This window comes from Geotrypetes seraphini, chromosome 13 (assembly GCF_902459505.1).
Source record: "Geotrypetes seraphini chromosome 13, aGeoSer1.1, whole genome shotgun sequence".
Taxonomy (NCBI): Eukaryota; Metazoa; Chordata; class Amphibia; order Gymnophiona; family Dermophiidae; genus Geotrypetes; species Geotrypetes seraphini.
This window is the reverse complement of record NC_047096.1, coordinates 75,326,707-75,470,885: the sequence shown is the minus strand read 5'-3', so window position 1 is coordinate 75,470,885 and position 144,179 is coordinate 75,326,707. Positions and strand designations below refer to the sequence as shown.

The 144,179-nt window shown below is 43.3% G+C and overlaps 1 protein-coding gene and 1 long non-coding RNA gene across 11 annotated transcripts; one reads left to right on the top strand and one right to left on the bottom strand.

Annotated features, from left to right (window-relative positions):
• The first annotated feature begins 3,174 nt into the window (after window positions 1-3,174).
• On the top strand, window positions 3,175-6,818 carry LOC117347164. Its single transcript, XR_004536729.1, has 3 exons — window positions 3,175-3,217; window positions 5,615-5,711; window positions 6,679-6,818. It is a non-coding gene; the product is annotated as an uncharacterized LOC117347164 (long non-coding RNA).
• Window positions 6,819-60,943: 54,125 nt separating this feature from the next.
• SPOP (speckle type BTB/POZ protein) lies at window positions 60,944-131,334 on the bottom strand. Of its 10 annotated transcripts, XM_033918388.1 has the most exons (13): window positions 130,649-131,112; window positions 121,288-121,403; window positions 117,587-117,727; window positions 108,560-108,665; window positions 108,229-108,350; window positions 106,745-106,997; window positions 85,634-85,785; window positions 77,397-77,524; window positions 73,840-74,017; window positions 73,433-73,488; window positions 67,204-67,326; window positions 66,081-66,223; window positions 60,944-62,366 (listed from the first exon to the last, which is right to left on the bottom strand). In XM_033918388.1, the coding sequence occupies exons 6-13, from the start codon at window positions 106,822-106,824 to the stop codon at window positions 62,222-62,224; spliced, it is 1,005 nt and encodes a 334-aa protein (XP_033774279.1). In that variant the 5' UTR covers window positions 106,825-106,997; window positions 108,229-108,350; window positions 108,560-108,665; window positions 117,587-117,727; window positions 121,288-121,403; window positions 130,649-131,112; the 3' UTR covers window positions 60,944-62,221. The 10 variants fall into 10 exon arrangements, with proteins under 10 accessions (XP_033774279.1, XP_033774278.1, XP_033774273.1 ...); XM_033918387.1 differs by lacking the exon at window positions 106,745-106,997 and having other exon boundaries at window positions 130,649-131,109; XM_033918382.1 differs by lacking the exons at window positions 106,745-106,997; window positions 108,560-108,665 and having other exon boundaries at window positions 130,649-131,110.
• Window positions 131,335-144,179: the final 12,845 nt, after the last annotated feature.

Genomic DNA, 144,179 nt, shown 5'->3' with positions numbered 1-144,179 from the left:
GCTGGTAAAGTAGTCAGGCAAGCAAAAATGCAAATGGAAGAAGAAATAGCTAATAAGGTAAAATTCAGAAATAAGGAAAAACCCAGGGATTCCAAGATGGCCGTGGTACAGAAGTGCTGAGAGGAACGCATCTGAACCACTCCAATCAGAACTTTTTTCCTCTTTCTACGGACGGCCTGTGTGCCTTACCTTAACCGATGCCGAAGAGGAGAAGCAGGAGTGCTGCTAATGCCTCGTGGTGCCTTGATGTGCTACCTTTGGCAGCATAGATGAGTTGTTGCGGTGGATGCAGGGAGCTGCAGCTGCGACACTGGAAGTTAGCCCGCTGAGAGCGCCTAGACGTGGCGAGACCAGAGTCGCTTCTCCTGGGCCGGATACCACGCTCAGCCCTGACGTGAGAGCCCCACCCCCCGCAACCCCGAGTTCTCCAGGGGAAGAGGAAACACCAGAGATGGGGGGAGGAACTTTTCCCCGAGGCGAGAAGCTTACCACCGGAGAGCTTGGAGACAGAGCCCCTGGTTCAGGGTGCCTCTGCAGGAGAAACTGGGGTAGCTTCAGCAACAGGAGGTGAAGACATCCAGTTGGAGCAAAGCCAAGAACTTGATTCCTCTGAGGGTGAGCATTTCTATACTCAGCAAAGACTTTTAACTTTGGATAAGCCAGCACAAGTGACTCTGGAATCTTTATGGGACTTAATTACAAATTTCACAAAAACTATTAGTCCCGATTTCCAATATGTTGAAACTAAATTGATTCAACATACTAAGGAGCTTAAGGCTTTAAAAGAGGATCTGACTGCTTCAAAATCCTTAGTTCAAAAGCTTGATCAGGAGTTATTACCTATTAAACAAGTGCAACAGTCCCTAGTTAAGGATAATGTGAATCTTAGGAAAAAGCTAGAATCACTTGAGAATAAGGCACGGAACAATAATTTGAGATTAATTAATTTTCCAAGATTAGCAATGGTAACTCCTAGGGAAATGCTTAGGAGATACCTGGTTGAAATTCTGCAAGTTCCAGAGGAAACTTTGCCACCTTTTTCCCAAGTGTATTATTTGCCTAATAATCAATTACAGAAAAAAATGACTGATCAAGCACCATTAAATGTATCAGAAATCTTGGAAACGTCAGATCGAGACATTGCTATAACATCTTCGATGATAACAACAGTAGCTCTCTCAATTGATAAAATGTGCTTGTTGAGGCTTTTCTTTAAAAACAAACTGAAAGAGTTTCTTGGATATAAAATTCAAATGTTTCCTGATCTTTCAAGAGAAACTAAAGCGTCGTAGAGAATTTCTTCTTTTGAGACCAGGGGTCAGTTAAATACGTTTTCTTTGAACCTCAACAATTAAGTGCTTTTTTGGCAATGTCCCGACTAGATGAAGGAAAATCAAGTGCTCAATAGTTAATGAAGCTGCTCCTACCTCAATACTATCTGTAGCTTATCTTGATATATTGTTGTATTTTCCCCTTTATTTCTTCGCCTATGTGTAATCTTGGAATCACAGGTTGAGGACTTGAGTGAGTTAGTTTAAAAAATGATTTTCTTATTTCTTTTTGTAATTGTATTAAGGTGTAATGTGTTTTACACTTTATGAAGTTATATTCTTACTATCTCACTTTCTGTACAAGTGTTTTACTTGGTATGTAACAATGAAAAGTTTTAAATAAATAAATTAAAAAAAAAAAATTCAGACAAGACATTCTTTAGATATGTAAATGATATGAGGAATTGCAAAAGTGGCATTGTGAGGCTCAGAGTTGAAGAGGAGAAATAGAAAGAAGTTTATCAAGATAAAGTGGAATTGTTAATCAGATAGAGTAGCCCGAGAGCCCGTCTCGAAGGGCGAATGATAACACGGGGCTGGGAGCCCCGTGTCGCCTTCGAGTCGGGGGGGGGGGTTAGGGGGAGGAGAGAGAGCAAGGTTAGGGGGTTGCTAGGAGCGCGCGAGGAAAACGATGCGCGATTGGAGGAGGTAGTGGGGGTGGCTGCGGAGGAGGTCTTAAAAGCCGGGACCCTGGAGGACTGAGGGTTTTTCTGGTCCTCCAGGGCGGCTTTTTTCTTCTGAGACGTTGTTGCGGTCTTTTTGGTGGTTTGTAGGGATGGAGTCGGATGGCGTGTCGTGTGGGGGTGAGGAGGCGGCGGCTGGCGAGATTTCGCTGCTTGCGGGTGACTCTTTTTCGGAGGAGCCGGAGGAGCAGGTGGGTCGTGAGCCAGCGGTGTTACGTCCGGCGCGTCGCTCTAAAGTGGCTGCATTGTCGGCGCTTGCGGGGGCAGGAGTAAGGGGGGCCCTGGGGAGCAGGTCCGCGGTTTCTGGGTCGTCGGTTAAGGCAGGGCGCAAGTCGGGTGCGTCGAGCAGCTCTCTTCAAGCTGTTTCGGCCGGCCGTAGCTCAGTTACCTCGTGCGTGGGCGGGGCGTCTGCAACGGTCGCTGTACCTGTTGCTAACAGTCCTGTTTCTGTCTTGCCGCGGATGGTGAGTGGGGGTGGGTCTGAGACTGCTGAGGTTCTGCCTGCTGATCTCCCTAGTGCTGGGGTGGGGTCAGGTCATCTGCGGGTTGAGGCCGCTTCTGGGATGCCTCCGGTTTTGAGTGGGTTGCAGACTGGGGGGTCTCCAGGAGTGGTTGGTTTTGGTAGGGGGGTGGAATGCATGGGTTTCGGGTCTGTTCCGGTAGGGGGGCCCTCTGGCGCATGGTCTGGGGTCTTTCCGGGGAGCTGGGGTCCGGGATGGGGTTCCCCGGGTTGGGGGCAGGGCTCTTCGGTTGGTGGAGTGGGTCCTTCTGCTTCTCACTGGGGTGGGAGTCCTGGTCCGCTAGCCCTGGGCTTTCTGCCCACGGGCACTTATGGATCTGGTTGGGGTGTTCCTTTGGGTATGACGGGAGGAGTTTTGCCTGGTCCTGCCTCTCTTTTTACTTGGTCTCCACAGATGCCTTCCTTTTTCCCTGGAGGTCGAGAAGTGGGAGCGTCGGATGTCGGCGGAGTTGGAGTGGCAGAGCGGCCTGGAGGTTCCGGTTCGGAGCGCAGTCCGGCACTCGGGGGAGTCGTGGCTGCTGGCGGTGGCGCTACAGGTCCTACTCTACTCTCATCCACTGTTCCTGGGGTTGCTGTTCACGGCGTCTCGGCTTCGACTTCTGGTCCTGTTTCAGCGGCAGGGACTGCTGCCAGCGACGTCTCAGCAGTTCGAAGTGGAGATCTTGGCTCGTCTTCTACTCAAGGTAATGTGGCGCCTGTGCAGGTTGCTCTTGGTGGGAAGTCGCGCGGTAGGAAGGGAAAGCGTAAGCGTCAGCGCCGGGAATCGTCGTCCTCGTCGTCGGGGTCTTCTTCGTCCGATTCGTCGGCTTCGTCGTCATCCTCCGCCGGTCGGGCGGGCAGGTCTGAGGCTTCAGCGGGCGGTGAGGGTGGCGTTTCTGCGGGAGGTGTGCGGGGCGCGCCTGCGTTAGTGGCTCTTACCGAGTTGTGGGAGAAGGTGCCTAGGGTGTTGCGTCGGAAAATTCGCAGACGGTCTTGTCTGGATATATTTCGCCTTATGGAAGGCAGGGCTCAGAGGCGGGGTCATAAAAAATCTAAACGGGATCGTAAAGAGGTCAAATCTTTTCCAGTTGCGCGGTCTATTATTAATTGGATGAGGGCCTTCTTGAGACTGGCAAGCGTTTGGGGGCGCGCCAACCCGCAGGAGTATGGGTTATTGTTGTCTTATGCAGACACCGTACTCGATGCTTATCAGCGGTTTGGAGGGTGGGCTTGGTTGAATTATGATGAGGCGTTTCGGGACAAAATGGAGGAAAACAAGTTTATGTCCTGGGGCACACAGGACGTGAACCTGTGGCTTACTCATATGTCTTCCAAACCTCTGGCGGGTCCACTGGGTAGGGCGGGCGTGGGTTCTGTTGGCGGTGGGCGGCCCTTTCGCGGGAGCGGCGGGGGAGGGGCAACGCCGAGTTCCGATGTGTGTTGGAAATTTAACAAGTCCACCTGCCCCTTTTCTGACTGCAAGTTTCGGCATGCCTGTTCCGTCTGTAGTCAGTCCCATTCGGCCCTTAAGTGTCCTAAGCGGAGTGTCCTCCCAGCCGGACCTGTTGGGAAGTAATGGTAGGCAGGCGTTGCCGACGCCCATACGGGTTGCGGCTCTGCTCCCTTGGCTTGGGAGGTATCGTCCTAGGGAGACGGCGGTCTTTTTAGAATCAGGTTTTACGTTTGGTTTTGTTATTCCTTTTCAAGGGTCCTTGGTCGGAGGGAAAGTTCAAAATGCATCTTCTGTTTCACAGTTACGCGAGGTCGTTCGGGATAAATTGTTAGCGGAATTGCGCTTGGGTCGCGTGGCTGGGCCATTTCGAGAGCCTCCTTTTTCGCGGATGATTATATCTCCGTTGGCGGTCATTCCTAAAAAGGTGTCGGGCCAGTTTCGTCTCATCCACAATTTGTCCCGACCCTTAGGGAGTTCGGTTAATGAAGGCATTCCGCGTGATCTTTGTTCGGTTCGTTATGCTTCCTTGGATAGTGCATTACGGCACATAGTCGCGGCCGGGCGGGGAGCTCTTTTGGCGAAGGTGGATATTGAATCTGCTTTCCGGTTGTTGCCTATTCATCCACAGTCTTTTCCTTTGTTAGGTTTTCGTTTTGAGGGTTCTTATTTTTACGATCGCTGTTTGCCGATGGGTTGCTCGATCTCTTGTGCGTACTTTGAAAAGTTCAGCACTTTTCTGCATTGGGTGTTGGTACAGCAGGTGGGTTTATCTTCGGTTGTCCATTACTTGGATGATTTTTTGTTTGTTGGAGCAGGTTTGAGTAATGATTGCGAGCGTTTAAAAAGGACTTTCGAGGAGATGGCAACGACTTTCGGTGTTCCTTTAGCTTTAGATAAGTCTGAAGGACCGGTTTCTTCCCTAGTGTTTTTAGGGATTGAATTGGATGCAGAGGCTATGGTTACTCGGCTTCCTGCGGAGAAGGTACAGCACTTGCTCGCGCGTATCGAGCATGTGCTATCGGCCCCTAAATCAACATTGCAGGTGGTTCAATCCTTGTTGGGTTCCCTTAACTTTGCATGTCGAGTGTTGCCTATGGGCCGGCCTTTTTCTCGTCGTTTGGCGGCAGCTACTTCAGGCGTACGGGATCGTAGGCATTTTCTGCGGCTTTCGGGAGGGGTGCGTTCGGATCTCCGTATGTGGGCCCTTTTTCTGCGCGATTTTAATGGGACGCTTCCGATGCAGTTGCCTGAGGTCACCAGTAAGGATTTGGAGCTGTATTCTGATGCGGCAGGTGGGGTAGGTTTTGGGTTATTCTGCGGTGGCGCTTGGTGTGCTGAGCGATGGCCAGAGGAGTGGGCAGCTGCTGGTATTACAAAAAACATTACCTTATTGGAATTGTTCCCTCTCGTGGTGGCGTGTGAATTGTGGGCAGATGTTTTCCGCAATCGGCGTGTGGTGTTCTGGTGCGACAACTTAGGAGTTGTGGAGGTAGTGAATAGACAGGCTGCGCGTTGTTTGGCGGTAAATTCTTTGATGCGGGAGTTAGTGCTGCGCTGCTTGCGTTTAAATTTGTATATGCGGGCGCGTCATGTTCCGGGTTTCCAAAATGGTATTGCTGACGCCCTGTCTCGTTTTAATTTTTTGCAGTTTCGTCGGTTGGCGCCAGAAGCTCGAGCAGAGGGTTTGCCGATGCCAGCTCATTTATGGAACCTGGTCAGGAAGGAATCTGGGAGATGCTCCGCTTGTCAGTAGCTGCTTCCACATGGTCGCATTACAATATGGGGTTTCGAATGGTGGCGGCTTTTTTGGCTGCTCGGGGATGGTGCCCGGGGGACGTGGCCGAATCCTTGTTGGCTGATTTTGTGTTGTCATCCTTTCGGGATCAGGTGTCTCGTGGAGTTGTCCGGGGACGTTTAGCGGGATTTTCCTTCTTTTGTAGGGCTTTAGGGTGGGCTTGCCCGGTGTCTGGATTCATGGTTCAGCATCTGCTGCGAGCTATGAATCGCGTTCACCCTACTCTCCCTGATTCCCGTTTACCTATCACCCACGAGCTTCTTCTGAGGTTGCTTGACGCTTTGACGGTTGTTACCTGTTCGCCCTATGAGGACAGATTGTTTAGGGCTGCTTTTGCCACATCCTTTTTTGGTGCCCTGCGGGTTAGTGAGTTGTTGGTGTGTCCCTTGTCTCGATTAGGTCTTCGCGGGCTTTTGGTATCACATGTCAGCTTTCAGGGAACGACCGTGCGGCTTCGCATTGTCAGTTCTAAGACGGATCAGTGTGCGGTTGGACATTGGGTGGTTTTACATACAGTATCAGGCTGTCGTTCTTGTCCCGTTACTTGCTTGCGGTCTTATATTGCGGTGCGGCCGGAAGGTGGCGCCGTTTTGTTTGTCCATGCCAATGGCTCCCCTCTTACGCGCTATCAATTTCAGGCGGTTTTGCGTTTGGCTTTGAGGAGCTGTGGTGAGAACCCGACTTCCTACGGGACTCATTCCTTTCGAATTGGAGCGGCTACGAGTGCAAGCATTGCAGGCATGTCAGGGGAGGGTATCCAGCGTTTAGGGCGTTGGGTTTCAGATGCTTTTAGGGGTTATATTCGTCGGGGGGGTTCGAGGTCGCTGTCGGCCGGTAGGAGGGGAGCTCGGTGACTGGTGGGGGTGCTAGCATGATCATTGTACTGTTGTGAATAGTTATTGTTGTTTTTATTGCAGATTCCAGCGGCAGTCGTTACTCCTTGTGGATCGTTGGTCACTCTTATGTTCACTGGGCGGCTGAGCGTGCGTTGATTCGCCCTGGTGGTCGCCATCTCGGGCTGGGTTCTCAGGGCCTCCGTGTTTCCTGGTGGGGACAACGTGGGATGCGCTGGAGTCAGTTGCTGCTGTTGATGGAACGTCTGCGATCTCGACCTCGTCATCCTGACATTTTGCTTATTCATTTAGGGGGAAATGATGTTGATTCCTGTTCAGGGAAGGATTTGATTAACATTATTAAGGATGATTTAAGGGTGGTTTTAGATTGGTTCCCTAGTGTGTTGTTAGTGTGGTCGGATATTGTACCGCGCCCTCGTTGTTTGGCGTCACGTCGCTGGACTCGTGGGTTGGCGAAGCTTAATAGACAGGTTGGGAAATGGGTTATGGGTCAGGGTGGATTACAGTTGTTGCATGACTGGGTGGATGTTTCGTGTGCTGGGTTATTTCATAGTGACGGGGTTCATTTGTCTGCAGTAGGTTGGGATCTCCTGCTAGATGACTTTGCATCGGGCTGTGAACGAGTGCTGGCCACGCGGTGAAAGTCGCAGCTCCCTGGGCGGGGGGGGGGGCCTGTATGAATACAGTCCTGTGGCGGATCTCCCGAGCTACTGGGTGCTGGGGCTCATCCGGCGATGAGCGGAGGGCCGGCGGGGAGCCGTGTCTTGGGGGATATTGACCTGGTTAAAGGGGCATGAGGTCATGCCACCCCCTTAGACTCTTGCTGTTTATGGCAGGGTTGGGGGCCATTTATTGATGGTCACACCGGGTAGCTCGGGAGGAGCTGGCAGATTTTGTTATATGATGTTACTGGGTTAAAGATGTTAATTTATACAAATAAATTTGTTGATATTTTATTAATAAATTGAGCTGCGGCTATATTCCAAGATGGTGTGTGGTTTCAGTTATTTGGTCTAGGTTAAGGGGACGGGGTGGTTGGGGTGAAGACAGTAGGGGCTATCCAGATCCCGCTGTTAATGAGTGTTTCTAGTCTGTGTTTACAAATGAACGGCCACAGAAGAGAAATGCTAATAAGAAAAGATGTGTGGTAGAACTTGACCAAATTTCAGAAGATTATGCTCAAGGAGCTAGCTAAACTAAAGGTAGACAAAGCTTTGGGCCAGATGGAATACATCTGAAGGTACTGAAGGAACTTAGGGAAGATGTGGTGGCTCTGCTCACTGATTTTTTTTCAATGTTTTCTAAAGTTGGGAGTAGTCCTGGGGGACTGGAGAAGGGTTAATGTGATTCCTCTCCACAAAAGTGGAAGTAAGGAGGAGGTTGGGGACAACAAACCAGTTAGGGCTAGATTCACTAAGCCCACCGTTCAAGTCACAACCACTTTGCGACCACTTAGCGACCCAATTTCCCTCCGACCCGATTCACCCTCCAATCCGATCCGCACATGCAAATGAGGGGAAATGGCACATAAAGGAGGCAGGCAGCAATTCACTAACAAAATACTTGAACACCAACTGGGCTGGCCGATCAACAAACAAGCAACTGCTGGGGGACCAGTCGCTCACATCGTTTCCGACTGCATCTCCTGCTCTCTGTCCCGACTTTCCTGCTCTCTGCCCCAATCGCCGCCATGATTCTGCCCCAACTCTCCTGCTCTCTCTGCCCTGACTTTCCAGCTCGCTGCCCTTGATCACCGCCCTGCTTCTGCCCCGACTCTCCTGGCCTTCCCTCGCAGTGCGAGCCCATGGTTTTAACCCGCAGGTTTAAAGTGGGTTAAAACCAGAGGCTCGCTATAAAAAGTAAAAAGTAAAGTAAAAAAAAAAAAAAAAGGTTGACGGATCTAAGATGGTGGCGGACAAGTGATGGCGTCTCCGATCGAGCGAAGCAGAGTTTTGCAAACTAACTCCTACCTGCCCGCTATGCCGCACACCAAACGAAAAGGAAGCGTTCATACTATGCCCTCGATGGTTAGAACGTCTTCCCCTGCCCAGCGCTCTATTTTGGAGTTCGCCACAACTTCGATGTCCCAGGTGTGTCTGCTGCCTTCTCGGCTGGAGGAGAAGCCGAGGAGCTAGACTTTGAAACATCCCTTTCACCTCCGGGAGATGTCACTCCATCGTGCCCTGCTTTCAATGCAACAGAGTTGGGGAAGTCTCATGAGGATTCTCACTTGAAGGAAACCTCGTTTCAAGGGGCACTTGCAGCGAGGAACATGAGAGAGCAGGTAGAGCTGGGAGTTGGAGTTGGAGTTTGCTTCCAGCTAACAAAACCACCGGTGATAACTCTGGAGAATATGTGGGAAATTCTCCAGCACCTAAACAGCAACATCACCAAATCTTCTCAAGATACTTCTCAGCTTGTAAGTACTGTTGCATCTTTTGAGCAAAAAGTGGAAAGTATAAAAGAAGACTTTGCCTCTGATTTAAAGCAAGTTAAAGCAAAGGTTGATACAGGTTGAAGCAGGGCAGCGACTGGGGCAGAGAGCAGGAAAATCAGGGCAGACAGCAGGAAAGACTTAACATCTGAAATGGTGAAAGACAAAGTTTCTTTGAATAGAAAGATAGAACAACTGGAAAATTTCAATCGCAGACTGAATATCCATTTGTTAAATTTTCCTAAATCACCACTAATGTCTTCTCTGGATTTATTTTAAAAATACCAGAGTGAAGTTCTGAAATTTTCCTTGGAAGCATTTCCCCCATTAAATAAAATTTATTATGTGCCATTTAAAAAAGTAAATCCAGATATGGGACAAGTTAATTCAAACGGTCAGGAAAATGTAAATATTACAGACTTGCTTGAAACAAGTATATCAGAAACAACTGAAAGAGCTACTTTATTGGTTTCCTTAGCATTCGAGCAAGATGTTAATGCTATATATTTAAATTGTATTATCGGAATTCACAAGTATTGTTCTATGGTAAAAAGGTTTGGATGTTTCCCGATTTAACTCGCCAAACACAAGAAAGAAGGAAATGATTTCTTGCAATGAGTATTGGTGCCTCATTCCTTTTGGCGTATCCGTGCAAGTGTATGATCAAGTACTTGGGAATGAAATATGGCTTCTATGCACCAGAACAACTGAGAATATTCTTGGATATGAAGACGCTGGTGACGTGAATGTTTGAGAGAGATTAAGAAGCGCTCTTATGGATATTGGGACCTTCTGTTAAGCATTTTCCTTATTCCTTTGGGGTCTTAAATATGATTCTCTTCTCTTTACCAAGATCTGCCCTCCTTGTTATTGGGGTCTAAGGAAGATAGCAATTTTGGGGCTCTTTTTATGAAGCCGCGTTAGCGGTTTAACGCGCGTAATAGCGTGCGCTAAACTGCCGGACGCGCTAGCCACTACCGCCTTCTCTTGAGCGGCTTCGTAAAAGGAGCCCTTCCAAGATCTCTTATGCCTTACCTCTGTATCCTGCTTACCTGTATTTTGACGACTTTACATTGTACCTACATTCGCTGATTGTCCAGCTCTTCTTCATTGTAAACCGCCTCGAACTACTACGGCTTTGGCGGTATATAAGAATAAAATTATTATTATTATTATTTATGTTATTGAAAATTTCTTTAATTATTTGTTTCTTTCTGTATTTCTTGTACAAGAGTTTATCTTATCTTGTTGAAATTGTTAAATCTCAATAAAAAATAAATCTACAGATGGTCTGAGCATCCATCAGGATCGCTATTCAGCGGTCCGTGCAATCGGTTGGGGTGTGATTCCAAGCGTCCTCATTTGCTTGAATACACTTTGTGAATCAGCCCCCTGCCCACGGATCGGATCGTTCACAGATCAGATCTGATCCGTGGGCTTAATGAATCTAGCCCTTAGTCTTATGTCTATGGTGAATAAATTAATGGAAATGCTTCTAAAACAGAGAATAGAGAGGTTTCTGGAATCAAAAAGATAACCCGAGGCAGTATGGTTTATTTGAAGAAGGTCTTACCAGACTAATCCGATTAACTTCTTTCACTGAGTTTTCAAAGAGTTGAATTTAGAGGGAGCACTAGATGTGGTGTACTTAGATTTCAGTAAAGTCTTTGACACAGTTCCGCATAGGCAATTGATAAATATATTGGGTTAGAAACTGGTTAAGTGGAAGAAGGCAGAAAATGGTGGTAAATGGAGTTCACACAAAGGAAATTGATATTACTAGTGGTGTACCAAAGAGATCAGTCCTTTGCCTGACTCTTTTTAACATCTTTGTGAATTGCGGAAGGGCTATAGAGTAAGATTTAAGAACATAAGAAGTTGCCTCCGCTGGGTCAGACCAGAGGTCCATCATGCCCAGCAGTCCACACCCGCGGCGGCCCATCAGGTCCATGACCTGTCAGTGGTCCCTGAACTCATCCTATAACCTATCACTACTTCTATCTTTGTGGATGATACACAATTCTGTAATAGGATAGACACCCATGCTGGTATGGATAGCATAAGTTGGGGTTTAGCTAAGCTAGAGGAATGGTCCAGAAATTGTCAACTAAAATTTAATACTAAAAGATGCAGGATCATTCACTTGGGCTACAGAAACCCGAGGGAGCAGTATCATTTATTTATTTATTTTTTAAAATGTATAAACCGCTTAAATCTAAGCAGTGTACATATCAAACGTACAGAATTATTAAAACAAACAACAAAATAAGAAGTAGTTACAGAAATACAGGAGTATTTATATTTGGTGGTGACGTTTTGATAAAATACTAACACAAATTAAAATCATCCCTTCTCAACCTTTCTCTGTCATTAAAATTATGAGCCACCCAAACTGGAGAATCAAATTCCACTAGATTTTACAGAAAACAAATAGTTTTGTTTTTAAGAATTTCTTAAAAGTCATATGATCCTTACATAATCTCAAGACTCCAGGAAGTTTCACAATTTTGTTCCATCAATGGAAAACATAACCATCTTCGATCTAACATAATGAACTCCATCTTCCTTCATGCTAATAAGTTGCATCCCTCCTTCAGATCTCAGTTTAGGACAGGGGTGTCAAACTCAGGCCTGAGATTTGGCCCTCTATTCCTTCCCTCCCTCCATCCCAGCTTCCCGGTCTCACATTAAAGCAGCTGCAGAGGATTGCTGGTCAGCTGTAGCGATCCTAGCAGGCTGACATAGCCTCAGCAGCATGTTCCTTGTGCCGTGGTCCCATACATCAGAGGAGGGGCGGGACCATAGCAGAGGGAACATGCTGCGGAGGTCGACGGCAGCCTGCTAGGATTGCTGCAGGCCGCTTTAATGTGAGACCGGGAAGCTGGGATGGAGAGAGGGAAGGAACAGAGGGCCAAATCTCAGGCCAAAAGGAAAGATGCCAGACCTCCAGGGGAGGGAAGGGAAATGGAAGGAGAGGACAGAGATGGAAGATGAATGGTTAGCATGGAGAAAGAAGAAAGAAGGAGACCCTGGCAAGTGAGTTATCAGAAGACAACCAGAGCCTGGGACCAACATGATTTCAGTAGTTGAAACCTAAGTACAGTGCAGAGCTTTGGATCCTTGCCTAGAAATAGCTAAGAAGAAGAAAAAAAAAAATTAAATTGAATTAGGTTGAGCAGACAGGATGGACCATTCGGGTCTTTATCTGCCGTCATCTACTATGTTACTATAAATAATGACCAGACAACAGAAGGTAGAAGAAATAATTGTATTTTCTGTTTTGTGATTACAATATGTCAGATTTGAAATGTGTATCCTGCCAGAGCTGGTGTTAGACAGCAAGTGTGAACTAGGACCTACAAGAGAGAGGAAAAGTCTTTTTTATTTATTTTGTTTACATCACACAGCCAGCATGGGGTTGGAGAGGTTGTAACCCTATACTTTTACTAAGGCCGAGATATTAAGGTATGCATTTAGTGTGTGCTAAATCAGTTAGCGTACCTTACTAAAGGAACCCCTAAGTACTTTAATAAAAAATTTGGCGCGCAACTTAGCCTATGTTTTAGATTTTGGCCCCTTTTTGACACCCCTGGTTTAGGAGGAGAAATACTGTACTCGAAAGAAGAGCGAGATTTGGGAATGATCATTTCTGACAATCTTAAAGTAGCCAAACAGGTAGAGAGGGTAACAGCCACAGCCAGAAGGATGCTTGAATCCATAGGGAGAGGAATGGTCAGCAGGAAAAAGGAGGTGATAGTGTCTTTCTTTAAATCTCTGGTGGGACCTCATTTAGAGTACTGTGTGCAGTTCTGGAGACCACACCTTCAGAAAGTTATAACCAGGATGGAGTCGGTCCAGAGGGTAGCTTCTAAAATGGTCAGTGGTCTTCATTATAAAGCATATACAGACAGACTCACTCATAGACCGCAATATGTTTACTTTGGAAGAAAGATGAGAGAGAGGAGATATGATCAAGACATTTAATTATCTCCATGGCATAAATGCACAGGTGACACGCCTCTTTCATCTGAAAGGAAGCTATGGAATGAGAGGGCATAAAATTAACTTGGAGGGGAGAGGGGATAAGCTCAAAAGGAATCTAAGGAAATGCTTCTTTAGGGAAAGGGTGATGGATGCGTGGAGCGAACTCCCAGTGGAAGTAGTGGAGATGAAGACTGTATCTGAATTCAAAAAAGCATGGGGCAAACAGGTGAAATCTCTTAGGGGGAGGACAGACAGACATGATAGGCCTTATGGCCTTTATCTGCCGCCATTTTGTATGTTTCTATGTTTCTACAATATGCCCGGTACTAGAATTTGGAATTAGACCATGCCTTTCTCAATTGTAGCTCAATGTGAATTACATTCAGGTAGATAATTTTCCAGTCCCTGGAGGGATTACTTCTAGGTTTGTACATAAGACAATGGAGAGTTATACAACATGTCCATGCAGCAATAGGATTTCAACCCTGACTTCCCTTGTTCTCAGCCTACTACAGAAAATACATATTCCAAACATGGTTGTAAACTCAGTAAAACTACAGGCCAGCAGATCTAAAGCCTGGTAGTGATTTGGCAACCTACTGAAGATAATGATAGTGTAGAACCCTCTAGTGGTGATGTGATGTAATTACATTACAATTTAATTTTTACAATTAAATGTATGAGATGTTATAATCACGGTAAGATGTTTCAATAGGTTTCTCCTTCGATTCACACCAATACAGAGATTAACCATTCAAATATTTGTTTTTATATGTTGCAACTTAAAAAAAATAACAATTGGGGATGAAAAATAAAAACTAAGGGCTCCTTTTATCAAGCTGCACTAGAGGTTTTTAGCACGAGCCGGTGTGGTAATTCCTATGAGCTTCAGAGCACTTACCTCACCAGCATCCCCCCAAAAAACAGCTTGATAAGTGGGGAGGGGGGGTTACATAGGAATGTCCAACAATTGTTATCAGATGTGGTTTAAACAAGGTAAATTAAGTTTAAATATAAATGAATAGCAAACCTCAAACAGACATGTCATGCTTTTCAGCTTAATACCAACTTTGTTTCAGAACCCCAGGTAAGTATTTGACTTGGTGACTTTTAAAACCAGATAGTGTTTCTCAGTCCCAAAGTTCAATGAAATATAAAAAGCGTATGTGTGTGCACACAAAAATAAAGTTGTTTTTTTTTAACCTGTTTTCACTGATATCAACGTTTTCTTGCATTGGGTACTGCTGAGTTGTTGTCCTGCTACTGGTTTGGAACTAGCAGCTTCTCTGTAGATCTGGATATTTGCTACTATCCTATCTGTAAACAAATGAAAGGAAGCAAACCCCTAACCTTCCTGGTTGAATACAGGCTAAAGTCAGTGTCTTCTTAAGCTAAGGCCATATTTTTCTAATTAAGGGCTCCTTTTTATAAAGCCACGGTACAGGTTTCTACTGTGGGTCAGTGAGGTAAATGTTCCAGTGCTCATAAGAATTCTATGAGTATCAGAGCATTTACCTCACCAGCCTGTGGTAGAAACCTCTGCTGCAGCTTTGTGAAAGCCAGCGTAAATGTGCAAAAGAACAGATTCTTTTATCCCTAAGCTGACCTTCTCAGGAAAACCAAAATGCAGTATTCCCCTGCGAATTCACGGTTTGTGAATCGCAGACTCACTAATTTGCGGTATTCTCTGACTGCCTCTTCCTGTACTAAATTCAAGCTACACCAATCAGGCACTGACTTTAGTAACAGGAAGAGGCGGTCGGAGCATACCGCGAGTGATTTTGTGCCCGCCAGCACCCCAGCTGCCCTCTCCTGCCTCGACCGATTTTGCACCCACTGGTGCCCCAGCTGCCCTCTCCTGCCTGTCCTGCCTTTTAACCCTATTCAAGGTTTTTCAAAATTCGTGGAGGTTCCTGAAACGGAACCTCTGTAAATTTGGGGAGGGGGAGTACTGTATTGCTTCTGATATGAAATCAGCTCATAGAGTTTCAACACACACATTCACATAATATCTGACAAACTATATATCCAGAATTTTTGATTCAGAAATAATGAAACTCCTCAATAATTATCTCACAGTCTCACAGCTGAATACTAAATTAAATACAAAACATTTGCTTTAAACACCAGTAATTTTAGGTAATCTGAGTTGAATCAGTGGTTTTACACAGTGAAGGGATTAAAATTCTCTATTTTCCAGTACTTAATGCTTCTTTTTAGCGACAGGAGTCACAAAAACTCAGTTTAAATTTTGAAATAAACTTTTAAAAGTTATCAATTTTCCTTTGAAATATATCTCTGAACTTAATTTGGAAATCTCAGTAAATCACAAGAGCCACCAAGTATCAGATAAGTTCTTGGCCAACAACTCACACAAATTCAGCTGTATCCTCCTTCACAGCCTTCTCATTACTCACCTCAGCCTATGCATAAGAAGGTTTAGTTTGCAGCATTTCTCATGAAATCAAACATTTACAGGAAATATTTATTTTAAAAAATATTCACTCCTTCTACGCACATACAAATTCTAGAGCTGATATATAAATTTTATACTCAGCAGCCATGCACTTTCCTCAACAACTCCTTGTGTTGCATTAAGCCCTCTGTCCTGTGGTTCTTAATGAGACAGCTTCTTAATGAGACAGCTGCTATTAAGTGCAGCTTCCGCCCAAGCTTCCTGCCTCAGTTTCTCTGTCTCTTATTTTTTCTGATCTCTCTGCAGCTCCCAGGCCCTGTGCATGAGGCAGCCTCTGAGCAGTTCTCAGCATTTTTCTCCTGCCTCTCCCCTATGATTGCTTTAAATTTACTTTTTACTTCTCGTTACGATAGGAAAATCATTTATGGTTGCCAATAATCACAGGATTTCTATTACCGTGCTGCTACATGAGCATCACTATTCATATGGCCATCAGCAAGAGATGGGCTAGGGATGACTGGGTGGCATATGTTAAAGTACCTGCATATGGTGGTTCTTATAGAAGCTCTGTTTGCGGTTTAGACATCCCTAAGCTGATACAATGCCAAAGCTGCAGAATGTCTATATGGTAAGGGGTGTGTTTTGGGCATGTCTAGGAAGTAGCTGATACTTCACCGTTCACGTCCCATTTCAGAAAAGGAGGAAAAACTGTTGTCCACAAACACGGATATTGGCATTTAAACCTTCTCTTTGGAATATTCAGGTCACGGAAAGGTGCTCGGATTGAGCAGCGTTTCACTGGAGGGAATCAGGCCATCCCCATAATGTAATGTAATGTAATTTATTTCTTATATACCGCTAAACTCCGTTAGGATTCTAAGCAGTTTACAGAAAAATAGACAATAGGGTGCATTAAAATTATAAGTAAAATAGGTACTTAGAAATTCCCTTACTGTCCCGAAGGCTCACAATCTAACTAAAGTACCTGGAAAAATGACAATTAGTAGAGTAATGAAGAAATAAAATAGAGAATAGATGAGAAAAATACGAAAATAAACATTCTAATAAGACTACAATGATCTAAAGGACTTTGAAAGGTTGAAAAAAGAGGGGAGATAAGAATAGATGCAGAGGGAGAACTGTTGAAGCAATAGAATTCTGGGGAAATTTAAATGAAATTTGAATGATAAAATAAAACAAAATAAGTGGTAAAACAATAAGTGAGATTAAAAAATATATCATAAACTAAAAAGAAGTGAAAATAAAATCAAAACAGTCAAAACTGAAGTCCAGCTTGAACGGGCCCCCGAGCCAACCCTTGGTCCGATGGCCGGACTGCAGCCCTCCTCCGTCGGCTCTCCCCTGCTGGAATGGGGGAGGAGCGAAGACAGTGTCGGGTGCCCCCTCCCCCCCCCCACCTGGTTGCCATCTTCCCTTAAGACAAAACTAGTGAAAATAGCAGAGCAGTGCCTCGGTTCCGGTACCATGTTCATGGTCCTAAAATGGTTGACACGAAGGTTCATGTCTTGGGTGCCCAGCTTCCTTCATAGAATACAGCAGAAATTCACATCTGCAAAACCAATGTGGAGGTGCCATGTAAAAAGGCAGGCGTAAGCGCAAGTTTGTGGATGTTGCACATTACTGCGTAACTTACGGTATTCTATAAGTTATGCGCCTAAGTGTTGGACCCACGCATGCCCCGCCTGTGCACTACTCGCGTGTATGTTCCCTTACAGTTGTACGCCACATTTGCAAAATACCACTGAGCACCCAGCCAGGGCATACATGCATGAATACAATATTCACATGCGTAAGTGCCTGTATTCTGAAGGAGTGGAGGCGTGGCCCAGTGGTTAGAGCAGCTGCCTCAGCACCCTGAGGTCTGCAGTTCAATTCCCACTGCAGCTCCTTGTGACCCTGGGCATGTCACTTAACACTTAACACAATAAGGACCTAAAATATGTAAACTCCTTTGATTGTGACCACACAGAAAAAGCAGTATATCAAGTCCTTTACCCTTTAGAATCAAGCTATTGTGACATCATTGATGAGGTTGACTGTTATTGGTGGAATGAGGCATTATGACATCACAGCCTCAGTTCTGGTTAGCAGAGACTGAAACTCTTCACATTAAGGGGGGGAAATTAGCAACATAGGTCACTGGGAGTGGAGGAATGGCTCAGTGGTTGGAGCAACTGCTTCAGTACTCTGAGGTTGGGAGTTCAATTCCCACTGCAGCTCCTTGTGACCCTGGGCACGTCACTTAACACTTCATTGCCCCTGGTACAAACTAAGGACCTACAATATGCAAACCCCATTTGATTGTGTATCCACCCACAGAAAAAGAAGTGTATCAAGTCCCATCCCCTTTAATTCACAAATGGTGCTTACAGTTAGGCTCTAAGGTTATAGAATAAAGGGATAGTGTGTTATAGGAATCCTGTGAACAATTCATTAGCCCTTATGCAACACTGATTATTTTATTTATTCATATATTAGGATTTATAGGAGAGGAGGGAGTAGTGGATGCTGTGTATCGGCAGACTGGTTGGGCTATTTGGCCTTTATCTGTCATCTTCTTCCGGATTTTCCCCATGTCCTCCTTTTGAGGACATGTCCAGGGGTCCGGACTAGAGAATGACACGGTGACAAAATTCATCACCGTTCCCGTCCCCGCGGATAACTGTGGGAAATAATCCCATGTCATTTTCTAGTATCTATGTCAACCTCAGTCCTTCTACACCAGCATTCTTCAAAGCAAAGCTTGCGGGTAAGTGGTTGTGGCCATTCATACTCTGATTCTTATGGGAGCCAAGGATAATGAAGCCATTATGACATCACTGATGTGATTGGCTCTTAGGCACTGGTGGAATGAGGCATTATGACATCACAATATCTGCTCTGGATACCAGAGACTGTCATTCTTGAGTGTCTATCTCAACCTCAGTCCTTCTACACCAGCATTCTTCAAAGCAAAGCTTGTGGGTCAGTGGTTGTGGCCATTCATACTCTGATTCTTCCCTCTCTCCTTAAAGAATGACATGAAGATGGTTTCCCGCGATTAACCGCGGGGACGGGAACAGTGATGAATTTTGTCACCGTGCCATTCTCTAGTCCGGACGGCTTTTCAAAACCCGGCACTTTGTCCGGGTTTTGAAAAGCTTGGAACAAATCACTGTCGGGCAGGAGCGCCTCCACTCATGCGTGGATGTCACGCAATGACATCACACACACATGTGCACCTGAAATCATTGTGTCGCACCCGCGCATGCCCGACGAGAGCAGGGGGTCCGGATTTTCCAAACGGAAAATCTGGTAACCCTACTTTGTACCATCTTTTTGAAAATATTCACCAAACCGAGAATAAATTGAACATAGATAAAATATACTTAAATTGTCATCACGATATGTAATAAAACGTGGTGGAAGCAAAGGTGGAACAGAGAGAGAGAGTACCAGGAGTTAGAAAATAAGGGACTAGTTTAAAGAAAGTTGCACGTGAGGTCAGAAAGGTGCTTGAATATAATCTCAGCCAGGGGAGCAATGGATAAGAAATGCCTGCTTCAGATGTACAGCCAGTGTTAGTCCTTGTGTGGACGTGACCAGCAAGTCAATTGCTTCTTCAATTAAAAGCTTGGAGGAAGAACCCAGCTTTCACCTACTTCCTGCAGTAGAAATAGTCGTGTGTTGAGTGAAGCCTTTCAGGGAGCGAAAGGAGGTCCTGTAAATTGAAAAGCAACGTCAGATACTCCTGGTGGAATTCTGCACTACTATGCATTGCAGAGCATGGGCGCTTTTCTGAACTCGCACAGAAGTTGGCGCAGGGACAGTGGTGGAGTAAGGGAGGGGGGCGGTCCACCCCGGGCGCAGGCATCCGCCCTCCACTCCGACCCCCTCGCTTCCTTCCCGCCCCCCCATGCCATACCCGTGTGCCCCTTTCCTTCCCTCGTACCTCTCATTATTCCCTGCGCGAGCAGCATTACGAGCTTGCTGCCTGTGTCGGTGTTGCCTTTCTCGGATGTCACTTGCAGGCCTAGGAAGTGACATCAGAGGGATAGTCGCCACGACGTGGGCACCAAGTTCGTAAGGCTGCTTGCGCACGGAAGATGAGAGGTACAAGGGAAGGGAAGGCATGCATGCGCACCGCAGGAGGGGGGGCGGGAAGTAGCAGAGGGATGGAGAAGAGGGCAGGGGAGGGGCGCCACTCCCCCTCGTTACACCACTGCACAGAGGCAAAGTAGCAGTGGCGGCACTCTGGCCAGCATACACTTCTGCTTGTCCTCTCCCACTTCCCACCATGCCCCTGGCACCTAGGATGGACATGTACATCTCCATCCCCCTCAACATAGGTGTCTTAACGGGGGAGGCCACAGGGGCCGTGGCCTCCTCAAAAATTACCAGATAGAAATACCTCTTCCGAATCCGAGACTGCAGTGCTGTACCTAGTAGGCATGGGAGCAACAGGAAAGGCCAACGCACCTGCCGGTTGCCTCTCTCTGCTGCATCCCTTCCCCGACATCTACTCCTTCCCAATACCTCCACCCCTTCACCGCCTCTGCAGCAGCGTATCTACCTCAAATTTTGTGTAAAAACACAGCGCTGCCCTGACGTCGACCCTGGCTTCTTCTCTCCCCTGCGGAGAGGGAAAGAGATTCAAGGGAGGGAGCAGAAAGGGGAAGGAGAAATGGACGACTAGGGACAGCACAGGAGGGGAAAAGAGAGATGGACAGGGAAAGGCGGAGAGAATATGGACTAGGGACCCAGAGTGAGGAGAGATGTCAGACTTGGGAGAAGGGAGTGGAAGGGCAGAAAGATGTTGGACTTGTAGGAGAGAGAGAGAAAGAAAGAGATGAAAGAAATGCTGGGTTACAAGGGTGGATTAAGTGACAAGGAGGGGAGATGCTAGAAATGGTGGATCCATGTGGGAGAGTTGTCAAGGAGATAAATGAGCAGAATAATGAGCATACGATGGTAGAAATGTGGTAATGAGATGCAGATAAAGGAAATAGGAGGATGAGAAAAGTGAAAGCTAGGGGAATGAGAGAAGGAGATAGAAAGTTGATTAGATAAAAAATGAATAGAAATAAAGCAACATTCCCTCACACCTTTTGGTAGCAAGCCGCGCAGCCAGCACACCAGGACCTCTCACCATACTCTACTGCTGCTGCTGCCTGTGGCTTTGTGAAGAAAGAAGTATGGCTGGAAAGAAGGAGAAGGAGGCCTACTTGAATGTCTTAGAGCTGGCCAGGTACACACCCTTGGGAAGGGGCATGAACTTGGGACACAGAAGGGAGGGAGGGAGAGAGGCACGTTGGGTCACAAGAGGGAGGGGTGCTTTGAGACACAGAAGGAAGGGAGCGTGAACTTGGGACAAAGGAAGGAAGGATGGAGGAGGCATGAACTTGGAACACAGAACAGAGAGAGGGAATTTTGATCAGCACTAGGCCGGGACTGCATACCTGCATGGAGGTGCTGCTGAGGTGGGGGAAGAGGGGTTGAAAATGTTGGGTCTCTCTGTGCTGCAGGGGGGAGAAAGCATGAGGGTGCTGTGTCTCTGTGTTCCACTTGGGGGGAGAGGGAAAGAGTGCCGGGAAAATCTGGATATGTCCTCTTTATAGAGGACTGTCTTGATGCCCTGAAGGTTGTTTTTTTTAATGTGGGAGTAAGTTCAGATTTAGCTGGCTCTCACGACTCCCCTACCTACTTAGACACTGGTATATTAGGCCAGGGTTTTCGTGACCTAAAAACCGGCACCTAAGGTAGGTGCCTACCAGTGCCTAACTCAATCTATGCCCCTACCTTTGCCTACATTTGGGTCAGTGCCGCTAGGCATCTCGTTGTAGATGCCGGCTAATTTGTTTTTATTCAGTTTTTAATGGTGCTTCCAATTATCAACACCAATTAACCAATTTAAAAAAATTAACACCTCCCCCCCCTTTTTTTTTTTTTTTTTTTTTTACAAAAAAACGCGCAACCAGCCAGCACGTTGAATGCTCTGCACTGCTCTGACAGTCATAGAGTTCCTATGAGCGTCGGAGCAGCGCAAAACATTCAGCACAACAGCCGGCGCTAAAAAAACCTCTTGTGCAGTTTTGTAAAGGGGGGGGGGAAGTTAGGCACCTACATCGGTAGGCGCCGTTTATAGAATCAGGGCTTTTGTTTTTCATATTTCCCTTTTGTTTCAATTGCTTTTTTCCCCCTTTCTCTCTCTCTCCTCTGTAGGTTACTTTCATATGTTTGGTGAAAGCAGCTCCGAGATACTATTTTTTTTTTTTAGTATACCAGACTCAAGTCATCAGTTTCAGGGTAATCTAGTACTAAACGTGTGAAATGCTGTAACGGAGTCGAGCTATTTATTTTAAAAAGGTATCGGATTACTAGTTATAAGCGATGAAGTTACAGAACATGGAGTCCATCTGTGTATACCGTATAAGCGAAAACCCAAAAAATGACCCCATTTTCAAATAAAGTCCATTAAGGAACATCGTCATTCCACAGAGTTTCTTTTGGTTTCTTGTGTATATTGTATATTCATTATCTGAGGTTCATTTCTCTACTTTTTTGAGTGTAAGAGTTTGCCTTGGCCTTAGTCATATATAATATATATCATATATCAGCAGCAGTGGAGATCAACTGCTTTTACACCTAAGCAGCAACGAGACCAGCCACAACCACCGAGAGCACACAGACCCGATCCTACCAAGAGTGTGAACTCTTCCCCCCATGCAATCCGCTAAGAAGATCGACTGTCGGCTCCGGGCGGCTTTCCCGCAGAGGAGAGAATCCTGCATTCACCGTGGGCCTCATCTGGGGCAGCCTCCTTGGAGCGGCTGGGGCACGGCAAGTGTGTCTGGGAGGGAATGCATGGATGGGAGAACATCGCAGGGGAGGAGACATAGGCATCCTGGGACTGTCTGCCAAGTCTCTTCCCTGAAGAAGCCCTTTCTGGAAACGTCAATCGCTCCTCCTAAACTTACTTGCTCCACTTCATCACTGACGCTGAAACCGTGGATTGAAGACAAAGTTTTATTTTATTTTTCTTTCCAGCTTATGATTTATCTTTAATCTTATCTATTGTTTTGCCTTTTGTCTTTGTTTTGTTCTATTTCTATCATTTAAATTTCTCCAGAATTCTACTGTTCAACGGCTCCCCCTTCTGCTTCTATTCCTTTCTCTCCTCTCTTCTACCTTCCAAAGTATTTAGATCAATGCTGTCTTGTTAAAATGTTTATTTTATTTTTATTTTTCCTCTAACTCTACTTTTCACTTCTCTATTACCCTCCAGGTACTTTAGTTAGATTGTGAGCCTTCGGGACAGTAAGGGAATTTTTCAAGTACCTTCTTATTTCTAATCTTAATGTATATTTTCTGTAAACCGCTTAGAACCTAACGGATGTAGCGGTATATAAGAAATAAATTACATTACATTACATAATGACTCTGTTTTTATATGCAATGAATGTATTCAATGTTTCTTAGTACGTCATATTATTGACTTTTGCTTTCCAGTTGTGCATAATATAATCTAAAGTGTGTGCATGAATTTATTTATATCTATTCATCAATTGCTTTATCTCTAATAAGTATGTCTCAATATGTGTTTTATTTATTTACATTATATATTTCACACATTTTAGGCTCCTGAAGCGGGTTCTACAGCCAAGACACAGCTCATGTCGAGTTAGGCTTTTTATATTGCATCATCGCCTTCTACACTGAAGTTACAATAAAGCTGTTTGAAGGCCCGCCACTGGTTTTGTCTATTTTCTGTCATCCCTGCTGTTTGCTTCTGTGACTGCTTTGCGATGGAGCGTTTCTTCTGTTTGTTTTATCCTCAACGTTCTGTGAGACCATTTGTGTGCTGCTGGAGGTCCTTATAAGGCCAACTTTATAAAGGCAACATAGGTGCCCTGTTATAAGTTTACCTCCCTTAAGCAGTAAATAGGACCTCATTTCTCAAGATTAAACTGCACAAATTACAACCACCAGCTGAGAGAATCCCTTAAAAACAGAAAAGTTCCTTGGACAGAGTTTAGCCCTTGGTGGCAGCACATTCACTGGCCTTATGGTCATTGGTTTTCAGTGCAGTCGATGGTCTGTTGGCACAGTCTAGTACTGTTTTACTGTGGCAGGGGTAAATAATGACAGAAGGACAGATTTATCCCCATCCCTGCGGGGTCTACAATATCTCCATCCCATCCCTGCAAGCTCTGACCTGATCTGCACAAGCTTCCGACAGTTTAAAGCTTGTGCAGATGAGGACAGAGCTTGAAGGAATGGAACATGGAGATAGGCCCTGCAAGGACAGGGACAAATTTGTCCTTGGTCATTCTCTAGCAGAGAGCCCAGTTCAAACAAGTGTGGCTATCCATAGGGGTATACAATTTTTATGTTGATTATTTTTGTTTCATTTCAATGCATGCTATACCAAATATAGGACAGATAGACATAGAACAGTAGTAATAGAAAATATGATAATTTTACCCAGTTAAGGGATACTATCACAGCCCCATCTTGAGAATAGGGTAGTAGGCGTAATAATTTTGTATAAAGAGTCCATTGGCCTTTTTACAAAAAAGATCATTCTCATTCCCAGTATTGCTATTGTGGTTGTAACTTCATCTATTGTGTTGATTGTATTGTGTTTTTGTCTCCCTGGGTATTTGTCTCATGATTATTTACTAGTCATTTAAATTATTGACTGATTTGAATTTGGATGTTTCCAGATCATATCTTTTGGGTGATTTTAATCTTCATGTTGAACAGACTGGATTACATTGAATTTATTGTATTTCTTAGGATGGCAACAGATTGTAGACCAACCAACTCATAAGGATGGACATATTTTGGATTTAATATTTCTGGACAAAAAATTACTAATTTTACGCTTTATATGAAAGATATTTTATCTGTACCTTGATTACATTTAATGAAATAATTTTTAATGAGTAAGCCTAGTTGTAAAATGATGAAGGTTTATGAGTTGACAGTATTAAAGTTGACTGTTAGATGATCAAAATTGTTGGGAATTGAAGAAAAAAATGTTGATGATGTAATAACGCAAAACAAGAAGTGGAAATGTCCTAAACAGACTGGTGGATTCAAATGTATTTCAAAACTGTCTTTTTATTCATCTAAAAATAACTCAATGACTCGACTACAACAATCTATAAATTATCATTTCCATCCTCTAAAGGACTTAAATGTGCCGGGAAGCTCAGTAAATCTATGGCATTTAAACTGGTGGAAATTTGGAATAGTCTCCCAGATTCTTTAAAACTGTTAGGTCAGCTTCATCAATTTCGGAAAAATTTAAAAACTTGGCTGTTTCCGCAATAGTTATCCAAGATTATCAGCCGACAAATAGTAACTAAGTATATTATACTTTTAACCTTTTTAATATATATCTAATCTTAACTAATAGTACTCTCTCTATATGGCCTATTAGTATGTTATCTATTTTTTTAATGAACTGTAAACCGAATCGAGTTCCTTCGGGAAATGATCCGATATATAAACTGAAGATTAGATTAGACTCAACATGTACATGTTTCGGCCCAGATGGTCTGCCTCAGGAGTCTTAAAAAATCACATGATAAGGATGAATTAATTGGGCCACAAACACACATACACTCAAATTGTGAATGCAGGACTATGGATGACTGACAATGTGAATGAGAAGCCAAACTTTGAGCCTCTAATGGAAATACTTGAGCCAAGTAAATTTCATCCACATTTGAGTCCATCAGTCTGTTTAGGGCATTTCCACTTCTTGTTTTGCGATCCTGTGTTTGTGGATTTGACGCTCCTGTTTTATACACTACGATGATGTAATAACTCAATAGAAGCAGCATTTGCCAACTCCTTAAATGAGATTGCTCCTTGGAAACGATGTATCATGAAGCGCAGTCATTCCACACCTTGGTTTAATTATGAATTGAAAATAAACAAGAAGGTGAGAGAATGTGAATGCGATTGGAGGAAATACCATTCTCGAGAGACGATAGAGAATTATAATTTAGAGATGCAGCTGTACAATTCAACAACCTTGAGAGCTACAAGAGAAAATTTTAATAAGGCTATTGAATCCTCTCCCTCTCAATCTAGGGAGCTGTTTGTTACGATGAAGGAGTTGATGTCATTGGATTCACCATCTGATGGACCAAGGGAGTTGATTTCCTGTCAACAGTTTGCAGATGCTTTTGTAATGAAAATTTTAAATATCATGAGATCCTTTGACTCATTTCAGATGACACTAATCTCTGATTCAGTTTTAAATAAGATAAATTTAGAACACATTTAGTGATGTAGATATTGAACTGATTAAATCAGTGATATTTATGATAAAATATGGTTGCTTATTCAATCCTTGCCATCTGTCAATCATTAAAGCCATGAAAATGCAAACATTAGATCCGATAATGCATAATACCTCCCCCTTTTTACAAATGCGTAGCGCGGTTTTTAACCGGTGCAAGTAACTTTTTCTATTATCTAAAATTCCCATCTAAAGGATCCAGGTTTACATTCTTAAGTAATTGTCTAATGGAAGTTATTTTAACGGACTGCGCAGTCTACCTTCAGGTAAAGACATATTAACAATGGCTCTCCTTTACAAAGCCGCACTAGTGTTTTTAGCACCGGTCACGGTGGCCGAGAGCAACTATTGGCTATTTTGAAAGATTCAGAGGTGGGGTTTTTTTTTTCCAGCCTGAGAACAGTGAAAAAGGAGAGGCAGAAAACAGTTGTAGTGAGAAGGGGAAGGGAGCAGTTTGGAGTAGAAACAGCTTATCTCTCTCTGGTTAATACTATATTTTGTGGGAGCTGGCAGAGAATTGCTCTAAGCAGCTGGTTGCCTTTGTATATACAGTGCTCCTCCGTGAATTCGCAATCTGCAGTTCATGGTCCCGGTCTTTCGCGGTATTTTCTGACCATGAATGACCGGGCAGGAGAGGGCAGCCTGAGCGCCGGTGGGTGAAGGAAATCACTCGCTGTATACTCCGACCACCTCTTCCTGTACTAAAGCTGAGCCTTACCAATCAGGAGCTATGTGTCAAAGCAGCTCCTGATTGGTGAGGCCCGACTTTAGTGCAGGAAGAGGCGGTCGGAGCATACAGTGAGTGATTTCCTTCACCCGCCAGTGCTCTGGCTGCCCTCTCCTGCCTCTCCAGCTGTGCTTTCCTGGCTCCCCTGCCTAAAAACCATATTCGCATTTTTTCTAAATTCGCGGGGGTTCCTGGAAAGGAACCCATGCAAATTTCAGGGGAGTACTGTATAGCTCTGGGGTCAATGATTCAGAACTCTGAATGTATTAGTAAAGGGGGAATTGCTATTTAAGAACATAAGAAGTGCCTCTGCTGGGTCAGACAAGAGGTCCATCGTGCCCAGCAGTCCGCTCGCGTGGCTGCCCAACAGGTCCAGAACCTGTGTAGTAGTCCTCTATCTATACCTCTCTATCCCCTTTTCCTCCAGAAAATTGTCCAATCCCTTCTTGAACCCTATCACGCCCTCTGGAAGCGCATTCCAGGTGTCCACAACCCGTTGGGTGAAGAAGAACTTCCTAGCATTTGGTTTTGAATCTGTCCCCTTTCAACTTTTCCGAATAACCTCTCGTTCTTGTAGTTTTCAAAAGTTTGAAGAATCTGTCCCTCTCCGCTCTCTCTATGCCCTTCATGATCTTGTAAGTCTCTATCATATCCCCTCTAAGTCTCCTCTTCTCCAGGGAAAAGAGTCCCAGTTTCTCCAATCTCTCAGCGTATGAAAGGTTTTCCATACCTTTTATCAGACGTGTCGCTCTCCTCTGAACCCTCTCGAGTAACGCCATATCCTTCTTAAGGTACGGCGACCAATATTGGACGCAGTACTCCAGATGCGGACGCACCATCGCCCGATACAACGGCAGGATAACTTTTTTTGTTCTGGTTGTAATACCCTTCTTGATTATACCTAGCATTCTATTTGCTCTCTTATTTGTCCTATTTACCCGATAGTGTTCTTCTGGCCTGCCTCCTGTGTTCATAACTAGTCATAGGGTACCATAGGAGGCCAATTGACTATTTTAGGTGACCATCAAAATTTTAGATGATTATCAGTTTGGATTTCATTCTTAACATGATACCGAAACTTTACAGATCTCACTGGCTGAGTATTGCTAGATATCTCTACAGCATTTGATTCAATAGGCCTTTCTTTGGTTGTTGCATTGCGATTATTATTATGGTTCTCATCTTTTTTGGGAGCAGCATAAATTCTGTGTGATTAGAGAAAGAAAAATTGAATCCCGTTGATTTAATTACTGGAATACCCCAGGTTCTGCACAGTCAGCCACACGGTTTAATACCTTTGTGCAGCCTTTATGTATTTTGTTAAGTGGCCTGGGGCTCCAGCAGAAAATTTATGGGGATGATATACAGTTCTTTTTTTAAAAACTGAGAAGACTATAGCTGACAGCATTGAGTTAGTATGTCTGAATTTGAGAAACATTGATCAATAAATAACTAACCATTTTTCAGTAACTGCACCGCAAATATGGAATCACCAGCTTTCATTAGAGAAGAAACAGGATTAGATAGATTCAAATGTTCCCTTCAAAGTTTTCTTTTTAATGACGCTTTTGAGAGTTAAGTTCAGATATAAACTTCAGATCCTTAGATTAATATAATCACAGTTACAAACTAGCCTTTCATAGGCAGCCTCCCCAACCCTCCCTGATGTCTTTTACCCATTTTATGTTACTTTCCTATCACAACTGTAGTTCTACTCTCTTTCCTTAATTTTCCAGTAAGTGGCTTTTATGTTTTGGTATGTAATTTATGTGTTTTAGCCTAACTTTTTAATGTAAATTGCTTAGAAATGTTTATCAAGCGTTGTATCAAATTTTAAATAAAACTTGAAAACTTGGCATAATGGAAGTTAGGCGGATTTTGAGTGACCCAATTCTTGGTGTTCCTAAATCCTTCATTCCTGGTGTTTTATCCTCCCCTTCCCCTCTCTTCCCTTTAATTAATTTGTTTTTAATGATGTAATTATTAACTTTACCCTCCCCCTTTACCCTCAAGCTCATGTTCGTATTTGTAATTTGTCTATTTAATGTTCACATTTCCCACCCCCCCACTACAAAAATTTATTTTAACCTTTCATTTTTAGCATTGTAAACCGGCCAGGTGCACATTGATGGTCGGTATATTAAAATTAATTAAACTTGAAACTATAGATGGGGTAAGTGTATTGTTTAGCAAATCAATCCATCCAATAAGGGTCATTCTAGACCCAGCTTTAACCATGAAGTCTCACTTACACAAAATGATTAGTGTAATATTAAAAAAAAATTGAGGAGAGAGTCCATCACCTCCAAGGGAAGTTGGATCTAAAAGAAAAGAAAAACTCATATACATTTTACAGAGTGCGGTTGGATTTAACCATCTGCCTGGATAGAGGACTGTATGGAAGGATCTGGAGCTCTAGCCGCAGTCTTACCCTCTAAAAAGAAATTTAATTGGTCAGGGTCATAAAATATATATCTAACATTCTGGTAGGTAAGACAGCATTTGCAGGGAAAGCGTAACTGAAAGGTTGCTCCCATATTCAAAATTGACTGTCGATAGGCCAGGAATTTCTTCCGTCTGGCTTGCGTCAATTTTGATACATCAGGAAATATTGAAACTTTGGAGCCGTGAAATTCCACATTCTCAGTCCTATAGAATAAACGGAGAACTGCCTCTTTATCCTGAAGAAAAACAAAGGTGGACTCTGATTAGTCATATATGTGGAATTATTATATAATTTAATATAATTATTTTCTTTTTCAATTGTTAATTTCTTTAGATTGTTGTTAAACAATTTGTGAAAATTATAAATAAATAAAATAAAAAAAAATTGAAACAGATTTAGACATTTGAAAGACTACTTAACGCAAGAGAATTTTCTATTAGTGATTCAGAGTGTGGTTATTCTTCACTGTGACTTGTAGGATTACCACAAAACATTATTGATTCGAGTTTATTCTTATACCAACCAAGGAGAGCATTACAATCTACGTCGGCCAGTTTATTAGTTGTTCCTTCATCCAGGTCACAAGTTATTTGGATGAATATAGAGAAGCTATTTTCTGTGTTACAGGTCTGAAAATGTAGAATTCATTACCTGATGCTGTGAGAGCCATATGTAATTTAGAACAATTTTAAAAGGCTTTAAAGCAGGGGTAGGGAACTCCGGTCCTCGAGAGCCGTATTCCAGTCGGGTTTTCAGGATTTCCCCAATGAATATGCATTGAAAGCAGTGCATGCAAATAGCTCTCATGCATATTCGTTGCGGATATCCTAAAAACCCGACTGGAATACGGCTCTCGAGGACCGGAGTTCCCTACCCCTGCTTTAAAGACTGTTATTTCAAAGAGCATTTGTTGTCTGAATAACCTAAGATGTCCTGGTGTTTTTATGAGTTGTATGTTGGCCGGCATTGAATATGAATTTTTTTGTTAAGATTATGAATGTTTTATTGTAATCTGTTTAGGATTATAGATAATGTGAAAATAACAATTTTTTAAATACATACATACAGATTTTACAGTACCCACATGTAGCGTTATATATTTAGCTCCATAAAGGGAATTCATAAGGGTAATGACTCCAAATGGTTAATTTGGGTTTTTTTTTCCTTTTTCCCCCTATCCTCCTATTTTTGCCTTATTTGATTTTACCTCTTGATATTGTAAACCTTTCCTGCCCTTGATTGTCATTTTGTGTCTAAATTGTACAGTATACATTTCCTTCTTGTGTTTATTTTATTGTTGGTTTTTAATGACTTTCCTTTGATTTTTATCTATTGTTAACTGCTTTGATTTGACTTTTTTTTTGTTAATAATGGCAGTATATCAAATAACATCACTGTAACTGTACCATGACAGCAGTAAACTTCACTCCGCAGCCAGTGTATGTTCTCAGTCTTTCAGATTTACTGCTAATACTTGCCATAGTCCCATCATGCCAGAAAGCTTCCTTCTGGAATTCATAAAATGTGCAAACAAAAGAGTGGAATTGTCCTAATAAGACTTGTGAACACAAGCTATTGCATAAATGCCCTTTTATTCATCCAACGGTTCAAATGATTTTATTCATCCAATAACGCAATGACTCGACATGTACGTGTTTCGGCCAGACTGGCCTGCTTCAAGAGTCAGTGAAGATCTTGCTGTCTCTGAAAGTCCTCTCCCATCATCTCACAGAACTGTTTTATGATTTTATTTTGAATGTTATTGTATGGAAGTCACATCAGAATATGTCCAGGGTGGGTGGGAAAATTTTTTTTATCAATTTTGAGTGCAAATTTTTGGATAAGTAGAAGGTGAGATGATATATATATATATATATATATTTGCCATAGAATATAATTCTGATTAAATTTAAGTGCTGTTAAAGTATAAATGACTGTAAATGTTGCACTTATTTTTGGCTTTAAAATGAATACAGATTTATATTTATATATATATATATATATATATATAGGCAACTTATCCATATATATATATATATATAGGCAACTTATCCAGGTGTGCTCTAAGCCTCCTATTTAATCTCTTTCCAGAAGCCCTGACCAATCTTACTCCTGGGATCACAGCAGGGGTTATGTCCACTTTAGTGACATCTCAGAAAGCAGCAGTATATAAGGGGCATGGGCTGTCACTTGAAATATCAGCAGCATGTTTACCTCTATTAGCACTTATAACAACAGAGTGGTTTACAAATTTAAAAGCAAAAGAAAGGAACTCCAGTAGCAGCAGGAAAGATAAAATAAATATAACCTCCTAAAAAACATAAAAAGCTGCAGTCTGGAATCCCTCCCTAAGTTCCAATCCAAAAGGGTCTAATTACAGTAGGTAATAATAATCTTCTATGGATATGCTAAACTGAAAAGATAGGTTTTCAAAATGCTTCTACATTTAGTACAAGAAAGTTTAGTACATAATTCGATAGGAATTCCATAAATACGGTGCAGAAGCAAAAAAGGCTGAATTTCGTGTTGAAGTCAGTCTTGCCAGGTGAACTAAGGGTAGAGACAACTGCTGAGTGTTGGAAGAACGTAAATTTCTAATTGGTCTGTATGGTACCAAAAGCTTTGATAAGTAATCAGACGTACCAAATGTAAAGCTTTGAAAGTCAGGGATGCAGGGCGATATCTCTTCAGAGTGTAGTGTTGCTTCCGAGAGCAGTGGCACGCAGGGGGCTGGGGAACAGAGCAGCAGCACTAGAAAAAAAAAAAAAACAGATGGTACAGAAACCCCAAATTGCACAAGCAAAAATATATATATGGTTCCTAGTTCAAATAGCAAGTGTGTACGGTATTGAAAAAGAGGAAAAGGGATCTCAGAAAGCCGCTCAGGAGCTTGCGTCTACAAAATCATTCCGAGACTTCCAATCATAGGTCACCAGAAAAACCTCTCAAGTTTTATGTGTTCCTGAATGTGAAAACTCATAAGCTAAGGGCTCCTTTTACTAAGGTGCGCTAGCGTTTTTAGCGCACGCAGGATTTTAGCGCGCGCTAAACCCGCGCTACGCTTCTAGAACTAACGCCAGCTCAACGCTGGCATTACGGTCAAGCACGCGGGGCACTTTAGCGCGCTCCATTCCACGCGTTAAGGCCCTAACGCACCTTTGTAAAAGGAGCCCTAAATAACTGAGATTATCAAAGTGCTGTATGTCAGGTCATTGTGACCCTCTTGATCTCTTTTTTTTTTATTGATTAAGGTCAAGATCGATATATTGGGTTTATTACATTAGTGATTTTTATTCCGCCGTTACCTTGCGGTTCAAGGTGGATTACAGAAGAGGATTTCTGGACATGTTCCGAGGTGTTATAGAGTAGAGCAAGGATTGAAATGTTTCATACGGTGTTAGTTAGTCTTCATGGATTTCTTGAATAGCAGGGTTTTTATTTCTTTTCTGAAAGTTTTGTAGTCTGGGGTCGCGATTAGTCGATTGGAGAGTTGATGGTCTAGTTTTGCTGCCTGTGTGGCTTGAAGGCCATCGTACAGTTTTTTTCCGTTTGATGTCTCTGATTGGAGGGTGCGTGAACAGGGCAGGATTAACCAATAGGCCAAGTAGGCACGTGCCTAGGGCTCGAAATGGTCAGGGGGGCCCGATGAAGGAAGGCATCAACATTGTTTTTTCCAAACAGCGATGGGCCCCTCCAGCATCGATCGGCAACGCAGCTCCCCTGATCGGCAATGCGTCCCCCCCCCCCCAATCGACAGAAAGTAAGACAAGCAAGCAACTTGGGTAAGAAAGGCAACGGGAACTGTAATTGTGGAAGCGGTGCTGCTTGCCCAAAGCTTCCCTCTGACGCAGCTTCCTGTTTCCGCCTGGGCGCATAGTGGGGTGTGGGGCCCAGTGTACTTGCGTGCCTTGGGGCCCTCGACGAATTAATCCTGCCCTGTGCGTGAATGGTGTCTGGGTTCTCCTGTGTCTGGTTGGGGTAGTTACATTTAGGGCTCTTTTTACTAAGCTGCGCTTAGCGTGCGCCCCCCCCCCCCCGCGCTAGGCGCTAACGCCTCCATTGAGCTGGCGCTAGTTTTTCCGCATAGCGCGAGGGCTAGCAAGCTCTAATCCGCAGCATGCGCCAAAACCACTAGCGCAGCTTAGTAAAAGGCGCCCTTAGCCACGCTCTTCACTCAATTATTTAGTATGAGTTTTCACATTCAGGAGAGGTTTTTCTGGTGACCTATGATTGGAAGCCTTGTTTCAATTGCATTCCTTTACTTCTCTGAAGTACATGATCTCTTCCTTCCCAGTGTAGTTTCCCCAAATATATCTTATTTACTATCAAACAACTTGTATTTCTCTTCCCTTTTGTTTTAATAAGTTTGCAATATTAGTTTTTAATATGTCTTACAAGATTTAGTTTGCGTCGTCTGTTTTGTTGCTGATTTGCACATCGCTTAGAACTTTGAATAAGCGATCAATCTAATTTATATGAAACTTGAATGATTTTGTAGACGCAATCTCCTGAGGCAGTTTCTGAGATCCTTTTGCTCTCTTTTTCAATACAGTACACACTTCTTGCTATTTGGACAGCAGCAGCAGTGCGAGGTTCATAGACAACGGCGCGAAAGACAAAACATAGTAACATAGTAACATAGTAGATGACGGCAGATAAAGACCCGAATGGTCCATCCAGTCTGCCCAATCTGATTCAATTTAAATAATTTTTTTTTTTTTTTTCTTCTTAGCTATTTCTGGGCGAGAATCCAAAGCTTTACCCGGTACTGTGCTTGGGTTCCAACTGCCGAAAACGCGCCAACAACTGAGCGCAAGACGGAGGCGCACGCCGAAGAAAATTACAGTTTTTAGGGGCTCCGACGGGGGGTTTTGTTGGGGAACCCCCCCACTTTACTTAATAGACATCGCGCCGGCGTTATGGGGGGTTTGGGGGGTTGTAACCCTCCACATTTTACTGTAAACTTAACTTTTTCCCTAAAAACAGGGAAAAAGTGAAGTTTTCATTAAAATGTGGGGGGTTACAACCCCCCAAACCCCCCACAACGCCCCCACAACGCGGCGCGATGTCTATTAAGTAAAGTGGGGGGGTTCCCCCCCACGCCCCCCGTCGGAGCCCTAAAAACTGTAATTTTGAGCGGCGCACACCTCCGCGCTGCGCTCAATTGTCTGGGCGCACTTTTGACCCGACACCCAGTGCGATAGCTCGGACCTCAGCAGTTGTTCTCTTATGAGACAGAATTATATACAGGGTGTTCAAAGACGCATTCAACTGATGCACTCAAAATTAAGCGGGTAACTTTCCCCAACCTTTTGTTTCATTTACCCATCCCTTTGTTTTTCTTTTTTTTTGGAATCGTATTTAAGCCATTTTTTTTTCTTGCCTCCCTTATCAAATGTATTAGTCTTTTATAATTAGTTTTTACTGTCCTGTTTGTTGGATTTTTTATTTTTAACTTAAATTTTAACTAATGTAAATCGCGCTGGATTTGGATTTTGCGATTATATCCAATATTTTAAATAAACTTGAAACTTGTTTGCATAGTTTTTTGGCTTCCCCTCCTGCACACAGCAATACTTCCTGACTTGGGGCTGGGAGACCAACTCTCCCCAGAGCAACAGATGGGGAACACATTTGACGCAGCTCCCCCGAGAGCAGCGCAGGAGGCCGATCTGCGCTCTGCACCTGCAAACAATAAAGCAAGAGTGTTAACAATTCATGAACTGTTATGCCCTTGAACTGCAGAATTCCTCTCCCCCCCCCCAAACCTGCTGGAGTGTTTGCATAGGATTGGGGAGTTTTGGCAGGTGATGGTAATTACTTCTGATCTATTCACAGTGGCACAAACATCATAACCAGACCAGGAAGAGAGCCAGGAACTGATCAAAGAAGGTCTCCATCCCTCTGCTGGCTGCGCTTTTGGATGGAAGTGGGGGTGGGGGGGGGGGGGAACGAGGTAGGAGAAGAGAGAGACAAAGAACATGGAGCCTATGAGAGACAGAAAAGGCAAAAAAGCCTGAAGCCAGCAAAGAAGATGAACTAAAGAACCTGTTTGACAATATATCAATCAATCACATCCTACTGTAGGGCTGTGAGACTCAAATCCATCACTCCCCTTCCAGTACTATAACCAGCAAAGTCTACAGAGCACAATCAGATTGAAAGAAATTACTGCCCTACTAGACAATAATCAGCCATTGCACTGAATATTGTTTTTAAACACCTGCCGTGGTGGTAAAGAAAAAAAACACAGTCATTGCCACTATTCGGATACATAATAAAATGACCATCTGCAGAGAAGTTATCCACAGAGTTAAGTAGGGCGTCTGATCTTAAAGGATGTACTGTTCTCATACCGTGTTTTTTTGCATTACAATCTTCACTGCATCCTGCCATTGATTAATACTTTCAAAGGTTGTATCTTGGGCTGAGTGTGTGTGTGTTGGGGGGGAGGGGTCACATGTGACATTTAACTTATAGGTGCAAAGATGATAGATCTAAAGCAGTGGTCTCAAACTCAAACCCTTTCCAGGGCCACATTTTGGATTTGTAGGTACTTGGAGGGCCGCAGAAAAAAAAAAGTTAATGTCTTATTAAAGAAATGACAATTTTGCACAAGGTAAAACTCTTTATAGTTTATAAGCCTCCCCCCTCCCCCCCCGAAGGCCTGCATGTTCCCCCCTTCTTTGCAGCGTCCTCCAGCTTCCCCCCTAGCCTCCCGATCTTAGTTTCAGCTAATTACCACAGCCTGCAGAGAGGATCGTCGTTGTAGAATTCCTTGCAGGCTGCCATCGACCTCCACAGCATGTTCCCTCTGCTGCAGTCCCGCCCCTCTTCTGATGTCAGGGGCAGAATCACAGCAGAGGGAATGTGCTGCTGAGGACGACAGCAGCCTGAAAGGATCGCTACAGCACCGGCAATCCTCTTTGCAGGCTGTGGTAATTATCTGAAGGTAAGAGCAGGAGGCCAGGGGGAAGCCGGAGGACGCTGCAAAGAGCAGGCAGCACTAGTACAGACTGCGGGCCGCAAAATAGTATCTGGCGGGCCCGCATGTGGCCCCCGGGCCGCGAGTTTGAGACCACTGATCTAAAGCAAGAAGCAGATTTAGTTTACAGGCTGTCAATATAGTACAAACTAATTTCCCCTTTTACGAAGCCGTGTTAGGCTTTTTTTTATCGTCAGCCGTGGCGGTATTAGCTCTGACCTCATAAGAATTCTATGAGCGTTGGGGCTAATACCGCCACGGCTGGCAATAAAAAAAAGCCTAATGCGGCTTCGTAAAAGGGGGGTGGGGTGTAAGTGTAAGCATGTAAGGGCATCAGCTTACCAATTAGGGGTTTAAATGAGGCGATTTAGAGCTCTGCCAAGTTAAAAAAAAATTGTGGTTCACTAATCACCAGCACTTTTAAATGATAATGCAAATAAAAACATATGAAGTAATAAAATAGACAGAGAAATATCTAATTTAAAATACCAGATAATAAATACATCAAGGTAAAACTTGGGGGAACGTGTTTATGACATCTACCCTGCAAGCACCTAGGTAAAATAGTTTGACTTTCTTTCTAAAATCAAGAAGATCAACTATCATAACATATAAAGACAGTATATTCCATAACAGGGGTCCTGCAATAGAAACCATCTGATTTTGAATCTGTACATGATATGCGTGCATCAAACAGGGTATAGACAATAAGGAATGACTGTGAGACTTTGGCCGATGTCCCAGAATTTGGAAAGACAATGAGGAGACAGGAAAAATACCACACAGCTTAACTGCCTGTAAAATCAACATGACAGCAAAAGCTTTAAAATTTGACGTTCCATTCCACTAGGAGCCAATATAATGTATACAGAAGTGGTAAGATGTGTTCAAAAAAATCCTTGTTCCTATTAGCAGTCTGGCAACTGTATTCTGCAACATTTGGAGGGCTTTCATTGCATGCAGCAGAAGACCCCCCCCCCCCCCAAGGATAGAATCACAATAGTCTAAAACACCAATATCAAACATTCAAAAACTTGTCCTATAATCCTTCAAATTTAAATAAGATCTTATTCTACCAACACACCTCCCAGGAAAGAGACTTGGGAGTTCTGATCGACAAGTCGATGAAGCCATCCACGCAATGTGCGGCGGCGAAAAGAATGCTGGGAATGATCAAGAAGGGGATCGCGAACAGATCGGAGAAGGTCAGCATGCCGCTGTACCGGGCCATGGTGCGCCCTCACCTGGAGTACTGCGTCCATCACTGGTCACCGGACATGAAGAAGGACACGGCACTACTCGAAAGGGTCCAGAGAAGAGCGACTATGATGGTTAAGGGGCTGGAGGAGTTGCCGTACAGCAAAAGATTAGAGAAATTGGGCCTCTTCTCCCTCGAGCAGAGGAGATTGAGAGGGGACATGATCGAAACATTCAAGGTACTGAAGGGGATAGACTTAGTAGATAAGGACAGGTTGTTCACCCTCTCCAAGGTAGGGAGAACAAGAGGGCACTCTCTAAAATTGAAAGGGGATAGATTCCGTACGAACATAAGGAAGTTCTTCATCCAGAGAGTGGTAGAAAATTGGAATGCTCTTCCAGAGTCTTTCATGGGGGAAAACACTCTCCATGGATTCAAGACAAAGTTAGACATGTTCCTGCTGAACTGGAACGTACGCAGGTAGGACTAGACTCAGTTAGGGCGCTGATCTTTGACCAGAGGGCCGCCGCGTGAGCAGACTGCTGGGCATGATGGACCCCTGGTCTGACCCAGCAGCGGTAATTCTTATGTTCTAAAAGGATTTGTGAACAATCTGAGAAACATGATTGATTCTGGTTTGACTTTTTAAAGCTCACAACACACAGGTACACAGACTCAAAAAGAAAGGGGAATTCTTTATTCAGGAGGAAAAACGAGGCTGATATCACAGCTTTTTCCTAAATTTAACTTGAGTCCACTAGCATGCAACCAGTTAGATGCCTGCCCTTAATACTTTCAAGCCATCTGTTTCAGCTTACTTTCCAGATCTCAATCATTCAGAACAACATAATATCATCTGCATTAAAACAATACAGAATTTTTAATGATTTTAGAAATCACAAAGCAAACTCAGGTAAACATTGAAAAGAGCACATGAAAAGGTAAACCAGACATAATTTTTTTTCTTTTCATACACATAGAAACTAAACTAATACCTTTGATCAAATTCCCAGGCTCTCCAATCGAGTTAGCAGAAGACAATGAAGGACGGAGTCAAAGGTCAACGAAATATCAAGAAATGCAGCCAAAAGCACATGTTGGCTGTCTCATTCATGAAGCCAAATATCCATAGTAGATGTAATAAGAGTCTCAGGATTAAAGCCTGGGCAGAACCCAACTGAAATTCATCCAGAATCTTAAACTTGTCCAAAAAATGTTGAAACGGATAAAAAGCCACCTGTCTGATCACTGTAATAATATTATTTAAAAAAAAAAAAAAAAAATCGGAAAACTATATTTTAAAAATACAGGTCTGTAGTTAACCAACATTTCTGAGCTTAAGGCTTATTTTTTTCAGAACAGGGCAAATTAGAGTTGGACTAAGCAATGAATAGGAACACTTCAGTTAGTGAACTATTAACCAGATCTTTACATAGTAACATCGTAAATGACAGCAGATAAAGACAGGAATGATCCATCCAGCTACCCAAGAGTCCCACTCCTTGTCAATTCATGATTAGACCAACAATGAATTAGTTATAAAATACTTGATCCTGGATATTTTTTTTGCCATTTCTGGGATATCGGCTACAGAGGTCCACCCAGCACTTTGCAGTTACTGCCCCGACCCTTTGGAATGTACGTGACAAAAAAAAAAAAATCTCTAGAAAAATTTAAAGGACAACTTAAAACATTCCTCTTTAAAGATGCCTTTAATCTTTAAATCTTTCTCGTCTTATCATCACGAGTCGTCCTTGCTCCGGCTTTCAAATGAGATTCCCCTTCCTCTTGGATTTCCCTTTTTTTTGGATTGCTTTACTATTTTAAGACGGATTTCCAACCTTCAACCCTTTTGTCCCAGTTGGTCCTGTTAGTCTTAGGTTCGTTACCCTTTTTAACTATTTTTCTTGTTTAATTATTGTACAATGTACAAATTTTTATTAAACTTGAAATTATCCTCACATTCCAACTACTGGAGTTGCCGTCAAAGTCCTTGCCAGTCTATCCTAAATCAGATTGCCATATGCAGGACACAGATAAGAACATAAGAATAGCCTTACTGGGTCAGACCAAACAAGCCCAGTAGCCCGTTCTCACGGTGGCCAATCCAGGTCCTTAGTACTTGGCTAAAACCCAAGGAGTAGCAATATTCCATGCAAGCAGTGGCTTCCCCCATGTCTTTCTCAATAACAGACTATATGGACTTTTCCTCCAGGAACTTGTCCAAACCTTCCTTAAAACCAGCTACGCTATCCGCTCTTACCACATCCTCCAGCAACGTGTTCCAGAACTTAACTATTCTCTGAGTGAAAAAAAATTTCCTCCTATTGGTTTTAAAAGTATTTCCCTGTAACTTCATCGAGTGTCCCCTAGTCTTTGTCATTTTTGATGGAGTAAAAAATCGATCCACTTGTACCCGTTCTACTCCACTCAGGATTTTGTAGACTTCAATCATATCTCCCCTCAACCGTCTCTTTTCCAAGCTGAAGAGCCCTAACCGTTTTAGTCTTTCCTCATACAAGAGGAAAGACTTTACCATCTTGGTCGCTCTTCATAGAAGTCTGCCAGGCACTGGTCTTAGTTTAGGAGTTACCATCTAAGCCCCACTCAAAACATCAACATACATGCAGCCATTTAAGTTTTGCTTTTTAGACCACCTATTTGCTAATTAAAGATTCTTTGTATTCATCCCACACCCTTTTGAATTATGTCATCATTTTTGTCCTTACCACCTCCCTCAGGAGTTGAGTTGTCAGATTTTCCAATCGGAAAATCCAGACCCCCTAATCCCACCCCCAATCCCACCCTAGCCCCCACCCCCCCCTCACCCCCACCCCCAGCTGCCTGCTCTTGTCGGGCAGGGAGGAAGTCTGCACATGTGCGATGCTGCCACGTGATGTCATGCGCCTGATATCATCACGTGGCAGTCGCGCACGCGTGGACTTCCTCCCTGCCTGAGGCAATTTGAGGAGGCTTTTTCAAAATCCAGACAAGATGAAAAGCCGTCCGGACCCCCGGACATGTCCGGGGATATCTGGACATTTGGGAACCCTACTCAGGAGGGCATTCCAGGCATCAACCACCCTCTACGTGAAAATCTCCTGAAATTACTCCCGACATCACTTCAGATCATGTCTTCTACGTTTACCATTTCTCCTTCTCTGGAAAAGATTTGTTTCTATATTAATACCTTTCAATATTTAACCATCTCTCTTCTATTCCTCCTTTCCTCTAGGACAGGGGTGTCAAAGTCTTTCCTCGAGGGCCGCAATCCAGTCGGGTTTTCAGGATTTCCCCAATGAATAACCCGACTGGATTGTGGCCCTCGAGGAGGGACTTTTGACACCCCTGCTCTAGGATATACATAGGGTTACCAGATGCCCAGGAAACCTGAACATGTCCTCTTTTTAGAGGACTGTCTGGGTGCACAGACAGATTTCTAAAACCTGGTAGTTTGTCCAGGTTTTGGAAAGCCTCAAGCTCGGGGCAGCGGCTGGAGGGTCTCCGAGCATGCACATTCACCAGCTGGCCCTCCAGCTGGGTCAAACATACAGTTCTTCAAGATCTCAAGCTAAACTCTGCCTACCTGGTTGTCATAGTTGCAATTCAGATATATGTGATGGAAGCATATACAATGAGCCTTAACTGATCCCCTTCGGGCCTTATTGACCTAGCTGTGTTCCTAGTTTTTATACTTCCTGGACCATGCCCTCCTAGCCCCGCCCATGTATCTGCTGCAATTGGGTGATCACACTCCAACTCTATAGCAAGCGAAAGTGGAAATACCTAAATGTTAGATATTTGTTTATTATATTTATTTCCCGCATCTAGCTGGGACATTTTGGAAAATAAAAAGATAAGATAAGATGTCTAGCTGGAGAAAACGTCTAGCTGAGCCTTTTTGGAAAAAATAAAAATAGGTATCTCGGAGGTTCAAAATGAACATTTTCTCCACCTGATTTAAGGATGTTCGTCTCAAAACGTTCAAAGTCGAACTTAGACCGTCCTGTCAAAAATGCTCCTCCACATTGCTTAAAGAAAGAAAACAATTAGATTAAATTCATGGAGGGAAAAACATCAAAGTAAATGATAAGCAACCCCTTCTTTCCAGTGCTTATCCATTTCAATCATTGGCAACCCCCCCCCCCCAAACCTCCATACAGTACTTGGATATGATCTCCTCTTTACTAATACAGTATATGATTTCTATTCAGTTATTATCAAATAGCTGATTAGCTCTATACATGAAAATAATAGCAGCAGAAAAAGACTTATCTTGAAATTCACAAGTCTTCCCGATGGTGACCAGTGTTTCATGGCTTCCAGCTACTGTTTTTGGGCTTAAAACCAAAAATCTAACAAAAAAGAATAAAAAAGTTTTAAACAATTTAAGTATACATATGGCTACAAATAATGTGAAAATTGCAGTTGACTTGTCTGATATACCATCTATCCTTCTTTCTCTCTGCTTTATCTGACCATTTTGGACAAAAAGATGGTGCCTTAACATTTTAATGACGACACAACCAATCTACATTTCAACTGCTCTCATTGGTCCATGACATCAACCGCCTCGGCAACACATCAAAGATAGGAGCCATTTAAATGACTAAGGGCTCCTTTTACTAAAAACGGCGCTAGACATTTTTAGTAGAGAACGACACGGGGACAAAATTTTCTCCCATCTCCGCGGGAACTCATTTTCCCGTCCCAAGCGAGTTCTTTTCCTGTCCCCGACCCATTCCTGCAAGCTCTGTCCACATCTGCACAAGTCTCAAACACTTTAAAATCATAAGTGTATGAGGCTTGTGTGATTAAGGCAGAGCTTACAGGAATGGGGCAGGGACAAGGACAGCGACAGAACTCAGGGGGACGGGGGAAAATTTGTCCCCATGTCATTCTCTAGTTTTTAGCAAGGGCCAGCGACGTAAATTCTCCAACGCTCATAGAATTCCTATGAACATCAGAGCATTTAACGCGCTGGCTGCGCCGTTTAGTAAAACCCAGCATAAGTTAGTAAAAATAAAAACAATCAATAGTTCATCTGAAGAGCTTACAATTGATAATCTATAAATCCAGTACTGCTTTTTCCTTCGTAGTTGCTGGTGACAATTGTCAACACGAGGATTCATCGGAATGTGATCTAACACAAAACATTTTAAGTAGCCTAATTAGCATTGGTTAGTTGAGAGGTGAATTAAGTTTAAATCAGCTTGCATAGTTCATAGTATATTACAGACTGATTCTTCAGATAAGCTGATTTTGCTTTTTTCTACCACTACTGCTTATCACTTATATAGAGCTGAAAGGCATAAGCAGTGCTGTACATTTTGACATTTATAGACGGTCCCTGCTCGTCTATAAATGTCAAAATGTACAGCACTGCTTATGCCTGTCCAAGTTAGATTGTAAGCCCTTCTGGTCCCTGCTCGGAAGGGCTTACAATCTAACTTGGACAGACAGGCATGACATATAGGGTTGGGGATGCAGAACCCAAGGTGAGGTCTATTGTATTTTAAAATGTACAGCGTTGCATATGCCTTTCAGCGCTATAGAAATAATAAATAGTAGGAGTAGGAGTTAAAAGCACTCTCAAAGAGATGGGCTTTTAAACGGGCCTTGAACACTGACAGAGACTGAGCCCACCATAGGGATTCGAGCAGCTTGTTCCAAGCATACGGAGCAGCAAGGTAGAAGGGATGGAGTTGGGAGTTGGCAGGAGAGAAGAAGTGCATTAACAAGAGAGACAAGAGATACTTAAGAGCTGCAGAATGAATATACTTGGAGGTCAGTAAAAGGAGTTTAACTGTATGTAGAGGCGGATAGGGAGCCAGTGAAGTGATTTGAGGAGAGGGGTAACACGAGCATTTAAAAAGAGATTATGTACTTACCCTGGTAAGCTCTTTTCCAGTAGATAGAAACATAGAGTATGACAGCAGAAAAGGGCCGTTGGCCCAACAAGTCTGCTCACTCAAAGAACCCTCCCTCAACAAGAACCCTCCCTCTAAGAATTTCCCGGAGCGAACCCACTCCAAGAACCCTTCCTCAACAAGAACCCTCTTTTTAAGCATTTCCCCGGAGCGAACCTACATGTTTATCCCATCGTCCCTTGAAGTCGAGTGCGTTACTGGCCTCAACTACCCGACGTGGAAGACCATTCCATCGATCAACAACTCTTTCGGTGAAGAAGTATTTCCTGATGTCACCATGAAATCTCCCATCCTTGAGTTTGAGCGGATGCCCTCTGGTTGCCGTGGGACCCATAAGGAAGAAGATATCTTTCTCCACCTCAATACGGCCCGTAAGATATTTGAATGTCTATCATGTCACCCCTTTCTCTGCGTTCTTCGAGAGAATATAACTGCAGCCTGCTTAGATAGATGAGACATTTTAGTGTCCCCATGGCCGTGTGCCATCTGCAGAAGGAATCCAGTTCAGATTTTTCGCTGTGCCTCTTCTGTATTTCACTGAGCTCCTTAGCTCCACCTACAGTTTGTACCCAAGCACCAAGAGCCACCAAACCAATGTGAATTAGAGACCCATAACAATCAAGGCCATAAATAACTGTTCTGCTCAAAGGAGTAACATGAGAATATCAGCTAGCAAAAACATCAAGGGAGCTCAGAAACTACTCCCGCCCAAAAGAGAAACATATATACAAGTATTCTCCCCAGCCCCCAAGGTTTCATAAAAATTTGAACACCTTTTTATATGACTTGTTCTAATATTCATGCTATGATTTTATTTTACTTATTGATTGCTTTTGTATTTTTCTGTAGATTTTACTACCTCTTTGAATGTAAATCACCTTGAATCTTTTTGGTATAGTGCAATTAATATATTGTGTATTTGATTAGATTAATTCAGTAAAAGGTATGCGTATAAGTCAAACAGTGTTCTTATAATGGGGCCTCTCTTTTAGAACGGAACATAGGTGCCTGCTGTACAATCTTGAGGCATGTAAATGGAGGTGCAGAGTCCTAGAATTATCCCCTTTATGACCTGCTGAATCTTTCTTTCCTTTTGTTCAAGGGAACTGTTCAAAAACATTTAGACACAGGCAAAACTAGAAGACTATATTAGAGAATTAGAAGAACTGAAAGAATAGAATAGGATTGGCTATGGCAAGATTTCACCTAGAGTGACTATTACGGAATAAAGAATGAAGCTGGGGGGGGGTTCCACATTTATCATCAGTTGACAATAGGCAGAACCAATATTGAATTTTGAAAGAAGTGATGTCAAGTTCTTAATAAGTGTTGTTTAAATTTGATGCTATTTGTTTAACAGTAGACAGAGAGAACAAACAAGTGAAGGTTTGAAGAGTTACCTTTGAAGAGACTATGAATCAGCAGATTATATGAGAAATTGATTGTTTTTAAGAAAAGAAGTAGCATGCAATGACTAATGATTGCAAGGAGGGAAATGACTGCAAGTGATTAAAGGGTGGTATATTACAGATAATGAGAAACATCATACAGAGAGACAAAAGATCTATCTACGTCTCAGAGTCATTGTTATGGGAACAAGGGACACCATAGTTAAACCTTCAACAGCAATGAACAACCAAACTACAGAGGTACAATCTATTATCTAACTTTATTCACTAGATGGTTTCTCTCTACAGAAGGAATCTATATTAACAAAGCATGTGAACTGTGTATCACCCACAAATATAATTCTTAGGATTTTGAAGATGAGATTTTAAAATTGAAAGGTTATTGACTTTGAAATCATCTACTAACAAGAAAGCTTCAGGGGAAAATGAAGCAACAGGAGGCTCTAAATTTATGCCTGAGAAGCAAACTACATTCTATCTACCGATAATTCTGCTATTGACACATTTATTAGACTATCCAGAAAGGGATGTTTCATTGCATCAGCAAGGATATTGGGAAATCAAATGGCACCAACCCACTCATTCTATCAGAAGCAATGGTCCATAAATCTTCTGGAACTTCGAGCCGTTCGGCTAGCCTTAAGGCCACTGGAGAAAGATCTAGAAGGCAAAGCAGTCAGTGTTCTCGGACAATGCCACCGTGGTAGCGCATGTGAATAAACAAGGGGGCACTAAGAGTGCCCTATTATGTCTAGAGGCTCAGATGTTGTTCAGGTGGGTGGAAGCTTACCTTCAGGTGCTCTCTGCAGCCCATGTAGCCGGAGTGGAAAACGTGCAGGATGACTCTCAGCAGGCACATGTTAAACCCAGGAGAATGGTCACTATTTCGAAGAGCATTCAATATCTTTGTAGAATGCTGGGAAAGTTCGGCGATGGATTTGATGGCTTCAGCCAAGAACATGAAAGTGATCTACTTCTACAGCCGAAGAGACAAACCAGGAAGCGCAAGGTTGGATGCGTTGGTCCAGCCCTGGCCAGAAGACAGGTTGCTTTATATGTTCCCGCCTTGGCCCATGGTGGGCCAGGTCATTCACAGAATCTTGACTCACCCATAACTTGTGATCCTAGTAGCCCCTGATTGGCCTCGTCGGCCATGGTATGTGGATCTAGTATAGCTCCAATGGGACAGATGCATCAAGCTACCGGTTCATATGGGGCTACTCAGTCAGGATCCAATCCATATGGAGAACCCAGATTGCTTTGGTCTTATGGCAAGGCTATTGAGCCCTCTGCCTTAATACACAGAGGATATTCAAAGGGTAGTCATTTCTATTCTTCTCTGAGCTAAAAAGCTTTTGACTGTTGCAGCCTATGCTAAGGCCTATAAGACTTCTCAGCTCTTGTGCACCAAAGATGGTGTGGAGACATTTAAGGCTCTAATTACTGTGGTTCTTGACTTTCTGCAGGCTGGACTAGAGAAAGGTCTGGCAGTGGCATCTCTCAAGGTATCAGTAGCAGGTCTCTCATGCTTTCAAGCCCGAGTGGGAAAAGCTTCACTGGCATCTCACTCAGATGTGACCAGATTTCTGAAGGGGGTGCTTAGATTGCACCTCCATTATGCCAGCCTTTTCTGGCATGGAATCATAACATCAACCTGAAGGAACTTTGTAAGCCTCCATACAAGCCCATTCAAGAGGCATCCCTGCTGGATCTCATGGTAAAGACAGTGTTCCTGGTGGCAATTGTCTCAGCGAGAAGGGTCTCGGAATTGTAGGCACTCTCGTGCAGAGAACTATACATCAGAATCAGAGAGGCAGGAATTGTCTTATGCACAGTACCTTCCTTTCTACCAAAAGTCATTTCAGCCTTTCACATCAACCAAGAAGTCAATCTACCTGCATTTTAGTGTAAAGGTTCAGCCAAGCAGGATAAAATATTGCAGAGACTGGACATACAGAGAGTTTTACTTTCGTCTTTCTGTCCATTTTATTGTTCTAACCAGTCAAGATGAGGCAGACCAGCTTCCAAGGCATCTATTACTAGATGGATTTGAATGGCAATCTCATTGACATACATTGTCTGTGACAAACAGCCACCTATTTCTCTCAAAGCTCATTCGACTAGACAAGGGCAGTGCCACCTGAAGAGATCTGTAGAGCAGCTACTTGGTCTACTCTCCATACCTTTACCAGATTCTACAGAGGATGTGGCAGCTTGGGAGGATGCTGCTTTTGGGTCCTCGGTCTTGCGGACAGGCTCATCTGTCCCACCCTAGGCTTCTGCCACTACTTTGGTATGTCACCTAGAGTACAGACTTCTAGGTTTATGTAATAGAATTGAAGATTAGGTTCTTACCTGGATAATCTTTCCTTCTGTTAATACACATAGGAGTCTGTAAGACCTGTTCTGTCAGTTTCAATGTGCCTACTTTCTGTCTTAAGATAAAGTCATAGTCTAGAACTGGAGATTTTCTCCTGTCAGTTACCAAATTCTACAGAGTGGACGTGGAAGCTTAGGAAGATGCCGCATTTGGGTCCTCGGTCTTTCAGGCAGGCTCATCTGTCCTACCCTAGGCATCTGGTGAAGGAGGAGGTAAAAGATGTGATTGTGATCCTACTGGGACAGACAAGGAGAGATACTTAGCATACCTTCATATAAACTGCTTTGAATAGAAGCAATGTATAAGAAATGTAAATATATAATAAATAAAATAAGTGCATATCTGACTAATAAAGCAATATGTTTGTTGAGTTCCTGAGCTCAATAGGTGCTTGTGTTAGTTGCACACAGCAGGGTGGTTTGTTGGTACATGTATGTTATTAGTTCATGCTAACTCAAGTTTCAAATTTATTTAAAATTTCTTATACCGCCCAATCAACCTTCTAGGCGGTGTACAAATTCATAAAAACATAAAACATAGTTCAGCTAAAATACAAGCTTAAGCTGACATTGCATCACCAAACAGTAACAAAAACTTTTGAAGACTTAAAAACAAAGACAGACAGGAACAAAAGGTAAAAAGGCAAGAACTAAAATAGTCAAAGTATAAGAGAACAATTAAGGAAAAAACAATAGGAGGGGCTGCTATAAATAATGTTGAACTCAATTGCCCTTAAAAGGATAGTTAGGTCTCGAAGGCATCAAGAAAGAGAAATGCCTTTAGCTTCGTCTTAAAATCATGAAGAATTGATTCTTCGCGCATGTAATTTGGGATACTATTCCAGAGAGAGGGGGCAGTAACAGAGAAGATAGTAGACCTCATTGTATTTATATTGAAAGATCACTTGGACACACAAAGTCAGAGGCGTGAAGAAAGTACAAGAGGTTTATTACAGCATGCTGTACTCTAGTGCAGTGAACAGCCTGCCTACTAGTGTTAGAATCAGGAAATGCATGGACTTTTATGCCCTTTTTTACTAAACATATGCAAACTAATACATGCAAAAACTACAACTTCTCATTTGTTACTTCTATAACTTTTCTACAATTATTATTGGTCTTAAGCCAGCACTTATGATAGGTTCAGGGCTACAACTTATACTCCTATAGGAAACTAGCTCATTTCTCTGCTAATTATCTAAATCTTACAGTTCTAAATGTTACATGTACAGAAGGGCTGGGTACATCATGGCTCAAACTCTTATCTATTTAGCTTACAATGTGGTAAGGTAGGGACATACATTTTAGGCAGATGAGGTCAGTAGATTGTATACTGTTTTCAGCTATGTAGGCCAGAGCAATATTTTAAACAACAGTTAACCATTTCATGACCCTACAATATAACTTCAGTGACGGAATAGAGTTTCAGAGCAGAACAGAAATGTACTGTTGTTTCTGGGAAGTTCCCCTCCTTTTGCATTCTTCTATTATATGGATATTGATTGCTTTGGTACAAATACTCCACTAGTGAAGGAGGATTTGAAGTATGTGATTGACTTCCTTTTGCAACAGTTCGCAACTAGAGGATATTCACCTAGAATACAGACTCTTATGTGTATTAACAGAAAGATTATCCAGGTACAAACTTTAATCTTTCATTAATATAGTTTGCTATAATATCAGACATGGATTTAGACATTATTCAGCAATGGATATGTGTTGAGGTGCAAGAGCCTGTTGCTCTTCTAACCCCCAAGCTCATGAGACAGCATAATCAACAAGATCTCAGAGAGCGAAGGGAAGAGTGCCTGAGGGCAGGTGGGAAACAAGTGTGTGAGTATGTGTGTGTGTGAGAGATTGAGAGGGGCAAAGTGGCTGAGAGCAGGTAGGACACAAATGTGTGTGTATGAGAGAGAGAGGAGGGTAGAGTTGCTGAGGCCAGGTGGGGTGTGAGTGTGTATGAGAAAGAGAATTTACATTATAAGATAGTCACCATTTCATAACAGAATCATAGAGTATGTTAGTGAGAGAAAATGGAGAGCATGAAACCAGTGTATTTGTATGGAGCTTGGCTAATAGCCAAGTAAAGCCAAACAGCTAATTAGGCTGTGCAGTCATCATCTTAAGAGACTGGAAAACATGGACGCAGACAAGATGGAGATAGGGTAATGGAGAAAGAAAAAAAGGAGGGAGCTAACGGTGACAGCAGAACATAACCTGAGCAGTGAAAGACTACTACGTGAAGCAATTAGTGAGCAGATTATCCATCTGCACTTGTTATTGCAAGGCCAGTGAATCTTAGCTAGATTGGCATTTCACTAATGAATATATTCTAAACACAGCAAAATGAGTAATGGTATTGCTTCTCTGCTGGGGAAAAGGAGTCTGACAACAGGGAACGAAGGTGCTGTATATATACAAACACAGACACCTACTGAGCAACCAAGGGTGTTCCACATAAGAATTTGAGGGAATGCTGAATGACACGGTGGCAAAATTCATCACCGTCCCCGTCCCCGCGGATAACTGCGGGAAACCATCTTCATGTCCAATACTTTACCATCCATGCCCAGATCTATTAAGTGATCTGCAGTCATGTGAAAAAATTAGGACACCCCATGAAATATTAAGTTCTTTCTTAAGAAATGTTCACATATCGATGTCAAATCTTTTTTTTATTTATCTCTGGAAAAGAAAGTGATGTAATTGCAGGTAAACAACAAATCTTTTCCTTGATTTACTCATGAAACAAAAGATACCCACAAAAATGTGTATTCTGAGGAATTAGGACACTCCCACTTAAAATGGCTCAAATCACACACAGGTGTATCATAGGTGCACATGATTAGAACATGGTTACTCAGCATTTTGAAGGGTTTGCCCTACTTAAAAACCTCAGACATTTAGTTTGGTGTGCTCATGACTGCTACAGTGAGAGTGAAGAGCTGTCTGAGGCCTTCAGAAAGAAGACTGTAGCAGCTTATAAGTCTGGTAAGGGATTTAAAAAGATCTCATTAGCCATTCTATGGAAAATAGTGTACAAGTGGAGGACTTTCCAAACAACTGCCAACATGCCCAGGGGTCTGGCTGTCCAAGCAAGTTGACCCCCAGAGCAGACCGCAAGATGCTAAGTCTCCAAAAACCCTAAAATGTCATCACAGGACCTACAGCATGCTCTTGCTACTGTTGATGTGAAAGTGCATGCCTCTACAATCAGAAAGAGACTGCACAAATTTAACCTGCATGGGAGGTGTGCAAGGAGGAAACCTTTGCTCTCAAAGAAACAGCAAGGCCAGATTGAAGTTTGCCAGAGAACATAGACAAACACCAGGACTTCCGGAATAGTGTTCTATGGACAGATGCGTTTAAAATTGAATTATTTGGACACCAGAAAAGATTACAAATTTGGCATACACCAAATACAGCATTCCAGAAAAAAAACCCTCATACCAACTGTGAAGGAGGTGGAAGTGTCATGGCTTGGGGATGCTTTGCTGCAGCAGGACCTGGTCAGCTCACCATCACAAAATCCACCATGAATTCTACCATGTATCAGAGGTTGCTTGAAGAAACATAGGAAGAAAATTAAAGCTGAAGTGGAACTGGACCCTGTAACACGACAATGACCCAAAACATACCAATAAATCCACCAAAGACTGGCTGAAAACTTAAAAATGGAAAGTCCTGGAGTGTCTAAGTCAAAGCCTTGTTCTTAATCCCATTGAAATGCTGTAAGGTGATTTGAAACAGGCTGTACATGCAAGAAACCCCTCAAACATCTCACAGCTGAAAAGAATTCTGCATTGAGGAATGGGCCAAATTTTCCTCAGACCGATGTCATAGACTGGTAGGTGGCTACAAGAAGCATCTCTCTGCAGTTATTTCAGCCAAAGGGGGTAACCCTTGCTATTAGGGTGTTGGGTGTCCTATTTATTCACTGAGTGAAACCAGGAAGATGGTATGTGGGATTCCTTGAAAACAAACCTCAAATGCAAAACAAATCCCACTAAAGCAGTGGTCTCAAACTCAAACCCTTTGCAGGGCCACATTTTGGATTTGTAGGTACTTTGGAGGGCCTCAGAAAAAATAGTTAATATCTTATTAAAGAAATGACAATTTTGCATGAGGTAAAACTCTTCATAGTTTATAAATCTTTCCTTTTGGCTAAGTCTTAATAATAACATTGTAATTTATAGCTAAAGAGACATATGATCAAGAAACTTTAATTTACTTTTATGATTATGATAAACATACCGAGGGCCTCAAAATAGTACCTGGCGGGCCGTATGTATCCCCCGGGCTGCGAGTTTGACACCAGTGCACTAAAGAATACTCAGAGATCGTGGAGAGAAATGGTCTCAGAAACCTGCATGGCTAAGGATATTTCAATCCAATACTAAGTCATTTAAGGTTTGTACTTTCCATCACTGATCAAATTGCCTCCATCTCCTTATTTGTGTGACCAATTTCTAATTGTCAAATTAATTTTTTTAAACTTTTTTTCTTTTCTATAGACAGCAAAAAATTACTTATCTTAAAGTGTACAGAGTACTGACAAGCCCGCAGGGACCCGTTTCGTCACTAGATGTGGTTTTCTCAGGGGTTCTTAGGACACTAACTTCCTGCCTCACTTAGGGCTGTTTATTTCTGTAGTTTTTTTGATCTGACTTGCCGTAACAGCAGAAAATTCTCACCATGTTATGTCTCACTGTTTCATATTTTACCATATTATGTTTTTTACCACGCTGTTAGACAAGATGGCTGTTTCCTATGCTATCTGTTATTATACTATGTCTGAGAATGCAGCACCGTGGTTGGAGGTTGCGAATGCAGGCCCATAATGTTCCTTGTGACCCTGGGCAGGTCACCCACTCCCCCATTACTCCAGGTACATTAGATAGAATGTGAGCCCATCAGGCCAGTCAGGGAATTATGCTTGAGTACCTGAATAAATTCATGTAAGCCGTTCTGAGCTCCCCTTAGAGAACAGTATATAAAACTGAATAAATACGAGTAACCAGGATTCCTCAAAAAGTACTGATCTTTGGCATTATTGGAATTACTCTAGTTGGTAGTTCACTGGGTATAGCATTTCCATTATGTTCTTAAACAGTTCAACTTTTTCATACTTATATCAAACCTCAATTCCTTTGCAACCTCTGAGGAAGTTCTAAGTGAGGAGTTACCTGTTGCTAGGAACTAGCATAGCTAATAGTTTTTGCTCCAAAAATAAGTTCTACACAGAGTATTGATCGATTGTGACAGTGCAGAAACAGTGTGCACATTGTGCCTTTTTTTCTTGTACAGAGGGTATTTCCTACACACAACACGCTTCCTGCACAGTGCATCTCCTTTAGCTCTGACTGAGCCCTGCCATCAGTCTTAATATGCTCTCCTAAGTATAGTACCTGCTTTGCAATAGGTCCTTTGGTTGCTCATCACCTGCACAGAAAATCATGCACCAAGACAAGTGGTGATTTAGGATCTACTTTCTTCAATTTTTTTGAGGAACTATTCTTTGAAGGATGTGTCTTCTGGCCTTCTGAGGAAGATCCACTTCTTTGGATTAAGTGGTGCCTTGCTTCCACCATATTTCTTTTATCTTTTTACATTGTCTCAAGAGGAGTACAGAAGTCAAAACGAGATGGCCAAGTCTTATCAAGATTTTACATATTCCTTCACCCATGATGGCATTTTGAAACATCACAGTCTGGTTCTAGGTAGTAGAACTCACTGCTACGTGTCCAATGTTGGTTGCTATTTTCCACTCACAGGGATAATGTTTAAGGGTCTTCAGTATGAATACAGAGTTCACCAGATAAGAATTAAATCCTGGAACATTTTAACTATTAGTTTTTATTCAAAAGGAGAAGAGTACTGAAATATATCTGAGTGATGAAAGATAAAAATAGACTTCAGGGGAATCTAAAGGTTAACTTAATCAAGTATTTCTAATGAGAATAACTAATGGGCAGACTGGATGGACCATTCAAGTCTTTATCTGCTATCATTTACTATGCAACCAGTCATACAATACCAAAGGTAACCTTCTGTGGGGAAGCAACAAAAGGCAGACTGAAGCCCAACCTCAGAGCAACTTGAGTTGATACCAGGATTTTACAGAAACAGATGTAACTACTTCTCTGGTAACTGTAGGCTGTTCCTGTCACCATACAATTAATAATAATAATAACTTTGTTTTTCTGTACAGTTCCAACACATTTCCTTCTACCACTAACACAGTAAGATAGTAAATGATGGCAGGAAAAGACCCACAGGCCATCCAGTCTGCCCAACAAGGTGACCAGAGCCTTGCTCACCACTCTGTGTAGGCCCAAGTCACCCATGTTTAAATACTTGACGTGAAGTCACCACCATGCCAATCATGATGGGAATATGTGGTGTATTGCTGACAGTATTCTGCTTACCAGTCAAAATGCCTTCCCCTTTCTAAGCTGCACAGTTCCCCATTTGTAGTATGTGACAATGAAATGAACAACATACTGGAGATGTTGGACCTTCAACTGTTTCTTGCTACTTAAAGGACACAGACCATACAAGTCTGTCCAGCATCAGCAACTGGAGATTATGCTTAGCTTGGATGGCAGGAACCTCCCCTCTTCCCTCTCATGCTTTCATGATGTGTGCCTTTACTTTTCTTCTGAATACTGATCTGTTGGGCAATATTTTGTCCCACACACGGTGAGAGACTAAGAAAAGTGGCCAAATCCAGCATGGGGTAACTGGCAGATGCTGATGCTGGACAGACTTGTATGGTCTGTGTCCTTTAAGTAGCAAGAAACAGTTGAAGGTCCAACATCTCCAGTATGGTGTTCATTTCATTGTCACATACGTCTCGATCCGTCTTCCCTTTTCTGGAGCCATATGGTAACCCTAGCTAGTAGGGAATCCTTTATTTGTTTCCTGTCCAAAAATAAGAAGGGGGGAGGGGGCAGAGGCAAGGTGGCCATCACATGAAGCTGTCTGTTCTTTAGCTCTTGAATTGTACTCTTTTATAAGTATTTTTCAAGAACGCTTTTTAAATGGTTAAAGGGAATGGATGGAAAATTTCCTGTGGGGGTTTCAGGGGTAATGGACAGATGTGGACAATCCTACTTACAAACTGGAGATTATGCTTAGCTTGGATGGCAGGAACCTCCCCTCTTCCCTCTCATGCTTTCATGATGTGTGCCTTTACTTTTCTTCTGAATACTGATCTGTTGGGCAATATTTTGTCCCACACATGGTGAGAGACTAAGAAAAGTGGCCAAATCCAGCATGGGGTAACTGGCAGTTTGTAAGTAGGATTGTCCACATCTGTCCATTACCCCTGAAACCCCCACAGGAAATTTTCCATCCATTCCCTTTAACCATTTAAAAAGCGTTCTTGAAAAATACTTATAAAAGAGTACAATTCAAGAGCTAAAGAACAGACAGCTTCATGTGATGGCCACCTTGCCTCTGCCCCCTCCCCCCTTCTTATTTTTGGATAGGAAACAAATAAAGGATTCCCTACTAGCTAGGGTTACCATATGGCTCCAGAAAAGGGAAGACGGATCGAGACATCCGAGTTTTATTTACATAGTAATATAGTAGATGACGGCAGATAAAGACCCGAATGGTCCATCCAGTCTGCTCAACCAGATTCAATTTAAAATTTTTTCTTCTTAGCTATTTCTGGGCAAGAATCCAAAGCTCTACCCAGTACTATGCTTGGGTTCTAACTGCCGAAATCTCCGTCAAAACCTACTCCAGCCCATCTACACCCTCCCAGCCATTGAAGCCCTCTCCAGCCCATCCTCCCCCAAATGGCCATATACAGACACACAGACCGTGCAAGTCTGCCCAGTACTGGCCTTAGTTCAATATTATTTTCCGATTCTAGTTCCTCTGTGTTCATCCCAGGCTTCTTTGAACTCAGTCACTGTTTTCTTCTCCACCACCTCTCTCGGGAGCGCATTCCAGGCATCCACCACCTTCTCTGTGTAGAATTTCCTAACATTGCTCTTGAATCTACCACCCCTCAACCTCAAATTATGTCCTCTGGTTTTACCATTTTCCCTTCTCTGGAAAGATTTTGTTCTATGTTAATACTCTTCAAGTATTTGAATGTCTGCATCATATCTCCCCTGTCCCTCCTTTCCTCTAGGGCAAGGGTGTCAAAGTCCCTCCTTGAGGGCCGCAATCCAGTTGGGTTTTCAGTATTTCTCCAATGAATATGCATGAGATCTATTAGCATACAATGAAAGCAGTGAATGCAAATAGATCTCATGCATATTCATTGGGAAAATCCTGAAAACCCGACTGGATTGCGGCCCTCGAGGAGGAACTTTGGCACTCCTGCTCTAGGGTATACATATTTAGGACTTTCAGTCTCTCCTCATATGTCTTCTGGCGCAAGCCTATAATTTTTGTCGCCCTCCTCTGGACCGCTTCAAATCTTCTTACGTCCTTTGCCAGATACGGTCTCTAAAATTGAACACAATACTCCAAGTGGGGCCTCACCAATGAGCTGTACAGGGGCATTAACACCTTCTTCCTTCTACTGGCTATGCCTCTCTTTATACATCCCAGCATCCTTCTGGCAGCAGCCACTGCCTTGTCACACTGTTTTTCGCCTTTAGATCTTCTGACAATATCACCCCAAGGTCCCTCTCCCCGTCCGTGCATATCAGCTTCTCACCTCCCAGCATATACGGTTCCTTCCGATTATTAATCCCCAAATGCATTACTCTGCATTTCATTTTAGTTGCTAGGCATTAGACCATTCCTCTAACTTTTGCAGATCCTTTTTCAAATTTTCCATTCCCTCTTGGTGTCTACTCTGTTACAAATCTTGGTATCATCTGCAAAAAGGCACACTTTTCCTTCTAATCCTTCAGCAATGTCACTCACAAACATATTGAACAGGATCGGCCCCAGCACCGAACCCTGAGGGACTCCACTACTCACCTTTCCTTCCTCCGAGCGACTTCCATTAACCACCATCCTGTCCGACAGCCAGTTTCTAACCCAGTTCACCACTTTGGGTCCTAACTTCAGCCCTTCAAGTTTGTTAAAAAGCCTCCTATGAGCAACCGTATCAAAGGCTTTGCTGAAATCTAAGTAAATTACATCTAGCATATGTCCTCGATCCAGCTCTCCGGTCACCCAATCAAAAAATTCAATCAGGTTCGTTTGGCATGATTTACCTTTTGTAAAGCCATGTTGCCTCAGATCCTGTAACCCATTAGATTCAAGGAAGTACACTATCCTTTCTTTCAGCAACACTTCCATTATTTTTCCAACATCTGAAGTGAGGCTCACCATCCTGTAGTTTCCTGCTTCATCCCTGTGACCACTTTTGTAAATACGGACCACATCCGCTCTCCTCCAATCCCCGGGAACCACTCCCGTCTCCAGAGATTTGTTGAGTAAGTCTTTAATAGGACCCACCAGAACCTCTCTGAGCTCCCTCAGTATCCTGGGATGGATCCCGTCTGATCCCATCGCTTTGTCCACCTTCAGTTTTTCAAGTTGCTCATAAACACTCTCCTCTGTGAACGGCACAGAATCTACTCCATTTTCTCATATAACTTTGCCAGAATCTCGGTCCTTCTCCAGGATTTTCTTCTGTGAACACAGAACAGAAGTATTTGTTTAGCACATTTGCTTTTTCCTCATCACTCTCCACATATCGGTTCCCAGCATTTTTAAGTTTAGCAATTCCATCTTTCATCTTCCTCCTTTCACTACCGTACTAATATATCTGAAAAAATTTTTGTCTCCCTTTTTTACATTTTTAACCATTTGTTCTTCCATCTGTGCTTTCGCCAGATGTATCTCTCTCTTGGCTTCTTTCAGTTTCACCCTGTAGTCCTTTCTGCACTCCTCTTCTTGGGTTTTTTAAATATTTCACGAATACCAACTCTTTCGCCTTTATTTTCTCCGCCACTAGTTTGGAGAACCATATCAGCTTCCTTTTTCTCTTGTTTTTATTTATTTTCTTCACATAAAGTCTGTAGCCATTTTTATCACTCCTTTCAGCTTAGACCACTGTCTTTCCACTTCTCTTATGTCCTCCCATCCTACAGCTCTTTCTTCAGGTACTCTCCCATTTCATTAAAGTCTGTAAGTTTGAAATCTAGGACTTTAAGTATCATGCAGCCACTCTCCACTTTAGCCGTTATATCAAACCAAACTGTTTGATGATCGCTACTTCCCAGGTGAGCACCCACTCGAACATTAGAGATACTCTCTCCATTTGTGAGGACCAGATCCAATATCGCTTTTTCCCTTGTGGGTTCCGTCACCATTTGTCCGAGCAGAGCCTCTTGAAAGGCATCCCCTTGTGGGTTCCGTCACCATTTGTCCGAGCAGAGCCTCTTGAAAGGCATCCACAATCTCCCTACTTCTTTCCAATTTTGCAGACGGAACATTCCAGTCCGCATCTGGCAGGTTGAAATCTCCCAACAGCAGCACCTCCTCTTTCCTTCCAAACTTTTGGATATCCACAATCAGATCCTTATCAATTTGCTGTGATTGAGTCGGAGGTCTGTAGACTACACCCACGTAGATAGAAGTTCCATCTTCTCTTTTCAGAGTGATCATATCGCTTCTTCCTCTCCCCAGGTCCCTTGCATTTCGGTCGCTTGGATATTGATCTTTACATAGAGAGCTACTCCTCCACCTTTTTGACCATGTCTGTCCATCCTAAAAAGATTATATCCAGGTATGTTTGCATCCCATCCATGTGATTCACTGAACCATGTCTCTGTAGCGACAATATCTAGATCAGCCTCTAACATCAGGGCTTGCAGATCATGAACTTTTTTGCTTAGACTACGAGAATTTGTGGTCATTGCTTTCCAGCTATTTTTCAGCGGTAATCTCCTTTTTCGTATAGATTTTTGTTTCGTTTCACTTTCCATTGCAATGCTAAGTGAGTTGCTGATATTGTTTACATTGCAATCTTCACTACCATCACATCTTTTCTTTAGCTGGGGGGGGTCTCTATAATTGTCTATTATACATACACCACCCCCACCTTCTAGTTTAAATGTCTAGAAACATATTGTCTAAATTTCTCCGCAAGGTTTCTTTTTCCTGTACACCATAGCTTCTTGTCCTTCCATGGATTTCCCCATCCTCCTATGTACCTGAAGCCTTCTTGATGACAGCAGGCTTTGAGCCATCTATTAAAGTCCTTTGTGTTTTTTACTCTTTGCTCTCCCTTTCCATATGCAGGAAGTATTTTGGAAAATGCTAATGTCTTTACAAAAGGTTTCAAAGCTCTCACCAAGCTCCCGAAAAGCTTTCTGTACTGCAAGTGTGGAGTTATTGGCCAGGTCATTTGTTCCCAGATGGATAACAACATCAGTATTAAAATCCTTAGTTTCTTCCTTAATTATAGTCAGTATTTGCCTGGAACTCCTGGTAGCTGAGGATCCTGGAAGACATTTCACTATTTTGGTCTCCTCGCCTTATGTTCCAAGGTTAATGCCTCTGATGATGGAATCCCAACAGTAATAGTTTTCAGTTTTTTGCTTTTTTATTTGTGCTTAGGGTGCGCTTCTCTTGAGTTACCTTCATTGGTTTCAGTCCCTCCTCCCTTCTGTTTTCTTGAGTATCGCAGTGTACTAGTGGAGCGAAGGAATTCTGTAGAGGTAATATTTGTGAAGGTGGATGTTTCTGTGTTACATGTCGCAGTCTTCCTGAGCCTACTGTGACCCATTTATTCCTGGCCTGTTTTATTCTTTGAGGTAGAGGTGGTAAGTTGGTATGATTTTGTGGAGTGATGGAAGCTGCTTTAATTGTATTCAATTCCTGTTTAAGTTTGCAGAGCTCCTCCTTAATAATAGCAAGTTGAAGACAGATGGGGCAAGCCTTAAGCCTCCAAATAGTGCGTCTTGGAATTAAAGCACCACAGTGATTGCATAGAATAAAGGCCATCTTGATTGGTTGTGAAATGACTTGATTTGAGTAGTCCTGATTATTTGGGTCTCTGTATAAGAACATAATAAGAACATAAGAACTGCCATCTCCGGATCAGACCCATGGTCCATCGAGTCCGGCGATCCGCACACGCGGAGGCCCAGTCAGGTATACACCTGATGTAGTTTTAGTCACCCATATCCCTCTATGCCTCTCGTAAGGAGATGTGCATCTAATTTGCCTTTGAATCCTAGCACAGTGGATTCCTTAATAACCTCCTTTGGGAGAGCATTCCAGGCGTCTACCACTCGCTGTGTAAAGCAGAACTTCCTGGCATTTGTCCTGGACTTGTCCCCCCTTAGCTTCAAACCATGTCCTCTTGTCCGTGTCGCGTTGGACAATGTAAATAATTTATTTTCCTGCTCTATTTTATCGATGCCTTTCAGCATCTTGAACGTCTCGATCATGTCCCCTCGCAGCCTCCTCTTCTCAAGGGAGAACAGTCCCAGTTTCTTGAGTCGTTCCTCATATTCCAAGCTCTCCATACCTCTTATTAGCTTCGTTGCTCGTCTCTGCACCCTCTCCAGCAGTTTTATATCCTTCTTTAGGTTGGGAGACCAATGTTGGACACAGTATTCCAAGTGTGGTCTGACCATTGCTCTATAAAGCGGCATTATGACTTTCTCCGATCTACTCGTGATTCCTTTTTTTATCATGCCTAACATTCTGTTTGCTTTCTTTGCCGCTGCCGCGCATTGTGCCGACGGCTTCAGGGTCCTATCTATCAGTACACCCAGGTCCTTTTCTTGTTCGCTCTTACCCAGAGTTGCGCCTGACATTCTATACTCGTGTTCCTTATTCTTACTACCTAAATGCATTACTTTGCATTTCTCCACGTTGAACTTCATCTGCCATTGCTCTGCCCATGAGCAGTGATCCCTGGGGTAGGTGGGACTATAGGTCTTACCCTTATTCCTATGAAGAGGAAGAGGAAATAAGAATGAACAGAGGAAAGAGAAAGGTTTATTTTTTTTGTTTGTTTTTTTTTAAGTAAGAAACAAGGAGGAGGAGAAGAGAAATTAAGCAGATATAATGCTGAAAAACAGTGAAAAGAGCAGAATATGAAATTCTGAGTAGCTTAGCTTTTAGAAGTTCACAGGGAAGACTTGTTTACAGCACTGTCCCAAAGATACTTCCATTTGTTTCAATAGAAGTAAAGCCCAGACATTTAAATCTGTCCTCCCTTTTCTGAAGCCATCTGGTAACCATACTACTAGCTGAATCTTCATTAGTAACATCAAAACCTCCTAATGCCTAGTTGTACCTGGGTTTTCATCTGGGTATCATTTCTTATTTTCTCCTTCAAAAATGTTTTATGGTACTTATATTCTGATTGGATTCCTCCAAGGAAAACTGCACTTGTTTAATATGGGATATTTTACAGGTACATTTTTGGGGGTTTAAGCCTTTGATTATGACCTTGACCTTTGGATCAATTTTCTGTTTGAGTTTATGGTACTGCATTTCAAATAATGTATAACAAATTGTTAAATATAAAAGGAGGAAAATGTACAAAAAGCAGCAAAACCAGGAAAACTAATGTTGCTGTTTTGCAGATCTTGCTGGTATTGACAAGTTGTGGGGAGTACTTTACGAAAACATTCTGAATACTCAACTAGCCAGCATATAGCAATCATTAGGAAATTCTGCTGATTAACTCCATGTCACAGCATGATGGCTTAATTCTTGTTGTCTAGTTTATGTCCCATTGCAGAAGTGATGGAGCTGCTTGATCTGCAGAGTCTATTGTTATGGGAATTAGAGAAACAGGAGTAAATCAAAATCCCATGACAAGGAGCTAAAAGCTGGCAACACCATGAGTTCAGCAAACACATGGATAAATACTGGTAAACACTGAATTATGGCTTTGGAATCTGGTATTTGTTTGCTGGTGACCAGCTGGATTAATGGCCTACAGAGAATCCAAGTCACTTAGCAATCAACAATGGGCAGGAAACAGTATGAACAAACATTCAGAGGATATCAGAAATTTCTGAAAAGTTATCCGCAGCACAAGAAATCTAGATCATCTGTATGTAATGACAGTATGGAAAAGGGGAACGGGTTGGACTATTGCTATAACAGACTAGCAACAGCAAGTTGTGCATATTAGTGGAAAGAGACATACATGGAGGAAATAATTTTATTTATATGTACACAACCCCCAAGTGACTTCCAGTACACTTGGAACAGACACAATGATGACCTTAGAAGCACAGGGCAAGGAGGAGAGAGACCAGAGAATAAGTAGGGTGTATGGCAGTACAGCAGGCACACTGTATGTAGGCCAAGAAGTCTAAAAACAGACATTTGAGTGAATTACTAAAGTTTCATAGAAACAACAGTATCTGCTCCAGGAAATCCAAAAAACAGGAACTCATCATCAGAATGATGTTTCATTTACCAGAGTCCAAGCAGAAAGATGAAGGCATACCACACAGTACAAAATAAGATTTATATTTTTCAAAACAAATTTTAACAAGCTCTCTTTTTTCCATTTCATACCTATAAGAACAACGAATAATATACAAGACAGGGAAGGGTGTCTGCTATAGCCAGCACACTCCAGGTGCAAAGAGTCTGTATGAATCATGTAGCAAAGCATGACTATGGCCAGACAGCATTAGTGAATGATAAAATCCTCATGGTTTAAAAAAACAAAACAAAAACCAAAGAGAAGGGGAGGTGGGGAAATAAAGCAAAGGAAAAATGTTTTCCAAATTATTCTAAAAACAGGACAGACAAGGGTGGATCTTTGACAGCATGCTGCAGATCAAGGATTCTCTAGTTTCTCAGGTTGGAACAGGTTTGCCCAGAGGAAGCAGTCCTTTCCTCTGCAGCTTCCATCTGATGAAGCCCTTTGCGTTTCCTGACAGCTGTGCTATAGAGCAGCTAATCTTGGGAGAGTTTTGTGCTACTCTCTCTGTTGTGGATGCATGCAGCAAAGTTCCTGCATGGCTATAAGAAAACAATGCCTCTTTTATGAAAAACAGAATCCACCCAGGTTCTTCCTTCATATAAAAAAGTCTTTGCTTGTTATTCTCCTTTTTACTGCATGTTTAGTTCTGTGCTGTCAAGAGACAGTAATGCTTTCCTCAGCACCCCATGTCAGAGGACTGTTCATTAAAAGCCAGGCATGAGACATACTCTGCCTGAGTAGAAAGAACACAGACAACGCAGCGATAAGGTTCGACGGATTGTACACACCCCAGCCCCTAGGGTCTATCCTCCTGTTTCCTTTAAATCGCATCGTGCTGGTTATAAAGTCTGGGTTTCACAAAAGCAGTCTTCCCTCCTGTCATTGTAGAGCAAAGCTGCCCAGCTTGCACTGTGGGACTGGTGATGAAGTTGGAAGCAGTCTGTGCTGCTCCAGGGAAAGCTCCAGGGGACCCTGAGCAGGGGCTGCCTTAGGACTGCTTCAGTCGCTTGCGTGGAGGTCCCAGGAAAGGGCACTGTGCAGACGCCAGAGAGCGATATGCTTCAGCTACCAAGTGAGGGTGGGACACAACCATGGATTTCCAGCCTGACGTCTCCATGACATCTGATGCATGACTACAAACAGAAAAAGATATATAAAATCAAATACTGGCCAAGCTGCTTAGGTTCTTACCTCAATAATCCTCTTTTCTGTAGGAATAGCATATTATTTCTTATGGACAGGTAAAGCACCTCAACTTGCAAGTTGCTTGCAGAAGTCAATGAATCATTTTCTTCTCTCCACCCTCCTGTATCTCTCTGGGCAGCACCCTCTCCCCCCATAACACACACACACACACACTCTCTCTCCTTAGTCCATACCAAAACAAATGATAACCCCTAGAAGAGGAAATGAAAACAAGGGGTGAGATTAGGGAACTGCCCGATCTACGGAAAAGAGAGAAAGAAAGAAAGAAAGGGAGGGGGCAGGGGGAAAGAAAGAAAGAAAGAAAGGGGAGGGGCGGGGGAGATAGAAAGAGGAGGGGGTGGGGGGAGAGAGATAGAGAGAGAAAGAAAGAAAGGGAAGGGGGCAGGGGGAGAAAGATAGAGAGAAAGAAAGAAAGAAAGGGGAGAGGGCAGGGGGAGTGAGAGATAGAGGGAGAAAGAAAGAAAGGGGAGGGGCAGGGAGAGAGAGATAGAGAGAGAAAGAAAGAAAGGGGAGTGGGCGGGGGAGAGAGATAGAGAGAGAAAGAAAGGGAAGGGGGCAGGGGGAGAGAGATAGAGAGAGAGAAAGAAAGGGGAGGGGGCAGGGGGGAGAGAGATATAGAGAGAGAAAGAAAGAAAGGGGAGGGGCGGGGAGAGAGAGATAGAGAGAGAAAGAAAGAAAGGGGAGTGGGCGGGGAGAGAGAAAGAAAGAAAAAAAGGGGAGGGGGCAGAGAGATAGAGAGAGAAAGAAAGAAAGGGGATGGGGCAGGGGGAGAGAGATAGAGAGAGAGGAAGAAAGGGGAAGGGGAAGGGGCATGGGGAGATAGAGAAAGAAAGAAAGGGGATGGGGCAGGGGGAGAGAGATAGAGAGAGAGAAAGAAAAAAAGGGGAAGGGGCAGAGGGAGAGAGAGATAGAGAGAGAAAGAGAAAGAAAAAAGGGGAAGGGGCAGAGGGAGAGAGAGATAGAGAGAGAAAGAGAAAGAAAAAGGGGAAGGGGCAGGGGGAGAGAGATAGAGAGAGAAAGAAAGGGGAGGGGGCAGGGGAGAGAGAGAGAGAAAAAGAAAGAGGAGGGGGTGGGGGAGAGAGATAGAGAGAGAGAAAGAAAGAAAGGGAAGGGGGCAGGGAAAGAGATAGAAAGAAAGAAAGGAGAGGGGGCATCTGTCTATTTTTTGTTCTTACTGGGATGACATTGCACATTTTAAAGTCATCTGCCTTGACCTCTCTGAAAAAATTCCAAATATAAATGATAATTAACATTTTCTCTGCATACAGTGTGCTTTGTGGTTTTTATTGTTGGTAGATCATTTTGATTTGGTCATTTTAAAAGTAGCTCACAAGCCAAAAAAGTGTGGGCATCCCTGCTTTAGAGGTTGGTCTGCTCTGACGGCTAGCACTGTTCAAGACAAATAGGTGATCTGAAAGGTGAAACTGATTTGTCACCTCAAGAAAATGCAGAACTCTCTAGGCAATTAGAAAGAAAATGGAGAAAAACCAAGATCAAACAAAAACTGCCTGGAAAAAAATCAACAGACAATACAAACTTCTACTAAAAGACAAGAGGAAAACCCACTACACTAATCTCATAGGCACAGAAACCCAAGATACCAAAAAACTATTCCAAATACTAAAAGATCTAACAAACACCAAACCATACATGACCACTAACAATACCCCACTACCCTCAGCCACCATCTTAGCAGATCACTTCAAGAACAAAATTACAAATACCAGAGCCACCCTCAATTTTGTCCCAGCCCATCTAAACAATCTCACAATGCTCCTCACGGATAAAGAATCAACTGCAGCAGATAGATCATGGTCTCAATTCCCCAACATACAATGGTCCGAACTCAATAAACTGCCCCAAACTAAGAACTAGAATCCTCCAAGGAGGATGCTTGGTGGGAGAGCAGCAAAATTACATCAAAACACCACATAATTTCAGTCCTTTTCCCAACTTGGCTTAAGATTCCTGCAGCTCTACTGGTTGCAGTGAGACCTCACTTTGTGGAGATAAACTCTTTTGAGAGCTAACCGGCTGACATGGGACAACCCTTTATGCTTCTAGTAAGCTGTATACATCAAAGTCACAAAATCAGGGTCAAAGACCTGACTTGGGATCTTCAATAACCTCTGCCTGTTTAACACACATCTCCTCTCAGGATCAGGGGTATCTGCACAAAAGCGTTTTGCTGGCAACGCTGAGTTGCATTTAAAGGCTCTAACAAGATTTTACGAACTGGATCTCAAGCTTTCTGCACTTCCTGACCCGTAAAGTGATCAGAGGGGGGCTAAGCCCATGGCTCCCGCCCCCATCCCCCTCCTCTCGTGTGCCTCACAGTACGACACTCCTCATCCGACCATCCAGTGCAAATTTGGCACCTGAGGGGTCCATAATAAATTAATTTTTTCAAGAATTTGAGGCAGAAGGCAGCTTTCGAAATAAAAATCGGGAAACCCAAGATGCTGACGCAACAGCATTTTAGTGCCAAAAAACAGCCTTTTGGAGCAAAATAAAAAATTCAAAATTACTGAAATAGGATTTTTAAAGATGGGGGACTTTTGGGACACCCTCAAACTCTTAGGTTTTGCTGAATTCAGACTCTTCCTAATTTTCCCATAGACAGTAGTCAGCTGTATTCACAGATCTGCCATATGCTGTGCCCGCATCAGCTTCTCACTACAGCTGGAAATGAAAAAGGGATTTCTGCCTCAAACAAGCAAGGGTAGCTCCAGTGGCTTATCTCTTTGGTCTGCCTTTTATTCAGATTCCAAAAACCTGAAACCTATTACACTCCCACACAGGGAGGGGTGAGGAAGAAGGATGCAGCTGACTTCTGAAAGCCTCTCAGCCAGTTGCGTGGTCAAATCAGCCTGCGCTCAAGCTCCTAATTCCACTGGGGCAAGCACTGCTCCTAGGAAACCTAGCTCCAAGGTTAACACAAGCCGGCAGGCAGGTGCTCTTTTTAAGTATGGCCCTCCTGGCTACAGACCCTAATGGCTGGCTCTTTCCCCAGGCAGAATTGTCCCAGTACTACTTGGAACCTCTCAGCACAGGGAAGCTTAAAAAAAATATTGAATTAAATCACCAAAATAAAAAATCTAGAGCAGATGAAGACATTTCAACTTGCTTGCAGAAGTTAAGACAGAGGAGAGGAGGCACTGGCCAGAGAGACAAGGGGATGGAGAGAAGAAAATGATTGATATTTTCTGCAAGCAACTCACGAGTTGAGGTGCTTAACTCATCCATAAGGAATTGTATGCTCTTTGCACAGGAAAAAGGTGCTGAAAGGGGCAGAGATCTGAACATAAATACACTATAGTGAGACATTCACAAACAGGTAAGGTGGCCCCAAAACACATTTACTAAGGGATTTAATTCTATTAACTTGAATAGATTAATAAGATTGTATTAGACACAGCCCTACAATAGCTGCTAGAATCATAATGAACACAAAGATGTATTGACAAGGGGATAAATAAAAGATGTTTGGAATCCTCGACAGGAAGCTATACTGTATATGATTTGTTATCTAGCAGTTTAGTTATTAAAAAAGAAACCAAGTGTGATTACAGTACATGCAAAAATCCATGAATATACCACTTTCTACCATCATTGTTTCCTCCTTCCTAGGGATGACTCACTAGTTAATGAAGTCAACAGCCTGGGTTTTTAGCTGGTCTGCACTGTGAAGATCAGCAAGGATAAGGATTTCAGCAGCATTTTCCACAGACAGGTTACTGCAAAGTGCATCTTCACACATCACCTTCAACCGCTCCAAAGCATACTAAAGAAAAATTTCAATTATAAATCACAGCCTTGTCATTTGGTAATGCTAACTTCGCTCACCCTATCCCCTCTCAACTATTTCATTACTAAGCTTCCCTCTTCCTGCTGACCTGCCTCATCTATTAGAAGTTAGAGAATGATATAGGGAAAAAATCTGTCCCCGCCTCCATGAGCTCATCCTCGCCCCGTCCCCGCGAGCTCCGTCTCTGTGATCTCCATCCCCATCCCATCCCCGCGAGCTCAGTCTCTGTCCCCACATATATTCAGCACATGTGTCTGTTCCTCTCCACTCCCTTCAGCACCCTTCGCCTGGTCCAGCAGCCCCCTCCCTCCCATTGCGGTCCATCAGCTCCCTCCCTCCTTCTCTTTATCTTCGCTGGCTTACTTTAATATTCTCTTTAACAAGCAGCCAGAGGAGAGCCTTGAAGTCGTGTATGGCAGCTGGAAAGTCCTCCTCTGACGCAACTTCCTGTTTACAGTTGCATCAGAGGAGGACTTTCCAGCTGCCATACGCGACTTTAATGCTCGTCTTTGGCTGTTTGTTAAAGAGAATATTAAAGTAAGCCAGCGAAGCGAAGATAAGGGGAAGGGAAGGAGCTGTCCAGATCGTGATTGGGAGGGAGGGGGCTGCTGGACCGCACAATCCTCAGTTAACTGCGAAGACAAGGCCATTCACTATTCCACAGGGCGGTGAATGGTCTTCTCCCCGTACCTGCGGGAACCATTTTTTTTACATCCCCGTTTCAGCAGGCTAGCCACGGGTAACAATCACCGTGTCATTCTCTATTAGAAGTACCAAGTGCCCCTCACTCTTACATCCCATCTTATCCTCAAGCAGTACAAAACTTCCTTTATACTGCTGCCCCACCTCATTCTTTAACCTTTTCATGTCTCCCTCATACAGATCACTACTTGACTATTTTCTTCACAGATACCTGAAGGAGGAGGAGGTGGCACTGCACTCCACCTCCAACTCACCTTGTCAGCTGCTGCCAGCAGATCATCTGCCATCTTGTCAAGATTAGGTGCTTTCCCCGTATATATAAAACACATCATCTCTTTGAAAACTTCTGGTTCCACATCATTGATTTCTACCCGATTCTACATCAGATAAACAGAACAGAAAATCAGGAAATGAAATATATTAAGGGGCTTACAATCTTTTCAAGAGAAGTTTCATAGTCTTCTCCAGCAGCATAATTTTGATTTAAACTCCCATGACCCTTTCTTTAACCACCTAACAGCACCTCTAATCCTTAAAAATACAAAAACTGGAAAGTATCTCCATCTTCACAGCCACCCTAAAGAGTATGTTACTCCTTCTAAATGAACCTGGATTCCCCCATTCTGTGCATGCCCCAATGACCCTTGTTCATGACCAACCCCTTATTTATTCTCCCTGCTAATCATACAATCCTGAACCTTGCCCTCTTCCCTACTCACTATCTACAGTCCTTAGAACTCTCCTTCCTCATCCAATTCCTCCCGCCCATCAGATGATAATAAATAAGTACATGTATATACAGTAAAAGCATCAAATCCCATCCCCTTTTCCTTCTAATAAATAAAATAAAATGACTTACAACATACAGTAGATGAAAATAATGGGTTACCAAAAAATTCAGCATTGGAACTACAAAAACAATAATGGGGATAAAGATCTCTCTAATGACGAAAGCCATAACAGATTAGGACTCTAGCTTGCAAGAGAGATGACAAAGGGAATATGAGAGAAATTTATAAAATCACAAGAGTGGTAGAATAATTAAAAAGAGATTAGGTTCTTACCTTGACATCATCTTTTCCAGTAGATAGGAATGGCATGTTGAACCATAGGGTTAGCCATCTGTGCTCGCGAGCATACTGCAGAAGATGTCAATTACAGCTTTTCAACTCTTCCTCCTCCATAGTCTCTGCTGCTCCATTCAGTTTGTACCAATGCTGGTGACTGCCCTACAGAAGACAGAAGAAGGAGGGGTACAGGGAATTCCCCAAAACCAAGTGTCTAATCTGCTCAGATAAAGTTAAAACAATCACTGCAGAAACAGTAATGTAGTTATAACATTAGCAAACCTCTGAGAGGATCAATGAATTCAAGAAAACACAAATTAAGCAAGAAACTAACAGCCTGAAGCTTTATGGAGCTCAACCATTCCTCCCTTGTAATTCTATGTATAGACTCTTCCTAATCCCATAGTATGACAGTAGAATTTTAGCTACTGAGCTGCCCATGAAGCTTGAACCAGAGAACAGGCGCATCAGATAAAATGCTGGGCAGGTGGGGGTTCAGAATACCATCCCTATCTACTGGAAAAGATATTATAAAGGTAATAACCTAATCTCCTTTTCCAGTGCAATAGGGATGCACCTAAATAGTCCCCAAACTCTAGGTATGACAGATGAGCCTGCTCGTAGTACTTAGGACCCAAAGCGGCATCCTCCTTTGCTGCAATGTCCACCCTGTAAAATTTGGTAAAAGTATGAGGGGAGGACCAGATTTCTGATCCTCAAATCTCCTCGGGTGGAACTGCCTAAGATTCAGCCAAAGAGGAGGCCATGCCTCTTGTCGAATGTGCCTTCAATGAAATAGGTGGCCGCTTGCTGCAGCCAATAGTCAAAGATCATTCTAAAAATCCATCTAGAGATGGTAGTCTTGGAAGCAGGATTGCCTCGTCTTACCCAATTGGTTAACATGAAAAGATGATCTAAAATTAGTCACACCTCTAGGAAACCAAACAAGACTCTTCTGATATCCAAAATGCTTAAGGCCTTGTCTTCCTTCTTGGACCAGTGGAATGAAATGCTGACAATCTAACCTCTTGGTTGACGTGAAACATCAAATCAACCTTCTGTAATAAGGACAGAACCGTATGCAAGGTAACTTCCATTTTCGTGATCTTGAGCACGACAGTGCTTGCAATTCTGAAACTATCTAGGCAAATGTAATTGCCACCAAATCAATTATTTTGACCCACGGATCCACAAGAGAGGCTTCCTGTAAGGGCTCATACAGAGCCCTGCTGAGTCCTTCTAAGACTATATTAAGATTCCAAAAAGGAAATGGATCTTGAATCAGCAGCCATAGTCTTCAAGAACTTGGCTATGTCTGGACGGGCCACTAGTGAAGCTCCCTTCTCTCAACCCCAGAAGCACGAGAGCTCTGCTACTTGAACTTTAAGGGATGCTACTGCCAATCTCTTGCCAAGACCCTCTTGGAGGAATGCCAGCATTGACGAGATTGGGATGTTGCTGCACCAGCATTGAAACTTCTCCCATGCCTTAGAATACGCTGAAATTATCATTTTTGGCACTAAGGAGAGTGGCAAAGACTACTTCTGAATATTTTTATGGACTGTGTGCTCAAGAGCCATTGCTTAAGACTAAAGTGTCCTGGATCTTCTAGGGCAATTGGCCCCTGAGAGAGCAAGTCTGGATGCACCTGGAGTCTGAGACTTTGCTCCTTCTGTAGGCGAATGAGGTCTAAGTACCACGAGCACCTAGGTCAATCTGGATATACAAGGCCTACCATTCCTGAGTGATTTGCTAATTCGGCAGATCATCTAGCTTATCATGGACCAAGGGGAGGGGGTGGGGTGGGCACGTACAGTAGCCCGGTCTCTGGCCATGGTTGAACCAGGGTATCTAGCTCTGCACTTCTGGGTTTGAATCTTTGGCTGAATAACTGAGTTGCCTTTTTGTTCTTTGCAGTTGACATGAGAATGAACACCGGACGACCTCATCGTCTCACAATGGCCCTTGACACTTTCAAGGACAAACACCACTCTCCCGCGTCTAATGTCTGTCTGCTGAGATAATCCGCTTGAACATTGTCCACCCTGGCCATGTGTGCTGCAGAGATTGTCTGAAGGTGTGTTTCTGCCCAACAGAAAAATGCTTTCGCCTCCTGCCGGAGTGCTCCTGGTACCTCCTTGCCTGTTGACATAGTCTCCTCCAACAATGCCACTGCAGTGGCCTGACTGCTTTGTCCTCCAGTAAAGACTGCAGTCAGTGCAGTGCCAGACAAATGGCTCGTAGTTCTAGCCTGTTGATAGACCACCTCCGCTGAGACAGAGTTCCAAGTCCTTGAACTGGGTGATGGTTGCAATGAGCCCCCTACCCAAACAAGCTGGCATCCGTTGTTAAGATGACCCAGGAATTGATCGAGAATGGGATTCCCTTTGCTAGAGACTGTGGGCGAAGCCACCAGCTTATGCTGTTTCTAGCAGCCACTGTCCAAGGAAGTGGAATTTATAGGTAGCCTCTCTGAGGCAACCGAGACAACAAAGTGTCCTGGAGGGGGATCCAAGGACTTGAAGGTAATGCAACGCAGTAGGCCCTGGCTTGGCCAACAGGTCTGTAATTTGACCACAAAGCTTCTGTTTGCGTTCTTCTGGAAGAAAACTCTGCCTTCTGCTGTGTTGAACAAGTCATCCAGATATTCCAAGAACTGTTTTGGAACTAGGTGGTTTTTCAAAAGTTCACAATCCATCCCAAAAACTCTAACATCTCCACAACTGCTGTTACCGCATTTTTTCCTTCCATTTGAGATGGTGCTCTGACAAGCCAATTGTCCAAGTACAGGTGCACTTGCCAATTTGCTCTGTGGAGATGAGTGGCCACCACCATAACCTTGGTGAAAGTTCAGGAAGCCCCACTGCCAGCCCAAAGGAAAGTGCTGAAAATTGGTAGCGATTCTCTAACACATGGAATCTCATGAACTTCCTGTGTTCCGGGAAGATTTGGATGTGAAGGTAAGCTTCCGTCAAAACTAGGGTGGCTAGAAATTCCCTTGGCTCCATCATTGCAACAATGGACTGAATGGTCTCCTTCCGGAACCAAGGAATTCTTAGGGCTGCATTGAAATGTTTGAGATCCAGGATGAGTCTCCACTCCTCTGAGCCTTTCTTGAGCACAACAAAGCATAAGGAGAATCTGCCCAAGCCCAAATCTTCTGGAGGATCTGGTTCTCTGGCTTGAATATCTAGCAATCTGTGTAACATTGCTTGCACCTTTTCTGCCTTCTCTGGCAGGCTGGCCAGCAAATCCACAAACCAGTTGGAGGGAGGGCCTGTGAACTCTATCTTGTAGCCCCCTCTGATAATTTCCAGGACCAGTGGTCAGTCATTATCTGTTCCAGGCCTCCAGATAGTCTGAGCACCAACCTCCAATCTTCAGAGGAGTGGCTTATCGGCTTGCACTGTAGAGCAGGAACCTGAACCATGGTTCCTCCAGTTCCCAGAGAATTACTGTATGGCACCTTGAAAGACTCTCTGAGCAGTGGATCCTGTGGAGCACTAGTAAGTGTTGTAAGCCATGAAAGGGCCCCCCGGCTCTGGCCGCTCGGGGTCTGCTTATCTTGGCCAGCGATCTTGTACACTGGCCATAAGATTGTCTAGGCCCTTGCCAAACAACATCTGTCCCCTGAATAGGAGCCTGCTCAGTGTTACTTTAGAGGTTGAATCACCCGCCCACTGTCTGATCCAAAGTATACAATGGGTGAAGATAGAATATACTGAGACTTTCCCTATAACTCTGATTATACCAGAGTGCAACCACTACTTAGTCTATTCCAGCTAACACAAGCTGTGGCAGGGGCTCATCCTCTGCCAGGTTCTGATTGCATAGCTTGGAATGATAGGCACATGCCACGAAGGCGGCCATGGCTGCAGCCTTAATCCCTAAGGCTAGAGCCTCAAACTGCCTCCTGAGGACCATATATACTCTGTGGTCCTGCGGATTCTTCAAAACTTCACCTCCTTCACTTGGCAGGGAAGTGCGTTTGGTCACCTGGGCTACCAGGGAATTCACCTTTTGCATAGCAAACATTTTCTGAAATTCCTGATCCATGGGATACAGCTTAATCATGGTTTTAGCCACCTTCCCAGGACTCTGTGACTAGGATCTTCATGTCCGGGTACCATGGAAAAGACGTGGGATGAGCCCAAACCCCACTCAGAAGACAACTCTAAGAGGACAGTTTGTAGAGTATCTATCTTCAGCTCTCGAAGGGACTCTAATGATCTCGAGCAATGCAGAGGACTTAAGAGTTGGTGAACAGAAGGGTCCTCTTCCTGGTCTATGGTTGTTATTGCCTCCTGGTCCTCTATATGAGAGACTGCTTCTTCCACCAGGGAAACCTCACTTTAGGACAGTAAAGAAATTAAATCTGACCCTTCATGTAACATTAGAAGAAATTAAGGTATGAAATATTGTAAAATTTATAACAAATTATGTAATTATATTTATGAAGATATCTAGCAGGTAATTTAAATTGATGTTTAAGGCATAAAGCCCAGTTTGAACAACCCTTGATTTTGTCTCAGCTCCTGATGCCTTAAGGCAAAACACAAGTGGTTTTCAGCCCAGAATTGGATAAATGGAGAAAATAATCCAACACTGAAGAGTGTGAAGAGGAGGAAGCATCTAGATGGAGAGTACACCACGCATTAAAGTGAGTCCACTTCTGGTGATAGCATTGCTAAGTAGAAAGTTTTCTTGAAGCAGCTATAATGGTATAAAGTCAGAAAGAGCGCCAAAAAGCAGTGCCAAATCACGCTGCTGCTCATGCAGCTCAGATGGCGAAATTGGATTGCGCAGCTAGTTAGCAGTGGGGCAGGAGTTTGGAAAGCTTGCTCCTGCCCGCTGCACCTCCACCAGCGATCGGCAGAGGACCCGCTGTACCTCCACCAGATTGGCAGAAGTCTGAAGATAGGGAAGGGAGGGGGGGACAGAAGGTAGAGTCTGGGAGGGAGAGTGAAGAGTCTGACAGGGTGCTGGGTGCAGAGCCTGACAGGGAAGGGGAGGAAGGAAGGGTGCAGTGCTTGACAGGGGAGGGATGGAGGGAAGGGGGTTGGGTGCAGAGCCTGACAGGGCAGGACACTTGAATATTAAGCTGCCTGACTTATATTTGAGTCAACTATTTTTTTTTCCTCCTTTTTGGGGGAAGGGGGGGTCTTGACTTATATTTGAGTATACAGTATCTCTTAAAATGCAACTGGATTTCCTCTTTTTGATCCAAAATACTACTATCAGAAACAAGATGATGGGCTTGATAGACCCTGACCTGATTACATATGGCTTTTCTTATGATCATAGTACAAAAAAGAAACCTATAATTTAAACATTACAGTGTACAAACACATTAAAAATAAATATAACACAATGCCAATAAAAACAGTGTAACTGGCTTATTGAGTCCAGCTCTTACCTTTTTGCTCTCTTCCATTTCATGTTCAAACATAGCACTGAAAACTGGAGAGCGAGCTGGAACCCATGAATAGACAAGATTAAATTCTTAAAGTTACAATTGATTACATGTGTACAATCAAATTAGCACCAATAATGATTAAACATGTTCAACCTGTCTCTTTGCCAGTCACCCCAACCTTCAAATATCCTGTCCTCAATGGCCCAATCCCTGCCCAGTGTGAATATCCCAGTCATGCCCAACCATTATGCAAACCATAATAAAAATCTACAGACCTATAAAGATAGTAAATACCTCTTGCACCCAGCTTAATACCTGAACATTTCTTGCTCTCCTTTTCCTATCACTGTTTGCTTTTCTTTCCGTCAGTGAGCTTTTCTTTCCTACACAACTCAATAGACACTCACCAGCAAGAATAGCTTTGTGTGCCTTGAACTCTTGCCCTGCCACACACAAGCAACAATCTGTGAAGCGTGAATTTTCCCACAATCCTCCAAGTTCATCTGCCAACCGGCACTCGGGAACTTTAACCATGTTCATGGTGTTCTGGCCAGAGATGTTTACAGAGTCCTGTACTACACTCACCTGAAAGGAAATTCAAAATGGAAACCAACAGTCAGTGCAAAAGTGAAAGGAGAACGGTGCCATGAAAACCTCTCTTTTCTCAAAGTATTTGGCCAAATAGTTCCAGGTGTCTTCTGTTATTTTATTATTAATTTTGTATTAACCGCGTTGAACTTCTGGTTTCGTGGTCTATAAGCACGATGTTATGTTATGAAAGGAAGTATTGTTTAAAGGAGCTGCAGTGCTAGAGAAGAGAAGCAGGAAGGTACAGAATCCTGTTTCTGTCAGTGGCCAGTTCTGGATAAGATTTTTCTGCTTACCCTATTAGTTTTGATCTTGACACATTACCATCAAAAACCTTTGACAAATTTTTTGCAATGTCTGCATCCAGTTATTTTGACTATAGTGAATGTTGGCTTTGCCTAGGTTGTGGAAGCCAGCCATCGTCGGGCCAATTTTGAAGACAGCATATTTAATTCCTGCATCCTCAGAAAACTATAGACTGATCTTCCAATAAGCATTTCCGGTCAAAGTCATCCAAAGGCTGTTTTCTTACAAACAAGGGACTTCTTGAATCAAAAGAACATACTGCATTCTTGTCCATCTGGTTTTTGGATGAAACACGCTAGTGAAAATGCTCAATAGCAATCCTGAATGAATTAAAAGGATTTCTTGATGGAAGGAAAACTGAACTTATGGTATTATTGGCCCTTTTGTCAGCCGATTTAGTCAACCATTGTTTATGTTGGCATAATTAGTAGATGGGTTTAAGAAGGGTACTTCAATGGTTTGTATCTTGAAGTAACCAGTCTTTTCCAGTTACTTTTTGTTTAGTAACCTCTGATTATTGTCCTTTGAACTATAGAGTACCACAAGATTTGATTCTGTTTCTTCTGCTCAACTTATTTAATCACATGTTAGCCTTACTTGTACAGTAACTGGGTATCCTTTTTTTTTTTTTTTTTTTGCAATGTTCAGTTACCATATACAGTGGTACCTCGGTTTACGAGTGCACCGGTTTGCGAGTGTTTTGCAAGACGAGCAAAACATTTGCAAAATCGGTGCCTCGTGAACTCGCAGGCCTTGAGCATGCTCAGATGCTCAAGGCCCAGCAGAGGAGGAAGCCGATTTTCAAGAGTGCCCAGATGAGGGTAAGAAGCGGCGGGGGGGGGGGGGGGGGGGGAGTGCCCAATTGTGTCGGGGGTGATGTCGGATCGTGGCGGAGGGGTGCCCAATCGTGTCGGGGGGGGGGGGGGGCGGATCGTGGTGGGGGGGCCGGTTCGAGGCAGGGGGGTGCCGGATCGCGGGGGGAGGGGGCCTTTGAGGGGAGCAATGCCGGTTCTCGGGGGGGGGGGGGGAACGCATCAAAGCGAATTTCCATTATTTCCTATGGGGAAACTCGCTTTGATAAACGAGCATTTTGGATTACGAGCATGCTCCTGGAACGGATTATGCTCGTAATCCAAGGTACCACTGTATACTCAAATATAAACCAAGATTTTGGGACCAAAACAAATGGCTCAAAAATGGGAGTCTTGTATTATATCCAAATCTTCCCTCTCCCTCACTATCAGCCCCCTCGAACCAACTTAGACTTCTGCTGCTGCAGTCAGCGCATGTCTGTGTGTGCCCCCAATGGACTGGCAGCTAGTATTCCCTACAAATATAGACTGATGGAAGAAACCCAATGATAACTAAAAGCTCAATAAAAATGATTTCTTATGTTAGAAATTAATTATCCAAAGTGAGTGTGTCAATATTAAGGAGAGGAAAAGAGTCTCAGAAGCCTGCAGAGCTTGAAAATTCAAGAAATAATCTGAGACTTTTATGGTTCCAGATTTCGATCATAGACGCTGAAAAACTTCTCCTCTGTGTGCAAATGTGTGTCATCAATTAAAATAAATAATCAGTGCAAAAACTCCACGTAACTTAGGCTGAAAGTCTGCTCTTAACGGAAGAAAAGCCGTTGTATCGGTAGAGCTATCTGCTCAAACCACCTTCGTCCACATCATTAGCTCAAAAACTTCCGTAGAGAGTGACTATATGCCATGAAAGTTATTCTTTTGAGGACTGAGATTTTCAGAACAACTCTACAACTACTGTGTTTAAAAAAAAATAAAGGAGGCTTGTTTACTGCCAGTGTTTCATGGACAAACGCCGTTTCTTCAGGGCTTTCAGACTTCCTATGTATTCACGCAGCTTGAGTCACATTCACGGTCTCACCAGCATCCTGCTAACGACTCAAGCTGTAGGAATACATAGGAAGTCGGTAAACCCTGAAGAAACAGCGTTTGTCCGTGAAACGTTGGCAGATCCGCACCGAAAGGGGGTCCTCCTGCACGGTCTTCGCGTTCCTTCGTGGTCGAGTGCTTCTGCTTGGTAGCCTTTGGCACTTTAATGACCACCGGTGGAATAGTGGAAGGCGGTACCTGAGCCGAGGAGACGGGAACAGGCACCGGCGTCGAACTCGTGGCCGAAGTCGGGGTAAACGAAGCCGGCTTCAAAAGGCCTGGAGTAGCAGGAGCATTCGCTGGTTTCGCATGGACAGGCGAAGCGGCCGATGAAGTCGAAGCTGAAGGTTCCTTAGCAGCTTCCATCTTGAACATCGACTCCCACAACAGGCAGCGCCGCTTAAACGCTCGCGCTGTTAGAGTGGAACAAGGCCGGCACGATTCGGGAAATGTTCTGGACCAAGACACTGCAGGCAGCGTCGATGCGGGTCCGTCAGCGAAATCGCGCGCTGGCACTTGCTACACTTTTTAAAACCGGTGATTGGCCGGGACATAGGCCGAAAAAGCTCCGCTAGATCGAAGGAGCTGGGCCTGAGCCACGTGGCCGACCCGGCCGACTCGCCGGAAGAAAAAAAATTTTTTTTTTTTTTTTTTTGAAATAAAATAAAGAAAACACACAAAAAGAGGAAAAGAAATCCAAAATCGCGGAATTAGAAGGCAATAAAACGTGAATTCAGTCAGCGCAGAATTGAAGTAAAACTTCTCAGCTCCGCGGAAAGAAAAGAACTGAGGAGACACGCCCGGTCCATCGGGCGGGAAGGCACTGGCGCATGCGCGGTGCGGGCATCTCGAAACTTCTAAGTTTCTTCAAGCAACACATGCTTGTGAGACGTCCGTATCGGGGCTCTGTCGGATGACATCACCCATTAGTGAGAATACCTGCCTGCTTGTCCTGGGATAATGAATGATATTTTGGACATTATCAGGAATTGGATGACTGCTCATAGGCTAGTGTTGAATGTTGCAATGACAAAGATTATGCTTGCTTCAAGAGATCTAGACCCCAAAACTGCTGCTTTACATGGCAACCTCTCCATCATTCTTCCCTACATCAGCTTCAACCCTTTGCTGCCCGTTACTTTTTACATGGTGCTGCATGAGAGCCTCACCTCACAGAATAGAGTAAGCTTGTCATCAGGAAGGAGCCCATTGGCTTCATCTAATAGAAAATCTCTTCGGATGAATTTCTTAAATCCCCAATCCTTTCCCTGCACAAAACGATATGCACGTTGACTCTCTACAAAACAAAAGAGGAGCAAAGACTTGTTAGAAGGCAGAAAAGACCTTATCCAGCACATGCATACATTGCAGTTAACCCTCTACCACCATCAGATTCTTCAGTAGCCACCCAGTCTGTAAGAAGGTAGAGACCAACAACCTGCACACAGTAACCTATGAAACATAGAAACATGATGGCAAATAAAGGCCAGTTGGCCTTCATGTGCTATCAGTGCACTACAGATTAATTTTCAAATCTCTATTTATCAATAACACTTATTGTTTGTATTCCCTTTCTCTCAGCACTTTTTCTCTCACATTGTACTCTTTTTCAATGCCGTTTCTTTTTCCCTGTCCCCTAGTTTCTCCTCCTTTTCTTACTATTTCGTGCTAAATAGGTTTTATTTTTGTGACGCTTCACCTCAATAATTGTTCTACATCGAAGTAAACCTAACAAATTTTCTAGATCTCTCTATAGCCTATTCCAGCACACACAACTTTTCAGAGATGAAGAACCCCACCTTCTCCAATGCCCTCACAGATAGCATGATCCCTACGTACATTTCTTCCAATCACCAACATAAAGCCCATTCAAACACACAAATTCTCACCACGAGTTCCTCTAAAATAATGTGTGTAAACACTCAATAGCTATATATTCTGATCTCTGGGCAAGCCAGATCTGAGTATACCCCAGGAATAGCATCCCCAGCCATTGCAGAGAGGGAAGAGAAGTGGTTATAAAAAACAAAGGGAGAGCCTGTGATTGTATAACAGCCACACCTAGTGGTCAAATTTACTGCCTACAACTGCAGAGTTCTGGAAGGAGCCCAGCTAAAGACGGATTCAACTGCACTATAATGAAGTTGGAAGGGATACACACTATGGAAAAATATTTCTAGGCTGCTGCAATTGAATGTTTAAAATGCCAGATTCCAGTCCTGGTTCCATCTGAATTGTTTAATCTCCTTCCCAGCAAATCCACTGTGTGTCCTTTTTTTCCTTCTATCCAAGCTGCTTCTTCTGTATTCTTTGTCTCTGTAAATTTTTTTTAACAGGATGTTTGTGTTGAAAATCCAAGAAAGTGCCCACCTGCTTTATCCCTATTTTATAAAAGCAACATAGTTGTCTATGCGCCTTTATAAAACAGGCCCCAGATCTAGTCCCAAACACTCAAATGCCGACGCACACTTACACCTGCTGTACCAGCATATTTTATATAAAAATGTGCCTTTAAACTGCATGTCTGCCTCTGTTCTACCCAAACTGCACCCCAAGAATGCCTAGAAGTAGAGCAAATAGAAGTAGGCATGATCTTGTCAGTACATCAACAGCTGTGCAATTTCTTCAAGTCTTTTACTATGTATAAAACTGCCTTTACATACAGAAAAATCTTTATAAAATTACCCCAATAAATACAGGGACTCCACTGGGAAGAAGCAAAAGAACATTTCATATAAAAGGTTAAGTGGAAAGAAAGTTAAGAGGTGCACTGAAGAATTCTAATAGCTCTTCGAGCAAGAACTATGAATCTGAAGCATCATAGTGCTATCAAAAGTTGGTCTAGAGCAGGGATCTCAAAGTCCCTCCTTGAGGGCCGCAATCCAGTCGGGTTTTCAGGATTTCCCCAATGAATATGCATTGAAAGCAGTGCATGCACATAGATCTCCTGCATATTCATTGGGGAAATCCTGAAAACCCGACTGGATTGCGGCCCTCAAGGAGGGACTTTGAGATCCCTGGTCTAGAGGGCAGGTGCTAAAATGGTCTGAGTCTATCAAAGTGTATGGCAGTGTCTCTCAAACCTTTTTAGAGCTGGCATGCTAAATGGAGCAAATATTTTTCATGGCACATTATAACTGAAGTTATAAAATTAGAAAACCAACAAATAATTAAATTTGAGCATTTAAGTTCATGGGTAATTGATAAAGTAGATAGAATAGAATTGCTAATCAATACAATGGATGTGCTTGTTTTTGAATGCAAACTCAAAACGTGGCTCGATAGTCGACAAGCAATTCAATTTAATTTCTGTCAGAGCTGAAAATCCAAGTTCACAAAAATAAGATCATCCAAATGATAACAAAGCCTTGTTTGCTTTGTTGCTCAAATTAGGCTAACTACTGTATAAAAAATAAAAATAAAATTATTTGCTGTTAGTTTTCAAGGATCAATCACATCAAAGAATGATGCTTGTCTGGGCGACTGTATTCTTATAACACTGACAGACTCTTGTGTACGTGACGTACATGTCATCTATTCTAGTGTATACTTATGAAGGGAATTTTAAAGAATAAAGTAAAATTCTGGAATCTCTCGTGGCACACCACTGTGCCTTGGCATAGTTTGAGATACATTGGTGTATGGTGATAGACTTAAAGATCTCACTCATCTGGATCAATCTGCTGTGACTAAAGAAACAAAAATTATCAGGTATGATACATAATGTTTCTTTTGCAAATAAGTTAATCCTGCACAACAAGCTGCATGCTAAAGCCATGTGCCTATGGCTGAACACACTTTTTTAATGCAAGCAAACTTCCCTGCCCAAGGCCGATACATTACAAAGGAATATTAATGTATATCGATTATGTGTCACATTAGGATAAAATCCTGTATTGATACCGAGATGCCATAAGCAGGCGAATCTGAGATTGCAACTTGCTTACCCAGGCCTCCGGAAGGAAGACCTTCCCCAACTAGGTGACGAACAGCATCCCTAGATATTCCAGGCACTGAGATGGAAGACAACCGGCTCTTGGCAAGGTTGAGTAACCATCCCAGTGACTGCAGAAACATCCGCGGAGCTGTGGCCAGACCAAAGGGAAGTGCACAGAACTGATAATGTTGCCCCAAGATCGCAAAGTGCAGGAAGCGATGATGAGAGGCCCGAATGGGAATGTGCAAGTAGGCCTCGGTCAGATCTAGAGAGGTCAGAAACTCCCCTGGCTGAACTGCCAAAATCACAGACCGCAGAGTTTCCATGCAGAAGGAAGGCACATGAAGAGCCCTGTTGACCCCCTTCAAATCCAGGATGGGCCGAAAGGTCCCTTCTTTCTTTGGCACCACAAAGTAAATAGAGTACCAACCTGTGCCCCACTCCTGCAGGGGAACTGTAACCACCATGTGGAGATCGAACAATCTTTGAAGAGTCTGGCGAAAGGCTTGCTGCTTCCACGCCACCTGCAAGGGAGAAGCGAGAAACCGGTCTGGCAAGGAACGGGCGAACTCCAGAGCATAGCCATCCCGAATCACCTCCAGAACCCACTGATCAGACGTGATATCTGTCTACTTTGGATAAAAATCCTGCAGCCGGGCGCCCACCGGAACCAAGACGAGCACCAGCAAGGAGTCATTGGGCAAGACGGGCAGCAGGGGACACGGCGGGGGCACTACCAGCACCCCGACAGGCCCCACGAAAGGACTGCATGTGCTGGAAGAATCTGCCTCTAGAGAGCCCAGAAGATAGAAAAGAGGCAGTCTCTCTACCAGGGCGGAAGTGACGGAAATCACCATGCCCAAGAGCAGCGTCACCTCGAGCCAGCGGCCTATCCTCTGGCAAACAAGGCACTCTGGAATCAGTGAGAGTCTGAACCAACCTGTCCAGGTCCTCACCAAACAAGAAAGATCCTTTAAAACGAAACTTTGTCAACTTAGCATTGGACGCTGAATCCGCTGACCAAGCGCAAAGCCACAAGGTACAGTGTGCTGCCACTCCTAAGGCCAAAGACTTGGCAGAAGCTCGCAAGAGGTCATACATGGCATCCGACAGATAAGAAAAACCCTATTCAATTTTAGCAACTTCTTGCTTTAGAAAGTCCCAATTCTCAGATTTACTTGCAAGCACACGCTGGGCCCAACAAAAACACGCCCGAGCCACTAGCCCGCCACACATTGCCGCCTGGACCAACAGAGCTGTCACATCAAAACTCTGTTTAAGGAGGTACTCCAACTTACGCTTCTCCGGGTCCTTCAAGGCCGCACCACCCTCAACAGGCATGGTATGTCTCTTAGAGATGGCTGAGACCACCGCGTCCACTACTGATGACTTCAGAGTGTCCCTATCCCCTTCTGGAATGGGATATAGGCGGGCCATGGAGCGCGCAAAATGAAAAGGGGCTTCTGGCACCTGCCACTGAGCGACCATAATATCCCGAATATCCTGATACATAGGAAAAGAGCAGGAAGCAGAGCAGATCCCCTTAAGCAAGGGGTCCACCGTACGCGGGGGCTCTGTTACAGTGTCCTCAAAGTGTAAAACCGAGGAGACCTGAAGAATTAACTCATGAAGCTCTTCCTGCTGAAAAATGTGCACCACAGACGCATCTTCACCAGCTGGGGGGGTGCTCAAACCCTTCGCTGGTGGAATCTGATCCCCCCCCCCCAAGAGGATCCTGGAATTCTCCCCAAAGGGTCCAGGTCCTCATCAATAACATCTTGCTCCTCTAGGTAAAAATCCTCATTCGAAGAGTCCCTCGGCGTTTGGTTGAGAGAAGAGTAGAGGGGGGGCAAAACCGCCAGTCTGGGGCTGCGCCAGGGAAGACATCGAGGGCAAACCCCCCTCTTCGAGACCCCCGGAACCTTCTGCCGCCAGCACATAAGCTTTACAAAGTGCTAACATAAAATCAGGGGAAAGGCCCCCGGTGGCCACAAGGGACTCCCTGCCCCAGCAGGGGACCCTGCCATACTTTGCTCCTGTATTTCCAGAACAGGGGGAAGGTCACCTGAGGTAACTGAAATGAAGGAGGTTCCTGACGAAAATGGACCTGAAACCGCCAAAATCAGAGCTCCTGCGGCTTGCCATATCTGAAAAGCCTGGGACTTTCCTGACACTGAGGCCGAGGAACCGACCGACACGAAATGGGAATCCCCAGCTGTTCCGACAGCAAGGGAATCCTTTTCTCACTGACCGTCGGCGGCTAGGGAACCCTTCATGTGGGCGTCAGGAAAGCCCGGGCTTCTCCGTGATCCGAAGCCAACTCGCAAGGTACATGCGGCGGGGTGCCGCCGGCATCTGCTCCCGACGAGGCTACCCCACTAATCTGGCCTGCACAACACTTGCACAGGCTGGCCGCGAGTACCTCGCGTCTGGAGCACAATGAGCATTTTTTCCTTTTAAAAGTGCTCATTGTTCTGAAAACGCCCTAGCTGTAAGAAAAAGTGCCGGTTAGATGAGAAAATACAGTAAAAAGACAGTTTTAAAGGGAAATTAGCCTTTTAGACCGGCACACCTTAGGATTTTTTTTTTACAGAGCAGATTCCACGGCTCTCAAAGCTGGAGGGCTGACCAAGCAGAGGGCCAGGCTGCCGGCTGAGGCACCTCTACAAAAATATGGGGAGGTGGAGGAAGGTGGGGGGGAGAGGGACCCAGCATGAGACCCGCTGGATTTAACATCCTCGAGATCAGACAAATCTCCAAACAGGACCTGTCCAAGCTCTATCTGACACAAAAGGGGAACCAGGAATCCAAAAACAAAGTTCCAATAGTGCTAAGAGGGGGAGCCGAATTAGCCTTACCACCTGCTACCTGAGACTGAGGAAGACTGGATTAGTAGAGGGGAAGCTATGCTGATATACAAGTTTGATCTCAGGCTCCACCTGCTGGTAGCAGTGAGATATAATACCCATAAGTAAAGGTCTACCAGGCGATAGAATGTACGTTGTCATAAATGAACAAAGTGTCCAGTCCCTGGCAAGGACAGAATTTTGACTTATTTAACATCCAGGGAAATAGCTACCCCTACCACTTCAACATTCATCACCAGCAGCAAAGATGACATGCTGTATCTACTGAGAAAAGTCAAAGTCAAAAGTCATGTGTGTGTGTGAACAAAGTCTCCATGTTAGATAGAACGTGGCTGTAGAAAGAGCATAAAAAACTATTGTTAACCAATCTGTTTTCACCTGTGAATCTGCCAGCCTAATACAGCTTGTGAGAGAAGCTGGAGTACAATATTATTTCCCCATAAAGTATATAGAAACGTAGAAACATGACGGCAGATATAGGATACACTCCTGGCCAGTTCAATCTCAGGAATGTGCTGGTTGTAGTGTGAATTCTGTAAAAGAAGAACTGGGCTGAGAACAGCTGAACTGTGAGTTTATTTCTTTCTTTGTTTTAAGTTTATAAAGAAAGCTTGTTTAAGGATTTCAGAATCCAATTTGAAATTATTGGCTGCTGGTTCAAAGGGTTTAGCTGCCTGATAATTTTTTGAGTTAGAGTAAAGCTCTAGGATAGGATTATAAGTACATGTACATATCTACACCTTAAGAACCAGCCGGTTGTTTTCCTGTTTTATAAAAATAATAATAATAATAATAACTTAATAATAATAATAATAATAATAACTTTATTCTTATATACCGCCAACAATCTTGCGACTTCTAGGCGGTTTACAATGAAGATAAATTGCACAGACATCGAATTACAGAGTGTAGCGGTGAATATTTGATAGTAGCAACAATAAAAATAATAACAACAGTTTATATATTGCAGGACCGTGAAGTTCCATGCGGTTTACGATGAATTAGAAAAATTCCATAAATTGTGAGGAACATTCATAATTAGAGATTAGAGGTTAACAGTTTACAAGATCTAAATTGGGGAGGGATTGTGATGGGGGCTATTGTCCTGATTCGTTACCTAGGTATTTCGAGAACAGGTATGTTTTTAGGTGTTTCCTAAATTCACCATAATTGTTTGAGTGTGTAATTAGTTTTTCCAAGTCTTTGCCCCATAAGGCTGCTTGGTATGATAGAAGGTGCCTTGTCTTTGTAAATAGGTGTTTTTCTGGACATTTCACATAAGTGCCCACTATTATAAAAGTCAAGATCCTGGAGGGTAATTTTATAAGGGACACCTAATGTGTTTTAGGCACCTATTTTATAAAAACATAAGAACATTTATAAAATACTAACAAATGGCAAAAAGTTGCACCTGCAGAAGCAAGTATAAATGGCCATGCCTATAATTTAAGTACAGGAAGTCCCCGGCTTAAGAACGAGTTACGTTTTCAAAGCTGTTCTTAAGTTGGATTTGTATGTAACTCAGAACTTGTTGCTGTTTACCTTTGCTCCCAGCTCACAAAAGGGCCAACTGTGCCAGTGTTCCCTCTAAGGTACAGAATGCATAACCACACACTGTTCTTAATGTGGCCATGCATCATTCCTGAATCTGCTGCAGGAGAAGTGGAGTCTATGCCACTGGAAATACTGCTCAGTGAAATCAAATGAAGCCACAACCATGTTCTTAAGTATGAGTCGTTCTTAAGTCAGGTGTCTAACTCGTGGACTGCTTATACATATGTAGATTGCTGTATTTTAAAATCTGTGCAAATGCATGCCCTATCAGCAAAGTATATCATGTCAAAGCAAGCACATTTATAACAGTTGGAATTTTATAAGAGACCACAAAACCACTTAGATCTGTTTGTGGTATGGCAGTATATAAAAATAAAGTTATTACTATTATTATTACATCTTGTACACATTTTCCTATTAGATTACAATGTTTAAATGAAATAGCCATTCCATCTCCATCAAAGTAACATCTAGATATAACTAGATCATACAGCTCTCTCGTTATATACCTATAGAGTGGAATTAGCTTCCATACTCATTATGGACAGAAAATAACCAATTATGTTTTAAAAGCAGCACTGAAGACATATTTGTTCACAAAAACATTTGGGGATTCTTGATTGACCAGTTTTGCATAGATTGAATAATGTCTGGTTGTTTTTTCATCTTCTGAAATATTGTACCCATATTTTCTTTTCTTATTTCTCTTTTTAATTATTTGATTATATTGTTTTGCAAATCGCTTTGCTTTCCCTTAAAGATGGAACATAGTACAATAAGTTCTCAAACTAAATATACATGCAAAATACAAAATTACACCGGTACCCCCTCTTTTACTAAGATAAACTAGCGTTTTTAGCACGCACTGCATTGCTGCACGCGCTAACCCCGCACTACGAACCAAGAACTACCAGACATTAGCCTACATTGGCAAAATGCTTACACACATATAGCCAATAAAGCAAGGTTCTCATCTCCCAATCAAGTGCGTGAGGTTGCTGAGCTCCCAGGAAAATATAACCGATTCCTTATTTCAGAAAGTACGCACCCATGGCCTTCGTTTCTTCCCCTTTGGCATTCAAAATGGAGAATTTGAATTTTGCTCGGACTTCACTCTTGGGACAGCTGACCAGTAAAAGGTAGAGTGACAAGTAATCTTTGCTCTCCTCATCCAGGCCCTTAGGATTCACACGTAAACACCTGCCAAGAAGTAAAGCCAAGTTAATGACATCTTCAGTCTACTCCCATTGCCATTCTACAAGAATTTAAAGAGGGGGAAAAAAGAAAAAGCTTACCAATAGGATATCAGAGCTTCAATTATCCAAAATTAAGAATTTTTTTCTGTCTAAGAGAGCTCATAAAGCAGTGATACTACTCAACTCTGAATTTAGCTCATGCCTTCCCCTGTGTTTTGCTGGATATCTTTTCTTTCATGAGTAAATCAACGAAAATTTATTTCCCAGATATAGATTTGACATCGATACGTGAATATTTCTTAAGAAAGAACTGAATATTTCATAGGTGTCCTAATTTTTTCACGACTGTATAGCAGACCACTCAAGTGATTCAGTTTCAACCAGTTTAAGTGATTTACTGAAAATTATGGCAGTACTGTGTTATGTTTTTCATGTAATACCCTTCCTATTTGGATAACAAAAAAAAATGGTAGCAGAAGGAATTGAAAACCTGAAATGGATTTCTTTTGCACGGCTCTGAGCATGGGGAGAACTCCGAGGTTGCCACGAGAACTCGTGGCAACCAGACAGCGGCTCTGCATGGGGCAGGAGAGTAGGAAGATCGCTCCTACCCTGGTTTACCACTGGACCATCAGGGATATTAAAAGGTATGCTTTTTCTAATTTGGGAGGTGGGAGGGAGGTCAGAGTTGTTAAGAATCAGCCGGGATAGGAGGCAGAAGAGATCCTTCCTGCCCTAGCCCACCACTGGACCGCCAGGTCTTACGGCAGGCCTGGTGGAGGCCTACAAAGTTATGGGAGGGGGCTGGGTTGGTGCTGGTCTGAATATATACAGAGACCTCCATTTTGGGGCCTTTTTGATTCAAAAATCTGTTTATATTTGAGTATATATGGTAGGTTCTTACTTTGCTAATATATCTTTTCTACACAGAAATGATGGCAGATCAAAATGGTCCATCCAGTCTGCCCACCTGCAGTACACATCATCTCTTTCTCTCTCCGAGAGATCCTATTTGCCTATCCCACGCTTTCTTGAATTCAGAGACAGTCTCCATCTCTACCACCTCTTCCGAGATACTGTTCCACAAATCTACCACCCTTTCTGTAAAAAAGTATTTCCTTAGATTACTCCGGAGCCTATCACCTCTTAACTTTATCCTATGCCCTCTCATTGCTGAGTTTCCTTTCAAATGAAAGAGACTCGACTCATGCGCATTTACATTACGTAGGTATTTAAATATCTCTATCATATCTCCCCTCTCCCGCCTTTCCTCCAAAGATCTTTAAGTCTGTCCCCATACGCCTTATGATGAAAACCACATACCATTTTAGTAGCCATCCTCTGGACCGACTCCATCCTTTATATCTTTTGGAAGGTACGGCCTCCAGAACTGTACACAATATTCTAAATGAGGTCTCATCAAAGTCTTATACAGGGGCACCAATACCTCCTTTTTCCTACTGGCCGTACCTCTTCCTATGCACCCTATTAGAGGTAAGGAAGAAGTAGGGAATTACAGGCCAGTAAGTCTGACTTCTGTGGTAAGCAAATTAATGGGAACACTTTTAAAACAGAGAATGGTGAAGTTTCTAGAATCCGGTGGATTACAGGACTGGAGGCAACTAGAGGTAGGTCTTGTCAGACAAATCTGATCAATTTCTTTGACAGTGTGACCAGAGAATTAGATAAAAGGTAATACACTAGATGTGATACATTTAGAATTTAGCAAAGTCTTTGACAGTGTGACACACAGATGTCTAATAAATAAACTGAGTGCCCTCGGGATAGGCCCCAAAGTGATTGGCTGGGTCAGACACTGGTTGAGTGGAGGACAACAGATGGTAGTGGTCAATGGAGATGGCTCTGAGGAAAGGGGTGTCACCAACGGTGTGCCTCAAGGTTCTGTTCTTTTTATAAGCAATATTGCTGAAGGGCTGTCAGGTAAGATTTGCCTCTTTACGGTTGATACAAAAATCTGCAATAGAGTAGACATCCCGGATGGCATAAGTAACATGAAGAAAGACCTAGTGAAGCTTGAAGAACGGTCTGAAATTTGGCAGCTAAAAATCTAGTAGAAAGGTGTGCCATTCTGGACACTAGGGTATTCTCCCCATGCTCGTGAGCCGCGCAGAAGGAATCCATTCTAGGTTTTCAACTCTTCTTCCTCCAGAGGGCTGTGCTGCTCCCTTCAGTTTGTACCAAAGCAGGCGATAGTCCTATATAGAAATACATATAGAGAGGTACGGGGAGACTCCCCAAACTACAAATTTGTTATGCTCTGAAAGTATAATAAATGTTAAACATTTTAAATGAAACAAAACAATCCAACAGGTCTGCAGTGAAAAAGTCAAAAGACCAAAACAAAAAGAAAAACTGCAGGTACGATGTACAAGGTATAAAAGTCTAGTCTTTATTGGAAGAAATACACTGAAGCATTCCAGAAAAAAATGGTCTTCTTGTATAAATACACAGGACTCAACATGGTCCATGTTTCGGAAAACACTCCTTCCTCAGGGGTCCGGGACGTAATGGTACATAAGAATAAAGAACCTTATTTAAAAACCTTTAATCCTCGAAAGAACACATGACGTAATACTTCTATGCGGCTGCAACTCACCAGACTTGCACATCTGATGAGTTGCAGCCTCACAACCGATTTTTAAAAAGGGCTCCAGGGGAGATTCGGAAAATTACAGACCGGTAAGCCTCACTTGGGTGCAGGGCAAAATGGTAGAAACGATTATAAAAAATAAAATTGTGGAACACAAAGACAAACATGATTTAATGAGACGGAGTCAGCATAGGTTCAGCCAAGGGAGATCTTGCCTCACAAATTTCCTTGACTTCTTTGAAGGTGTGAATAAACATGTGGATAAAGGTGAGCCGGTTGATATAGTGTATCTAGATTTTCAGAAAGTTTTTGATAAAGTTCCTCACGAGAAACTCCTGAGAAAATTAAAGTGTCATGGGATAGGTGGCAAAGTTCAGTTGTGGATTAGGAATGGGTTATTGGATAGAAAACAGAGGGTAAGGTTAAATGGTCATTTTTCTCAATGCAGGAGAGTAAACGGAGTGCCACAGGGGTCTGTACCGGGACCGATGCTATTTAACTTATTTATAAATGATCTGGAAATTGGAACGACGAGCGAGGCGATTAAATTTGCAGATGACACTAAACTGTTGTTAAAACGCATGTGGTCTCTCTTTTTCTCTTCTGCATAGCGAGTCTGCTCTGTTGCCTAAGCCCACACTCTTTTGGCGCTGCCCAGGTTCCATTTTTCGGCACATAACCGGTGGTTGTTGTTGGGCTCCTCCTCGTCTGTTTTTGTATTGCTGGTACAGTATGTGCTGTTGTTGGCAGCTATTGTAAGTTTTGTACTATTACTTCTGTTTGCATGTATGTTCATTGTGTCATGCCTGTTTCTCTAGTTGCCTATTTAATAAAAATTATATTAACCCCCCAAAAAAAATCGTATGCGGATTGTGAAAACTGCATGCGGACGTTAAGAAATTGCAAGACTGGGCGTCCAAATGGCAGATGAAATTTAATGTGGAGAAATGCAAAGTGATACACATTGGGAAGAATAACTTGAATCACAGTTACCGGATGCTAGGGCCACCTTGGGGATTAGTGCCCAAGAAAAGGATCTGGGTACCATCGTAGACAATGCGATGAAATCTTCCGCCCAATGAGCGGCAGCAGCCAAAAAAGCAAATAGGATGCTAGGAATTATTTAAAAAGTGATGGTTAACAAGACTAAGAATGTTATAATGCCCCTGTATCGTTCCACGGTACAACTTCATCTGTAGTACTGCGTTCAATTCTGGTTTTCTTATCTCAAGAAAGATATAGAAAAGGTTCAAAGAAGAGCGACCAAGATGGTAAAAGGGGTGGAACTCCTCTCGTATGAGAAAAGACTAAAATAGTTAGAGCTCTTCAGCTTGGAAAAGAGACGGCTGATGGGAAATATGATTGAAGTCTACAAAATCATGAGTGGAGTAAAATGGGTACAAGTGGATCGATTTTTCACTCCTTCAAAAATTACAAAAACTAGGGGACACTCGATGAAGTTACAGGGAAATACTTTTAAAACAAATTGGAGGAAATTTTTTTCCACTCAGAGATTAGTTAAGCTCTGGAACACGTTGCCATAGAATGTGGTAAGAGCAGATAGAGTAGCTGGTTTTAAGAAAGGTTTGGACAAATTCATGGAGGAAAAGTCCATAGTCTGTTATTGAGAAAGACACGGGGAAAGCCATTGCTTGCCCTGGATTGGGAGCATGGAATAATGCTACACCTTGGGTTTTGGCCAGGTACTAGTAATCTGGATTGGCCACTGTGAGAACGGGCTACTGGGCTCGATCGACCATTGGTCTGACCCAGTAAGGCTATTCTTATGTTCTTATTTCTTCCAATAAAGACAAGACTTTTATACCTTGTACATCATACCTGCAGTTTTTCTTTTTGTTTTGGTCTTTTAAACATTTTAAATGAACAATCGAAACATCGAAATAACTATATCTATCAGAAACATTTATGGAGCTCAAACATTCCCCCAATGTGATAAAAGTAATACCCTTGAGATCTGACGGACATCAAAATCTCAGTTTTGACTCGAACTTCCTGGTTGAGATAGCAGGCAGTTGGAGTAAATAACAGGGTGGGATTCAAGAATGACACGCCTATCTACTAGAAAAGATATTAAGAACCTAATCTCTGTCTAGTGCAATAGATGTGCCATTCTGGATAGTAGGGATATACAAAAGCAGTCTCAGAAATCTAGGACGGGACCACTGCATCTGCTCAAAACACTGAGAACTCAAAGATAGTGTCTTCCAGTGCTGCCACATTTACTCTCTAGAACTTGGAGAACGTATACAGAGTGGAACAAGTTGCTGCCCTACAAATCTCCCTGGGCAAAATTGCACAAGCTTCTGCCCACAAAGAGGCTATGCTTCTTGTGGAATGTGCTTTCAAGGAGACTGGCGATTGCTTGCCAAAGGCAATATATGCTGACAAGATGGCCATTCATATCCATCTTGAAATGCTCGCCTTATACGCAGGTCTACCGTGTCTAGTCTGACTTGTGAGCACAAGTAGCTGGTCCAACAGTCAGAACTTATTAGTGACCTCTAGATAACATAAGACTCTTCTCACAACTAGCTTTCTCAGAATCCAGCCCTTCTTGGACTGTGATCTGGAATGCTGGTAATTTTATCTCTTGATATGAAACGTCAAAATGACATTCAACAAAAAGGATGATAGGAAACTCCTGCCTCCATGATCTTAAGGAAGGGCTCCCTGTACAACAGAGCCTGCAGCTAAGTCTCGTCTCGCTGATGTAATTGCCATGAGGGAAAACAAACACAGTCTTGACGGTAAGATCCAACATGGATGCTTCTTGAATAGGCTCATATGGAGCCTGAGTGAGGCCATGCAAAACCTTGTTAAGGTTCCAAGACAGAAATGGTTGTTTTACCGGTGGTCTAAACCTTAGTGCTCCCTTTAGGAATCTGGCTATATTTGGATGAGAAGCTAGGACAGCTTTGCATCCACAGGCACTGAAGCATGAGAAGCTTGCCACTTGGACCCTGAGTGATGCCACTGCAAGGCCTTTGTTAAGACCTGCTTGGAGGAAAGCTAGCGATTGGAGCACTAAACTGCTCATTCATGCACCAGTATTGAAATGTCTCCTATGCTTTAGCGTAAGCGGAGACCGTCATAGGCTTATTGGCTCTGAAGAGAGTAGCAATGACTACTTCTGAGTATCCTTTGAGCTCTAATGCCATGTTCTCAAGAGCCATGCCTTAAGATCAAATCGATATGGATCTTCTATGACCATTAGATTGCGAGATAGATCGGGCTCCACCTGTAGTCTGAGACTTTGTCCATGTGAAGACACACTAGGTCTGCATACCACGGCCTGTGTGGCCAATCTGGTGCTACGAGGACCACTCTCCCTGGGTGGCATGCTATTCTATTCCACTCTTAAAAACTGTTTGGCCCCTTGCTCTTACAAACTGAGCAAAAAAATGAACAATAAGACTTAGAGCCTATTAAAATTAAAAAAAAAAAAAAAAGTTCAACACAAAAAAAAAAAAAAAACATTGCCCACAGTGGTCAATCCAATCTCATTTTCTTTGGAATAATGAAGCAAGATATCCGATTGGCCACTATGGGCAAGTTCTCCACTTTTGTAAAGTAGTTGTGTGTTTTGTTTTGTTTTTTAATTTTAAAAAAAGTCCCAATGATTCTATCTATGCACATACTACAGAAAAAATAAAAATAGCACACAGAAATGACATAAAAGCAGAAACTGTCAACACATGCAAGGAATACAACCATAGACACTTAAACTGAAAGTGTGGACTGTCTTAAAACATGGCAAAATATAGGCACACATGTATACTTTTAATGGGCTTTTTGGATGAAATATGCATTCTGAATCTTAGTTTCAGTAAACTGATTTCCATAGTCAGGTCACTTTCCAGACATAATTAGTTTCTCATTTTACTTTAGAGAACTATTACATGAGAGAAGTCAGTTTCATATATGAGGGGCCACTGAAAAGTTAACAATCCACCAAAAAATAAGCAACTAAGGATGTACATCAGTACCAGAATATACCACCAAACACCCTTAAAGAGCATATTATTGACGAGAGAAAAGACCTCAGAGACCTTTTAAAACTACTGCACTACTGTAGAGGGATAAGAGTAGTAGGTCATGTCTCGATCATAGACCAAAAACTCTCGTGCTGCCACCAAAACTTTAAAGCCGATTCAAATAATATAAATGAGCAGTGCAATCTTAATTTGATTAAGTAGCACTTAACTTGGTGAAAACGCCAGCATCAAATGTTTAAAGCCCTATGGGGCCTCAGTTTCAACACCTAAATTGTGGCTTCTTCAGAAGCGATGCTCCGGTACTCGAGTTCTCAATCGGCTTTCAAATGTACCGCAGAATCGCTCCCGAAGCAGCCACAATTTATATTGTTTGAATAAACTTTAAAGTTCTGGTGGCAGTCTCCATTGAGGACTGTGCACTTAGTCCAAGGTTGTCACCATTGATCCCAAAATCTGAGCATAATTACATGCTTGATACTGGGGAGACTGCAGCAACAGACGAATCCGAGACTGTAGCTCGCCCGGTCTCTGATCTGGTAGAAACACTGCCCTGGGCTGTGTCAAAGCAGACTCCCAAGTATCCCAGGGCCTGAGTAAGGCAGAGAGGACTCTTGGAAAAAACTGACGATCCAACCTAATGCCTTAAGAATAGTAATCACCTGAGGCGTGGCCTGATGACTCTCCTAATCCGAGGACACACTGTTGTCCAGATAAGAATGGACTTAGAATGCCCTCCTACCTGAGAAAGGCCGCTACCAATACCTTGACCTTGGAGAAAGACTGTGGGGCTGTGGCAAGGCCAACCAGCAGAACCTGAAAAGGAAAATGCCTTCTCAGTACTGCAAAGCAGAGAAACCACTAATAGGAAGGCCAAATCAGAATATACAAAATATGCCTCCTTGAGTCTAACACCATCAGGAACTCTCCTGGATGGACCACACTGATGACTGAATGGATGGTTTCCATCCGAAAATGCTGTACCTTGAGAGACTTGTTGACTCTCGAGTTCGAGGACTGGGTGAAAGGACCTATGCTCCCTCTAACGTAAATGACTGAGCGATCGCACATACTTTTTGTGAGCATTGCTCATAGATTTCAAATGGTCACTCATGCGTGGGGCACTCTGCTCTGGCACGCTGTTGGCTATGCTGGTCTCCTGCTCCGAGACAGGAATTGATGTCAGAGGGAGCAGAGGACAGCATCCCAACAAGCAGTGGTGGCATGCTTAGCTTGGACACCAGCAGCAGCACACCTAAGGAAGTAGGGAGCAGGCTGGCACTGGAACCTCATGATTTCTCATTGACTCCATGCCGTCGCATCTGTCTCTTCATCTCTTTGGAGGAGTGACACGCCTTATCATCACATTGCACCCCCACCTCCCCCAAACCCATCTCCGTGACTCGCTTCTAAGTGTACATTTATTTAAAAAAACGTTTATCCTAAACAGTAAACAACTTATAAAACATACTTGAATAATTGCAAGCATCTTTTCCATAAAGCCTAGCATGAAGCTTTTATGCTTCTTATTGTTGTGTTCCATCAGAGCTCCCAGAGTGCCAATTCTGCCATACTCTCCAACCATCCCTTGCTGATTTGTTCAAAGTGTTTTTCATGAAAGTGATGTAAATGCATGTAGCTTAACTTGATTGATTGCTGCTGTTCACCTGTTGTTCCAAAAAGTGCTCTATTAGCTGTATGGTGTAATTCAGCTTGCTGTCGAGATTTATTGTATTGTACTACATTTTGAAAGACTGATGAACAAACAAGGATATGCTGCTTTATTAGGATTAGTTTACATCTTCATAAGTGCCTTCCCTAGTTCTTGCTCTTTGTTGATCAAATGGTCTGCTGCAAAGGATAGCTCAGTGACTCAGAAAACCTGGGTTTGATTTCTGGCCCACGTCTCTCTATTGGTTGGCTGGAATTCCTGCAGGGCCAGCTGTTCTCAGCCCCTGGAACTGAAGAAGTGACACTGAGTAGTTGGATTTACTCTGTTAGTAGGATTCTAGAAGGAGCTGCGGTTTATGACACTGTGGTAAAGATAACATCCTGGGGAATTCTGCAAGCACACAAAAAGTCTAATTTCTGTGCAAAAACGTTTTTTGCAAATGATCTGCATGTTTTGTTTGTCAAAATGACAAAGCATAGGCATCATGCAAAAACAGTGATTAATTTAAAATACAATCTAGATAAACAGGATACTGGGCTTGATGGACCTTCGGTCTGTCCCAGTATGGCATTTCTTATGTTCTTAATTACTACCAATAATTGCTAAATGTTGACTTGTGCAGAATTTCCTTAGGACTGTAGTAAGACTATGGGCTTCTTTTACAAAGGTACAATAAAGTTTTTAGTGCAAGCACAAGATTAGTGTGTGCTAGCCGAAAAATTAGCACCTGCTTAAAAGGAGGCGGTAGCGGTTAATGTGCGCTAAAACCGCTAGCACACCTTTGTAAAAGGAGCCCTATATCAGAAAACACAACCCTCCTAGTTCTTGCTTCTTCAATCTCTCCCACAGGCTTAGCATCCCAGCATTAACCTGTCACCCCTCTTCCTTCTGCACACACACCCATACTCAATTCTCCTGAAGCCCAAAGAAATTGTGAGTAGAAATAACATTTTTATAAACACTCTGTTATATTAATTCAGTTAATTCTTCTACACAGTACTATAATTGTTCTTATAAGGACAATACGATGTCTCCCTACCACGTCTTCTCCCTACCTCGTTTGTCCCTTTTATGTTCTTTTTCTCTCAATATTGCAGTTCTATCCCTCTTTCTTTTGTTAGAGTTCATCCTGTTTACTTGTTTGTTGTACTAACTCACCCCAAGACGTTCACACTTACTAATTAAGATGTTTTATTTTACATGTACCTTACATAATACCATTTTATTGATGTACACTGCCTAGAAGTCTGATTAAGCGGTATAAAATATTTTTAAATAAACTTGAAACTTAAATACTGTGTTACCTGGAAAATAAGACTGTCATATTAATTTTGGGCCCAAAATAGACAATAGGTCTTATTTTCGGGGATATCTTATTTTTTTCATGTATAATAATCATCTCTCCCTTCCTCTCCTCCACCCCAATTCTTCCTATTTCCTTTCTCTCCCCAACATGTGTATCTTTCCTCCCCTATCATCCATCCCCTTGTGCAATATCTTTCTATTCCTCCCTCCCATCCCTTGTGCAGCAGAACCCTTACAGCTTCTATCCCTCCCTTCCTCCCATCCCTTGCAGCAGAACTCTTGCAACTTCTATCCCTCCTTTCCTCCCATCCCTCCATGTAGCATCTTTCTATCCACCCCCCCTCCAAACCGTGAGACTGAAATAAATACCTTAAAACAAATCGGCAGCATCGGCAGTAATCTAGACAGGCTGCTTCGCGATCTTCTATCTTCCGGGCATTCCTCTGCCTAGACTGCTGCCGACACTGCCGGTTTGTTATAAGGTATTTATTTTGGTCTCGCGGTTTGGATGGGAGAGATGGGTTGGGGGAGAAGTGCTTCTGCTGTTGCTGCCGGCAGCTAGGGCTTATTTTGGGGGGTAGGGATTGTATTAAGACCTACCCTGAAAATCACGCTAGGGTTCATTTTCAGGGAAACACGGTATATGTTAGATAATATGTGTGATCATAAGGCAACATAATGGAAATTTTGTCACTCATGTCAAATATGTATGTCCTCTGCTCACACAGAAAAGGTTTTGCTCACATCTAGTCAGTCCTCAGAGGAAACATAGGAAAAGATTCTCCTTTCTTCAGCATGATAAAGTAAACGGAATACTGTCCCTGCCTGTGCTCTGGAAAAGGTACGGGCGTTTACAGCCCCCAGGTCCACCAGGGACTACAAAGAAAGTCATTTCTATTCTTTTGGAAGATGTTGCAGATTTTTTCTTGGAGTCCCCATGTGCCACAAGAGGAGGAGAATTCTAATTTGTAGCCTTCTTGAATAATGTCCAAAACCCACTGGTCCAACATAATTTTGACCCACTCCACAAAAAAATGGGACAGCTGTCTCCCAAAGCTTATGGCAGAGTGAGCTGAGACCCCATAAGTGGGAAGGTTGAGAAGCCATAGGTCTGGGGGACCTGGGCAGCGGATCATTTGTTGACACAAAAGGACTGCCTCTGAAACAATCTAGACTTCTGAGCAAATGGTGCCTTCCCCTGCCTCTAGTGTTTATTATCTCTGAAGCGAAGACATGCCTGGGAGGGTTTAAGGGAAGGCTTAGACCTGTCCTCTCTCTGGGATTTAGAAATTCCTGAAGTCCTTGACCAGTTTCTCCAATTCCTTCCCAAACAATAGCTTACTCTTAAAAGGAACCTTCGGGATTTAGAAATCCTTGAAGTCTTTGACCAGTTTCTCCAAATCCTCCCCAAACAATAGGTAACCCTTAAAAGGAACCTTCATTAGGTGTTGCTCCGAGGCAGCATCAGCCACTCGATGTCAGAGCCACATGAAGCACCGCACCATAACCACTAACATTTGCTTGGCTGAAGCCCTGACCAGATCATATAAAGTGTCTGCCAAAAAAACCAGGCCCATCTTTATGCTCAAGAACTCCGGTGCTAGCTGGACACTTGATTCAACTAGGGAATCATCCACTTGTTAAACCCAAGAAAGGCAGCTTGGTATGAAAGGTGCTTTTGATCTAAAAGATCATAAAAAATTAGTGTTAGGATGCCATTGACATTTGCGATAAAGTTCTTGAGTGGTTTTGGGTCTCTTACATCATGAACTTATCAGGTTCACATTAACTTTCAAGTAGTTAATAGTAACCCATGTGGTGTTTGCCAGGGATCACCATTATCTCCTTTATTTTTTAATGTTTATTTGGGTTCACTGGGAAACAGATTGTCGCATTTAGTGTTTAAGCTATTTAGCTATGCTGATATAACTATTATGATCCCCACTCCTAGTTGTCTCATATAAGTCATAGCATAAAACCTTGGTTTGTGAGCATAATTTGTTCTGGAAGCATGCTCTTAATCCAAAGCATTCGTATAGCAAAGCGAATTTCCCCATAGGAAATAATGGAAACTCAAAAGATTCGTTCCATAATCAAAAAACTTTAATACAAAATACTGTATGCTATGAGCACTTGAGCTATGGGTAAATTGGGTGTGACACTTCTATTACATTCAGCCACGCTCAGCGTAAGATGTGTGCGTTTCAACTGTGGATTCTGATGACATGATGCGCAATATGTGCTCGTACTGAAAGACAATGCTCGTTTATCAAGTTAAAATTTAATAAAATGTTTTGCTCGTCTTACAAAACACTCGCAAACCACATTACTCGCTATCCAAGGTTTGACTGTATAGTCAATGAAGTGTTTAGGCTAATTGAACAATGGATGACTGCAATTTAACCCAGAGAAAACAATTTAAATTCAAAATTCTTCTACGCATCTCCTCAGCAAAATTGCACTGAATCATCATTGACCATAAATATAAAAGTCTATCCAATCCACCAGACTATTAAGATCTTAGGTGTAATTCTGGACCAGAACCTAACCATTAAGAACCAGGTAGATGCTCTGGTACTGAAGGGTTTCCATACTTTGTGGAAGATAGGTACTATTAGAGCATATTTTGATCATCGTTTAGATTGTTGGTGCAATCTTTGGTTTTGAGTCAGTTGGGATTATTGTAACATTGTTTATCTGGCAGGCACACAGAAAAATCCGCATAGATTACGTATTATTCAAAACGCAGCGGTCAGACTTGTTTTCAATTTTAAAAAATTCAGTCATATCACTCCCTTTTTTCATGAATTGCACTGGCTGCCGATGGAAGCTTGGGTGCAGTTCAATTTTGGCTTCATTTGTTATAAAACTCTGTTTGGTCTTACACCTAATTATCTTGTGGACCAGTTCACACTTGCCAATGTCAACTATTTTAGACAGTCACATGCATTATTCATTTTCCATCTGTCAAAGGGTGTAAATTTAAAATACACCATCATTATCTTCTATCTTATCAAGGAGCATCTTGTGATAAGGATTTAAATCTTTTAATTGCAACTTCTAGTAGTTACCAATTATTTAGGAGTCAGTTGAAAACATATTTGTTCACCAGATATCTAGGTAACTAAAGTACTTCATCTAAATTGTAACTATTTTTCTTTGTAAATCGCATAGAACTTCACAGTACTGTGGTATAGAAATAGATTTTTATGCTATGTTATGTTCTTGCAAAGGCTCATATGGAGGCTTAGAAAGGCCCTTCAAGACAACATTAAGATCCATGGTGGGAAAGGCTGGCGCAATGGACAATGCAATCTGAGCACCTCCTTGAAGAACCAGTTGATGTCTGGATGAGAAGCCAGTGACAGCTTTCCTCCTCGAGTTGGGAGCAGAAGAGGCCAGCCACCTGGACTTTAAGAGATGACACAATTAGACCTTTCTCTAGTCCGGTTACGAAATGGCAGGATTAGAGGCAGTGGCGAAAAGGGCAAACAGAATGCTAGGAATGATAAAGAAGGGGATCATGAACAGATCGGAGAAGGTTATCATGCCGCTGTACCAGGCCATGGTATGTCCTCACCTGGAGTACTGCGTACAGCACTGGTCACCGTACATAAAGAAGGACACGGTACTACTCGAAAGGGTCCAGAGAAGAGCAATTAAGATGGTTAAGGGGTTGGAGGAGCTGCCGTACATCGAAAGATTAGAGAAACTGGGCCTCTTCTCCCTTGAACAGAGGAGATTGAGAGGGGACATGATCGAAACATTCAAGGTACTGAAGGGGATAAGACTTAGTAGATAAGGACAGGTTGTTCACCCTCTCCAAGGTAGGAAGAACGAGAGGGCACTCTCTAAAGCTGAAAGGGGATAGATTCCGTACAAACGTAAGGAAGTAGTTCTTCACCCAGAGAGTGGTTGAAAACTGGAACACTCTTCCGGAGTCTGTTATAGGGGAAAACACCCTCCAGGGATTCAAAACAAAGTTAGACAAGTTTCTGCTGAACAAGAACATGCTCTGGTAGGGCTAGTCTCAGTTAGGGTGCTGGTCTTTGACCAGAGGGCCACCGAATGAGTGGACTGCTGGGCATTATGGACCACTGGTCTGACCCAGCAGCGGCAATTTTTATGTTCTTAGTGCTTCGAAAGGCTGTGTTCCTGGCGCACAGATCTGGAAAGCCTTCCAAACCTTAGTGTATGCCACAAATGTTGAAGGCTTCTTTGCTCGAAGAAGAGAGTTGAGATGACTACCTCTGAATAACCCTTATGGGTTAGCTCCGAGAGCTCAAGAGCCATGTCATAAGACCAAAGTGCTCCGGATTCTCCATGGGAACTGAACCCTGACTGAGGATCCCCAGATAGACTGGCCGTTTGAGACATCTGTCTCATTGTAGCTGTATTAAATACTCATACCAAGGCAGTCGGGACCAATCTGGAGCTACCAGTATCACCAGACCTGAGTGATTCTGCTTATGATCCAGCCCACCATAGGTCATGAGAGAAACCCTTAGAGAAGACTTGTCGGCCAGGGTTGCATCAATGTATCCAGCCCTGTGCTTCCTGGTTTGGTTCTTTGACTGTAAAAGCAGTTTACCTTTGTGTTTTTCACTGAAGCCATTAAATCCAACTCCAGTTTTTCCTAGTGCTGCACAATGATATTAAATGCTCCTGGGGACAGAGACCATTCCCCTGGGTCCAGAGACTACTGGCTGAGAAAGTCTGCCTGAATGCTCTGTACTCCTACTACATGGGCCGTGTAGAGAGCCTGTAGATGCTTTCCCACCCATCTGAAACACCATCTGAATCTCCACCTATGGGGCTCTTCTGGTGTCTCCTTGTCTGTAGCACTGGTCCGATACTGGTGTGACTACAGGCTGCACAGCACTTCCCAGGCCCATCAAAAAAACAAACAAAAAAGTCTGTATACTGCAACACCTTTCAGTTTTATGTGGTTAGCAGATTAAGAGGACTGAACACCACAGTGAAAGTACAGAAAGCAATCTTCCAAAATTTTACATGCTTTTGGTAGTCTCCTAAAATGTAAATAAGACATGGAACTAGCCATTAAACTATGAAAATTGGTATCCAAACTAGCAGCTTTCCACAAAAGATTCACAAACTCTGTGGTAAATCCCTGAAAAGGGGCATCCAGAAGTTTTCACCCCAGGTACATTTTGCCCCCAACATTCACTGCTGTACTAAATTGCAATATCATAATTATTACTGACCCAGCATTTGACCTCTCATTTTGCTCAGTGCTCGGGCCGCTGCTATTTAATATATTCATAAATGATCTAGGGAGTCGATATAAGCACATGTGCCATATGTAACTTAAAGAGGTCACTGAGCTCCCTCTGGAAGAACTCCTTCAGTTGTTCTCAGAAGACTTGCAACTGTACCCTTAGCTCAACAGTCGGTACCATCGGTACTGCAGGATGTCAAGGAGTAGGTAACCTCAATGAGGATACATGCCTTGTAGGAGACACAGCCTGCACAGAAGGCAATTGATGGAGTCAACACTTGGCCTGCATTGAGGGTAGAGTAGAGGTCTGCCATACTTGCTGGGAAGAGGATGGCTTCTTAGCAAGTTTACCTGATGGAGGAACACCATCCGATGACAATGGTGGTGATGATACTGGTACCGATGGCCCAATTTATCACTGGAGTCCTTGACCGATCCAAACAGCTTTTCTTGCTGTATACGACGAGCCTTTAACTTACGTTTCTGCAGTGTAGAACACCAAGCACAAGTGTCTACCCAATGCTCAGGCCCCAAACGCTATATGCACCAACTGTGCTGGCACCGAAGCACTTTAAAACTGCTCAAAGGTTTAGACATGGATGGAGAAATCTCAGCAGCAAAGTCAAAGGACTGAATGGTTGACACCAAGTACGCAACAAGCAAAGTGGGAAAAAATGGGGCCTGAAGGCATGACTGAGGAACAAAAAGGAAAAATTTTTCTTCTGTAAACAAACAAACAAAAATTGTTAGAGATCAAGAAAAACGATGAAAGCCAAAGCAAAAGAAATGATGACAGGAAGGCAATGTGATTTTGGATGGTGTCCAAAAAAATACAACTTCTTCACTCCACAGAAAAAAAACGAACTGAGGAACCGCGAGCTGCCAGCAAGTGGGAAGGCACTTGCGCGGTGTGGGCAGTCTCAAAGCTTCACAAAACTTAAAGTGATGGAGCTCTTTTCACTTGATTACGTCACTCACATGTGAGAATATGTTGCCTGCTTGTTCTAGGACCACAATCAACACAGCGATATCATCATTGAATTGTCAGCTTTCTGTACCTGCACCTGCTGGTTAGGGAGCACAACCCATTTGTCTGGAATATGGCATGATACAGCACAGGAGTTCTCAACCCAGCCCTTGGGACATACCTAGCCAGTCAGGTTCTCAGGATATCCACAATGGACATGCACAAAATAGTTTTGCATAGCAAGGAGGTAGAACATGCAAATTTATCTCTTGCATATGTCCCAAGGACTGGGCTGAGAATCCCTGATCTAACAAGATAAGTATATGATATTATAGGACACATAGCCACAAGACACTTTATTATATATAAGTAAAATAAAAACAAAGCACAAATATTACAGACTGTAGATTACATGTAAAGCTGAGTTACTTACCATAACAGGTGTTATCCAGGGACAGCAGGCAGCTATTCTCACATGTGGGTGACATCATCCGACGGAGCCCCGATGCGGACGCCTCACAAGCAGACTTGCTTGAAGAAACTCAGAAGTTTCGAGTCGCCCGCACCGCGCATGCGCGAATGCCTTCCCGCCCAGCACAGGGCATGTCTCCTCAGTTCAGATAGCTAGCAGAGCAGCCAACCAGGGGAGGTGGGTGGGTTGTGAGAATAGCTGCCTACTGTCCCTGGATAACACCTGTTACGGTAAGTAACTGTGCTTTATCCCAGGACAAGCAGGCAGGCTATTCTCACATGTGGGTGACCTCCAAGCTAGGCAGGCTATTCTCACATGTGGGTGACCTCCAAGCTAACCAGAAAGGGATGGTGGGAGTGTTGGCAACTTAGGAGAATAAATTTTGTAATACTGTTTGGCCAAACTGTCTATCCTGTCTGGAGAAAGTATCCAGACAATAGTGAGAAGTGAAGGTATGAACCGAGGACCAAGTAGCAGCCTTGCAAATTTCCTCAATAGGTGTAGATCTGAGGAAAGCTACTGAAGCTGCCATTGCCCGGACTTCATGGGCTGTGACTTTACTGTGAAGGGGTAATCCAGCCTGGGCATAGCAGAATGAGATACAAGCCGCCATCCAGTTGGAGATGGTACACTTAGAAATAGGATGTCCCAATTTATTTGGATCGAAGGAGACAAAAAGTTGAGGAACAGTTCTGTGTGGTTTGGTGCACTCTAAATAGAAGGCCAAAGCACATTTACAGTCCAGAGTATGCAGAGCTGATTCTCCAGGGTGAGAATGAGGCTTTGGAAAAAACACTGGAAGTACAATGGATTGGTTGAAATGAAATTCTGAGACCACTTTAGGAAGGAATTTCGGGTGAGTACGAAGAATCACCTTATCATGATAGAACACAGTGAATGGTGGGTCAGTAACTAACGCTTGCAGCTCATTGACTCATCTAGCAGAAGTGAGGGCAATGAGAAATACCACTTTCCAAGTGAGATACTTCAGTTGAGCCTTATCAATTGGTTCAAATGGAGGCTTCATGAGTTGAGAAAGGACAACATTGAGGTCCCAAACCACAGGAGGTGGTTTGAGAGGAGGTTTGATATTGAAAAGTCCTTTCATGAATCTGGAAACCACTGGATGAGCAGAAAGGGGTTTCCCTTCAATAGGTTGATGAAAAGCCACAATTGCACTAAGGTGGACTCGTATAGATGTAGACTTGAGGCCAGAACTGGATAAGTGCAAAAGATAGTCCAAAACAGAAGATAAGGAGGAATGTTGAGGCTCCTTATGATGAGAAAAACACCATGTAGAAAATCTAATCCATTTTTGGTGATAGCATTGTCTTGTGGTGAGCTTTCTAGAAGCCTCTAAAACGTCTCTTACAGATTGAGAAAACTGAAGTGGGGTTATGTTGAGAGGTACCAAGCTCTCAGGTGTAGAGACTGTAGGTTGGGATGAAGCAGAGATCCCTGACTCTGTGTAAGCAGAGAAGGAAAAACTGGTAGAAGGAATGGCTCCCTGCTGCTGAGTTGAAGTAGAAGAGAGTACCAGGGTTGCCTCGGCCATCGAAGAGTGATTAGAATCATAGTGGCATGATCGTTCTTCAACTTGACCAGAGTCTTGAGAATGAGAGGAAAAGGAGGGAATGCGTTGAGGAAAAGACTCGTCCATTCCAGAAGAAAAGCATCTGCCTTGAGGCAGTGAGGAGAGTATATCCTGGAACAGAACTGAGGCAGTTTGTAGTTGTGGGAAGCTGCAAAGAGGTCTATCTGAGGCGTTCCCCACTGTGAAAAAATTTGATGAAGAGGCGAGGAATGGAGTGTCCATTTGTGAGTTTGCAGAAGACGACTCAAGTTCTCCGCCAAGCAATTCTTCGCCCCTTGAATGTAAACAGCCTTGAGGAAGGTGTTGTGAAGGACTGCCCAGTCCCAAAAATTCCAGAGTCAAAAACGGACTTCTCGGCTCCGCAGAAAACTAAGAACTGAGGAGAGGCGCCCTGTGCTGGGCGGAAAGGCACTTGTGCATGCGCGGTGCGGGCGACTCAAAACTTCTAGTTTCTTCAAGCAAGTCTGCTTGTGAGGCGTCCGCATCGGGGCTCCGTCGGATGACGTCACCCATATGTGAGAATAGCCTGCCTGCTTGTCCTGGGATAACCAGTATTAATTTTAAAAAAGACTTCCTGAATCCATGAATCTTTCTTCCTCAATCAGGGACCTGCTAGTGAAAACACAAAATTATTCACCTACAGCATTGTTCTCCGAGAACAGCATGATGAATATTTTACGTATGATGACATCAGTGAAGCTCAGGCAGGAAATGTTCCCCAACTACTCTTCTAGAAGCATTTGAAGCACCTTTCTTTGCATGTGTGTGAATTCTCACGAGACTTGCCGCAGCCATTCAGGAAACCATTCAGCGCCAAGCAGCAGCACACAAAGTGAGCTTCTGCTTGGTACAACCGAACCGCCAGAAATCGCGGCAGCAACCGGCTTAGCAGCGGGGCAGGAGCACATAAAGCTCGCTGCCTGCCTGCTACACCTCTGGACTACCAGGGATTCCAGGTATGTGGGTCATACAGATGCAGCATGCAGGACATCGGCAGAGAAAGGGACAGGATGTAGATCCTGGCAGGGCAGGAAGGGGGTTGTGTGCAGTGCCTGACAGGGGAGGGAGGGGGTGCTAAGTGCAGATCCTGGCAGGGCACTTGAATATTAAGTCCCCGGTCTTATATTCGCGTCAACCATTTTTCTTCCTTTTGGGGGGGAAAATTGGGGGTCTCGACTTAGATTTGGATCGACATATTTGAGTATACAAACATGTGCCTTCATATTTGGAAGTTATTTCAGTGCTTTATTTACCAAATAGACCTTTACAAACAGTGATAGAGGGAATCACAATTTTGTAACCTATCTGTACAGCCTGTTGGGAGATCACCCATAAGGAAGCCTTTTTTTGGCATGTTCCAAAATTTATAAAATCATTTACCATATGGCGCTATGAACAGAGGTATTCTTAAAAAAAAAAAAAAATCCATCACTTCTGAAAACATTATTTTACTCATGCTTTTGGCTTATAGGTGTTGGGGGCTGTGTGGCTCTTCTAACTAATATCTGTTTGAAAAAATTAACAGATGTACAATTTTTTTTAAATGGCATTCTTCTACTTGGTGTGCTGTTTTTTGGGGGGTTTTTTTGGAAACTGCTGCAACTTATAGTTTTAGCAGTATAGCAAATCTTCTGAACAAAAAATAAACCCCAGAAAAAAAAAGAACACACACCAGATATACAAACAGGCTTGCAACAGTCAATGACCTAGAACATCCTGTTTGTCTGTCTTGCCTGTTTAGATTGTAAGCTCTTTCGAGCAGGGTCTGTTTTTTTACTCTTTGTAACTCTGTACAGCAGTGCGTGCATCTGGTAGCGCTATAGAAATAATTAATAGTAGTAGAATAGGGGTAGGCAATTCTCAGGAGCCACAGGAAGGTCAGGTTTTCAGGATATCCACAATAAAAATGCATGAGATAGATTTGCATCTCAAGGAGGAAATACATGCAAATCCATCTCATACATATTCATTGTGGATATCCTGAAAACCTGACCTGCCTGTGGCTCTCGAGAACTGGAATTACCTACCCCTGTGCTAGAATATGCCTGGAACAGAAATAAAATGGGCTTAGGTGGATGGAGTTCAATTCCAAACCCCAAAGAGACTCTTAAGGTGTGTCTGGCAAAACTAATTGTTGTGATGGGAATCTTGTTCTCAACAGTGAGGTAAATATGTGGACAGAAGTTCATGGTGCAACTCTGCAGATTTCCACTATGGAGGCTGATCTTGAATGGGTGGCCAATGAAGCCATGGTTCTGATGTTATGAGCTGTGACATGATTCAAAAGATTAATTTCATTCTGGGCATAAATAAAACAAAATGCAGTCCACTAGCCAATTAGAAAGTGAGCTTGTCAATGGCAGTCCCCATCCTATTTGGGCAAAGACACAAAAAGCTGGGTGAACTTTCTATAGACTTTAGTCTGCTCCAGAAAGGTTATCAAAACTCTCTTACAGACCAAAGTATGCAGTACGCTTTCACCCTGCAACTTGAGGAAAAATTGTTGGAAAACAATTGACCGATTAAGATGGAATTCTGACACTACCTTAGGGAGAAACTTAGGATGTGTATGCAAGGACACTACTGCTGCTGAAAAATTGTGTTTAAGGTAGATCAGTTACTGTGGCCTGGAGCTCACAGATTCTGCATGTTAAAAGTGACCACCACCAAAAATAAGACCTTCCAGGTCAGGTACTTCAAGTGACAGGTATCAGTTGGCTCAAAAGAAGCTTTCATCAACTGGGCTAAAATGATATTGTAGGACCCCTGACACTTAAGAGTGCCTGAATGGAGGTTTTGACAAAAGCAAGCCCCACATGAAGTGATCTATAGGCTGCAGAGAGAGAGGTTTATCTTCTGCACAGTGATAACAGCCACCAATTGCATTGAGGTAAACCTTACAGAGCTGGCATTTAGATCTGACTCAGATGAAGATATTCAAAACGGTTTTTGTATAAGACAGGAAAAAGGGACCTAGGCCCTCGCCCTCACACCAGACAGCAAACCTCTTCCTCTTAGTAGAATCTCTCTTAGAAATGAGCAGAATGCTGGAGATCACCCTCAGGCAGGTTGAAAGAATCCCTAACTCACCTCTCAACATACAAGCTGCGAGAATTAGGGACAGGACATATGGATACAGAAGGGTTCCCCTTCTTCTGGTTGATAAGCATTGAAAAGCACTCCAGTCTTAATGGATCTTCAGAGGTTAACTCCAGAAAAAGAGGGAACCAGATCTGTCTCAGCCACCAACAAGGTACAACCAGGATCACGGTTCCCTTGTCTCGCTTGTTTCAGGAGTTTTCACTATCATAGGTGTTGGAAGATCCATTGGGGGAGAAGTCTTCTGTGTAAGAGAAAAGACATCCGAGACTGTCCGTCTGAATGAGAATAATTTAATTTTTTCAAACAATCAATCTATGAAAGACTTTAGAGCAGGGAGTGTCAAAGTTCCTCAAGGGCCACAATCCAGTTGGGTTTTCAGGATTTCCCCAAATAGATCGCATGCATTCTTTGGGGAAATCCTGAAAACCCAACTGGATTGCGGCCCTCGAGGAGGGACTTTGACACCCCTGCTTTAGAGTGATCCAGATCACTCTTAACACCAGGAAATCGATCTGATTCAACTTCTGTGTAGTTTTAGCACCCAAATGGTCATGTGTATGGATCTGTTAGCTCTTTCCTTTGATGTGTTCGTGACCATCCAATTGTGAAAACTGCTAGATGTGTCGTGAATACCCTGGGTGCTGGTGCAAGACCAAATGGTAATACACAATATTGACAGTGATGCTTCCCAAAGCAAGTCTCAGACACTGGCTTCAATGTGAACATGATCACCTCCTTTCTGAATCACAGCAAGAATAGTGTGCAGGGAAACCGTCCTGAACTTTTGTCTGGCCAGATATTTGTTTAAGGTCCTGAGGTCTAGTATGGGACAATATCAGTGTTCTTTGTGACCAGGAACTACTTGGAATAAAATCCCCGCCACCTTCTCCTTGGTGGAACAGCTACAACATTAGCTTATTAGAGGAAGAGTATTCCTTTGTAAGCATTTCCTGAGGCTCAGAGCTTAAATTTAGAAGGCCTTGGTGGGTAATTTGTAGGAATTGTTTCCAATTGAAAATTGCAATTGACAAATTTTCAGAACCCACTAGGTCTTGAGGTTATAAAGGGAAAAAATTTAGCCTCCCTCCTATCAGAAGGCCATTTGGACAGTTATTGAAATAGAGGTTGTGCTTTGTTCTCTTGAAGCCAGTCAAAAGTTTGTTGCTTGCTTTGACTGGGGAGCTGGTAATGGCAACACAGGGGAAGGTATGAACATGTACAGTGAGGCACTTCTAAACACTTCTGGAACAGTTTCTGGGTAGCGTTTCCTGTATGGGCTCCTTCAGATAATATCACCCATCAGTACAAATATTCCATCCTTCTTGCCCTCAGAGAATACATCCCTCCCTCCCCCTCACAAGCTGCACATTTTGAATGGTCCCAATTCTATGCCATTACAGTATGTCCGAGAATTCCCCTCCTACCTAGTACTATGTCCCTAAAGCTTACAGTATCACAGTAAAAATTTTTACCATTTGAGTTTATCGTTGGCTCCAGAAGAGAAGGTGGAGCTCTTGATCACTTCACCCATTTCTTCTCGACAGAAGCTAAAGTTGTTTATAGTCCACATGTAGGAGAATTTCACCACTTTAATCTGCAGAGAAACAGCATGCAACTCAGGGAGACAAATGACAGAGATAACCAACTTTTCCTATCCTTATAAAAAATTTGTTTAAAAGAAAAGAAAGAAAAAAAACCCCTCCTCCTGGAGTCCTACAACCCACAACATATTCCTAAGCTACATTAATCATTCAAATACTTCCTGGATGCTAAAGGTGCTGCAATGAAAGATTATATTCTTACCTAGATAATCTTTTTTCAGCTAATCTATGACAGATTCTGTATGTGTGGTGATCTATTCCTTCCCGCGAGCGCCAGCTCAGTTTAGACCCAAAGCAATTGAGCTCCACTAGAAAAAAAAAAGGAGGAGAATGGGTGAAACTCCCTGCAACAAAAAACAATTCTGGTCTGCTCTGCAACATAGAAACAATAATTAGAATAAATCATAACAACTGAAACACAACAGAGAAAAGCAACCTGTGCGCAACTTGAGATGTTTAAATATATCACAGGCCATATCGAGGTGGAAGATATCTTCTTTGTTAAAGGACCCTCGGCCACAAGAGGGCATCCACTGAAAATCAGGGGCGGGCAATTTAATGGTGACACCAGGAAGTATTTCTTCACCGAAAGGGTGGTTGATCATTGGAATGAACTTCCACTGCAGGTGATTAGGGCCAGCAGCGTTCTAGATTTTAAGAAGAAATGGGATACGCATGTGGGCTCTCTGGTAGGATGAAGTTAGGGGGGTGGGTCATTACGGTGGGCAGACTTGATGGGCCGTGGCCCTTTTCTGCCGTCATTTTTCTATGTTTCTAAGGTGATCCCCGAGGCAGTGTACTCAGTCCAAAGACAGATACAAAGAGTCCAGCGTGAAAACACTAAACCAGCAGCGATTGTACTAAGAACTCGATTGAGATCATAAATAATAATAATAATTTTATTCTTATATACCGCCAAAGCCATAGTAGTTCGAGGAGGAGCTGGACAATCAGTGAAGATAGGTAACAAAATAAGGTTTTAAAGTACTTGAAGCAGATAAGAGGGCTAGAACAGACTGCAAACAATCAGCGAGAATAGGAGCACTGGACAGGAGCGTCTGGCACCTAATCACACCAACCATCACTGGCAGAGGACAGGCTTGCACCTCCAAAAAGCACGCATTGTGCAGGCCGGAATGACAGGCATGCACCATAAAGGAAGTGGCCACCGCTGCTCGGCTACTGAGGATGCTGCTAGAAAAGAATATTCAAACCTGCCAAAAATCAGGATCCAGGTAATAAAGCATAGACATAACTTTAGAAGGTTGGAAAGAGCTTTCCGGGACATGATGTGGCCCTTCGGCTCAAATGAGCCTGAGGGTGGCAGCCTATTAAAAATGGACAGGTATGTGGTGGAATGGGCAGACATGAAATTGAAAAAAAAAAAAGCAGCCACTAAACTAAACAGGTGAGAAAGTTTTCTGAGTGGCTATATAAAACCACATTTGGATAAATCAGAATACAAAACCAGGTAGACAAAGAAGATGGGATAAAATATTGATCTGAAAAAATATGTGCTTTTTGTGGTCATTGATAAGCTCTGTTGAAGGCCAGAGAAGATAAGCCAGGTGCTGTAGCTTAGTTTTATGGAGTTCCATTGTTTCAATGTGTGCCCAGTCTGGTCTCGGGGTATTACTCTAGAGACCTGTGGCAGATAAGGTTTGGCCTTTGACCTGGTTCTGTAGAGATAAACCTTTTTTTTTATTATAGAGATCACATTCCAGGGGGGCCCTCTCCTTTTTTGCAGATGCATATATGATGAATTAAAATTTTAGTAAACTATTAAAATACAAATTAGTACTTACAAATGTATGAACTTCATTTAAAGGTCTTAGATTAGAATAAAATTGCCTCAAAAATGTACTGGAGGATTTATATAGGAAAAAGTAGATTTTTGGGGAGTGGGTTGGCCACTCCCCTTCTTTTTCACTGAGACAAAGGATCTTCAGTCAGTGCACGCTGTTAAGTGACCCAGTAGCATGGGAGAAGCAGAAATGATTTAAAGCTGTGGATATTTTTCTTTGTAAGTATATTGCAATACTTTTTCTTCATTTCTTCTGTATTTTTATAAATGATGTAAGCTAGTATTAGAATGTAACTTTTAGAAATCCTTGTGCGAGGGGGAACACATTCTCCCAATATGCATGCAAAAGCCTTATATGGTATCAAATATTCTTGACCAATGATATGCAGGTAGAGGAGTGTCGTCATATATTAAGTATATATAAGTAAACATAGCAGAATAGAATTTTGAGGCCGTCAGTCAGAGAAGCTGCATTTACACTATCTGACTGTAATATGCCTCTATTGTACAAATGCCTTTTGAAACAATATTATTCTGTTAATTTTAACAAACAATATTTGATTGGAAATATTTGTACAATTATCATTCTTCTAGTGCATCTATGAGCAAGGTAGAAACATAACTCTGTTCAGACATCATATTGTTCTGAAACCAGACCAAATAGCTATGGACTGAATGGGAAAAAAGGGCACAGGAGAATGGTCCAGGATCGAAGTCTGAGAAATGAGGGTGGAGAATCCAAATGGAGCTCTTTCAGATCATATGTAAAGAGGCAGACTGAAGCCCACTTAAAAATCTACGAAGAAGGGTCAGCACCCCAAATCCGGATGCTCAGGGCGGCCGAGACCAGTCTCAGCAAAGGCATTAGCCAGATCCACAATAAAGACAGTGACAAGAGATAGACGAATCATAATATCTGCATGGCAACTACTGCAATCGAGGTCTGGCACAGCCAGACGAAAGGGCCCCTGAACAGGAAGCTTCGCCACAGGCAAAAACAGACCAAAAAAGCCCCAATGTGCCCACTGGCTGTGTCAAATGAGTAGGGTTTGAGGAATACGTCTTTCAGAGGAGCCAAATAAAATCTGGTGAAAAGGCCCACTTTGCAACCATGGCAGGGCTCTGTTGAGGTCATGCGCTGCGCCAAAAAGAGTCCCCAGACTCGGAACGCAGGCGTTTTGTACCAGATTCCAGGATGGCTTCTGAGCAAGATTTTCTTCAGAAGGCACGGACCCAGGCCAGCTCCCCAGCCCAAGATTACTCGGAGGAGGCAAAGTCCGAAGCTTACGTCCCCTCCCCCAGCGTGCTAAAGCACCGTGGTACACAATCACTGATCCGGCGCAATGAATGTCAACTTTCAACAGATTAGGGGCTGGGGAGTCCATCCCAAACAACTGTGTGTCAAATCGAAGGTTTTTTGAGGCAGAAATAAAAAGTTAGAAAAAAAGATCTCTTTTAAAATCCAAGATGCCTGCTGTCACAAATTTGCACCAAAAACTACAAAAATAAACAAAAACTGAAAGTAAAAATAAATTGTAATTTGGGGTCTGGGGAGGGTGGGGGACCTGAACCCTACCCTCAAACTGTGAAAAATAATTTTAAAATCATTTTACAAGCCACCCCTGAAGTTCCCATAGGAGATAATGGAGGTTTACTCACAGTATGCAGTGCTACTGTAAGCAGCTTTAAACAGCCTTTGAATGGAGGAAAAGGATTTTCTGCCTCAGAAACAGCTCTAAATGGATCCAGACTTGAAATCTTTAGACTGTCAGCCGGTCAAAGACAGACTATGACCTCCGCCCCCATGGATCGTCATCCACGCAGTGAGGGGCGGGAAGGGCAGCCTGCGCCTTGAATCCCGGGTGGTTATCACTTCAGACACATACAGCCTGTGCTTGAAACCAGTGACAAGGTCATTGGCAAGCAGGGGAAGGGACCCAGAGTCTAGAAATGGTGGCACACAGGAGGCAGGCTCCACAGATCACCAGAGTTTCTCTGTGAAGCATAAGTCCAACACTGCAGGACAGCATTCTTTCCTCTGACAGAGAGCCACTGGGAGAGGGTCCCAAGGCACTGAAGTCACCGAGAAAACAAACTTTAAGCATAAAATGAAAAAAGAAGAAGCAAAGCAACTGCAAAAGACTTCTGCACAGACTGCTTGCAGAAATTGTAACTGGATACGTTTACTAGCTCTCAGGCTAAGGGGGTGGAGCATGTGCTCAGAAAAGTTGTGGATTTCTGCAACTCCCGAATTGCAGGTTGGGATTGAACACCTAGCGTATGGAATGAGGAAGGGACGTAACAGAATAAACATTTACAGTATAATGATGCCAAATGATGTTCCACTAAAACATGCCAGATTATCTATAAATTTTCTGACTCTGGCTCATGTTACATATGCAAAAAGCAGAAACCTGTGCTTCAGCGGTTGCCGCATCAGACACAGCATCAATCACACATACACAGGAATCAGATTTTTGTGGATCTCATAACCTTGGACCCCAGAGGAAGGTCTTTCCGACTGAAACATGGACCGTGTCGGGTCCCCACCACTATTTGTGTGTATTACTTGAGACACTTAATGTATGCATCTATTTTATGAAGAAATCTGAAAAAAACCTGAAATCAAGATCATCGTTTCCACAGTTTCTGCTTTTTGTGTTTGCACTTTTTTCTCCTTACTGTGAAAGTCTGTTTGGTAACTTTTTTGTTTTGTCATGTTACATATGGCCAATGCATTTTTTGAATCTGAAATTAGTGGGCCCAATTTTTATGGTTATGTCTACCTAATTTACCAAGGCTGAAAAGGTTGTGAAGCTTTTCTTCATTGCCCTGGCTGGAGATCTTGAATGGCTTCTGATTTGTGTTTTAGTCTTTTGACTAATTCATAAAAATACAAGTTATGTTCAGAATTGCTTTTCCTTGAATCCTATCAGATCAGTCCATACAAGTGGGTTAAGTCCTCCTGTCAGCAGATGGTTTATTATTTGCATACTATACTGCCTTTAATCATGGACATCAAAAGCGATTTACAAAATTTGGATAAAGCATAATGACAGAAATAGAGAACTCCAATTTATTGAATAGAAAAGCATCTTAACAAGAATATAACCAAATGTAACAACAAATACTCTCTCAATAGTCCATTACAGCCTACACTGGCACCAGACTTGGTTTAAATCTACATAAGTTGTGCCAAAGAGATAGGTATTTTAAAATTTCAAAATCAGCACTGTTCTGAACAAAGCTCAAGGGGCAAAATATTCCACAAGTGGGGGGCTATGAAACCAAAAATCAAGTGATACAAAGCTTGCGACAGTGCTAGTAAAGAAAAAACACTTCCTATGAACTGAGGTGGTGAGACAAAAAGAAGGCAGGCGGGAAATCAGGGGCGGGAAACTACGAGGTGACACCAGGAAATTCTTTTTCACTGAAAGAGTGGTTGATCGCTGGAACAGTCTTCCACTACAGGTGATTGAGGCCAGCAGCGTGCCTGATTTTAAGGCCAAATGGGATAGACACGTGGGATCTATTCACAGAGAAAGGTAGGGGAGGGTCATTAGGGTGGGCAGACTAGATGGGCTGTGGCCCTTATCTGCCGTCTATTTCTATGTTTCTATGTTTATGTTTCTAAGGCAAATATGATGGGAATGAGTTTAAATAGGGTGCTATGAGTAAGCAGAACTTTGAACTTAATACAATAGCTTATTGGTAGCCAATACTAGCATTGCAGAAGAGGAGATGTGATCTGACAAACACGCATGGATGGTATTCTAATATAATCTTCGTTATCAAACTCAATGACCTTATTCTGCAAATTCAAATTCACTATATTTCACACAACTTCAGCTAGAAACGGTTGGAGAGATGGTAATCATTTTTAAAGATATTTGAGATAAACAACTCAAAACAAAGTATGAGTATAGTGTTATACAAAGATTAGATTCTTACCTTGCTAATCTTTTCTAGTAGATAGGTGTGTCATTCTGGACAATTGGGTATCCTCCCCGTGTTCACGAGCTGTGCAGAAGGAATCCATTCCATAAAATGGGTTTTCAACTGCTCCTCCTTCTCCAGAGGGCTCTGCTACTCCCTTTAGTTTGTATCAAAGCAGGCAACCCTATATAGAAAACCATAAGGAGGTGTATGGGAAGACTCCCTGAACTACAGATCTGTTCTGCTCTGAAAGTATAACAAATGTGTTAAACATTTTAAGTGAACAATCGAAACATCAAAATAACCATAGCAATCAAACATTTATGGAGCTCTAATATTCCACCAATGTGATAAAGCAATAAATTTTTCTTTATACCCTTGAGGCCTAACAGAACCTTGAACAGAATTGTTGGATGCTGCAAGTAACAATTTTTAAATAAATACATAAACAGATAAATAAAATCTCAGTTTTGACACGAACTTCACGATTGAGATAGTACGAAGGCAGAGTAGCAAGGTAAGAACTAATCTCTTTTTCTAGTGCAAAAGGTATGTCATTCTGGACTGTAGGGAAGTACAAAAGAAGTCCCAGACAGAGGCCCAAGCAGTCCTCCTCTCCTACTTGGACTACTGAAACTCCCTCTACTGCCGCATCGCAGAGAAAGAAACTGCTGGTACTCCAAAAAAACATAGAAATCTAAGGTGGGACCTCTGCACCTGCTCATAACATTGAGGACCCAAAGACAATGCCCTCCTGTACTGCCATATCCATTCTATAGAACTTGGAGAACGTTTGCAGAATGGACCAGGTCACTGCTGTACAAATCTTGCTAGGCAAAAATTGTCCAAGCTTTCGCCCATGAAGAAACTATGCTTATTGAATGAGCTTTCAAGGAGACCAGCAATTGCTTGCCACAGGCAGTATATGCCGACAAGGCGGCCATCTGTATCCATCTTGAGATGATAACCTTAAGACACCAGTCTACTGCGTTTAGTCTGACTGGTGAGCACAACTAGTTGGTCCGACAGGCAGAACTCATTGGTGACCTCTAGATAACGAAGGAGGACGCTCCTCACATCCAGCTTTCTCAGAATCTGGTCCTTTTTCTTTGACCCTGTAATCTGAACTCTGCTAAATCTTACCTCCTGATTGAGCTTCAAAATAGACAGTGTGTCAAGAAATTATATGGGAAACTGACCTGAAAAGGCGACACACAGAGGGATCACCACTGTGATCCGTTATCGCTCCTGCCCCCGGCTACTGGACCCCATCAATGATAACAAATCATCCACAGTCCCAGTGAAGCCTTATGAAAATAAAGACATGGAAAGGGACATCCAATCATCCCAGTCCTGCTCCAAAAGGTCACTGACGGTGGGAGCCAGCATGGTACGAGGCAGGGATGCCTGCTTAGGAGAAGCAGAGCAGAGCAAAACACACATTCTGAGTTCACTTGCAGAAGGAATAACTGAGGAGGGGAAAAGTTTTCAAGTTCTTAAAGTAATATCCTTCTGGGAATTAACAGCTACAGTATGGACTCCTGTTTATCCACAACAAAAGCGGTGTTAACGCAATTGGCACCAATGTTGATGCCAGGGTTGCAGGAAGCTGGGCACTGGGTTCCAAGTCCCCAACCACGCTCAATGTTGACGCAATTGGCACCAATGTTGATGCCGGGGTTGCAGGAAGCTGGGCACTGGGTTCCAAGTCCCCAACCACACTCAATGCTGACAACTTTCTCGAACTGAAGTGTGTAGGTTTTAAGTGACCTCTTTTACACATGAGAACCGAGAACATAGGACCTACGCACTGGATGTACTAATTTTGTGGTTCAGAGTCCGAGATGATCCTATTATATTGAGAACAGTTTTTAAAACTGCCGGTACCAAATTTTGACATGGAGGGGAAAAACAGCTCACACAAAGTCAAAGGACTCAATGGCCCAGGGAATTTGAGTAAAAAGCAACCTAAAAAATTATCAATGCTACCCAGGGAGGAAAAATGGCTGGAAATGGCCCAAAAGCAAAAGATGAAAAGTTGACCAAAATAAATCAACAGTAGGAATAGAGGAGCTTGATAAAATACAGAATTATGACAAAAACGATGAAAAATGGTGGGAAGGCACAAAAAAAAAATCCAATGCACCGAGGAGAACATTGAACACAGATTCTCAGCTCTGCAGAAAAAGAAGAACCATGGGTTCCACGAGCTGACGTTAGATGGGAAGGCACCAGCATCGCCTTAAAAAATTTTAAGTGACAGTGCATTTGGTAGCGTCTATACCAGTTCTGTGGATGACCATCACCCACATATGAGATAATGTCTGCTTGCCTTTGGAGTACCTTGTTTTCTCCAGAAACAACTGGAGAAGAGGTGAAATGTTTCTTCAAAGTGGTCACAAGTGGACTACACTTCCTAGATAAAGAAAAATAGATGATCACACCTTTATGATTGATAGCTGGGGGATATTCTAAGCTACACTAAATGTGGACCAAATAGTCCTTATCTGCCAACATCTACTATTTTATGAAGACTAACACTACATGACAAGTGTGTACTAAACTACAGACAGAGGCAGGGAACAGTGGTATAATAAGAGGAGGGGGAGCGGACCGCCCTGGGTGCTGGCACCTCTCCTCCTCCCTACTTCTCCCCCACACCTTCAATTTCCTGCCACCATACCACTAGCTCTTTGCCAGCAAGCAGCAGTTCCAACCTGCTGCTTGGGTCAGCCTCGGCGCTCCTCTCTACTCTCTAACCTCACTTCCAAGTCCTGTGACTAGGAAGAAACGTCAATGCTGGTGCAGGCAAGTTACAGAAGCTGCTTGCGCCGGAAAGCTAAACAGGTACGGCCGGGGGAGGGGGGCACTGAGAAGAGGGCGAGGGGAATGCCACCTCTCTGGGCACCTCCCAGCCTCTCAATGTCATTGGCAGGGAACAAAAATTTCTCACACTACTATCATAAGTCCTAATAAGACTAGACGGACTATGGAATTCAGTTTTTGACCCATCAAGTTCCTTCACAAATTAGCCAACGTCTGTAAGACACCCCCTGCCTTTTTCAAATACTGACACATATCAGTTTGATGCACCTTTGAAAAGCCATGCAGGCAAAATATTGCTCTACACCAGCAGTAAGCAATTCCAGTCCATGAGAGTGGGAGCCAGGTCAGGTTTTCAGGATCTCCACAATGAATATGTATGAGATGGATTTGCATGCACTGCCTCCTTGAGATGCAAATCTAACTCATGCATATTTATTGTGGATATCCTGAAAACTTGACCTGGCTCCGGCTCTCGAGACCCGGAATTGCCTACCCCTGCTCTACACTATGTTCCTCCATGAGAAGACACAGGCCAGATATGTTGTGACCAATGTCTGCCCCATATTTTGACATATCAGTAGTTCTTAAAACTGCTCTACAAAGCATAGTATGTTTATATTGCTCAGAACTGTTTCTAGATACTATTTAAGGGAGTATACTTACCTGTGTGTAACACCAGCTCTCTGCCACCGGGCCACTCGACATTTCTGCCGGTGGCGGTGGACTTGGCACCCTTGACATCGCCAGTTTGAAGCATAAACGAGATTCCACAGTACAGAAAGTAATTCCTTTTTATTCTTCACCCTGAAAGAGAAATAACAGCAGATAACATCCTAGGCACAGAACAATCAAGATTTACACAGAAATAGCCAACATTTATAGTCATGCCTTGGGACACAAGGATACTTAAGAACAATACATTAGTCTTCAAGAGAAATAGTGAAGAAATAGCAAAAATCAAAGTCATCGCTCCTTTCCCTAAAAAGAGAAACAGAGGAGTAAAAGGCAAAGTGGTATTAGTGGACCACAATTATGCCCTACTTCGAACTGATTCAAGTGAAAATCTCTGCTCACGTTAGTCTCGATAGAAAAGAGATTATGTTCTTACCTTGATAATATCTTTTCCAGTACACAGGGTGTGTCATTCTGGACAAGCGGGTATTTTCCCCATTGCCGCAAGCTCTGCAGAAGGAATTCACTCTGAACAGAACATAAGAACATAAGAATTGCCGCTGCTGGGTCAAACAAGTGGTCCATTGTGCCCAGCAGTCCGCTCACGCAGTGGCCCCCAGATCAAAGACCAGTGCTCTAAAGGAGTCCAGCCTCACCTGCGTATGTTCCAGTGAAGCAGGAACTTGTCCAACTTTGTCTTGAATCCCTGGAGGGTGTTTTCCCCTATAACAGACTCCGGAAGAGCGTTCCAGTTGTCTACCACCCTCTGGGTGAAGAAGAACTTCCTTACGTTTGTACGGAATCTATCCTCTTTCAACTTTAGAGAGTGCCCTCTCGTTCTCCCTACCCTGGAGAGGGTGAACAATCTGTCTTTATCTGCTAAGTCTATTCCCTTCAGTATTTTGAATGTTTCGATCATGTCCCCTCTCAGTCTTCTCTTTTCAAGGGAGAAGAAGCCTAGTTTCTCCAATCTCTCACTGTACGGCAACTCCTTAACCATTTTAGTCGCTTTTCTCTTGACCCTTTCGAGTAGTACTGTGTCCTTCTTCATGTATGGTGACTAGTGCTGGACACAGTACTCCAGGTGAAGGTGTACCATGGCCCGGTACAGCAGCATGATAACCTTCTCCAATCTGTTCGTAATCTGTTCTTTATTATTCTGTTTGCCCTTTTCACCGCCGCCGCACATTGCACAGATGGCTTCATCAACTTATCGATCAGAACTCCCAAGTCTCTTTCCTGGAAGGTCTCTCCAAGTACCACCCCGGACATCCTGTATTCATGCTTGAGATTTGTTACCGATATGCATCATTTTATATTTATCCACGTTGAACCTCATTTGCCATGTCGATGCCCATTTCTCGAGCTTGATTATGTTACATTGCAGATCTCTGCAATCTCCCTGTGTCTTCACTACTCTGAATAACTTCGTATCATCCGCAAATTTAATCACTTCATTCGTCGTACCAATGTCCAGATCATTTATAAAGATGTTGAAGAGCACGGGACCAAGCACCGAGCCCTGCGGCACCGCACTGGTAACCCTCTTCCAGTCCGAGTACAGTCCATTTATCCCCACTCTCCATTTCCTATGCTCCAGCCAGTTTTTTTCTGTAACCCTCTTACTTCAATTGAGAGCTCTACTGCCACCTACAGTTAGTTTCAAAGCATGCAAGAGCTCTTCCGAGAGCAGGTGAAGTAATGAAAATGGGAAAACTTCCCAACACACAACAGTTTTGCTAGTTTTTCAAGTTTCAAGATTTTATTAGACTTTTGATGAATTGCTTATTTAGTTTTACTAAGCGAGATACAGAAATCAAAAATTAATAAACTATAAACACATGTTTTTACACACAATTTAAAATAATGGGGTAGACAATAGGACATACAGACCAAACTAATACAAAAAGGGGAGAGGGGATAGGCTTCAATGCTGGTACAGTTGATGTAGCCTTGTCCTCCGAATACATAGATGTCGATGATTTCCCAAAAGGTTTCTCCTGCTAGGAGATGTTGAGCCTTAAGGGAATGCTTTTGCAGCGTGAAACTGCAGGTACGAGAGTCCACTCAATGTTCTGGCAGATCAGTGATAGGGATGGCCCGATTACATAGAAACATAGAAATAGACGGCAGATAAGGGCCACGGCCCATCCAGTCTGCCCACCCTAATGACCCTCCCCTACCTTTACCTTGTGAATAGATCCCACGTGTCGATCCCATTTGGCCTTAAAATCAGGCATGCAGCTGGCCTCAATCACCTGAAGTGGAAGACTATTCCAGCGATCAACTACCCTTTCAGTAAAAAAGAACTTCCTGGTGTCACCTCGCAGTTTCCCGCCTCTGATTTTCCACGGATGCCCTCTTGTTGCCGAGGGACCCTTGAAAAAGAAGACATCTTCCTCTGTCTCGACGCAGCCCGTGAGATATTTGTACGTCTCGATCATGTCTCCCCTTTCTCTGCGCTCCTCGAGTGAGTATAGCTGTAATTTTTCTAACCGTTCCTCATACGGGAGATCCTTGAGTCCCGAGACCCCTAACCACTGGAAGGCTTCAACATTGAAGAAAAAATTTCAACAGCTAAGTCAAATGACTCAATTTTAAACGACCGCTATAAACACTCTCAACATATTTGGCGCCCAGAGGCCAAGATTGGGGCACAAAGCCCAAAATGAGGTGAAAAAGAAAGTCGAAAAAATAAAAAGAGAGACAATGAGATACCCGTGTGAAATACAGGGCACTATCTTACTGATGATCTCACTGTGCCATGAGTTGCCTTATGTCGACCCAGTACGGAGACAAACCGAGACTGGGTGACCTAGCACAGGTCAGAGTCTCTCTGGTAATCCCCTTGAGTGCTAACCCCAGAGTCCGATTAAACTAGCAGCTTCCTTCAAGGGAATACAGCAGGAACACAGACAGAGACATATAAATCTGCCCAAGCTTGTCCCAAAGCTGGTGAAACACGTACAACTCACAGGCCTCATGAGAACTCACAGCAGCCAATCACTAGCGGCTCTGCGCGGACAGGAGCAAAGTAAGGTCGCTCCTGCCACAGTTCACCGGGGGAGAGGAGGGGGGCAAAATTCTTAGAATGGGCTGGGACAGAAGGCGGGAGGGATCCTTCCAGGTCCAGCAGGCAGGCCCGGAAGAGGCCTACAACAGGTTCAGGAGGAGGGCGGGTCAGCACTGACCTGAATATAAACCGAGACCCCCATTTTTGGACCTTTTTTTGGCCCAAAGATCTGTTTATATTCAAGTATATACGGTATTTAAATCACCATCAAGTTCACTGTAAAGACATGTACTATCCAATTCTAATCTTAAAAAGAAGCAAATCATTGAGAAACACAAAAATAAAGGAATAAAGGAGCAAAGAATACACAGAATAGCAAATTACAGGAAAAGACTTTCAGCATCCCATGAAGAGCTGCAACAGAACAGCCATAATTTACACTACCAAGATATAGATTCATGACAAGCATAATGTAAAAGAAACCCAGAGAAAGCTTCTAATAAAAGCATGTGTTTCTAAATTTAGTTTTGACTACTTACCTATACCCTATTTTAAACAGTAGTTAAAAATAAATATTAAAGTTAGAGTGCAATCTCCAAGGCTGAATTGTCACACAAGGAACATTTAAATGTACATTAACAGCAAAAATTTGTTCCATTCTGATGGTACAAGAACTCACCTTACCAGAATTTCAGTTTTAGTACCACAAAATGCTAGTCACTGTAGAACTTCAGAGCTCTGAAAACGCAACTTGTTCTCACTGATCACCACCAAAAGACACTTTTGAAGCTTCACCTGTAAAGTCACAAGTAAAATCAGACTGCAGAGCTCTAAAACTGTCAGCTTCATCTGTTCTCTTAAGATGACACCATGTGTCTGCAAGCACGCACGTGCGAGCACACATGAGACATGTGAACAAAATGAAAACACACTCAAAATTGTTTTACTCCATCATTCACCTCTGTTCCATTCTCTCATTCTATACAGGATCCACTGCAGTTCTCCTGCATACCCCAGGCAAAGTTAGATACAGCATTAGCTTCTGCCAAGCACTTATTCTAACCTGTGCAATCAAGCAGATGAGCTCCCAGCAATGCGTATGACCAACTACAGTTGCTCATTAATTCCTGGTGGCAAGTACATACACAGGGATGCAATGACATTAGTGAATGACACTATCACTAGTGAATTCCTCCTACCGCCACCACCCTAATACATCCCCCGCAGGAGGGATGCCCACTCCCTCCAAGACATCCCTTGGCAAGAGGGATACCCAAGTCCCTCCTGCTGGAACAACCCCCCAAACTCACCCAGACTCCGCCAGTACCTTTTTTAGTTGGCCGGCCAAAGGGATGCTTACTCCTTCCGGTCGGCAGGGCCACCTCCTCTGAATGGTAGGCCTTCCCCCTCAATCATGGGATGGGCCGGGGAGGGGCATCTGGGCCAAACTGAATCTTAGGCTTCTCCAAGTGAATTCTGGGATGCACTGGGAGTGGCCTAGGACTCAATTGGACAGATCCCCTAGGCCACCCCCTCATGGGAGTGGCTTAAGGGATCTGGCCAATCGGAGTCCTAGGCCCCTCCCACTGCATCCCAGAATACACTGGGAGGCCTACGATTCTGTTTGGCCCAGGTGCCTAAGGCCCTGCCTATGGGAGGGGTCTTAAGTGCCTGGGCCAATCAGGGCCTTAGGCCCCTACCCAGTGCATTCCACGATGCACTGGGAAGGCCCGCCATTCATTGGAGTAAGCATCCCTCCAGCCGGCCAACTGAAAAAAGGTACTGGTGGGGTTTGGGTGGGCATCCCTCCTGCCAGAGGACGTATCGGGGTGGTGGCTGGAGGAATTTGGCACTCCTGCTGCCAGAGACATTCGGGGGTGAGGGGGCTTCAGCAGGAGTGGGTATCCCTCCTGCTGGTCATCTTCGCAGAGAGGGGGGGCAGACAGATTCCCTGCTGTGGCCACTAAACTGATCGCGGTGGAGAGATTCCCTTGCCGCAATCAGCTTAGCGGCAACCCGTTAGCCCAAGTTGAGATGGTTCTCTTGATAACAGAACTCCAAGTCTGCTAGGGTCAAAAGCAACAAAGAGCTGAAAGGATTTCCTATGAAGTTTAGTCCGGCCCAGGTAATATGCCAAAGCACGTTTTCAATCTAAGGTGTGAAGAGCTGCTTCACCTGGACGGAAATGTGGCTTTGGGAAGAAAATAGGCAGAAAAACTGACTGGTTGAAATGGACTTCCGAGATGACTTTAGGCAGGAATTTGGGACAAGTTCAAATGTTATGGTAGAACCTTGTATATGGTGGATCTGATATTAGTGATTGGAGTTCACTCACTCAGCATGCAAACATGAAAAAGCCAAGTGCCAAGTGAGAAGTTTAAGAAAGCAAGTTATGAAGTCTCCTTTAGTCACTCACATGAGCAAATAGCACCACAAAGATCTCAGGCAATAGGTGGAAGGTTGATAGGTGGTTTAGTGTGGTAAAGTCTTTTCATGAATCTGGATTCCAAGGGATGAACAAAATAGAGGCTTCTTGTACAAGGGAACATGAAACGCACTGATGGTATTAAGATGTACTTGAAGTTGGTCAAGGGAGGTAAAATTCCTAGATGTCACAAATGACTGCTTCTTGGAGCAACTGTTTCAGGAACCAAGAGGGGTAGCTATTTTAGCTTTGGTCCTTAGTGGAATGCAGAACATAGTACAGGAGGTAACTGTTGGGTCCACTGAGAAACAGTGATCGTAAAATGATCAAATCTGAGCTGATAACTGGAGTGACATCACTAAAGAAGTCAACTAAAGGGCGACTACGATAAAATGAGGAAAATGGTCTGTGGCAAAGGTTAGAAGTATAAACCAGGCGTGAATGTTGTTTAAAAATACAATTGTGGAAGCCAAGACCAGATGTATTCCACATATTAAAAAAAGGTGGAAAGAAGAGAAAACAAGAGCCGTTGTGGTTAAAATGTGAAGTGAAAGAGGCTATTACAGCCAAGAAAACATCCTTTAAAAGAACAGAAAAAGGATTTCAATGAAGAAAATAAGAGGAGACATAAGCACTAGCAAGTTAGATGCAAAACAATGATAAAGAAAGCTAAAGAATATGAAGAACTTGCCAAAGAGGCAAAAACTCATTGTAACAATTTTTTAGGTAAATCAAAAGCAGAAAACATGTGAGGGAATCTGTGGGACCATTGGATGATCAAAGAGTACAAGGTGCGCTCAGGGAGGATCAAGCCATAGCGAAGAGACTGAATAAATTCTTTGCTTCAGTCTTACGGAAGATGATGTAAGAAATCTTCCAGAAACGAAAATGGTTTTCAAGTGTGATGAGGCAGAGGAAATGAAAGAAATTTTGGTGAACCTGGAAAACATACCAAGCCAAATCGACAAGTTAAAGAGTGATAAATCACCTGGACCAGATAGTATACATTCTAGGGTACTGAAAGAACTCAAACATGAAACTGCTGATCTATTTAGTGATCTGTATGTAACCTGTCGCTAAAATTGTCTGTGGTACCTGAAGATTGTAGGGTGGCCAATGTTACACCAATTTTTTAAAAGGATTCCAGGGGAGATCTGGGGAATTACAGACCGCTAAGCCTGACCTCAGTGCTGGGCAAAATGGTGGAAACAATTATAAAAAATAAAATTGTAAAACACAACATGATTTAATGAGACAGTCAGCATGGGTTCAGCTGAGAGAGGTCTTGCCTCACCAGTTTGCTTGACTTCTTTGAAGGTATGAACATGTGGATAAAAGGTGTTCTGATCCAGTAAGGCTATTCTTATGTTCTTAGAGAGTTGGAGAAGGAAGTCCAAAATGAATGGTAGAGGACATGTAATACCTTCATTCAACCATTTTGCAGTTCATGGTCCCCCAACGTTGGCTCTGGCTGGAAAGTCATTAAGATAAGTGTTGTTGCTCTTGTATAAAGTACATATTTAGACAAATATATATTTGATGAAGTTAAATAATCAAAAAATTGCACACCCCAGTTACAGTAGTTAGTTTTTTAAACTAATTTATTATTAAATATTTAATAAATGAATAAATAAATAATCAAATTTGAGGTTAGGAAGGAGGTTTTGAAGTAAATGATTACATCACATGCATTCAGAATGAGGACTTGAAATAACATCCAAGTTATAAAAGATCTCTTTACTGAGAATTATGCATATTTATGATACTTCAACCTCATTATAAATTTTGGGGATGAGTCCTATTTTTAAATTAGGGTATTGCTTACATGTTTAGAACAAGTGGGTTAAAAATTTAACCATTTATAAATTAAGACACTTTATGTGCAAAAGAAAAATTGTTGAATGAAGGTATTACAAGTTATCCTTTAGACCCCCTATTTGGTTGGTTTGTATACATTTAGTTCTGGGTTAGATAATTTATAAATTGATCCGTGTATGTAGTTTGGTAGAGGACATGCGACAGGTTCAAGAGAAATGTAGTACACACTAGGCAAGGAAGTTTTTCCGAAAGCTTCAATGGCAGCAGATACTGCAGCAGAAAGAGTGAAGGCATTTACCTGCTCAGTGAAATAAAACATACTGAGAGTACTAATGAGTGAGGGTTCAGATGGAGGAGAGAATATTCATTTTGTGTTAATAGCTTTGGGAACGGCTGCAAATGGCTAGGTTCTTGCGTTAAGAGCTTGAAGAGTGTGAACCAAGGTTGACATGGCCAGTGCGGTGCTATGGAGGATCATGGCGCTTCGATCCTGGCAAAGTTTGAGTAAAGTCTTCCCTATGAGAGGGACTGGAGTGAATGCGTAATCAATTTCTCCAATTGATGAAGTAGGTGATTGGGGGCATATAGTCTGGAGCAGTGAAGTGGAAGTTTATGGTTGTGGGGGGAAGCAAAGATCTATTTCCAGAATCCCTCATTTCGAGAAAATATGACTAAGATGGACATGCTGAATATGCCCGCTAATGAATTTTGACAACCCACTAGACAAACTGCTCTGAAAAGAATGCCATAAGCAGTCACCCAAGTCCAAATGTGGATTGCTCCCATGCAAAGAGGGTGAGATCCTGTGTCCCCCTTGCTAGTTTCTTTAGAACATGGTAATTTGATTGTCGGTTTAGATTAGGACTAACTGTCAGAGGAGTTGGGTCCTGAAAAGCACAGTTACTTACCATAACAGGTGTTATCCAAGGACAGCAATGGGTAAGAGCGATGCCAGCGGGACAGGGGGGTGCATGCATGGAGGGCGAAGGCATGGATCATCTTGGAAAGACAAGTAACCACACCTTGTAAAGTGTATAAGATTAGGGGATATCTTGTATGCAGCGATTCTAGCGACATGCAAAGCACAAGAGCGAAATGCAAGACAGTAGAAAGTAGACGAGACTTGTGTTCAACCCGTTTCACTAAATTGTGCAGGTGATTTTGGTGCATGTTATACATACTGGTGCAGTGCATGTTCGTTAATGCTTGTGTAACTTCCCAAAGCAAAATCACTGTCATTAAGTGGAGGAATTAAAATAATTTCAATATATAAAAGGAATTCTTTGAAAGAGCAGGTTTAATTTCCCCGAGTTATTGTATTTGCTTTTTTTGAAAATTGTGGTTATAGAAATTAAGGTTTTGCCATCTACAGAAAGCTTCTTCTACAAAACTAGAAATTATTATTAGTAAAGGCCTGGTGATTTCTTAAAATATTTTGACATTTACTTACGAACTGATATGTTCAGAACATAGTTTTTTTCCCTCCTCATAACGTAATCATAGTTAGGAATTCCAAAATTGTAATGGAGATGTTATCAGTTTCTTTTTGTCAGGTGTAAGTCCTAACTTCTTGAATCCTGAGAATAACTGTCTGGCTTATACAGATTTTTACATTTGTGTGCAACAGCTAGAAAGATGGATAATAGAAGGATGGTTAATATATCTGGACACTTTTCTGAGTTTAAAAACGCCAATTCTTCTGCCTTTATAAGTGAGCTTATCCCGGTGCCCATTACAGAGGAAACACGCCTTTTTTCCTGTTTTTTTAGGGAACGGGAGCGGCAACATTTCTAAGTAAAATGGGAGGGTTCCCCCACATAAACCCCCTTGGAGCACTTTAAAATAGTGTTGAAATCCAGTGCGCTGACGTCCTGCGCACGATTGTCTCCCACGCTTTTGACTGGATATGTCTCTCCTAAATGTTTTCAAGATAAATGGAAGCAGGGACTGAAGGATGTGGGGGTAAAGCACAAGAAGTCAGTGCTAGTCATTTTGGTGAGGGGGAGATGGTCACCTCTATTTATATTTGGACTGGTTTATAAAGTATATATGGTAACCCTCAATTGAACTACTGTGTTTCCCCCCAAAATAAGCCCTAGCATCATTTTTGGGGTAGGTCTTAATATAAGCCCTACCCCAAAAATAAGACCTAGTCTCGAGATTCGCTGGCAACTCTTCAACCCAGTCCCCCCCGCCACTCCCCCCCACTGCGCAGCCGAACCCATGTTGACATTCCATCCTTCCCTTCCCGCTGACCACAAGCAAGCCCTACCTTTCAACAAAAGCAGCGTCAGGCAGGCAGAACTCTAAACAGGCTGCTTGGCCTTGTCCATCAGGGATTTCACTCTGCCGCGTTACTGATGATGTCATCAGTAACGCGGCAGAGTGACGCTGCTTAGGTTGAAGGTAGGGCTCATGCTCAGTCGGCGGGAAGGGAAGGATGGTCAGCAGGGGTTCAGCTGCACAGTGGGGACAGGGGTTCTGCTGCACGATGGAGGGAGGGAAGGATAGAAGCTGGACAAGGCTGCATGAGGGATGGGAGGGAAGATTAGAAGCTGGGCAAACTTCTACTGCACAGGGGGATGGGTAGGATGAGAGGAAAGATGCTGCATATGTGGGGGAAAGGAAAGAGGAAGAATTGGGGTGAAGGAGAGGGAGGGAGAGATGATCATGTGCATACCTCAAAAATAAGACCTAGTGCCTTTTTTGGGTCCCAAAAGAATATAAGACACTGTCTTATTTTCGGGGAAACAAGGTAGGTACAAAATACCAAAAGTACTTGCATATAATTTGTAAACAGCTTTCATTGTAACCAAATCCTATCCCCTTTCTTTTCTAAATAAATATTGAGTAACCTTTTCTTTCCACATTTCTCAGAAAGATTACAGCAAAACATTAAAAAATATAGTTAATGTGTTAGCAAAACAAACATATGAAAATCAACTACATACATGAACATTTGACTAATACAGCTCCTGCCCAAACCATGGCTCCCCCGCTAACAACCAAGTCAACAAAGTAGTAACCACCTGCCAAACAGACTTCTACTTATTTTGCTTGCAGCTAATTGGTCAAATCCAACTACCTGTTAATTTCATCACTGCTTTTATCACAGCTTCCCAGATCAAACCATCTACATGCACTATAGAAATAAGTAGTATTAGTACATAGTTGCCTAAAACCACAAAAAGACAGGAACTTATCACCCAACAGTCCACCTCATGATTCTCTTTTCCCTATTTTGCCTCGGCTTTCACCATTAATAAGCATATAAGCTTAGTAAAGTCCCTGCTTCTCTCTGGGGATGAGCATTAGGGAATGGATCCAACTATTTGGGATCCTGCCAGGTACTTGTGGCCTGAACTAGCCAAAATCAGAAACAGGATTTTATGGCATACTGGATCAGACCAAAGACATCTTATGTCCTCATACTTTCAACCACCCTTACCCCAGGTATACAACACTTCATCCACCCTGTTCACCCCATGCACTCTTTCACCTCACTCTCAGCCTAATTTTCTTTACTGCACTGAGTTATGTATTTATGAAATTATTGGAACTTTATGCTCCAATTTCCTATTACAATGCCTGGCCACCCCTCAAACTCAGGGTTGCCATACAACCTAGCTGAAGCTGTAAGGGTAGAATTGGGAGTGAATAGCAAATGAGTGGACTTAACTTAGAACAGAGGATTCAGGTGGAAACTGTACAGGTTACCTAAGAGGGAGGAGTCCAGAAGATGGACACTAGGAAATGGCCTCCTAGTCACACTCCAATTTCCTCCTCCCACTAGAGTTTTATTTTTTAAACCTTTGGCCTCCCTCATCCTCCTCCTACATAAGAAGAACATAAGAATTGCCTTACTGGGACAGACTGAAGGTTCATCAGTATCCTGTTTCCAACAGTGATCAATTCAAGTCACAAGTACCTGGTTAAGAGGCCAAAAGTGTAAAACAGATTTTATGCTGCTTATCCTAGAAATAAACAATTGATTTTCCTCATCTTAAAAGACAATGGACTTTTATTTTAGAAAATTATTCAAACCTTTTTTTTTTTTTTTTAAATCCTGTGAAGTTTTTATTGCTTTTACCACATTCTCTGGCTATGAATTCTAGCGTTTAATTTATACTGAGGGTCCTTTAGCAAAGCTGCGGTTGTGATGCCTATGTGGCAAATGCAACACAGCCTATTCACTTCCCATGGCCTGCTTCTCAATTGCCACTTCAGGACTCAATTCCACAGCCCTGCATGAAGTAAATTTAAAACAAAGAGGAGAAAATGTTCCTATTTAGTAGCTTCATTGCCTGCTCCCTAGTCCTAGTATTTTTGGAAACAGTAAACAAGCAATTCATGTCTACCCCTCACACATCACTCAATATTTTATAGAACTTTATCATATCTCCCCCAAGCTGAAGAGCCCTAGCTGCTTTAGCTTTTCCTCATAGGAAGTCATCCCAACCCCTTTATCGCCCTTGTCTGCTGTACCTTTTATTTTATTTTTTTAATCCCGCTATATATTTTTGGGAAGTGCAGTGACCAGAATTGCATATAATATTCAGGATGCAGTTACACCACAGAGCAACACAAAGGTATTGTAACATTTTCAGTTTTGTTTTCCATTTCTTTCCTAATAATTCAAAACATTCTACAGTATTTTCTTTCTTAGCTGCCACTGCAAACTGAGCAGAGGGTTTTGAACATAAAATCAACATTAACACCTTGATCCCTTTAATGGGTGGTGACTTCTAATGTAGAATCTTGCATCAAAGAAACACCGAAAATGAAAACACATAAAGACCATATGGTCTATCCAGGTCATCTACATCCCTTTTTCTCTCTTAGAGATCCATGTAGCTATAGTTTGGGATCCTCTTTCCAACCACCATCATCACTTTGCACGTGCTCAAATTAAACATCATCTGCCAATTAGAGCCTAGTTGCCCAGTCTGGTAAAGGTCCTCTCGTGATTTACCCACGTTAAAGGTGCTAATGACACAGGGTTGTTTAATTACCTCCCTAGTTATTCCTATCTCCAGATCATTTATAAAGATGTTTAAAAAGCAACAGTCCCAGCACAGACCATAGGGAACCCAGTTATTTGCCCTTCTTCATTAAGGATACTGACCATTATCATGCGTCTAGCGAGAAAAGGGATGTGACAAATATTACCAACCCCATCAGCAACTTGACAGCCAGTCTGGCCTCCTGATGATATATATAAAAAAAAAAAACAACAAAAACCCAACCAACAGTATTGGGAAGAACCTGCTCCTCTCATTTCAGGACAATCTCTCTCTCACTCTTTCAACTGGGGGGGAAAACTCTCCCCTCACTTCAGCACAATCTCACAATCTAATTTGGGGCTAAGCCTTCCTCCTCACCTCAGAACTCTCTCTCTCTCGCCCATTCTTTAATTTGGGCACAAACCTCGCTCCAGCACAATCTCAACACTCTAATTTTAACAACAAGCCTGCTTCTGCAGCCACCTTCTGAGCAAGCGCGTCACAATCAACTCACTATCGCCGCCTATGCATGCGCACCACGCCCGGACAGGAACTAGCGACATCTCGGGAAGACGCGCGAGGAACATGCGCAGAGCGCGCGACGCCTCAGGCCAATGCGCGGCGCCTGCGCACCACCTCTCTCTGCCTACCGCGGCTATTTGGCGGAATGGTGAAGCTCTTTGGACCCCAACTGCTAAGCAGCGTACAGGGCTTACAAGAAATGCTTTAGTGCCACGGGCAAGAGGAAAGGAACCAAAGCGACTGGGTGGGTTCCGCGACTTCTCAACGCTCACCTCACAACAACCGCCCAGCTCGCAGCCTCGCTCCCCTCATCACACTGCCACTATACATCCGGGACTCGCCGCGCTTTGGTGACATCAACACGCACGAAACCAGGGCTTTGTAACGCGCCTGCGCTGGGCTCCATACAGATGAAAAGGCGGGAGAAGGCGGAGAGCAGTCAAGTCCTAGAGTTGCAAACTTTGAGAGGGATAACTCGTCGCTTTCCCTTGTTCTTCATTCTCCCGCTCCCTATGTTGCCCCCCCTGGACCACCCCTTCCACGGGCAGCTCAATAAACCTGAATTGTACAGCAAGCTACTTTTTATCTGTGAACAGGTTTGGGGTTGTTAGCAGGGACACGTCTAGACAACTATCTAGGGTGGTGACAGAGGCAAGCCTAATTACTGCTGCCAAGCATTGGATCCACCCACACAGCGTGATCCCCTTTAAATGACTGATAAAAATACGTTACAAAGAAGAATTCCCAAAACCCATGCACACTGGCCTGGTATAAGAGGGGCATCTCTCCTTTCCCAACTCCCAATGCACCGTTCCCCGCACCTCGCACGCTCCCCGCCTCCTCTAATCTTCGTCGGCAGCGAGCAGCAATGCTTATTCGCTGCTGCTGCTGCTACTACTACTACTACCGGCCTCATCCCTTTCTCTGACGTCACGTCCTGTTCGCGGGGACCTGGAAGTGAGATGCTGCGCGCAGCTAGCGAAGATTTGAAGGGGGGGGGGGGAGGCTATACCGTGAGCGAGTGTCCCTCACTCGGCCACTGTCAATGCAACGAAGCAATCCCTGGCCAGTTTGCACCAATCAATAGATCTCCCCTTACATTTAGTATAATTCAACCAAATCTTCTTTCTGGAATGAAATATGTGGTTACCACATGGCTCCAGAAAAAGGAGGATGGATTGAGACATCCGGGTTTTATTTCCATTTGAAAGCAATGGAAGTAAGGAGTAGAGTGCTGCCCAATTTAGGGAAATTTTTTTCTATTGGATTTGCTTTTCCTGCCCAATCGGGTGGGTGTTTTTTGGGGTGTTTTTTTTTTTTCAAAGGGCCCGGTGGATTTAGTTTGTAACCTTTTCACCCACCCCACTAGTGCAGTGGTATAACTAAACAAAATAAAAAACTTTTTCTCTCTCTGGTAGGTCCTAACGCTCACTAACACCAGCTCTGGCAGGCTACACTTTTCAAATCTGACATATTGTAATCACAAAACAGAAAATAAAATTATTTTTTCTAACCTTTTGTTGTCTGGTCAAATTATTCAAATCATGTTGAGCCCTAGCTCTAGTTCCTGTTTGTCTTCTGTTAATTCGCTCAGAAGGGGCTCCTGCCCATTTGATGTTTTTTTCTTTCTGGTGCTCACCATCCATCTTCCATCTCTGTACCTTCCCTCTTCTTTTTCTCTCCCTGCCTTGTGCCCTAGGTCAGCCCTCTCTATTCTCCTCCATGCAGCATCTTCCCCCTCCATTATATACAACATTTTTCTCTATCTCTATGCACTATCTCTCACTACCCTCCACCCTATGTCCAACATTGCATGTCTCCCTCCCATCCACCATCTGCAGAATTTCCCCCTCCTACCTCTTTCTGCCTCTCTTGCATTTCTCCCTTTCCTCCAACCCATGTCTAATAATTCTTCTTCTCTTCTCCCCTGTGCAGCAGCTTTCCATCCCTCCCTCACAGCCCTAGGTGCAGCACTTCCTAAAGCAGCAGCAATGGCTGGCTGTGAATAGGCAGTTTGTGGCCCTGCCCCGCCAGGGCTGCCCTCTGTCACGTCATCACTGATGTGGCAGAGTGAAGGCCCCAGCAGCCTGAGCAGAGCGTTGTTGCTGCTGGTTTAGGAGGCCCAGTGGTATGTCAGCTCTCAAGGGGTGGAGGTTTGATTACTGAATCGGTGAGTCTGATTTTTGGGGAATCAGGCAGCACTACTGTACAGAAATGGGGTTGATAGGAATCCTGCAGGGTTGTTCTCCATTGGGTCTGTGGGGATTCCAGCGGGATGGAAGCATCTCGCAGGGCTCCCAGCAGCAACTCCTTCCTGCCGTCCAGCCACACTCGCCCCTTCACAAAGCTGTGTTCAGCACTCCCTGTACACCACCTGCAACTGACCCAGAAGCCTTCTCTCCAATATCAAAAGGAAGGCTTCTGATCAGCCACATGCAGCATGCAGGAACTGCTGCCTGCAGCCCTGTGAAGAAGCAAGTGCGGCTGGAAGGCAGGACTAAAGAGCCCCACCTGCACAGCTGGAGGGAGGAGGCACAAGCTTGGGCCACAGAAAAGGGAAGGAGCAAACAAGCGTGTTAGGACAAGGAAGGGAGAGAGGGGGCATGAACTTAAGACATAAAGGAGAGAGGAAGGAGGCATGAACTTGGGACATAGGATGGAGGGAGGGAATAGAAAGGGAGAATTGTTGGGCATGAGTGTGAATGAGAGGGAAAGAGATGGTGCACATGGGGAATGGAAGAAAGAGGAGAATTGGACATAGGGAGGGGAGGAGTGAAGTAGAGATGCCTGGGAAAGAGAAAGATGAGAGGGAGACGTGATGGAGAGGGAACAGTGGGACATTGAAAGGGATGCAAGAAGGAGGAATGTTGGACATCATGGTGGAGGGAATGGAGGGAGATATGTGTGCTGGAGAGAGGAGATAGAAGGAGAAAAGTTGGGCATGGGGCTGGTGAGCAGGGACAAAAGATGCTGCACATGGTCCGGGGGATAAGAGAGAGGAAGAAATGTTGAATGTGGCAGTAGAGGGGGTGGAAAAGATGCACCCTGGAACCCTCTCTTTCCACACTCCCTTTGCAGCAAAGGAGGGAATGAGAAAAAGAGAGATGATGGAGACAGAGAGATGATGGAGACAGGGAGATGTTGCACATGGGGGTAGAGGAGAGAGGAAGAAATGCTGTACAGGAGTGGGGAGGGGAAAAAGAGGAAGAATGATCCAGGTTAGAAGGAAGTGAGGATGCTGTACTGTGGGAGGGAGAGAGGGAAGAGAAATGCTGGACCATGGTAGGAGCATGGTAGAAGAAGAATTTGCAGAAGACAGGAAAGAAGAAAAAAAAAAGAAACTGGAACAAACTTGATGGAAAAATAAAGCTCCAGCCAACAAAGGTAAAAAAAGGAATTTATTGACTGAAATATGTATATTTATATGGAGTTATATCCCATCCTCCCAGAAGAGCTAATGACGATTTACAAGTTTACATATATACAGCAGATGTTTTTGTTTTGTATTCAGCAGAAAAGTTAATGCATTTATGGTTTTATTTCTCCATTGTTGAAGTACTTGCTGACCCTTGCAGTGGCTGGTGGGGATCCCCAAGCACCATCAGCTGAGGACCTCCTCCAAAGGCAGCCAGAATATCCCTCCACCATGCTGGCAGCATCTCTGAATCACCGAGGTGCCAGCAACTGTGACACAGGGACGCTGCTGCTGCTGCCTGCCAAGATTGGCAAAAAGGACCATCTTCAGAAGTCCCTAGCTGACATACCTTGAGGGTCCTCATCAGTTGGAGTATTTATATTTTATATTTACATTAGAGGTTCTGGTAGAGACCCATTTACAAATTATTCTTCCCAATTAATATTTCAAAATTAATAAAGGACTCCTTTTACAAAGGTGCACTAGGGCCTTAACGCGCTTGATAGTGCGCATTAAATTCCCGAACACGCTAGCCACTACCGCCTCCTTTTTAGGAGGTGGCCGCTGTAATTTTGTGCGTGCACTAAAAACCCTAGCGCACCTTCGTAAAAGGAGCCCAAAGTGTCTTTGCTTATTTGTAAATGAGTCTCTACCAGAAACTTTAATTCAGTAGCATAATTAAATAATAATAACTTTATTTTTTAAACCGCAATACCACAGCAGTTCAGAGCGGTTTATAGAGGAAGAGACTGTACACAGACAGCGATGATACAGAAAAAGATTTTCAAATTGCATTAGCAAGTCAAGAGTAGTCAGGTATATCCAGAGTCATTTCAGATATACAAGGCAGGAAGGGAGTCAGAGAAATTTATCAAAGAGGTAGGTTTTAATTGATTTCCTGAAGGTTTGGTAGGAGGGTGCATTCGAAATGAGAGTGGTTAGACATTTATTCCATTTGCCTGCTTGGAAAGATAGAGATATATCAAGGAATCTCTTGTAGATACAGCCCTTCAAGGATGGGAAGGCAAATAGATAGGCACTACGTGTGCAGGTGGTGCCTGAAAATTCAAAATGGTGCGACAGGTAGAAATACTTCTGAAGTTTATGGGGATGGGTGGGGACAGGTTTAATTTTTGTCCCTGTGCAACACTCTAGTAAGGAGAACAGATTGAGACATCTGGATTTTACTTCCTTGCAAGTAAAACCTGGACATCTGAGTCCATTCTTGTTTTTATCCCAGGACAAGCAGGCAGCCTATTCTCACATATGGGTGACGTCATCGACGGAGCCCGGATGTGGAAGTCTCGCAAGCAGACTTGCTTGTAGAAACTAGAAGTTTCGAGTTGACCGCACTGCGCATGCGCGAGTGCCTTCCCGACAACGCAGGGCGGGTCTCCTCAGTTTTCCGCGGAGCCCAGAAGTCCGTCTTTGACTCTCTGCGTGTAACTTTTCACTTCGTGCCTTCTCTATACCACGGTTTGTGCTTTTCTTCACGAATTGCTGTCTGTACATTGTTTTATTTTATTCTAGTTAAAAAAAATAAAAATTTAGTTCTTCCATTCGGCTGTCGGGGCAGGCCGCTCGGCTGCAGCCCAGGGGCTTTGACCTTGCAGTGGCTGTTTTTCCTTCTATGTCCCGGCCAGCAACAGGTTTCAAGAAGTGTAGCCAGTGTCAATGTTCGATTTCTCTCACGGACCCTCACACCAGGTGCCTCAAGTTGAAGATGAAGACTCAGAAGATAGCGTTCTTAGAGATCCTACCGGTACCAAGGGCAGATGTGAAAAGGCAGGAGGAACTACAAAAAATAAATGCATGGATGAGGAGATGGTGTGAGGAAGAGGGGTTTCACTTCGTGAGGAACTGGACAACGTTCTGGGGCAAGAGCAAGCTCTACAGGAGAGATGGACTGCACCTGAGCGCGGCGGGAACTAGACTTCTAGCAAGCAACATCAGGAGAGGAATAGAACAGGCTTTAAACTAAGAAGAAGGGGAAAGCCGACAGTCGACGATTCGGAAGAAGGTATCCCATGAAGATACTAAGGGGGAAAAAGGCTGGGAAGAAACAAGGGGCAAATTACAAGAGTTGACTAACCCAGAAGAGGAGATTAGAAGGGTTATAGCACAGGAGAAGAAACTAAAGATCGAAGCACAGGGAAAGAAAATGAAGACAAGAAAATACCAGGATCTAAATTGCATATATACCAATGCAAGGAGCCTAAGAAACAAAATGGGGAAATTAGAAGCCATAGCCAATGCAGAGGACATAGACATCATTGGAGTCTCTGAAACATGGTGGAATGAAGAAAACAAATGGGATACAGCACTGCCAGGGTACAAGCTCTATCACCAGGACAGGTCTGGACAGAAAGGAGGTGGAATAGCCCTATACATAAAAGAAAGCATACAATCGACAAGAGTGGACACAGCAGAGACAATCAACAATCTGGAATCGCTATGGGTTAAAATACCGGGAAGGAAAGGGCCTGAAATAAAGATGGGCCTCTACTATCGTCCACCTGGGCAAACCAGAGATATCGATGAAGAAATGGAAGCCGAGATAAAGCAAGAATGCAATAGCAGTAACACAGTTATTATGGGAGACTTTAACTATTCCGGGATATACTGGAGTCTTGGAAGCTCAAAATGCGCTAGGGAGACAGAATTCCTGGAGGCTACACAAGATTGCTTCATGGAGCAGCTTGTTAGAAAACCGACGAGAGGATATGCCAATCTGGATCTAATCCTAAATTGGTTAAGGGGACCTGCAAAGGAAGTGAAAGTAGTGGGACCGTTGGGAAACATCGATCATAATATGATCAAATTCAAGGTTGAGGTAGGGATACCGAAAGGAAAGAGAACCATAGCGATTATATTCAACTTCAAGAAAGGAAACTATGAAGCAATGAGGGAAATGGTAAGGAAGAAACTTAGGAACACTTCCAAGAAAAGGCAGACGGTAGAACATGCCTGGTATTTTTTCAAGGACACGGTGAGTGAGGCGCAAAATCTGCATATCCCCGGATTCAGAAAGGGGTGCGAAAAGAGTCGAACAAAAGACCTGGCATGGATAACTAAAGTAGTGAAGGAAGTGATAGGCAATAAGAAAAATTCATTCAGGAAATAGAAAAAGTACAAAACTTAGGAGAACTGGAAAGAGCACAGGAAGTATCAAAAAGAATGTCACCATGTGGTTTGAAAAGCCAAAAGAGAGTATGAAGAGAGGCTAGCCAGGGAAGCACAAAATTTCAAACCGTTCTTTAGATATGTTAAAGGGAAGCAGCTGGTTAGGGAGGAGGTGGGACCACTGGACGACGGAGACAGGAATGGAGTGGTGAAGGAGGAGAAAGAAGTGGCAGAAAGACTTAACATGTTCTTCTCATCTGTATTTACAAATGAAGACATATCCAACATACCTGAGCAAATCTTCAATGGAGATCAAGCAGAAAAATTAATATCCATGGAAGTGAACCTTGAGGACGTACGCAGGCAGATAGAAAAATTAAAAACTGACAAATCCCCGGGTCCGGACGGAATCCACCCAAGGGTTCTGAAGGAACTAAAGGAGGAAATAGTGGACCTACTTCAGCAAATTTGCAATCTATCCCTGAAAACAGGTGAGATCCCGGAGGATTGGAAGATAGCCAATGTTACACCCATCTTTAAAAAGGGATCAAGAGGTGATCCGGAAAACTACATACCGGTAAGTCTGACCTCGGTTCTGGGGAAAATGGCGGAAGCGCTGATAAAAGACAACATCGATGAACATTTTGAAAGAAACAAACTTCTGATAACCAGCCAACATAGATTCTGCAAGGGGAGATCATGCCTAACGAACTTATTGCACTTCTTCAAAGGAGTTAACAGACGGATGGATAGAGGAGACCCCATAGACATCATATATCTAGATTTCCAAAAGGCCTTTGACAAGGTACCCCATGAACGCCTACTTCGGAAACTGAAGAACCATGGGGTGGAAGGAGACGTACATAGATGGATCAGGAATTGGTTGGCGGGTAGGAAACAGAGGGTAGGAGTGAAGGGCCACTACTCAGACTGGAGGAGGGTCACGAGTGGTGTTCCACAGGGCTTGGTGCTCAGACCGCTGCTATTTTATATGTTTATAAATGATCTAGAAACAGGGATGAAGTGCGAGATAATAAAATTCGCGGACGACACCAAACTATTTAGTAGAGCTTGGACTAAAGAGGACTGCGAAGAATTACAAAGGGACTTGAACAAACTGGGGGAATGGGCAACGAGATGGCAGATGAAGTTCAACGTTGAGAAATGTAAAGTACTACATGTGGGAAGCAGAAACCTGAGGTACAGCTATACGATGAGAGAGATGTTATTGAATGAGAGTACCCAAGAAAGGGACTTGGGGGTAATGGTGGACATGACAATGAAGCCGACGGCACAGTGCGCAGCGGTCACTAAGAGAGTGAATAGAATGCTAGGTATAATCAAGCAGGGTATTGCAACCAGAACGAAAGAAGTTATCCTGCCGTTGTATTGGGCGATGGTGCCTCCGCATCTGGAGTACTGCGTCCAATATTGGTCGCCGTACCTTAAGAAGGATATGGCGATACTCGAGAGGGTTCAGAGGAGAGCGACACGTTTGATAAAATGTATGGAAAACCTTTCATACGCTGAGAGATTGGAGAAACTGGGTCTCTTTTCCCTGGAGAAGAGGAGACTTAGAGGGGATATGATAGAGACTTACAAGATCATGAAGGGCATAGAGAGAGTAGAGAGGGACAGATTCTTCAAACTTTCAGAATATAAAAGAACAAGAGGGCATTCAGAAAAGTTGAAAGGGGACTGATTCAAAACGAATGCTAGGAAGTTTTTCTTCACTCAACGTGTGGTGGACACCTGGAATGCACTTCCAGAGGGCGTAATAGGGCAGAGTACGGTACTGGGGTTCAAGAAAGGATTGTCAATTTCCTGTTGGAAATGTGGATAGAGGGGTATAGATAGAGGATTACTGCACAGGTCCTGAACCTGTTGGGCCGCCACGTGAGCGGGCTGCTGGGCACGATGGACTTCAGGTCTGACCCAGTGGAGGCATTGCTTATGTTCTTATGTCCAACACTGGTCGCTGTACATGAAAAAGGACATAGTACTACTTGAAAGTGTCCAGAGAAGAGCGACAAAAATGGTTAAGGGACTGGAGGAGTTGCCGTACAGTGAGAGGCTAGAGAAACTGGGCCTCTTCTCCCTTGAAAAGAGGAGACTGAGAGGGGGGACAACCATTAAGAGAGCATTTGGTATTTGGCCAGTTTGACATGTATAGCATAAAATGCAGAAACTACATGTAATTAATGGGTAATATTAAACAGAGAGAGGAAATGGACATTATATCAACAATATAACCTCCAAAAAGCAAATACACCCAGAGGATGCTTTCTCTTTTAACTTTTCCAGCCCCATAAATGCTCTGGTGACTGTAGAAAGATTTTCTCAAAGTCACGGTTAATTTCTTATACAATTCTTTTATTAAAAGTTCTTAATTTATATATTTTTTGTAATTGTTATGCTCATAATACAAGATGGAAGTGCCACCATATGGAATCACAGACAGCCATCACCATAAAGTATAGCCACTGAACAAATTACTGTTTATACACCGTTTACAAGCGTTTCTGCTTTTCTCAAGTATTACAAACTTGGCTTCAGTGGACCAGTGCTATTTGCTGTTATATTTTCAACATTTTTAAAATTTTTGTTTGTTTCAATATAAAATATTATTTGAGCAGTGAATATATGTACTTTATGATGACTGATGTCTGTGGTTTCATATGGTGCTTTGAGATAATGCAAACATTTCTTTGAGAGTCGTTTTTGGAGGTTATTTATTTGTTGACTATGTGACATGTTATTGGGGGTATATAAGAACATAAGAATTGCCGCTGCTGGGTTAGACCACTGGTCCATCGTGCCCAGCAGTCCACTCCCACGGCAGCCCCTAGGTCAAAGACCAGTGCCCTAACTGAGACCAGCCCTACCTGCATACGTTCTGGTTCAGCAGGAAGTTGTCTAACTTTGTCTTGAATCCCTGGAGGGTGTTTTCCCTTAAACAGCCTCTGGAAGAGCGTTCCAGTTTTCCACCACCCTCTGGGTGAAGAAGAACTTCCTTTCATTTGTACGGAATATATCCCCTTTTAACTTTAGAGAGTGCCGTCTTGTTCTCCCTACCTTGGAGAGGGTGAACAATCTGTCTTTATCTGCTAAGTCTATTCCCTTCAGTATCTTGAATGTTTCAATCATGCCCCCTCTCAGTCTTCTCTTTTCAAGGGAGAAGAGGCCCAGTTTCTCTAATCTCTCGCTGTACGGCAACTCCTCCAGCCCCTTTACCATTTTAGTTGCTCGTCTCTTGACCCTTTCGAGTTGTACCGTGTCCTTCTTCATGTACGGTGACCAGTGCTGGACGCAGTATTCCAGGTGAGGGTGTACCAAGGCCCGGTACAGCGGCATGATAACCTTCTCCAATTTATTCGTGATCCCCTTTGCTCATAACTTGACCCAGTCATAAATTGAAATAATTATGAACACCTGCACTAGTATATCCATGAAACTTGTCATACAACATGATTTCTGCCAGCTATGTTCAAAATTTCACAGTATTTCCTTGCCTATGAAAAATAAGTGTAATGCACCACTGTAAATAAGGACAATGTTCCAAACTGCAAGGGACAAGACACAGACAGAACACAAAAGATGCTAGGGTGGGAGGAATAAATAAGGATAAAGGAGCAAGAATATTTCTAAGGCCACTCAATACTTAAGGCTTAAGGGGGACAGACTTAAAGATCTCAATCTGTATACTTTGGAGGAAAGGCTGGAGAGGGGAGATATGAAAGAGACGTTTAAATACCTACATAATGTAAGTGCACATGAGTCGAGTCTCTTTCATTTGAAAGGAAACTCTGCAATGAGAGGGCATAGAATGAAGTTAAGAAGTGATAAGCTCCAACGTAATCTAAGGAAATACTTTTTTACAGAAAGGGTGGTAGATGTGTGGAGCAGTCTCCCAGAAGAGGTGGTGGAGACAGAGACTGTCTGAATTCAAGAAAGCCTGGGATAGGCACGTGGGATCTCGTAGAGAGAGAGAGAAAGAGAAAATGGTTACTGCGGATGGGCCATTTGGTCTTTATCTGCCATCATGTTTCTATACACCGCTTATAGCCTAAGCCAGGGGTGTCAAAGCCCTCCTCGAGGGCCGCAATCCAGTCGGGTTTTCAGGATTTCCCCAATGAATATGCATGAGATCTATTAGCATACAATGAAAGCAGTGCATGCAAATAGATCTCATGCATATTCATTGGGGAAATCCTGAAAACCCGACTGGATTGCGGCTCTCGAGGAGGGACTTTGACACCCCTGGCCTAAGCTCCTGTAAGAATCTGCCTGTGTGCAAAATGAGACAGTTGTAGAATAAAACCTTAACAAACCTGAACAAACAAATCTGTCAGAGCTTTAAGTAAAAGAGTAGTATAAAACCAAAGAAACAAGCACTGTGGAGTAGATATCCATGATTCCAAATTTATTAAACAAAAAACTGTGTTTTTGCTTTTGGTTTCATTTTCATCAGTGGATTGTTTGCACTGTGGATTATTGGGTCTCCCCATTTTTCTTTGTTGCGCTGCACTTCTTGGTTGGCCAAATTTATTAAAACACATAACAGTTTGTAGTGCTCTTTATCCACACAATCTGAAGCGTTAAAAGGAGAACAGATCCAACATGGGCCATGTTTCAACGCTGTGGTCTTCCTCAGGGGTCCCAAGGATGGATTTAAAACTAAGGCACAATTGTGAATAAAAATGAGAATAAAAAGAGCAGATTACGCATGAAAACCAAGCATGAAGCCTCTGCCAAACGCTAAGGCTGAAGTGAATAGTATAAGAAACTAGCAGTGACTTTCAGAAAATCTTTTGGGGCTGGAAAAGTCAAAAGAGAAAGCATTCTCTGGGCCCAACCAGGGATCATCAAGCAAAGAAACAAACAAACGATGACACACACTACTTGGTGAAGAGGTAGAGCAGCTGCAGTACCGATTGCTGCAGAGCAGGATCCCAGCTGCACAGGCAGAAGGGCAGCTGCTAGAATTGCTTTCATGTACAAAGCTGGCTCTATGGAGACTTTTCCTCTCCAACAAAAGATGTTATGTTTAGCAGCAGATGGCAGGGGATGATGTTAGTAGCAGTGTATGCATGGGAGAGAGAGAGAGGAGGGGGGCTTGGAGTGATAAGCTATGACCAAAGGATGCATTTAGAAAGTGGGGAAGAAAGGAGAGCAAGAAAGAGAGAGATAAAGGGAGAGAGTGAGAGCAAGAGAGAGAGAGAACAAATGAGAAAAAGAAAGAGAGAGCGAGGACGAGTGAAAAAAAGAGAGAGAGCGAGAATGAATAGAAAGGGACCGATTCTTCAGACTGTGGGGAACCACAAGTACTAAGGGTCACTCGGAGAAATTGAAAGGGGACAGGTTTAGGACAAATGCTAGGAAGTTCTTTTTTATCCAGAGAGTGGTGGACACATAGAACGCGCTTCCGGAGGTTGCGATAGGCCAGAGCACAGTACGGGGGTTCAAGGAAGGTTTGGATAGGTTCCTGAAGGATAAGGGGATTGAGGGGTACAGATAGAAGCAGAGGTAGGTTATAGAAATGGTCAGGAACCACTTCACAGGTCACAGACCTGATGGGCCGCCGTGGGAGCGGACCGCTGGGTGCGATGGACCTCTGGTCCGACCCAGTGGAGGCAACTTCTTATGTTCTTATGAGTGAGAAAAAGAGAGAGCAAGAGAGTGAGAGTGGGAGAGAGTGAAAGAGAGTGAAAGAGAGAAAAGAGAGACAGCGAGAACGAGTGAGAATAAGAGAGAGAGCGAGAACGAGTGAGAAAGAGAGAGAGCAATGGAGTGAAAGCAAGAGAGAGTGAAAGAAAGAGAGAGCAAAAGAGAGTTAGCGAGAGAGAATGAGAGAGAGAGAGAGCATGAACACTCTGGGCTGTCTATAGCTTTCAGTGTATGCTGTGATATTGTGAGGGGACTGCTGCCGGAGATGGACACTGATCAGCCCCTTACTGAGTCAGCTCTCTGCTACACTACAGTTTAGGTGAATAATTGTGAGGAGGCATAGATAATAAATCAAAGTCCTTTCTAACATGCAGAGGAATTCCACATTGCACATACTAGGATGGGGGAAGACACAGGAACACTGAAACATTCCCATTTACACTTTGAATAAGAGATTAACTAGTCTCATATGAATAGCAGCAAAATCCGTTGCAAATTATATTGGGTCTGTGGTGGGGAAGAGCAATACCTAAGCTTTAAAAATAATTTACATAGATCTCTGAACTATTCCTTCTTTTTAACATTAACAGCGGAACCTGGAGCGGCCCGCTTCCCCACCCCCACCCCTCATACCACCAACCAAACCCAAGGAGACACTGAAACCTGTGGGGTGAAACCTGGCCGCAGCCTCTTTATTGAAAATAAACATATTCAAATAACATATTAACATATCTTAAATAAACATCTTACAAACAGCATTAAATAACATTATCAAATTATACCGACACAATGGTATCACCATTGTGCCCCTGATCCCGAGCTACTGTCACAGATGTAAAAGGTCCCCGACCCCGCCGTCTAAGCAAGGGTCTGAGGAGTGGCATGCCCCATTGTCCCGGGTCATCTGACCCACCACTTTGCTGGCCCACCGCTCATCCCTTGATGAGCCCAGCAGCCAGTAGCTCGGGATACCGCCACAAGCCTGTAACTTGTTACAGCCACCCTCCCCCCCCATGAACAGAGCTGCGGCTAAGGGTCCAACACACGCTTGCAACAGGATGCAAAGTCGTCTAGCAAAAGATCCCACCCAATGTCCGAAAGATGCAACCGATCCTTATAAAACATCCCCTTCCTCTTCCCCACGTCACTAGTCCCAGCCCCTAGGGCCATGTTACTCGTAATCTGGTCAACTCCGGATCTGTGTACACCTCTGTCTGCTCTTGAAGTGGCGCATCAACCACCATAGCTGGATGCTGGGGAGCCGCCCGCACAGGCTCTTCGACTCCGATCCGCAGGGCTTTGTCCAATCCACCTCGAGACCCAGCAGCAGCAGACGTCCCAGCCACATGGCGCGGTCCTGTGGGAAAAAATCTGGACAGGGGCCAGCAACCTGCACAGCATGAGGGTACATTAGCCCTGCGGAACCAACCCCCGCCCCCAGGCCCCCAACTCCCAGAAACCCTCACGGTCCCCCTCCCCCAAGGGCGCCTAGACCCCAAGCCTGTGGTGGAACCGCTCCAAAAAACGGTGGTGGAAACACCGACCAGGGCCCAGGTCCCCATGAAGCTCTCCATGGCCCAACTGCCGAAGGCGACGCC

What these genes read in the sequence shown, in the direction of transcription:
- SPOP (XM_033918380.1), bottom strand. Translation starts at nt 117,664, where the DNA reads ATGTCAAGGGTGCCAAGTCCACCGCCACCGGCAGAAATGTCGAGTGGC. An exon ending in GGAAGAAACGAAGGCCATGG is followed by an intron (nt 77,525 to 85,633) that starts GTGCGTACTTTC and finishes TTTGTTTTGTAG; the next exon opens with AGAGTCAACGTGCATATCGT. An exon ending in ACACAAAGCTATTCTTGCTG is followed by an intron (nt 73,489 to 73,839) that starts GTGAGTGTCTAT and finishes CATGGGTTCCAG; the next exon opens with CTCGCTCTCCAGTTTTCAGT.